The 124,038-nt window shown below is 53.3% G+C and overlaps 2 protein-coding genes across 2 annotated transcripts; one reads left to right on the forward strand and one right to left on the reverse strand.

Moving 5' to 3' along the window:
- Positions 1–39,637: 39,637 nt before the first annotated feature.
- On the forward strand, positions 39,638–85,532 carry NSF (N-ethylmaleimide sensitive factor, vesicle fusing ATPase). The gene is made up of 21 exons (XM_078866039.1): positions 39,638–39,704; positions 41,439–41,521; positions 43,131–43,230; positions 44,023–44,062; positions 45,640–45,806; positions 46,722–46,829; positions 48,271–48,346; positions 49,487–49,642; positions 55,196–55,395; positions 56,359–56,524; positions 59,099–59,173; positions 59,669–59,856; positions 60,698–60,793; positions 62,349–62,505; positions 68,266–68,399; positions 70,224–70,290; positions 71,741–71,820; positions 81,343–81,477; positions 81,887–82,000; positions 83,997–84,052; positions 85,381–85,532. The coding sequence occupies exons 1-21, from the start codon at positions 39,693–39,695 to the stop codon at positions 85,394–85,396; spliced, it is 2,226 nt and encodes a 741-aa protein (XP_078722165.1). The 5' UTR covers positions 39,638–39,692; the 3' UTR covers positions 85,397–85,532.
- Positions 85,533–95,053: 9,521 nt separating this feature from the next.
- Positions 95,054–121,526, reverse strand: LOC144938069 (proto-oncogene Wnt-3-like). Its single transcript, XM_078865764.1, has 4 exons — positions 121,349–121,526; positions 100,614–100,855; positions 98,177–98,442; positions 95,054–95,533 (listed from the first exon to the last, which is right to left on the reverse strand). Exons 1-4 carry the CDS (start codon positions 121,504–121,506, stop codon positions 95,054–95,056), a joined length of 1,146 nt encoding a protein of 381 aa, XP_078721890.1. The 5' UTR covers positions 121,507–121,526.
- Positions 121,527–124,038: the final 2,512 nt, after the last annotated feature.

A 124,038-nucleotide genomic window follows, 5' to 3' on the forward strand; every position in this document is an offset into this window, starting at 1 on the left:
TGTTAACATCGCCACTAGGGAGACAAAGGCGGGCGGTGCTGGCCACCCACCCCCTCGTGTGGCGTGCCGGCATTCATAGGTGCTGCTCGCTAACAGCACTTGCCCCGACAGTCTGTTGAAGCCTATACAGGGGACCTTTGTCTTGCTACTGTATGTAAATCAACGCACGCTCTCTAAGTAAGCCATTCTATGAGGTCTTATCCGTCTTATATGATGAAGGTCCATCGCCCGAAACGTCGCATAATTATATACTAACCTTTTGCCCGTCCAATGACGGGTGTATTGCAGTAAATCTGAATCTTGCAAGCGAAAAGCAGAACGCGACGTGATATATTAATTGCATCATTCGTGTGCAATTTGTAAGGCCGCGGTGACAGACTTAGGGGCCGTCCATAAATGACGTCACGCTATTTTGGACGATTTTTGACCCCCCCCCCGTCGTCACACGGCGTGACAAAAAGTCAGACCCCCCACTCAAATATGACGTCACAAAGCTCTGCCCCCCCCCCCCCCCAAAAAAAAAACATGCTTCAAATCGTTCAAAGTCATTGTAGTGCGTATTTAATGTGGCGCTGCACTCTGATGTTGTAGGAGAAAACATTTATTAAAAAGTGTATTTAATTAAGTAGAACGTGTTGTCTATATTAATTTAAAGTTGCGCATTTTGATGTGACGTTACATTTCTCAACCCCCCCCCCCTCGTCACACATCGTCACAAATGTCTGACCCCCCCCCACCCAGGTGCGTGACATCATTTATGGACGGCCCCTTATTTAATTTAAAGGTTAAAATCCCTTGTTCATCACGACGTCCTTTTTACTTCGATGTCTCAACAGCGTGACGGAGATCACGTGACGTGAGGGTTCTGCCTTTGTAGTGAGGGATGTGAGTTGACGCCGAGGAGGGGGGAGGAGGCGCCTCGCCCCCCCCCCCATGTGTAGTGACGTCACCCGCTAATTATTATTAATAGGGGGGGGGTCCGTGTGGAGTGACGTCACTTGTTCATGATTATTAATAAGGGGGGGGTCCATGTGGAGTGACGTCACCTGTTCATGATTATTAATAAGGTGGGGGGGGGGGTCCATGTGGAGTGACGTCACCTGTTCATGATTATTAATAAGGTGGGGGGGGGTCCATGTGGAGTGACGTCACCTGTTCATGATTATTAATAAGGGGGGCTGGTCGACGTGGAGTGACGTCACGCGCGGGACACACAGACATCCTTGGCTCATTATAGTAGTAAATATTGTCCGTTTGAAGGCCACACACACAAGGGGTTGTTCTGTGTGCTGGTGTGAGTATAGGAGGGGGGGGGGGGTGAGCCTTGGGTCAACTCATCATTAAATGCATGCCGAATCATCATCATCATCATAACGACGATGATGTTCAATTCAGTTTGATATCGCGTCCTGCCTCATGCCAATTGAATCTCACTATCTCAGATCAACCGGCAAAGCGGCTGGAAATTGGTGGGGGGGGGGGGCACGGGAACGGACGCGACAATTTGGTGCGGTGTTTTAAACGTTGCGACTGGGGAGACAAAGGCGGCCGGGCGTTGTCACGCCACCTCGCGTGCGCGTGTCATAGCGTGCCCGCTCACGGCAGCTGCAGCAGTACAACAGCAGCCTCTGTAGGGCAATAGAGGGGCAGGGGTGTCTGGGCGGGGGGGTCTGTAATGATGTTGGTGTGTGTGTCGTGGTGTGTGTGTGTAGTGGTGTGTGTGTGTAGTGGTGTGTGTGTGTAGTGCTGTGTGTGTGTGTGTAGTGGTGTGTGTGTGTGTAGTGGTGTGTGTGTAGTGGTGTGTGTGTGTGTAGTGGGGTGTGTGTGTAGTGGTGTGTGTGTGTGTGTAGTGGTGTGTGTAGTGGTGTGTGTGTGTGTAGTGGTGTGTGTGTGTAGTGCTGTGTGTGTGTGTAGTGGTGTGTGTGTGTAGTGCTGTGTGTGTAGTGGTGTGTGTGTGTAGTGGTGTGTGTGTGTAGTGGGGTGTGTAGTGGTGTGTGTGTAGTGGTGTGTGTGTGTAGTGGTGTGTGTGTGTAGTGGTGTGTGTGTAGTGGTGTGTGTGTGTAGTGGTGTGTGTGTGTAGTGCTGTGTGTGTGTGTAGTGGTGTGTGTGTGTAGTGCTGTGTGTGTGTGTAGTGGTGTGTGTGTGTAGTGGCGTGTGTGTGTAGTGGTGTGTGTAGTGGTGTGTGTGTAGTGGTGTGAGTGTAGTGGTGTGTGTGTGTAGTGATGTGTGTGTGTGTGTAGTGCTGTGTGTGTGTGTAGTGCTGTGTGTGTGTAGTGGTGTGTGTCTGTAGTGGTGTGTGTGTGTAGTGGTGTGTGTGTGTAGTGGTGTGTGTGTGTAGTGGTGTGTGTGTAGTGGTGTGTTTAGTGGTGTGTGTGTGTAGTGGTGTGTGTAGTGGGGTGTTTAGTGGTGTGTGTGTGTAGTGGTGTCTGTGTTTAGTGGTGTGTGTGTAGGCGCGTGTGTGTGTGTAGTGGGTGTGTGTGTCGTGGTGTGTGTGTGTGTAGTGGTGTGTGTGTAGTGGTGTGTCTGTGTCGTGGTGTGTGTGTAGTGGTGTGTGTGTGTAGTGGTGTGTGTAGTGGTGTGTGTGTGTCGTGGTGTGTGTGTGTAGTGGTGTGTGTGTGTAGTGTTGTGTGTAGTGGTGTGTGTGTGTAGTGGTGTGTGTAGTGGTGTGTGTGTGTAGTGGTGTGTGTAGTGGTGTGTGTCGTGGTGTGTGTGCAGTGGTGTGTGTGTGTAGTGGTGTGTGTGTAGTGGTGTGTGTAGTGGTGTGTGTGTGTAGTGGTGTGTGTGTAGTGGTGTGTGTAGTGGTGTGTGTGTGTAGTGGTGTGTGTGTAGTGGTGTGTGTGTAGTGATGTGTGTGTAGTCGTGTGTGTAGTGGTGTGTGTGATATAAATGTTGGGGGGAGCGGTAGTGCAGCGGTTCGATTCTCGTTCACGGCCAACACCCAGTGACGCTTATCTGAACCGGTCCCGGTCCTGGGCCTCCCCTAGATCGACTCGGCCTCAAATGAGTACCTGGTGCGGTGCGTAAACATCGCCATTGGGGAGACAAAGGCGGCCGGGCGTGGTGCTGGCCACCCACCCCCTCGTCTACCGTACCGGCCTTCATAGGTGCTACTCGCTCACAGCACTTGCCCCAACAGTTTGTGCAGGCTATACCGGGGATCTTTGTCTTTGTGATGGTGTATGTACATCACGCATCGCTGATTTCCTCCCCAGTGAATTCTCTAACAGCACTTGCCCCAACCGCCTGTTAAGGCTATACGGGAGGTCTTCGTCTTTATATATATAAATGTGTGTGCGCGCGCGCGCGTGTGTGCCGGTGTATGTAAATCATGTATCAATGATATCCTCGGCAGTCAAGCTCACGTCTCGGATGCGGCTTCGCCTGCCCCTATCTGTGTCGTCTTCGCTTCCCGCGACATCCCTAAATAAGAGAGGTGGGTTGTGTGGGGGCGGGGGGGGGGAGTTGCAGATCCATGTCAAACCCCCCTCCCCTCCCTCTCGTCTTCCTCCGCTCTCATTCTGTGGTGCTACGGACCTCAGGGCTTGGCTGGGGGGGGGGGGGTCCTCTCTTCCCTCCCGCTCCCCAAAGGGTTCGTACCCAGGGAAGGGCTTTCCCTGAGCTAGTGGCGGGACGCGGGCACTACCCGAGCCTCGCGTGGTGGACAACCAAGGATGGTTCGAGGACAGCCGTGATGGGTGACGTCGTGAAATCGGTGGTCCCCGAGGGGATGGGGTTGGGGGGGGGGTGACGGTGCCGTCACCGCGGCGTCTGTGCCAGGCCAGGTGCACTTTGAGGCTAAGGTGAGCGGTAGATGCACCACCAGCTGTACCCCTACTGTGCCAGGCTAGGTGCAGGAGATATTGGGACAAGCCCTGCAGGTGCAATGGGTTGGATGACTGAGATGACCGGGAGATGCACCACCAGCTGTACCCCCCACTGTGCCAGGCTAGGTGCAGGAGGTCTCGGGACAAACCCTGCATGTGCCATGGGTTGGCTCAGATGACCGGTAGATGCACCACCAGCTGTACCGCCTACTGTGCCAGTCTAGGTGCAGGAGGTCTCGGGACAGACCCTGCAGGTGCCATGGGTTGGCTGACTGAGATGACCGGTGGATGCAACGGTCATCGTAAAAAAGACCGCCACCCGCACACACGCACGCGCACCATGCACACCATCATCATCACGACCCACGTGGGCAGATAGCTCCCCGTACGTGTCCACTGCACATTATCGCCATTTGTTTACCACTTTCCTCTCTGCCTCGTGCCAATATTCTCGAGTAAGTGCAGTGGCCACACATCATTTTCTGGCACCAACCTCTGATCTCCGTCGTCGTCGTTGTCTAAGACATTCTCTATTAAGTCATCTTCTTTCTTTCCGGTTCCTACCATTTTTTTTCCGAACAACAACAAAATATTTTACATTTTCGAGTTGTCGTTGTCCATCTGCACACGGGGTGTTGATTAGCCACCCTACCATTGTTAGATTATCGTAGTAGCAAAAGTAGCTACATATGCTACGGGCCCCGCACTTTCAAGGGCCCCGCGTTAAATGCTTTCAAGCTATCAATTCCGGTTCAGTGATTCTGCACTTGCACTATTACTATAGTACTATACCGCCTTCAACTTTTACGAACGGCTGGGTGATTAAGGTTAGCGATTTGTCGTATTATCTGGCTGTATAGCAAATGAAAAAATCAAATTACTTTACTATGCAAGTAAAAAATGTGTGTTTTAATATTTAAATGTATGGCCCCTTTATAACAAATGCTACAGGCCCCGCACTAGTTTCGTCCACCACTGCACCCCACCCGCTCCCCACGGGCCACCGAGTGAACGACCTCACCCACCCATCACGGATTAACCTCTCTCAGTCTCTTCCCCCAAACCTGGAGTCTCTCCACCAGGGACATCTGTAGTGAATAAAACATCTACACAGCTCATCATCGGAGTGCTCCACTCTAAATAAAGATTCTCATTCCGATTTATCCCGGCGAGTGACCCGGCCAGACATTCGTTGTTTTTTTTTATAATTCTCCTCCCCCCTACCACAGCGTGAGTGAGAATACGCGTCAAGTTCTGCGCGACAGCGATGGAAGCGAGAACAGCCTATCGCCCTCCCCCGTGGTGACGAAACTTATTAAACATTTTTATTTTCACCAGGTAAGGCGGCCCACTGTGAGCTGCGTCGAGCTCTTTATTTCAGGAGCTAGCGACCAGAGGTGGGACAAAGTCATTGTTATGCAAGTCCAAGTCGAGTCGCAAGTCATCAAATTCATGACTCGAGTCTGACTCGAGTCCAAGTCACATGACTCGAGTCCACATCTCATAGGTGGGACAAAGTCATTGTTATGCAAGTCCAAGTCGAGTCGCAAGTCATCAAATTCATGACTCGAGTCTGACTCGAGTCCAAGTCACATGACTCGAGTCCACATCTCATAGGTGGGACAAAGTCATTGTTATGCAAGTCCAAGTCGAGTCGCAAGTCATCAAATTCATGACTCGAGTCTGACTCGAGTCCAAGTCACATGACTCGAGTCCACATCTCATAGGTGGGACAAAGTCATTGTTATGCAAGTCCAAGTCGAGTCGCAAGTCATCAAATTCATGACTCGAGTCTGACTCGAGTCCAAGTCACATGACTCGAGTCCACATCTCATAGGTGGGACAAAGTCATTGTTATGCAAGTCCAAGTCGAGTCGCAAGTCATCAAATTCATGACTCGAGTCTGACTCGAGTCCAAGTCACATGACTCGAGTCCACATCTCATAGGTGGGACAAAGTCATTGTTATGCAAGTCCAAGTCGAGTCGCAAGTCATCAAATTCATGACTCGAGTCTGACTCGAGTCCAAGTCACATGACTCGAGTCCACATCTCATAGGTGGGACAAAGTCATTGTTATGCAAGTCCAAGTCGAGTCGCAAGTCATCAAATTCATGACTCGAGTCTGACTCGAGTCCAAGTCACATGACTCGAGTCCACATCTCATAGGTGGGACAAAGTCATTGTTATGCAAGTCCAAGTCGAGTCGCAAGTCATCAAATTCATGACTCGAGTCTGACTCGAGTCCAAGTCACATGACTCGAGTCCACATCTCATAGGTGGGACAAAGTCATTGTTATGCAAATCCAAGTCGAGTCGCAAGTCATCAAATTCATGACTCGAGTCTGACTCGAGTCCAAGTCACATGACTCGAGTCCACATCTCATAGGTGGGACAAAGTCATTGTTATGCAAGTCCAAGTCGAGTCGCAAGTCATCAAATTCATGACTCGAGTCTGACTCGAGTCCAAGTCACATGACTCGAGTCCACATCTCATAGGTGGGACAAAGTCATTGTTATGCAAGTCCAAGTCGAGTCGCAAGTCATCAAATTCATGACTCGAGTCTGACTCGAGTCCAAGTCACATGACTCGAGTCCACATCTCATAGGTGGGACAAAGTCATTGTTATGCAAGTCCAAGTCGAGTCGCAAGTCATCAAATTCATGACTCGAGTCTGACTCGAGTCCAAGTCACATGACTCGAGTCCACATCTCATAGGTGGGACAAAGTCATTGTTATGCAAGTCCAAGTCGAGTCGCAAGTCATCAAATTCATGACTCGAGTCTGACTCGAGTCCAAGTCACATGACTCGAGTCCACACCTCTGCTAGCGACCCTGCCCGACGAAGTGGCTTATCATCGTGTAGGAAATGTAGAGCAGTAGCCAAATCCTCTAAACGCGCGTCAGATTCTGAAACGTGGCGGGGAAAAACCGGAGGACCCGGAGACAATATCCACGCGACCACGGGGAGAGAGACACGCACACAAACTCCAAATATACAGCAGCAGGCGTCAGGGTCGGGATCGAACCCACGGCCTTCTGCGTACCAGGCGAGGGAGTTAACATCTGTCCACCCTTCAGCTCTCCGCTATCACCGATATTCCGCTGGTGTGTACATTGTACGTTGAACTTCGTTCGCACCGTACGTAGCCAATCGTGCTAATCGGAGGTGGTGGCGGAGGGCTTTATCTTGGATTCGGGTACGGACGGAATTCAACCGATCCCCCCCACCCCACACACCACCTCGTGCGGGTTAGTCCATCCCACGTCAATTCCTCCGTTTGCCGCCTGCCCTAAAAGCTGCTCCCAGCAATTCCTAAGAGGCTCAATCGAGACCCGTGGGTGAGCTGCTTGCCCCGCCTCTTCCAACTCGCTCCCCCAGCCCCTCCCTCTCGCTCCATCAGCCCCTCCCCCTCGCTCCCCCAGACCCTCCCCCTCGCTCCGAAGGCTCCTTCCCCTCGCTCCGTCGGCCTCTCCCCCTTGCTCCGTCGGCCCCTCCCCCTCGCTCCGTCGGCCCCTCCCCCTCGCTCCGTCAGACCCTCCCCTTGCTCCCCCAGCCCCTCCCCTTAGCTCCGTCAGCCCCTCCCTCCCCCTCGCTCCGTCAGCCCCTCCCCCTCGCTCCGTCAGCCCCTCCCCCTCGCTCCGTCAGCCCCTCCCCCTCGCTCCGTCAGCCCCTCCCTCTGTCAGCCAATCCACATCGCTCTGCCAGCCCCTCCCTCTCGCCCCTCCCCGTCGTTTCGTCAGACCCTCGCCACTCCCCTCGCTCCCCGAGCCCCTCCCCCTCGCTTTGTCGGCCCCTCCCCCTCGCTCCGTCGGCCCCTCCCCCTTGCTCCGTCAGCCCCTCCTACTTTTACATAACCACGCCCACTCAACCACCAGCCCCGACTGCACGGGGATTGGGCCTCATGGGATCTTCAAGGGACGTTTGTCCATCCCACTGCTCAGGTAGCTGCCCCCTTCTCCTCCTCCCTCCCTGCGTATCGCGAGTCGCGAGCATGTGAAGCCAAGCTTTTTCGAACCCATCGGCATCTTTGGCAGCTGTTTCTCTCTCTCTCTTAGGGGCCGTCCATAAATGACGTCACGTGATTTTGGACGATATTTGACCCCCCTCCCCTCTTAGTCACACGGCGTCACAAAAAGTCAGACCCACCCTCAAATATGACGCCCCCACCCCCCCCAAATAAATAAAACATGCTTCAAATCGCTTTAAACTAGTGTCATTGTAGTGCGTATTTAATGTGGCGCTGCACTCTGATGTTGTAGGAGAAAACATTTATTAAAAAGTCAATTAAATTAAGTAGAACTACCTCGCATACCAGGCGAGGTAGTTAACATATCCTAGCCACCGTGATGATGATGATGAGAGAAATACACAAAAACTCCAAATATACATCAGGCATCAGGGTCGGGATCGAACCCACGACCTCCTGCATACCAGGCGAGGTAGTTAACATCTCTTAGCCACCGTGATGATGATGAGAGAGAGACACGCAAACTCCAAATATACAGCAGGCATCAGGGTCGGGATCGAACCCACGACCTCCTGTATACCAGGCGAGGTAGTTGACATCTCCTAGCCACCGTGGCACCCAGTAGGCCTGTGCCTTATTGTGACTTAGCGATTCAATCTCCATCCAATTGGGGTAGGTGGCGGGGGGCTAAAATATTTTCCGGAACTCCGCCCTGGACATAACTGTTTACAATACTTTCCGGATACTCTAAATTAATAAAATGCCTACCAGTATCGGTGTGCGGTGGCAGTGGTTTAAACATCGGAAGCTTCCCGCTTCGATCGGTATCCTACTTTTTTGTTTTACAATTAAGATAGGATTTGAAGAAGTCGACGTAGATTATCACAACGCGTTCGTTTGGATCCGTGTATTGTGACGTGGCCGGGGGGGGGGGGGGTAGCTGTTAGTTCAGAGCGCTGAGTCGACACCGCTAACGTTTCAGTCACCTGACTTGATGATTATGTCAGCACGGACACCAATGACTGCACACACATCAATATTCCCATCGGATAATTGTTTTTTTTAGTTCTGCAACTCGAAATGGCACATCTTTCATCCCCGAGTGTTAAGGGCATCGGTGTGACTCGTTGTAATGCGATCGAACGTCACTCTCATATGGCAGAGCAAGTGGAGAAGTGATGCCCTCTACCGCGTGCGAAGTGGAGCGTCACTTGAAGAAGAAGGGAACTCGGTGGTTGTTCTGTGATATCCGCTTCCGTGGGGGGGGCGTCCATAAATGACGTCACGCGATTTTTGGACTATTTTTGACCCCCCCCCTTCGTCACACGGCGTCACAAAAAGTCAGACCCCCCCCCCCCTGAAATTTGACGTCACAAAGCTCTGCCCCCCCCCCCCACAAAAAATAAAACATGCTTCGAATCGCTTTAAACTATTGTCATTGTAGTGCGTAATTGATGTGGCGCTGCACTCTGATGTAGGAAAAAAAACATTTATTAAAGTATATTTAATTAAGTAGAACGTGTTGTCTATATTTATTTAAAGTTGCGCATTTTGATGGTTAGCTGTGTCGTGTGGTGGCGGGTTACGACACATTTATACTTACGCGATCTAACCCATTTATGAGTTTAACAGTGATTCCCTTTTGTTGCTGTTGCTGTTGCAGCTTCGCGAATGTTATAGCACTAAACCCGTATGTGCACTGCAATAGAAAGTAGGTCATTGTACTCCGACTTACGAATGGGTTGAATGACGAAACGGGTCTCGGGAACGAACCCCGTTTGTAAGTCGGGTACGACCCGTGACTCGGATTCTACCGCGCGATCAACGCCTCTCACGGCGGAGGAAGAGGAGGGGGGTTGTTGGGGAGTAAGCTGAGGGATTATCATCAGCAGTAGATAGATCATGCCGGACGGCCATGATCTACACAGCCACACGCACACACAGCCACACACACAGCCTCACAAACAGCCACACACACAGCCACACACACAGCCACACACACAGCCACACACAGAGCCTCACACTCACATCCATACACACACAGCTTCACACTCATAAAGACACGCACACACACGCAGCTTTACACTCACAGCCATACACACTCACAGCCACACACACTCACAGCCACACACAGACACACACTCACAGCCACACACACTCTCACAGCCACACACACTCATAACTACACAGCCACACACACACACACAGCCACACACACCCACACACACACAGACACACACACACAGCCACACACACACAGCTTCTCACTCACAGCACATGGCTCGCCACGTGTGTGTCTCTCTCTCAGCCACACGAGCTCGCGTCCTGCCGGGAGGGGCGGGGGGTACAAAAGCGACGTGGATTCGATTCCCGCTGAGCTGGCTCGAGAGGCGTCGGCGACGACACCACCACCCCCCAATCGCACGTGTCCTGACCAAATGACGCACTTCACGACCACGTGCGCATCATCGCCGCCGCCGTCGTCGTCGTAATGACAATACGCTTACGCTGCGTCAGGCTCACGAAAGCACACGCGTCGGTCAGGATTCTGTGCGCGAGTGTGCGTGTGTGCGTGTGTCTTCGGTCGGACTCGGCACTCAAGGTTGTCGGGCGGCCGTGCCGCTGGGCACCCACCCACTTCGTGTGCTCGCTAACAGCACTTGCCACAAGTGTCTGTAAAGGCTATACGGGGGAGCGGGGGGGCTTTATCTTTGTGCGAGACTAATAGCCGATTAACCCCGGGATGTAGGCATGGACATTCGCTTATTCACGTCAACGTTTGTGATTAATAAAATCAGCTCAAGCGAGGACGCAAAACCCTTTTGCGTCGTCACAAAATCCGCAAGTTCTCCCGACTTTCTGCACAATTGGCAACTTGTTAGCAACGGCAGCGGCGTCGTCATCATTTCCACCACCACCGCCGCCAACACCGATATCATCACCGATATCATCACCATCACCACCATCATCACCATCACCGCTCTCATCACCGCTATCATCACCATTACCGCCATCATCACCGATATCATCACCATCACCACCATCATCACCATCACCGCCGCCAACACCGATATCATTTCCATCACCGACATCATTACAATCATCACCATCACCGCCATCATCACCATCACCACCACCATCACCGCTATCATCACCATCACCGCCATCATCACCATCACCGCCACCATCACCGCTATCATCACCGCCATCTCCAGCAACAGCGTTAGGGGTCCCGCCGTTCCGATGTAGTGCCTTTGCCGAGGTCATATGTCCACCCAACATCAATTTATATAAGCACAAAGCCAGACTCGGCTGATGAGACCCAGGCGGTCGGGGGCAGTCCAGAGGCTTTGCTTTAAAACAAATACCTGCTGGATAGTAGCCGGCTGGCAAGCACCGTGCATAGGCTAGCGGACTAAAAACGCCTTTAATTCGTGATGCTGCGACACAACTGGGGAGATTCTGTATGCGCGTGAGGTGCCTATCTCTCAACACAGGGGGTTCGCGGTTCGACCTCACGGCCGCCCTGGTTAACGCCGCGCCGGTGTATTAATCACACAATTACGCGCCGCTTGATTTAAAGTGGACGTTACATATCCCCCGCCCAGTGGGCCGTTGGTGGTAAACAGCGAGCAAGTCACGTGTGCTTGGAGGCGTCACGCTCCGAATTTTGCCACGAGTTTTAAACCAAAATAAAAGTAAAAAACACCTCGGAAAATTACTTAATTGGTCAAAACCACACCACGTGCATCGCCCCCTCCCCCTCCTTGGCACCGCAACACGCGAGCAGAGCACCCCCTTCGTGACTTTCAAGTCTTGAGATTCGCCGAAGCATTTCCGAGTGCGAACGAGCGTAACGACAAACAAACGGCGACTCGCGATCGTCAATGAATGAACGAATGAATATAAGCCCCCCCCCGCCCCCCCAAACTCGGAGGTGCTCCCCGTGTTCCAGTAGGCATGGCGTGTCCGGATAAGCTTAATCTCGGCGGTGATGAGATTGGCCGGAGCCGCGCCGATTATCTTCCTCGCGGGGTCGTCGCAGGCGTAGCCCCGATCGGGCTCTCGGCGCCAGGAGGAGCGTCGTTCGGCCCGCGCTGGCGACGCCGCGTGCCTCGCACGGGGGTCGACGCGGGTACCGGGACGAGGCGATCCGCGGCCCGCCCGGAGCATCCTGGGCGAGCGCAGCGGTTCAGCTACGACGACGAAGACGAACTTCGGGTCGCGTGGACTCCGCCGATCACCGCGCTCCTCCGCATAGGTTGATCCGCGCGCCCGGCCGCAACTGCGCGATCGAGTCCCGGCCGCGTCGGTTTCGCCACCTGTGGATCACCTGTCCGCCGAGTGACCGTCACCTGGCCACACGAGCGCGGCTTTGCCGCTGACCGTGGCGCGCCCTGCGTGGACGCAATGGGCACTGCGATCTCCGTTCAGAGCGCCTCGCAGGGGGGGGTCGAAGCGTGCATCAGCTCCGAGCCCCGCGCGCACGTCAACAACAACAACAACGCCAACAACAAAAACGGCGGTGCCGGCGAAGACGACGGTGGTGGTGGTTGTTGTGCTGGTGATGCTGCTGCTGGTGGTGGAGGAGGTGGAGGAGGAGGAAGTGACACCAGGGTGAAACACAACCGGGCCCGGACGGTTTTCATCACGGCGATCACGTTCAAAAATCTCATCGTGAGCGCGGCGACTCGCAAGGTGCCGCCGAGTCGAGGCGCGTCTCCCCGCGCGCCTTCGCGCCGGCCCCCCGGCTCGTGCGAACACCGCCCCGCCGGGGCCGCGGCGCCCACAACCGACTCGTCCGACACAAAGCCAAGGAGCGAGAGGAGCGTCAGCCTGCCGGTGGCCAGCCGCGAGCCGCGACGGCTCCTTCCTCCAGCCAGGAACACCGCCGCCGCCGCTCCCGCCGCCGCTCCCGTCGCCGCCGCGGCAGCCAACAACACCACAACCACCACCACTACCACCGCCACTACCACCACCAGCAGCCCTCAACAGCTGATGGAGACGCTGCTCATGCGATCGTCCAGCGGCGATCTTCTGAACTGTCTGGGGACGCACTTGTGCAGGCGCTGCGCGCTGCTGCGCCACATCAGTCCCGCAGACCCCGTGCGTTGGCTCAGGGCGGTGGACAGGACCCTGCTGGAGCAGGGCTGGCAGGAGACGGCCTTCCTCACACCGGCCAACGTGCTCTTCGTCTACATGCTGTGTCGCGAGAGCGTCTCGGAGCAGACGAGCAGCGAGGGCGACCTGCAGGCGTCGCTCCTGGTGTGCCTCTACTTGGCATTCTCCTACATGGGCAACGAGATCTCGTACCCGCTCAAGCCGTTCGTCGTGGAGGCGTTCAAGGAGAGGTTCTGGGAGCGATGCCTGAGCCTCATCGACTCGCTCAGCGGCCAAATGCTGCTCATCAACGCGAGCCCCACGTTCTGCGTCGAGCTCCTGCGCGAGTTGAAGGGTGAAGGGAACGCGGAGGAGACGCGTGGGGAGAGGAGGACCATCAACTTGGACAGATGAGCGAGAGGACAGCGGCAGCAGACATATAGATAAGAGCATCATGGGGGGGGGGGGGGGGGGCGGCGCGAAACGTCGTCGACTTAGAAGCAGGGGAGCGACCGCGGTGCAGCGGCGACATCGGGGGGAGTTGTGAGCGACACCGACGACAGCCGCTCCGGGTTTTTGTTTTGCTTTCGTCGCTGGCTCTGCTGCCGCGCGCGCAGGGAGATCGAACCCGGCGACCTCTGTGGAGCGCAAGTCAACCAGTCGAACACGTGGGCAGGCTTTAGCCACCAATGTCATCCATAATAGAGGGGGGGGGGGGTTGGTGTTAGATCGCATAACGCGTTACGCGATCTAACCCCCCCCCCCCCTCTCCAAAAAACCTCTGTCATGTAAGTCAGCCATCGCACCGCGAGCGGCAAGGCCACCTGTAATGTCTTCATGAATAATTTGTGAATAATAATTGCCGCTGTTAAGAAGTTCAGGGCGGGAGTGGTGGTGGTGGTGGTGATGGGGACAGGAGGTGAGGGGGGGGGGTGTTTTTGATCTGATTTCCCGGGGTCTAAGATAGTCGCGCCCGGTCGTAGGTTCAGACGCGAATTGTAAGGTGCCTCACAATCTTCAGGTGCAATATCGATGATGGCCAACGCTTCAATAGATCTCGATCCAGGAAGTATACTGTGGAACATGGATAAAAACTGTAGTGCTCAGTCATTTACAGCCCGTCTAGATGGGCTAAGGGTTGCCACCTGTCCGGGTTTGACCCCGGACGGTCCAGGGGAAATTGCCATCCGCGTGCCGGTGGCAGGAGTTGATTCTTACCGAGGTTCGTCTACCCGATGTTGTGTTGAACGTGTATTACGCAATGCGCACTGCTCTCCAATAGGGCCTCTCACACCGTGTCGTCCAATGGGGGGGGGGGGGGGGGGGGCGGGGAGTGCTCAACCATACTTCACCACGCCGGTCGGTGTGGTTTGGTGTCGAGAGGCGAAGGACACGGACGGACTGCTTCGGACGGTGATGATGACGATGACGAGACTGCGACAGTGCTCCTTGAAGGACGTATCAACAACGGCGTAACGAGATGAATACCTAGCACCAGATGGTGGTGGTGGTGGTGGAACCGTCGACTGTAACACGAGAGCAGCACCCAAAGCCTAACGCGGTCGAGGTTGCAAGCGTGCACGGTGCTGGAAGCACGTGCCAGCTACGTAACAAAGGGAAGACTTCAAGTCACGTGCGCCGGTGGTCCTTGATAAGTCCGGCGTCGTCTTTGCAACGGCTGCGGGTTCTGGCAGAAGGAAGGACGCGATGGAGGCATGACCTGCTGCTGCTGCTGACCTTCACCAAAGAGATTAGACCTGTAAGAGCATTGCAACACGTGTGGCCGTATCGTCAGCTGCGTGCGCCTGACTCGCGCGTCGGGATGGCTGTGCATTGGTCTGTTTGTTTGCACTCGTCACGAATTCGCAATGGATATCACTCTCATCAGCAGCAGTGGCGGCATTATCATCAGCATCATCATCAGCAGCAGCAGCAGTAATAGCGGTGGTATTATCAGTAGCAGCAGCACCATGGGCAGTATCAGCATCATCGGCAGCAGAATCATCATCAGCAAAAAAAACAGCATCATTATTGTAATGCGAGCGTAAGCGGGGTTCGCTGCTGGGCTCTGGGCCAATCATACGGCCCGGGGTATTGGGGGGCGGAGCCCAGTATGGGTGGGCGTATGTGAAGGTCCGCCGCTCACCTCGGGTCCAATCAGAAGCGAGGTGAGTGGGGGCGGAACCTAAAGGCGGAGCCAGCAAGGCGCTATGGGGAGGCCGGATCTGGAAGGTTCGGAAGGGCTTGGCGAGAGGGAGGAGACAGAATCACGTGGTGAAGGGGATATAGGGGGGAGCCCGGAAGGGCTCCGGGTCAGTTGGGAGAGTCACGAAGCTGGGCCACGTTGGTTGGCCGGAGGCAGAGGTCGCAACCGGGTACCCGATGCCCGTACCCTACCCGATACCCGACTACCCGTACCCGGCCGGGTACGGGTAGCCGTTTGCGACCCCGGTGCGGCCGGGTACGGGTAGGCCGTGAGTCACTGGTGAGTAACCGTTTGTCACTCATTTCGGGTAGGGAACTGGTACCCGTACCCGGCCAGGTACGGGTACCCATTTGCGATCCTGGTGCGGCCGGGTACGGGTACGGGTAAGGAATCAGAACCCGTTTGCGACCTCTGGCCGGAGGGAATCCGCGCCATCAGCCCCGTGGCTGGAGGAGCTTCGGCACACCGTCGGCCAGCGGTGTGCGGAGCGGAGGAAGCGAAAGGACTGACGAGAGAGCGCGTGCGGGGCGCGTGCGAGGAACAGCTGGTCCGCTGTCGGGACCAGCGGGGTGCGAGTGTCAACCAGAATAAAGAGTGACGGAGACCAAGCAGTGTGTGGCGAAGTCCTTTCTTACATTATTGTCAGCAGCAAAGCAGCAGCATCATTCACCATCATTAGCATCATCATCAGCAGCGATTTTAATGAAGCGCCTTTCGACTAAATATACTAGGCATTCAAAAGCAAATCTGCACATAGTAAATATATATAGCGAACCTGACGACGTGAATCAATGTATTCTACCAACACACACACACACAAAAATACCCGTGCAGTTGTACATCGTGCGACGGTCGTTACTGAGAGGTTTTTTTTTAACACATTTTTAAAAAAAATAAATACCACTCGCCGGAGTGAGAACATTCACCGGAATTTATGTCTGTCTCCCTTTGGTCATAGTCAGCACCGGTGCATCATCACTCCTCGTGCAAGCTGCTGCCCAGCGGCTTGTTGACGTTGTTATTCTTCTTGGTTCTTTCGGTAAAGTCACGTAGAAGGGAAGTAATAAAATAATAAAAAATAAAACAATAAAATAATTATCACGACGTTTCGGCTACAACGCAAGCTGCTTGTAGCCGAAATGTCGTGAGAATTATTTTATTATGTTTTTTTTATTATTTCCCTTCTACGTCACTTTACCGAAAGAACCAAGAAGAAGAATCCCTGCAGTCACGAAAGCTTTAAATCGACGTTGTTATTATTATTGAGAATTGGTTTTCCCCTTTTTTCTGGCAACAAAACAGGTGTTGAGATGTTAAAACGAAAGAAAGCTGTCTCTGGTGTGGACCAATCCGTTTCTAAGACAATGCATATATTATCAGTGTGTTTTTTGTTTGCATTCTGACCACAAGCATTGTGGTTAATGCAGACATGATTTCTCGTAAAAGGTTTCAGTTTGGTGTTTTAACATCTTAACACCTGTTTTGTTGCCAGAAAAAAGGGGAAAACCTCTTCTCATATTTTGGTACTGGCAAAGGAGGTCCCATGATATTATTGTCGTGCAATATTGTTACAGTATTATTATACGGTAGTATTTTACAGTAGTATGTAGTATTATCGTCACAGTATATTTACACAGGTACTATTTCATTTTACCCACCGAGCGATGTAGCTCTTCAGAAGCGAGCTGGCTATCACAAACGATAGCTCACCGAAGTGGCTTATCATCGCGTGGAAACTTAAATCGGCCAAATGCTCTAAACGCGTGGTGATGTTGATCCTAAATGTGGAGGGATGAAGCGAAGGACCCGGAGAAAAATCCACGCGACCACGGGGAGAGAGAGACACGCAATCTCCAAATACACAGCAGGCGTCAGAGTCGGGATCGAACCCACGCCCTCCTGCATACCAGGCGAGATAGTTAACATCTCCTAACCACCGTGATGATGATAGAGATACACGCAGACTCCAAATATACAGCAGGCGTCAGAGTCGGGATCGAACCCACGCCCTCCTGCACACCAGGCGAGGTAGTTAACATCTCCTAGCCACCGTGATGATGATGATGAGAGAGAGAGACACGCAATCTCCACATACACAGCAGGCGTCAGAGTCGGGATCGAACCCACGACCTCCTGTATACCGGGCGAGGTAGTTAACAATATTATAACATCGTATCGTCGCGTTATTACTTGCAATATTACGCACTATTATTTGTACGGTTTATTACACATTTTTATTCGACAGTTTTATTGTGACAGTATTATTACTACGACCACTACAGCACTTCGAGCATTGCCGAGTCTCAAGACGCGTTCGCCAAGAGGGTCCTGTCCACGTGTGTCACAGCGGTGATGGGGGTGGCGATGTTTGCTCTGCGTCATCCCACCACGGCCTTCAGCGCTGGCAAAAGTTAATAATGATGATGATTATGATGATGATGAAGAGTGTCACTCAGTTTCGATTTATAGCTTTCGTGACTGCAGGGATTCATCTTCTTGGTTCTTTCGGTAAAGTCACGTAGAAGGGAAGTAATAAAATAATAAAAATAAAACGGAAGACGGCTGCTTGCGTTGTGGCCGAAACGTCGTGAGAATTATTTTATTATGTTTTATTTTTATTATTTTATTACTTCCCTTCTATGTGACTTTACCGAAAGAACCAAGAAGAGGAGTGTCACTCAGGTCATACCCGGCTTCGTCTCCTCTCGGATGAGGGGGGGGGCAGTGGGGATGACGACAAAGGGTGGGGGGGAGGTTTGGTGGTGTTGGCCGCTGAACGTTTTGAGAAAGCGCTCGTCAACTGTAAAAAAACAACCCACAACCACCACCACCACCACAGCAAGCCACAATCACCACAACGCCCTCCCATACCCCCCCCCTCTCCCTCCGTGTCTCCATCTTCATCGGATTGTCTCTAAATCTCCTTACCTTCTTAAGCTCGAGGATTTACGCTAATTTGGGACTTTCTTTAAATACCCACACGGGTCCAGGTGCTCATTATTCCAGGGGGTGGGAGGGGGGGGTGGTGGAAGGTGGTTGGGGGGGGGGCATGCAAGGCGCTCAGCTGTTCCATCAGCGGGATACACAGGCTGCGGCATGGATACCGTGCAAGGCCGTTTTGGAATTCCCTCCCATCGTCTCATTATTCATTTATGTTGTCCCCCAAGTTTCTATAACATTGCTCAGTCCACACAAAAACACATTTTTGACTCTTCCTGTTTTACAACTCCGATGGTGCTGGCTGTTGCCGGCCGTCTGGCGTTTCGCGCTTGCCCTCAACAAAATAACCACCCGACTGACACTGCAATACACGGCGGTTGCCACCTCTCCGGATTCGAGCCGGACAAATTGGAGGGCACCACCATTTGTGTTCGGGTGTCAAGCGATTGCTTCGTGCCCGAGAGCTGGTATCGCCTATTGTATCGATCTGTACAGAGTTTACACGGTCAGCTGCACAGTTTACGTCACAGACCCTGGAGGTTGACCGGTTGCCGAACGAATGCACACGGGTCGCACTCATTACGCACGAAGCGCTTCGCCACAAATGAACCACCGCCAATACCTTGTCACTGATCTCGTCATCAATCACGCCAAGGGGCCGTCCATAAATGACGTCACGCACCTAGGGGAGGGGGGGGGGTCAGACATTTGTGACGATGCGTGACGAGGGGGGGGGGGGTTTGAGAAATGTGACGTCACATCAAAATGCGCAACTTTAAATAAATATAGACAACACGTTCTACTTAATTAAATAGACTTTGTAATAAATGTTTTCTCCTACAACTTCAGAGTGCAGCGCCACATTAAATACGCACTACAATGACAATAGTTTAAAGCGATTTGAAGCATGTTTAATTTTGGGGGGGGGGGGCAGAGCTTTGTGACGTCATATTTGAGGGGGGGTCTGACTTTTTGTGACGCCGTGTGACGAGGGGGGGGGGGTAAAAAATCGTCCAAAATCGCGTGACGTCATTTATGGACGGCCTCCAACTCATGGTGGTCATCCTCGCAGCAGAAGCAGCAGCGGCGGCAGCTTTTGGCTGCTCACCGTCGAACAAAGTCGGCGGTCACCGCTTCTGAGCCGTCTGGAACGCTCTCTTCCTCCCGATATTACGAAGCCACCGGGGCTGTGCATTTTCAAATCATCATCATCATCTCGATTGACAAACTCGTTTCTTGAGAACTGCGTTTTGTGTTCCGTTTGTTGTCCTCCTGCACCTCCGATTACCGCGGTTGGCTACGTGCGGTGCTAAAAAAGTTAATCACACACACATACACACACACACATACACACATACACACACATACATACACACACATACATACACACATACACAAAGTCAGGGTTTGGTCTGCAGTTGAAACCGTGGCAACTCCACTCGAAATCGTGAACCTGGTGGGCTCGCTGTACGTATGTTCTGCATGCTGAACAGCGTTCCAGACGGCCGCAGAAGCGCATCTGAAAGCGCGCGACGCTGCGCGGATGACCGCAGTTGCCGCGATGGATGCTTTAAGCTCGTAGACGAGATCGGCGGCGAGGTATCGTGGTGTTTCATTCTTGGCACAGCGACTTTGCGTGCGTAATGAGTGCGACCCTGATCATTGTACTTCGCTCGGCAAACCGAGAGCCAACGTATCCTTGCGCGGAGCACTGGACGGGCACGCGGTCGGATCTTGAGTGCAAATCTTGCTGACGTGCATGCAACGCGGTTAAGGGTCACGTCCGGTTTAACCGCTTACCACTAATGACGCATTACATGCTCAATACATCTCTCGCGGCCTCCAGGGGGATGATGATGATGACATGAAGTACTTGTTTACGCGGGAAGAGCCAGCGAGGAGAGTCTGTAGGCTGAATTTCAGGATGGTCCTGCATTGGATTTGTTGGCCAATGCTAGTTGGAATATATGGTTGTGTTTAGTCATGAGAGGTAACCGGATAACCCGGTGGAAACACAGGCAGAAACAGGGGCAGAGTATAAAAAAACTCGACACACACACGGACACATACGCGTACAAACACAATCACACAACACTCACTCAGTGGAGAACACACAAACCCAACACACACTCACACGTACTAACACACTCACACAACACTCACTCAGTGGAGAACACACAAACCCGACACACAACAACAACCGCCATTCGCCACTAAGTGGCGGTGACGTCACCACGACGCTTGTGCCAGGCTATGTGCACGTTGAGGCCACGTGAAGTGTCGAACGCCCGCTGGCACGAGGTCACGGGGCAGACCCAGGTGCCACGGGTCGACTGACTGAGATGGCTGAGATGACTGGCTGATGCACCACCTGTGCCCCCTACTGTGCCAATTTGCTGTGCTTTAGCCACCCGGCGCTCCACTCGTTGTTGTGAGCGTCGCTCTTCCGCCCTCCGTTGTTGTTGGAGGGCGACTGCCTCCAACTGCCCAGTAGCGTCCTTCACGAGCCTCCTCCACAGAGGCCGATCTTGACACCACTGGTACCAGTCATCGGCAAGTCCACTCAGCTCCACATCCTCCTGTACCACATCACTCCATCTCTTTTCTAGCCCGTGCCGCGCCCGTTTAGCCCCCTCGATCCGGCCGAACAAAAGCTGTTTAGGCATGCGGTGGCTGGGCATGCGGGCTACATGACCCAGCCAACGTAGCCTTGCCTACCGGAGGAGCTCACCGATGAGACTTTTTGAAGATCTTTCAAGGATTTGTGAGCTCCTCACACAATCCAGCCTGCAGGTTAAACTCAGGATGGATCGTAGGCGGGCCAGCCTTCATGTTTTTAACCGGCGAAGATGCTCCATTAGGGGGGTCCACGTTTCGCAAGCGTAGAGAAGGGAGAGAATGACTGTGGCCGAGAAGACCTGAGGCTTCGTGCGGAGCGACAGACCAGGTAGCTTCCACACAGCGTTCCGCAACCGATGAAAAGATAATGCCGCTCGACTGATTCGGAGTGAGACCTCTGCTGTCAAACCGGAGCCAGTCATGAGCACACTGCCCAGGTATGGGAAACTCTCCACACTCTCCACAACTGCCCCATCGCCGATTGGGAGTTGTGGGGGTGGATTGTCCGATGGTACAAAATACCCAGGCAGGTGCTTAGTTTTGGTGAGGCTGATGGTAAGGCCCCACCTCTTAGTGGCAAGCTCCAGGTTCAGCAGCAGCGCCTCCAACTCCTCCTCAGAGTGAGCAGCAATTACCAGATCATCACACACGCGCGCACTAACACCCTCACACAATACTCACTCAGTAGAGAACACACAAACTCGACACAGAAAGATGGGAATCAAACCCAGGTGCTTCTTGCTGCTTGGCACAAGTGACACTGCCCGCCGGAGTTGCCGTATTTTCTCAGTCCGGAAAGTAAAACGTACCCGGTTGTCAATTTTTAAAAAAGGGTCTGCAAAAATGTGGTCACACACGCACGCTTGCACCGATTATAAGACCCACCCAGGCACCTACCCACGCACCCACTCACCCACCCACCCACGCACCCACCCACGCACCCACGCACCCACCCACGCACCCACCCACGCACCCACCCACGCACCCACCCACGCACCCACGCACCCACCCACGCACCCACCCACGCACCCACCCACGCACCCACGCACCCACCCACGCACCCACCCACGCACCCACGCACCCACGCACCCACCCACGCACCCACGCACCCACCCACGCACCCACGCACCCACCCACGCACCCACGCACCCACCCACGCACCCACGCACCCACCCACGCACCCACGCACCCACCCACGCACCCACCCACCAACCCACCACGTTTTTTCTTAAAGACACGCAAAGGGGTGTAAAAGTGCGTCTAGTAATGCGGATAATTCGTTGCATTCGCGAGAACCAAACTTGCGCTCGGCCCGCACTCGAAGCCTCGTTACGGTGTTGAACACCTGATGTGTTGAACATCTGATTTGGCGAACAGCTGATTTGTTGAACACTTGATTTGGTGAACACCTAATTTGTTGAAAAGCTGAGTTGTTGAACACCTGATTTGTTGAACACTTGATTTGGCGAACACCTGATTTGTCGAACACCTGATTTGTTGAACACTTGATTTGGCGAACAGCTGATTCGTTGAACACTTGATGGTGAACACCTGATTTGTCCAACACCTGATTTGTTCAACACCTGATTTGTTCAACACCTGATTTGTTCAACACTTGATTTGTTCAACACTTGATTTGTTGAACACATGATTTGTTGAACACTTGATTTGTTGAACACCTGATTTGTTGAACAGCTGATTTGTTGAACACCTGATTTGGTGAACACCTGATTTGGCGAACACTTGCTTTGGCGAACACCTGATTTGTTGAAGACCTGATTTGTTGAACACCTGATTTGTTGAACACTTGATTTGGCGATCACCTGATTTGTTGAACACCTGATTTGGTGCTGCTGCTGTTGCTGATGTTGCAACAAGCACAATCGACAAAACCACTCCGCACATCCGTCAATAATGCTGTGGCCTTAAAAGGAAGAACAAAAATCACACATTTATAATAGGCGACGTTTCGGTCAATGGTCCTTGTGTATAACGCATACAATGGCATCGCTGTCAACCCACACGGTTTACCCCGCATTTTTGTACAGGAAAATCGAGTTTTCAGGTCCATTCGGCGTTACAGCCGTTTCAATACGGGACACACAAAGCAAAGTGTCTATGTGTTTGTGTCTCTCCCTTGTGATGGGACTTTGTAGGATGAACGTTGAGATTTATAGGGGACACGGGGTGACCAATGAGGTCTGAATTGGTCTGTAATAAGGCACTGCTAAGGGGTTGACAGGAATGCGATGGAGACATCTCTTGTATAACAGTCGACCCCGAAAGTGATTGATGGCTAAGCCCTGTAGATGATTCCTCAGCGCCGATGGCCACGGTTGGCTACGTACGGTGCGAATAAAGTTCAACATACGGTACATACGGTACATACGGTGACATCATCACATGCCCCAGCTGCGATGATGTTGCTTGACTTGCAGGGAGGGCAGTGCGGGCAGCAGAGGGCAGCAGCTACCCACAGTAGCCGCAGGACCAGAATCCACATCAGCTGCTCCGTCTCCAGGCCTCCCACCCCCCTCGCCTCTCTCCCTCGTGTCCGGGACTCCGCACCCGACCCACACACAGACCGCGTCATCCGTCTATCCGTCGCCTGTACAGGTCCCTAGCAACCATAGCAACGCTGCCATCTATCCATCGCCTGTACAGGACCATAGCAACCATAGCAACGCTACGGTCTATCCTTCGCCTGTACAGGAGCATAGTTACCATAGCAACGCTATGGTCTATCCATCGCCTGTACAAGACCATAGCAACGCTACGGTCTATCCATCGCCTGTACAGGAGCATAGTTACCATAGCAACACCACGGTCTATCCATCGCCTGTACAAGACCATAGCAACGCTACGGTCTATCCATCGCCTGTACAGGAGCATAGTTACCATAGCAACGCTACGGTCTATCCATCGCCTGTACAGGACCAGAGTAACCATAGCAACGCTACGGTCTATCCATCGCCTGTACAGGACCATAGCAACCATAGCAACGCTACGGTCTATCCATCGCCTGTACAGGAGCATAGTTACTACAGCAACGCTACGGTCTATCCATCACCTGTACAGTACCATAGAAACCATAGCAACGCTACGGTCTATCCATCGCCTGTACGGGACCATAGTAACCATAGCAACACTACGGTCTATCCATCGCCTGTACGGGACCATAGTAACCATAGCAACGCTACGGTCTATCCATCGCCTGTACGGGAGCATAGTAACCATAGCAACGCTACGGTCTATCCATCGCCTGTACGGGACCATAGTAACCATAGCAACCTACTCAGGCCTCGAGTATTGCCTCAAGAGCAAATGGAGCAGGAATCACTTTGCCTCTCTCTGTCCTAAGATGAAGCCGACGGCTTTGCACTTTGGCTAATGGACTATGCCTGCTGGGATTTCTCGAGGCGCTGCTTAGCCGAGACTACGTCACGCCACGCGAGAGGATCAACACACGGAGCTCCGCACAGATGGATTTGTTGTAATTGTGTTCCGTTCAGCCAACGTAGGTGCTTCACAAGAAACACAAATCTTGACCCCCACGCGCCCTAGGGTAATCCCCAGGCATGTCTAATCTTCCATGGAGGAAGGGAGGGAGGGAGGAGAGGGAGGGAGGGAGGGGAGGGAGGGGAGGGAGGGGATGGGAAGGAGGGGATGGGAGGGAAGGGAGGTCAGACAGGTGCCTTCGCCGCTATGGTGCTGGTAGCGCAGCAGCAGGGGATCTGTTTTCTTGTTGGTGTCTATGAACACAGTAACACACAATGAGACTAATGTTACACGGGAAACCCGCGTTATATCTTTGATTAAAAAAGGGAGCACATAAGCAAACAAAAAAAACGACATCATGAACGAAGTAAAGTGCCGAAAGACCGAGCATCTTTCTCGTGTGATCGTTAAAAAAAGGAGGGAGGAGAGGAGGGAGGGAGGGGAGACGGAGGGAGGGGAGACGGAGGGAATAATGGGTAGAAAGGAGGGAGCTAAGGGTAAGGGAGGGAGGGAGGATTCCAATCGGGAGAATTCGAGTGGGGAGAAACGCAGCTCATAACGATGCAGACAGCGGAGGCAGCGAAGAATGAATGATGGAGGAAACGAGAGAGGCAGGGAGGAGAATGATGCAAAGAGGGAGAGAATGAATATTGAGTGACACACATGGAGGGAGGGAGGGGGATGGAGAGGGGGGAAAGCAGCGAGAGTGATGGAGATGAAGACAAGTGATGGGAAGGGAGGCAAGGGAGACTCAGGGCCTCGCCTTTCAGTCCCACTAAATAAGTAACTCCGCTCTCAGTGCTCTGACATGCGCGAGGTCGGAAGGCGCGCGCGGCACAATGGGCGAGGAGCGAGCGATGAATGAACGCGGACGACCGCAGAGGTCAAGGGATGAAGCGGGGGGGAGAGGGGAGCCCCTGGGGACAGGGGGCAGAGGGGAGGGGGAGGACCTGGGGGGGATGGGGGGTGGGGGTGATGGGGAGGCGAGACACAGTCGGACAGAGTGGAGGAGAGGGCTGCGTTTGCTTGTTTGTTTGTCTGGAAGTTGCTGGCGAACTCTCTCCACCCCTGACTGCAAACATAAGATGTTGTTTGCCTCGGACTTCTCAGTTGGTAGTCCTATCATCATCATCAGCAGCAGTAGCAGCAGCAGCAGTGATCTATCCACTGCTGGTTAATGGCTTCGTCACGCCATCGGTATCCTATAAACTATTAAACTAAACTTTTTTTTATTTTACCAGGTAAGGCTGAGCAGCTTTTTATTCAGAAGCGACCTCGCAATCACAAATGATAGCTCAACGAAGTGGCTTATCATCATCATCGCGTAGATGATGTTATTATTATTGTCGTGCAATATTGTTACAGTATACGTCACAGCAAAATTTACTGTATCAAGGTCCCACCTGAAGACGGAGACTTGTGTTGCCTCCTAAACGTCGTGATTTAATTGAGTTATTTTCATGTATTATTATTATTTTAATTTTTACCTACGTGACTTTACCGAAAAAACCTAAGAGTTCGATTTGAAGCCTTCGTGACTACAGGAATCCATACTCTTTGGATATTTCGGTAAAGTCACGTAGGTAGCAAAAATAAAACAAACGACCGCTTGTGCCGCGATCGAAACGTCGTGAAATATTATTTTTTGTTTTGTTTTTCTACCTACGTGACTTTACCGAAAGAACCAAAGAGTATTAAAAATGTGTGTTTTAATATTTGTGTGTTGTTTATTATTATTCAGGCCTACTTCATAGCATATGCTACAGGCCCCGCACTAGCTTAGTCCGTCACCGCACGAGGACGGGCACCCCGTGGTGGGGGGCACGTCGACTCGCCACGTCACGGGCGACGACTGTGTCGTCACAACATTCAATTGTGACGTCAGCGATTTGCATTGGTTCCCTGTTCCACGTGACCTGCACTCGCAATATAAATACACGTACATTGATAGGAATTGACTCACGCGTTTCGGGGGTTTTTTCTCTCTCTCTCTATTTAAAATTACGTTGCATGTCCACGAACTCCTGGACTATCGCAAGTTAACTGTTTAAAAAAAAAAATTTAATCGCACATTTCTGACGTGACACTATCACGATTGTTCCAGCTACTCACTCCGGCGTGTGTCGACGCCATAAAGAAGGGCCATTGCCCGAAACGTTGCCTACGTTAATTTTAATTATCATATCGGGCAATGTTACTGTCAATTTTGATCTTATTTGAGTTGATGCACTACAGGAGGAACATTTTTACCAACACGTATTCGCTAAGTTGGCCTCCTGAATTATTGAATACGATTCTTGAAAAGAGCTCACACAACAACAGACAAAGATACCCCGCGTAGCCTTTAACAGACTATTGGGGCAAGTGCTGTCAGTGAGCAGCACTTGAAGGCCGGTACGGCGTATGAAGGAGTGGGTGGCCACAACGACGCCCGACCGCCTTTGTCCCCCTAGTGGCACTAGTTACAGTAAACATTTTAGGCTGAGCCGACATAGAGGAGGCCCAGGACAGGTTCAGATAATCGTCACTGGTGTTGGCCGTGAGCGGGAATCGAACTGAGGTCGCCGGGTTCGTAGCGCAGCGCGAGCCGCTGCTACACTACCGCACCCCACACACGCGCGTGCACGCACACGCACGCGCGCATGCACATCCATTAAACATTGAGGGGAAGTTTGACGTGTCAGCTTTGAGTGGCTCCGTTTGTAAACGCATCGAAAGACCATTGTGTTGAACGCACGCGCGCACACACACACACACAGACAAAGATCCCCCGTGTAGCCTTAACAGACTGTAGGGGCAAGTGCTGTTAGCGAGCACCTATGAAGGCCAGCACGGCACGCGACGGGGTGGGTGGCCAACACCACGCCCCAGTGGTGATGTTTGCGTACCTCAGCAGGTGCTCATTTTAAGGCTGAGTCCACCTAGGGGAGGGCCTCCGGGACCGGTGCAGATATTCGTCGCGGACGTTTGACCGCGAGCGGGAATCGAACCGGGGCCGGGCGGCTTCCATAGCGGCGCATTTCGAGCACCCACCGCACCTCCACGCGACCTCCACGCGTTGAACAAACAGAAAAATAAAAGAAACGCGCTCCCTTCAGGGCGCGACATTCCACAAGGAGCTCGCGGTGCGAAACGTCGGACGTCATGCCGAAGAAGGCGCGGGCGCAAAAAGCCCCGCCAGACGACACCACGGGAGAGAAATCGCCACCGCTCCTTCGGATGAAGCCATCAAGCGGCGAGTGATTGATCGACGTTCGAGCGGCGGGCGGGGCCATGGTGGCGGTGGTGCTGCGGCTTGATGCTGATGATGATGATATATGAAACCGCGGGGACTATGGTGGTGGTGGTGGTGGATGCTGATGGTTGATGGGCGGGGGGGGGTTGAATGTGGTAGAGAGATGGAGGGCGCCACTCTGACGCCTGCGTCGTTAATGCCGCATGCTTGATCAAGTCGTAGCAACGGAGCGATGATGGGGGGTCGAGGGGAGTGGGGGCGGTGAGGGAGGGGGGGGTCACTTCATCAATGGGTGGTCTCTGCTCGAGTTTTGTCTCCTGTCTTTGGGGGGGCGGGTGGGTGGGAGTGGGGTGGTCCCCGGTGAGAATCAGTGATGGGGAGGGGGGTTACGACTGTCAGCGGAGCCGTCTCGACACTAACTGGGACATTAAGGGTGTGTGTGTGGTTTGGGTGCGTGTACATGTGTGTGTGTCGGGGTGGGGGGCAGCGGTTAGCGCTACGAACTCGGCGACCCGAGTTCGATTCCCGCTCACGGCCAACACCAGTGGCGATTATCTGAACCGGTTCCTGGGCCTCCCCTGGTTCGACTCAGCCTCAAATGAGTACCTGGTTCGGTGTGAAAAACATCGCCACTAGGGAGACAAAGACGGCCTGGCGTGGTGTTGACCAGCCTCCCCCTCGTGTGCCGTGCCGTGCCAGACTTCATTCGTGCTCGCTAACAGCACTTGCCCCAACAGTCAGATAAGGCCAAACGGGTAGGGAGGGGGGTCTTTGTCTTGATCTAATAGTGGGGAGTGGTGGTGTAGTGGTTAACGCCCTACGCTACGAACCCGGTGACCCGAGTTCAATTCCCGCTCACGACCACTTAACGGTGGTGACTATCAGAACCGGTCCCGAGAATCCCCTAAGTCGGCCCGGCCCGACGCGAGTAATTCGTGCGGTAAATCTTGATTTGAAGCTTTCGCGAAAGCAGGAATCCATACTCTTTGGTTCTTTCGGTGAAGTCACGTGGGTAGAAAATTAATAGATCACGACGTTTCGATCGCAACACGAGCCGACCGTCTTCAGGTGAGAGAGATACAGTTACTGAAACGAGGGCTTATATAAGCCTAAGATGGTCTTCAATAGCCACTTCCACAGCCTCAGGCAGGCCATCTCTAGCCCTGCCATCTTCCCCCGAGGCTCCACCCATCTCAGGCCTATATAAGACCTTTTCTCAGTAGCTTTCTCTCTCTCACTTGCTAAACGTTGTGATCTATTCATTTTCTATCTACGTGACTTTACCGATAGAACCAAAGAGTATCGTGCGGTAAAGGTTAAGATCCGCTGCTCGAGTGGACACGTTCAGCCTCGGCCTGCCCTAGCATCCACCCTGGGGTTTATACTGGTAGGAACCCACTGGTTCTGTGGGGGTCGCTAGCCCCCGAGATCCCTCCCTCGATAATGCTAACGGCCGGGCTAGCATCATCAATCGCCCCCCCGCTGCTAGGTTCCTCACCCGTGGCGTGGGAACCATCGCCCGAGGATTCCCCTCCCCCGCGGGTCCGCGTAGCCGGCATGGCTAATTACCGAGTAGTATTCTGCCCCTCCCTACTACGATACCTCCCTGTCCTAATCGCGCGCCTGCAACCCACACGGAGCGAACGTACGCACACACACGCAGCTCCCCACGCGACACACTGCTCAACAAGATCACGCGAGACCACGCTTCGCTATTAATGATTTATTATATGCTACCTGCGAATTGATGTTGAATCAGTGAGTCGACGAGGCTGGCCTATTCCACCCAAACCTGTACCTATTCCCTATTTATCGGCTTACGCTACCCTACTTCACCTCCCCACTCACTGTTTGGTGCCCGCGGTGGTTCGCTGCTCCCGGTGCTAACAGCGCACCTCGACACGTCGCACGGACGTCCGGGTCGCTGGCTGGAGCTGCTGCGGGTCCGCTGGCCTGGAGAGAACCGTCCGATTTCCCCTTTGCGCTTCCCATTTATCCTGATTCCCGGACCCCTACCCCCTTCCCACGCACCGTGCGCCTTCGCTATGCTAATTAATCCTTTGTCCGCGCGGCGTGAACTCCAAACAATGGCACGCGCCCCCCTCGCCCGGGCCAGGCAGCTCCGCGGTGCCTTTGTTCCGCTAATCAATGAGCGACCTGCACGGCGCAAATTCCAATCAATCCTTTTTTCACGCAGGCCCCCATCATCGAGGTTCATGCGGCGGTGTCCATCACAAAGGCCCGTCGTGGGAAGCTGTGCATGGCTCCTCGCGCGCCTCCCCTCTCCCAATTATTTATACTAATAGCCTTATCCTTAAACTCCCCTAACAATGGTGCCTGCGCGCTCAAGCGTAATTATCCCAACCCTCCATGACTATGCGCAACAGCTCCTGCGGTCCCGCTATTCGTGCTGTCCCGTCCCTCCCCTGCTTGCCCCGTCGACCCGTGGGGGTGTGTGTGGGGGGAAAATGCACCTCAACCGCGGTGGCCGAATGCCCCATGCCGCGACCACACCATATTACGGCTGGTCGCAGCGCCGCGGCGCAACGTAGCACGGGGGAGGTCGTCCAATTCCCTGATCGCCGGAAACCGTGAGAGTTAACCCCGATAAGGGTTTCTCGGATAAAAACCGGTCGGCCAGGTGACCTCCCCTCGGAGCTCTATGGGGGGGGGGGAATGCGTGCGGGTGTGTTCGTGTGAGGTGAGGTGAGGGGGACGCGGGGTTGGCTCCGTTGCTTGGTGGTGGCGAAGTCGGGGGTTTGGGCGCCTGCCGAACGGCTTCGTGGCGGCGGCATCACATAGCCCCCCGAGGTGCCAGTCCCCGTCCCGGGTTGACTGGAGCACCTCGCTTGGGCCGCGCCCACGAGGAAACGTTGCGGGGTCCGGGGGATCCGTCCGGACCTGGTGGCTGGCCTCGGGGCGGGTGGTTCCGTCCTCTGTAGCTCCTGCGGCGGTCTCCTCCTCCACTCCAGCGGCTCTCCCCGTCCTCCGGCACCTGTGGGCTGGGGCACAAACTCAGCAGCGGAAGGGTTTAGTGGCCGTCGTCCGCGTCTTCTCCGGACTGGATCGGGGCGTCTCGGGGGCCCGGCGGGGCCCATGTAGTGTGCGAGGCCCCCCAACACGAGGGGTGCGGGTACTCCGGGATTTCGGGGCCTTCGGGTGACGGGGTCCTCTCTCGCCGGGGCCGCTTTCCACGGTTTTAAGCGGCGGACGTTGACCACCGTCTCTCGATCCCTCTCCCCGCCATAGATTAGTACCGTCCAGGGGGATATCTGCCGCACCACGGTCCAGGGTCCCCGCCAGTAGGTCGTCAGTTTCCCCACCTGCCCGGCCCCGACGCGAGGGGTGTGTAGCCACACCTTAGCACCTGTCAGGAATAAGGGGGGTTCCATGCGGGGTCGGGTGCCCTGTTCCTGCCGCCGATGCGCGGCTTCCCCTTGCGGGTATGCTCGGCCTCGGGCTTCTCGCAGGGTCTCCAACAGGTGTTCCACGGGGCGGCTTCCCTCCTCCGGCTGGGGGGAAGGGACGCCGAATAGCAGATCTGCGGGTAAACGAGACTCACGGCCGAACATCATTAAAAACGGGGTTTGCCCCGTCGACGTGTGTACGGTGGTGGCGTAGGCGAAAAGTGCGTAGGGGAGGTGTTCGTCCCAATCCCGTTGATTTGCAGCCGCCATACGTTTGAGTTTCCCCGCTAGGGTCTGATTCATGCGTTCTACCATACCATTCGCCTGGGGGTGGTACGCTGTGGTTCGGTCCTTCTGGATTCCGAATTCTCGGCACAGTGCCTGGAACAGCTCGGCCTCGAACTCGCTACCCTGGTCGGTGAGGACTCGTTCTGGGATCCCGTGCTTGAGTACGTAATGTTCCACGAATGCCCGGGCCACCACCAAGGCCGTTTTATCAGGGATGGCCACTGCCACGGGGTAGCGGGTGAAATACTCTACTGCGACTAGAATATACCGGTTGCCTCGATGGGATCGTGGGAATGGCCCCTGTAGATCGATCCCGACCAGCTGATTCGTGCGGCTGACGCGGAACGGCCTTAGGGGTACCTGGTATCGTGCCGGTTTCGGCCCGCACTGCTGACAGGCACGGCAGCCCTGTACCCAGGCCGCCACGTCTTGTGCCAATTTGGGCCAGAGATACTGGCGACGCAGGGTCTCTCGCGTGCGTCGTTCCCCATCGTGGCCCCCGAGTGGGTGGTCATGCACCAGCCGTAGCAGCTGGGGTCGCACCTGGGCAGGAACACAGATGCACCCCGGCTGGCCGGCCTCGGTTAACTCCCGTACCACTCCGTTCTGCACACACAACCGGGCATACAAACCGCTCCAGGGTCCAGGTAGGGCGCTCTTTTCCTCCCGCAGGGCCGCCTCCACTGCCGCCAGATCGGGATCTCGCTGCTGGGTCTGTCTCAGCTGCTCGTCGTTCAGGCCCGGGAAGGCGCAGCCGACGTCCTCCTGGATCCGTCCGATCGGGTCCCGAGCCGCGGGTCCCGCGCTTGCCGGGCGGTCGACGGGATCCTCGGTGCCACCTGTGAGGGTCTCTGTGGCGCACACTGCACTCTCTCTCGCTGGGGGGGGGTCAGTGGCCGCGGCCGCTCGGGGGTCCGTTGCCTGCCGGCAGCGTCCCCCCGTGAAACACGGGCAGGCCTCCTCCGCCCTTGTCTCGGCGTACACCGTGGGTCGCCTCGACAAGGCGTCCGCGTTTGCATGCGTCCGGCCAGCCCGATACTCGATTTGCAGGTTGTACTCCTGCAACTGCGCCAACCACCGGGCCATCTGCCCCCGCGGCTCCTTGAATGTAAGAAGGAACTGCAAAGCATAATGGTCGGTGCGTACGCGACATCTCCTGCCGTACAAATACGGCCGGAACTGTTTGCATGCGAAAATCACGGCGTACAACTCTTGGCGGGTCACGCAATAGTTCAGCTCGGCCCCACTCAAGGTCCGGCTGGCGTACGCGATGACACGTTCTGTCCCATCCTGTACCTGTGACAACACCGCACCCAGCCCGCTGCTGCAGGCGTCGGTGTCCAAAATAAAATCGGTGGTAAAATCGGGGAAAGCGAGGGTGGGGGCGTGGGTGAGGTGGTCTTTGAGAGTGGTGAAGGCCGTCTGGCAGGCCCCCGTCCACTGGTAGGGGTGCTTAGGGGAGGTGAGTTGGGTGAGGGGGCGTGCAATCTCGCTGAATCCCTTTACAAATCGACGATAATAGGTGGCGAGCCCCAAAAATGATCTGATCTCCGTCAGATTCCTTGGCCGTGGCCACTCCACTACGGCGCGTACCTTCTCCGGATCGGTACGCACGCCTGCCTCGCTGACGCGATGCCCGAGGTACCCCACCTCGCGTTGTGCGATGTAACACTTACGTGGCTTGAGCTTGAGATGAGCCGCTCGCAGTCGCTGGAACACCTCTCGTAGCCTGGACCAATGCTCAGACAAAGATCTACTGAACACGATCACATCGTCCAAGTAAATCAGGCACTGTTCCCATTGCAAACCCCGCATCACCAACTCCATCAGCCGCTGGAACGTCGCGGGTGCATTGGTGAGTCCGAACGGGAGTACTCGAAACTCGAATAGTCCCATCGGGGTGGTGAATGCGGTTTTCGGCCGATCCTCCTCCGCCATCTCCACCTGCCAGTACCCGGACGCGAGATCGAGGGTGGAAAAATATCGCGCTCCGGCGAGGCTGTCAAAAGTGTCGTCGATGCGGGGTATGGGGAAGGCGTCGCCGAGCGTGACTGCGTTCAGTTTACGGTAATCGACGCAGAACCGGGTTGACCCATCCTTTTTCGTTACTAGTACCACTGGGGCTGACCAAGGGCTCGCCGAGGGCTGAATTATGTTATCGCGAAGCATGTCCCCAACCGCCTCTTTGATCTGGGTGCGTTCGGGTGCGCCCACTCGGTATGCAGGGAGTTTGATGGGTCGGGCTGCACCGGTGTCAATTTGGTGCTTAACAAGATCGGTCCGACCCACGTCCGAGTCGTGTTCACTGAATACGTCGGCATACTCCCGCAGTAACTCGCGCAGCCGATCGGCCTCTCCCTTAGGTAAATCCGCCCATGGTACATGTAACGCGTCGAGCAGGGGAACGACCTCGGCTCGGGGAGTCGGGCCGACTCGCCAGGCCAGGTCCTGGTCACCCTCAGGACGCCCGGGGTCCTCCGCCCAGAGTGCGAATACCGAGTCGTTAGAGTGGCGTGCGTGCAGGGGGTGTACGGTGGCTATCGGGGTGCGCCGTCGCAGTATCGCTGGGGTATTGTGGGGGTTAAACATCCGCATAAACAATCGGTCCCCATCTGCGTTTACCAACGTGGCGGATCCCACTATCCCATACCGTTTTGCCAACTCCGGGTGAGGAGTTAGCATTACCTCTCCTGATGGTCGGAGCGCGGGGTCGGTGGGGAATGTTGCCACCGGCACCAGCATCTCGGTGAGCGGGCCGATGGTGACTGCCGTCGCCAGGATAGCGGCCACAGGTGCGAAGCGGGGGCGCATCGGTTCTCGTCCCAAGAACGGTATCCGCTCGCCGTTGCTCTCCATGGTGGCGCATCGCTGGCGGGGTTGCACGTTGAGTCCCAGCCGTTCTAAGAGGTCGGTACCTGCGATGCACTCGTGACACAACGCACTCGACACGTAGAACTCCTGGGTGCACACCTGACTGCCTATGCGGACCTCTAGGGTGGCTCTCCCCAGCAGCCCCATTCCGGCTCCGCTCGCCGTGTGCAGCGCGCGGTCCGGTGCCTGCAGGTGACGCACGTCGACCCCGATCGCGCTGCAGTGCGCTGCGCTCACGAGCGAGGCCACCGCCCCCGTGTCTAGCAGGATTCGGGTACGCACTCCGTTAACCTCCCCTTCCACCAGCGACGTGGCCCCCGTGATCCCCGCCACCAGCTCCCGTAGCCAGTCGCCAGGAGTCACCGTTTCCGTGGGCGTTGTTGCTGGAACCTGTGTGGAGATCACTCGCTCGCCATTATTCTCATTACCGTCTATTTGTATCGGGACCGCGTCGATTGCACCCCTAGTTGGTCCGCTCACTAGGAGGCGTTGGAGTTTAACCCCCGCGCCTGCCGAGGCTCGGGTGATTTCAGGACAGTCTCTCACTAGATGCCCTCGGCGGTCGCACATATAACATGCCCGGGGAGGGGGGGCGGTTCCGTAGCGGGTCCCCTGTCCACTCCCTCTCCCTCCCCCAGTACGCAGTTGCCCCACATCGGACTCTAATTGGGACACCCTCCCGGCTAGTCCCCCTACTGTCGAGCGTAGTTCACCCATCTCAGACTGGAGGGTCTTCACATTTTTATTTGCTTCCTCGCGTACTTGGTGTACCTGGCTACCAATATCTCCCATGCCGGTCTGTAACCCAGCTACCCACCCCGGAGTTGTTTCGCTGGGTCTCTGGGGCTCCCTTGCCCGTCCCCTTACTGCAATGGCGAGCTCTTCCTCCTCGTCGGAGAGTAGGCTCGCTACGGCGCACTCTCGTCCCCTCCCTCGAGGCTGCGCGCGCTCACCCGAGAGTTTCTCGCATTTTCGCGCGCGCTCGACGAGGGTGTTAAAGGAGAGGCGTGCACCGTCTACATTTGGCTGCCACCACGGGGTGCGTGCCAAATATCGCTGGATTTTACCGGCGGCGAGGCCCTCAATTATTTTTGCCTCGTACTCTGGGTACGCGAGCTGGGTCAACATGCGCACATCCTCGGCGTAATCTCGTAGATCCTCGCCGGGTTGACGACGGCGTGCCTCTAAGGCCGCCTGCGCATCCTCCTCGTCATAGGCGCCGAAGCGCCGTTCGAGTTCGCACATTACTTTTTCCCACTGATTTTGTGCGCTTGCGGGCAAAGCTTCCACAAAGTCAGCTGCCCGCCCATCTAAATGTAACTCTAACTGCTGCAACGCCTCCTCATCTGACCACCCATTAACTTTTTTAGCCCCTCTGATGCTGCGGGCAAACGATTTCCATGATGGAATTCCTTTGCCCGTAAATGTGCATTTGATTTTAATCTGGGTTGGGGGGCCTCTTTCCCTTGGGGGTGCGGGGGATCGTCCCGTTTCTGACACCAATATGTGGGGGTCGCTAGCCCCCGAGATCCCTCCCTCGATAATGCTAACGGCCGGGCTAGCATCATCAATCGCCCCCCCGCTGCTAGGTTCCTCACCCGTGGCGTGGGAACCATCGCCCGAGGATTCCCCTCCCCCGCGGGTCCGCGTAGCCGGCATGGCTAATTACCGAGTAGTATTCTGCCCCTCCCTACTACGATACCTCCCTGTCCTAATCGCGCGCCTGCAACCCACACGGAGCGAACGTACGCACACACACGCAGCTCCCCACGCGACACACTGCTCAACAAGATCACGCGAGACCACGCTTCGCTATTAATGATTTATTATATGCTACCTGCGAATTGATGTTGAATCAGTGAGTCGACGAGGCTGGCCTATTCCACCCAAACCTGTACCTATTCCCTATTTATCGGCTTACGCTACCCTACTTCACCTCCCCACTCACTGTTTGGTGCCCGCGGTGGTTCGCTGCTCCCGGTGCTAACAGCGCACCTCGACACGTCGCACGGACGTCCGGGTCGCTGGCTGGAGCTGCTGCGGGTCCGCTGGCCTGGAGAGAACCGTCCGATTTCCCCTTTGCGCTTCCCATTTATCCTGATTCCCGGACCCCTACCCCCTTCCCACGCACCGTGCGCCTTCGCTATGCTAATTAATCCTTTGTCCGCGCGGCGTGAACTCCAAACAATGGCACGCGCCCCCCTCGCCCGGGCCAGGCAGCTCCGCGGTGCCTTTGTTCCGCTAATCAATGAGCGACCTGCACGGCGCAAATTCCAATCAATCCTTTTTTCACGCAGGCCCCCATCATCGAGGTTCATGCGGCGGTGTCCATCACAAAGGCCCGTCGTGGGAAGCTGTGCATGGCTCCTCGCGCGCCTCCCCTCTCCCAATTATTTATACTAATAGCCTTATCCTTAAACTCCCCTAACAATGGTGCCTGCGCGCTCAAGCGTAATTATCCCAACCCTCCATGACTATGCGCAACAGCTCCTGCGGTCCCGCTATTCGTGCTGTCCCGTCCCTCCCCTGCTTGCCCCGTCGACCCGTGGGGGTGTGTGTGGGGGGAAAATGCACCTCAACCGCGGTGGCCGAATGCCCCATGCCGCGACCACACCATATTACGGCTGGTCGCAGCGCCGCGGCGCAACGTAGCACGGGGGAGGTCGTCCAATTCCCTGATCGCCGGAAACCGTGAGAGTTAACCCCGATAAGGGTTTCTCGGATAAAAACCGGTCGGCCAGGTGACCTCCCCTCGGAGCTCTATGGGGGGGGGGGAATGCGTGCGGGTGTGTTCGTGTGAGGTGAGGTGAGGGGGACGCGGGGTTGGCTCCGTTGCTTGGTGGTGGCGAAGTCGGGGGTTTGGGCGCCTGCCGAACGGCTTCGTGGCGGCGGCATCACAGTTCCACCAGCCCACAGGGCTTTATTGTGTGTGTCCGTCCGTCCGTCGTGCAGGGAGGGGTTGGGTGGGGAGGGAGGGAGAGGCTGGGTGAGGAGGGGAGGGTGGGGAGGGGCTGGGTGGGGAGGGTGGGGCTGGGTGGGGAGGGTGGGGCTGGGTGGAGGGTGGGAGGGATGGGGCTGGGTGGGGAGGGGAGGGGAGGGGCTGGTCACCCCGTGGTGCCCTTATAAAACTCAACGTTTAACCAACTCACGCCGGCTTGTGCCCGCCCTCACAGTCGGGCATATTTGCGGAATACACCACGCCGCCGTTGACCCTGCAGGCCATTGACCGAGCAACCCAACGTTCCTACCAGCTCCCTCCGCAGGAATGTGTTACCCTGCCAGGCTGAAGCGTACGAAGCGCCCGTGCAAGTCTCCAGCGACCCCAAACCACCTCCGGGTGGGCCCAAAGCGCAGACCCCCCCCCCCCAGCCACTGCCTCTGGGAGTTCCGATCTTCATCGAAGAACCTCCTGGTGCTGTGGCCACGTGGCCTGCAGGATGGACTGCTGCTCGAGAGAGGTCCTCTCCCCTGGCTGGTGTGCAGGGGCGCTTCCAGCTATTTCCACGAGATGGCAATTGCAAAACACCGACTGTGGGTCCCCTCCTTCCTATCGGCTCACTTTTACTGAAATTCTCACGGATGTTTTAACCCCGTGTACAATCATATGTAGGCTATGACTATTAGTAGTATTTTAGTTGCACAGTGTACTAGGGTTATGGAGAGACACACTCACAGTGACAGGCTATAATATAGTTTTTTTTTTGGGTTAGATCGCGTAAATATATAAATGTGTCGTTAAACCCACCACCACCCGACACAGCAAATTAGTAAGGGTTATCACTTGAAGAGAACGTGCCAATTCGTTACTAGTGTGGTATTGAAAACGGAGGCACACACTTGACTTCGAGGCAACACGTTTATTACACAGCCCCAACAGGGCTAACTACATAAACGTACACACTCTAGACCCCAACAGGGTAACTACATAACCGGGTCAGTCAGTAACGTCCTGACTGACCCACGATGCCGAGCGGAGACCGAAGATCGGAGAGACGTGACGCCGAGTGTTGATTCTAGAGAACAGCCAAGAACACTCTGGGGACTGCCCCTTCATGCTCTTGGGCGTGGCCTCGCTCCGCCCTCGACCACGCCCCCTTCGAGACCTTTCCCGAAGGATCTCGACCGAGCGTCACGTGTCCCTCAAGCCCCCCTCGGGCCCCTCTCACTCCTCTGTCCCGGTCACGTGCCCTCCCGAGTTCACCCACACTACCATGTCCTGACATTCCCTCTCTCAGGCCGTCACCAGTTTGACAGCAGAGGTCTCACTCCAAATCATTGGCTGTGTAACGCTGTGTGGAAGCTACCTGGTCTGTCGCTCCATACGAAGCTTTGGGTCTTCTCAGCCACGGTCATCCCCTCCCTTCTCTACGCTTGCGAAACGTGGACCACCCTAATGGAACATCTTCGCCGGTTAGAGACATCTAGGCTGGCCTGCCTACGAACCCTGGGTTTTAACCTGCAGGCTGGATTGTGTGAGGAGCTCACCAATACTTGAAAGATCTGGACAAAGTCCCATCGGTGAGCTCCTCCAGCAGAAAAGGTTGCATTGGCTGGATCATGGAGCCCGCACGCCCAACCACCGCATGCCTAAACAGCTTTTGTTCAGCAGGATAGAAGGGGCTAAACGGGCGCGGCACGGGCTAGAGAAGAGATGGAGTGATGTGGTACAGGAGGACGTGGAGCTGAGTGGACTTGCCGACGACTGGTACCAGCGGTGTCAAGATCGGCCTCTGTGGAGGAGGCTCGTGAAGGACGCTACTGGGCAGTTGGAGGCAGTCGCCATCCAGCAACAACGGAGGGCGGAGGAACGAAATTCACAACAATGAGCGAAACGCCGGGTGGCTAAAACACAGCAAGTTGGCACAGTAGGGGGCACAGGTGGTGCATCGGCCAGTCATCTCAGTCAATCGACCCGTGGCACCTGGGTCTGTCCCGTGTGACCTCCTTCCAGTGGACATTCCACACGTGGCCTTAACGTGCACATAGCCTGGCACAAGCACCGTGGTGACGTCACCGTCACTTAGTGGCGAATGGCGGTTGTTGTTGTATCTGGAGAGTGGTGGAGCAGCGATTATCGCGCTGCGTTACGAACTCGGCGACCCGAGTTCGATTACCGCTCACAGCCAACACCAGTGACGATCGTCTGAACCGGTCCTAGGCCTCCCTCTAGATCGACTCAGCCTCAAATGAGTACCTGGTACGATGTGTAAACATTGCCACTGGGGAGACAAAGGCGGCCGGGCGTGGTGTTGACCACCCACACCCCTCGTGTGCGTGCCGGCCTTCATAGGTGCTCGCTAACAGCACTTGCCCCAACAGTCTGTTAAGGTTATACGGGGGATCTTTGTCTTTGTGCTGCTATTGGACGCCTGTGGAAAAGGGCTTCATAGCTCATCGGATTTCTCCAGCTTAAATAAAGATTCTGATTCTGATGCATTGTACATATGATATCGTACCGAACACATTAGACGTACTTATTATTTTACACCAGTTAATATAAAATATTATATACCCCCTATACACTAAACAAATTAGTATGTTATATGAGTTAATTAAAATGTAATTATTAAAAACAGAAATAATTTTAAAATATATTGCTGCCATGCACCCCCGGGGCGGGAATCGAACTCGTGGACCCCGGGAAAGGGGCGGGGCAAGGGAGGGGGAGAGGCTTGCCGGGGCCGACGTCACGCGGTCACGTGGCGCTCCTTCCACTACCGCACTGCGGAAAAACATGGCGCCCCGGGTGAGTGTTTCCTCAGCGCTCCTCTCGTTCCACAATTTAAGACTTTGTCACCTGTCAGAACGATCACATAACCATAATAATAATGCCATTTCGACTGAAATATACACACGTGAAAAAAATGTATTTGTCGCGGAGAGATCCGCTGGCCGGATCTGATCGGTTTGCTCGCGTTTGCTGACGTGCTTATGAATGGACCCCCCCCCCCACCTCATTAATCGATCGCGATGTGCGAAATTTTAAATCGGCGCGTTGCTGTAATTAAACAATCAAAAACACCGATACTACAACATATTGTAACAACAGTCTGCCCCGGCAAGCAGCAGACCACGCTTTCCCACCTGATGACGGACGTTTCTGCTGCGCCCGAAACGTCGTTGATTTATTTCATTTCCTACTCTACGTGGCTTTACCGAAAGAACCAATGAGTATGGATTCCTGCAGCCGCTAAAGCTTCGAATCTAGATTGTAACAAGAGTAACTCAACGTCGAGTGTGTCCGCCCGCTGACGTGTTTTGAATGACAAACGACCTACAAGGCGCGCTATATAGATATAAATAATATAAACAGAAGAGAATAGAAGAGTGGGGGACGGTGCCACGTTCTATATCGCATAATGTGACGTGCCGGCCGCGGCGATGTGTACGGCCATACTTCACCACACCGGGCATTGCTCTCGTGTCGGCTTGTGAAGGAGAGGGGTGGTCCAAGGCCCGTTCGGATATCACTCGCCGCCGATGTTGACGTGGCGTGACAATGTAACAAGGATTAGCAATGTCCAGCCCTTTTTTAATTCCACTGCTGTCGGTCGTGGGAGCGGATTTGGGTGCGAGGGGGTGGTGTTTGACCATACTTCACCACTCTTGGTGGTGGTAAAGGTGGGTTGGTGGGGGGGAAATGGAAGCACAGTGCAGTGCAAGTATCGATTTTTCCTGCAGTGACCTCTGCTGGTAGTAGAATCACGCATCAGCCTACAGCACCGTGTTGTATGCACTGTGGTGGCCGTGCCCATCCCCAAGTTAGGGTCCAAGATCGAGCGTATTACAGGTGGTTTGGGTCATAGGCATTGTTATTCCTGCATTTTCAGTGCGACTGTGGTCATCCAGAGCAGACCGTGCAACGTATCACGATGCAACGCCCCCCGATCCACAAATACCGAAAGATCCAAGAATATGAGACATCGACAGTGAAACACTCCGCTGCTCCTGTCGCGGTTGTCTGGCTTGACCAGCCTGAATGTCGAATTGTAGTTATTTCTGTGCGTCTACGTCTGTTATACGAAATAAGTAGAAGGATACACAATAGATATGCCCCATGAATTACGTTGTTAGCTATTAGGTGTTGTCTACACCGCTAATTAAGGTGAGCCTCATGGAAATGGAGCAATGATGTCAGTTCAGATTTTGCCATCGCGGGACCATTGAGGATAACTACAGCAGGTGAATACTTTCAACGATCAGTGGATAGAACATGGATAACATGATGAGAGTGAGGGTGGTGACGATGAGGCCATCAAACAGCAGTGGAGAGACCGGTGCTGTTGGAAGTGAGTCTTCATCCAGTAGTGAATAGACCATGGCTGTTGATTATTATTCTGAATGTCGTGCTCTGTATATCGAATGCAGTCTGACGATGTGAATGTTGTGCACATTTTTAACCAGCAGTCGATTGAGCATGGCAGATGTATGATGCTGATGATGTTTGTTGCTGCTGCTGTTGTTGTTCGCTTTGCCACAGGCGATGAAAGCGGCGAGATGCCCGACGGACGAGCTCTCCATCACGAACTGTGCGGTCGTCCACGAGTCTGACCTCAAGTCCATGTGAGTGAATCAAACGCAACGCTTCCACATCAGCAAAAGCGAGGGCATGCAGCGCCCGCATCATACTTTCGGTGCGAGACGTATCTCGGAATTGCTGTGGTTCACAGACCAATTGAACATTTCGATTTAAAGCTTTCGTGACTACAGGGATTCATCTTCTTGGTTCTTTCGGTAAAGTCACGCAGAAGGGAAGTAATAAAATAATAAAAATGAAACATAATAAAATAATTCTCACGACGTTTCGGCCACAACACAAGCAGCCGTCCTCAGGTGAGAATTATTTTATTATGTTTTATTTTTTATTATTTTATTACTTCCCTTCTACGTGACTTTACCGAAAGAACCAAGAAGAACAATTGAACATTCTCAGATTAACATAACCCATTGTTATTAATATGATCACATTAACCCCTTTCTGATATTTGCACCTGATAGGCTCACAGTGATGCGATCACCTTACTCTTATTTCAGACCGGAAACAGGAAGACTTCTTCACATTCTGGCAAAACGCCTGATGAAGCTGGTTGTAATCACCAGCGAAACGTCACAGTACTCGAATTGTAAATGTTGTGGGTTTACTCTCCAACACACCGGTTTGCTGAAGTAGTTACTAAATTACACGTTTTGTTAACGTGACAAACCTTACTAATTGGCTGTGTCAGGTGGTAGTGGGCTAACGACACGTATTTATATTCTTGGTTATATAAATATAAAACAATAAAAATTCTCACGACGTTTCGACTGCAATACACGCAATAGACACATATTTACGCGATCTAACCCAAAAAAACCTTATTATGACTAATATTGGTCGCGAAAGCCTGTTAAATCCAGTAAAATCTGCCTGTACGTGACGATGTTGCTATGCGGTATTACCTGGTTAGGAAATCTGCTTTTAATATTTTCGAATTTTGCCTATGTTGGACCGTGACTCCAGCACACGTGTGAATGATGCTACAGGGTCTTTAACGTCCACTATGTGACCTGCCCATGAAGTGTCTCTTTGAAGTGTCATTCGCATGTCTACCACAATCTGATCTCGGTTCCCTCCCTGGCCTGGACAAGAAATCTTCACACATTCTCGATCCACTCATTTCTTTATTTGCATAGCAGCTTCAGATGTGGTCCCATTTAGGTGCTTTATGATTCCAACTTGTACCGATTGATTCCATGCCGACGGATGTAATTCCATCCGCAGTATTCAGGCCTTTTTAAACACAAAATTGTAGTAAAAACACAACAATGCCTGCAGTGGAAGCAAAACGTATCTGGCAAAATAAAAGTGGAAGTCAGAGCTCTTAGCTCAGACAATTTCTGAATATTTTTGCTGTTTTTTTTATACTATATCACCTGGTCAGAGAGCAGCTCACAATCGGAAAATTCAGATCCTAGCTGGCGGGTTACTCAGCCCATCATCTCAATCACATCAGTATCACTTTAAGGAGAAGTCAACATTGGTTGTCCTACGGATAGACTCGCCCCCACCATATGAATGTGGAATTTCCACGACTGGCGCAGGGCTGTTTACATAAAACGATCATCGCCTCGATGCTCATTTGAGCAGGATATCACTTGAACGTTTGTTCACGCTTCCTGTTTCTCTTCTCAGTCACGTGGCGGTGATCACTGGCCCAGGGCAGCGCTACGTGTTCACGCTGAAGAGCCATCACTCTGTAGTGCCAGGGACCATCGCTTTCAGCCTACCCCAAGTAAGCGCCAGCACAGGCACTGGCGACCCCTCCCTCTCCAGCCCACGGGCAGGAGGGCGCTCAAGTTTTTCTCTGTCACGCGAACTCAAAGCTGATTCACAATCATTTATTTTTGGAGGGTTCGGCCACTGTGAATGATCTGACCAAATGTTGTGTCATTAAGGCCCCGCCAGCACCCGAAGCAGCCAAACAGATTAAACCGTTGCGCGTGCAAGCGTTTTTCGTGCTCATTGTTATTAAATCGGCTCGCGGGTAAGTTGAAGAACAATTCTCGCAACCAAATTTAGTCAATTGGGATACGACGTCTCATTTGATAGTACGTCAAACGTCATCGGGACAAGATCCAGGAAGTCATCAGGACAAGATCTGTGAATTAAACATTTTCTAAAACTAAGACTAAAGCTGCACGGCAAAATAACCATGCGGCTTAGTACGCATTAAATTTAAACGTAGCACATAATTTGTATGTTTATAACGTGTGAAATGCTCAGTACGCAGCTTATTTGAACACTGATTCCACCGGTCTTAAGTGGCTGTCCGCCAAAGCAGGAAGCTCGCTCACTCTGTGCGTTCATTTTGCGATAAATGGATCCATATTGCTTGTGTTGTGAGCAAGTGAGCTTTTATTTAGGACACTGCGCGCCATTGACAAGATGTGGAAGTTTTTCTACTCAGTAATTTTTGGACTTAACTTCACGTCCAAAACAATGATCCAGACTGCTATAATTTGTATCGAGCCACATGCAAAATTGTAATAATATTTATTGTCATTTGTTTCTTGTGGTTTTACAGAGGAAATGGGCGGGGTTGTCACTGGGACAAGATGTGCAAGGTATTCTCAATTTTTTTTTGTCCTCTGTAAAAGCACCGAGCGGTTCAAGCGCTACGCTGTGAACCCGCCGACCTCAGTTTCGATTCCCTGTCGCGGCTGACTGACACGAGTGGCTTTCAGAACTAGTCTACATCAGGAGGTGCAAAATGAGACGAGAAAAATCTTGAGTCAAATCACAGTCCCGAACCGTGACAGCAAGAGGGGTGACTGGTCACGTGGAGTGTTGGACCTGGCCCAGCTGTAGTGCGTTCAGCAATTGTGGCAGAGGTTCGTGATTCGAACCCTCACGGACCACCCCGGTTAATGCTGTGGCTGTATATCAACTGTAAAATAACATGCACCATCTGCATCACAGTGGACATGAAAGAGCTCCATAACATCATTCGAAAAAGCCTAGGCCATTGCGTGCCTGCGTCATGGTGCAAATTTTGGAAGATGAGAAAAAAACTACTGGGAAATTACTTTATTGGAAAACACGTAGAAATCGACGCTCACCGTCCGCGAAAACCTAGCAGGATCCTCCGGAAAAAGAGTCTTGAGAATCTTTGAGTTTCTTCTTGTATATACAAGCCTTGTAATAATAACAGCAATAATAGCCGGCGTATTTCACATCACAGTCGGGACCCGGAAGAATCGGGATTTGTGGTGGCACGATGGTCAAAAGTGGTATCGTGATCCGGATTATACGCCAGTGCTTACAGGAGCTTAGCGTGGTCTTGTTGGGGGGCGTTCCCACCCCCAGAGAAACTTGGTGTGGAATAAAATCGATTATTGAGTTCGCGACACATGCGTGGAATTGTGTTTGTGAAAAATCAACTGGAATTTGGATTCCCGACCTTCCAGAAGGTGACAGCGTGACTGAGTAGGTCCTTGGTATGTCTCCACAGCTGCCTGCAATTAAACCCAGGTTCTCTCAAGTGGAGTGAGGTGATGATGGTCTCGACCCGATTGCCAAATAAATAAAATCGCACTAAAATTGGATTGAATTGAACGTGGCTAAATTCCAGTTCTTATAAATAAAAATGTTATTTATTTTACGTGTTGTGATATTCTTCATAGTGAGTGGGAAAGTGCTGCTGCTCAACTACTGTGCGGACTAGAGGTCACTTGAAGGGATCTCAGAAGTAGCCCTGTGATGTCTACTTCTGTGAGCCGTTGTCTACAACAGAGAGTTGCATTGCTCAGCGAGAAATCTGAATGGGTACTTCATCTCATGATGTTGATAATGCAATTCGGACTAAAAGTAAAAAAAAAGTATAAATATGTATGCCGACATTTCTGATCAGTAATCATTCACCATCACCACATTACCGCCCGGTCGGTAAATTATTGAAGAAGCGATTGTTGCAACCAGCAGTGCATCACGCACAAACGGCTCGGACTGCCCACTTGGAATATATTTCCACACCCGGCACACCGCATCCAGTATACCTCCAGTATGCAGCTCGCTATGGCTGTGGCTTCTAGTCACATGCCTCTTACTCCAGTTTATGAGCCACCCTGATCCTACGCGCCGCGAGTGTAATTTCCCTCCCTCCCCCTCTCCTCCCTCACCTCCCTCGCTCTCCTCTCCCCAGTGGAGCCGTTTGAGTTTGACAAAACCAAGAACAGCATCGGCACCATGACCATTGAGGTCGACTTCCTGCAGAAGAAGACGGCCGACTCGAATCCCTACGACTCGGACAAAATGGCCACGGACTTTGTTGGCCAGTTCATCAGCCAGTCGTTCAGCGTGGGCCAACAGGTGTGTGAGTGCGCGTGTGTGTGTGTGTGTGTTAGCGACAGCACTTGCCCCTACAGTCTGTTAAGGCTATACGGGGGATCTTTATCTTTGTGTGTGTGTGTTGTGGGCAGCGGTAGTGTAGCGGTCAGCACACTGACCTAAAAAACCCGGCGACCTGGATTCGATTACCGCTCACGGCCGACACCGGTGACTATTATCTAAACTGGACCTGCGCCTCCCCTAGGTTGACTCGGCCTAAAATGAGTTCCTGGCGCAGTGTGTAAACATCGCCACTGGGGAGACAAAGACGGCTGGGTGTGATGCTGGCTACCCAACTCCTCGTGTGCCATTCCGGCTTTCATAGATGCTCGCTAACAGCACTTGCCCCAACAGTCTGTTAAGGCTCCATGGGGGATCTTTGTTTCTGTGTGTGTTGGGGTTGTAGCGGATTAAGCTGTGGTTGCGGTCATAGCGTTTAAACACCAACCATGTTTTGAAATAAGCGTTGTTGCTATTTTGGCTCGTTTAAAAAAAAAACCTGAGCACTAAAAGTGACCGACGAACTCTGCTCACGTCAAGAGGTGCTTGGCGGATGATTACATCACAGCGTCGTGAGAGGTGGTGGCAGCCTGGGAGGAGGCCTTCATCCACCAGTGTATTGAGCGTGGCTGACGGTGGCGGCGATGATGAACGTGAGGCGTGCGCTTGCTGCTTGGTCTCGTCTCGGGGATAATTTGGCTCTGACCGTTCCCGTCTGTGCGTGATCACACTGCCGCCACCGTCGCTACCGACCGTCGCTGGGCGGCGGCGTTTACGAGCAGCGGCGCGCTGATTGATGCGTGCTGCTCGGCCACGAACGCGCGGTGCTGCTCTGCCTTTTGTTTGCTCTGCACGCGCGTAATTAACGACCACCTTAAACCCACCGTGCGTCCGCAGCTTGTGTTCAGCTTTGCCGGAAAGCTGTTTGGGCTGATAGTGAAGGGTATTGAGGCCGTGGACCCAAATATCCTCAAGGGCGATGCAACCAGCAGCAAACAAAACAAGGTGAGGTTCTTGTCTCTGTGAAGCAGGGGTGCGAAATCTGTAACAGTTGGGGCCCGATGTGGCCAGTGACTTCATTTCATGCAGTCCTTGGTCACGTGAGGCCTTCTGCTTTGAAACAGCTATTGAAATCCCAGAGTTGCCCAGTCGTACCGTGCGTTGTTCAGGGTGACGGCCGACGATCCGTTCCACGTCCTGAGGCCTTGCAAATTCAGCTCCTTTGTTCAGTATTCAGTTCCTGAAGAAGCTGCCAGCACAATGGAGCAAAACGTCGGACATCGTGCCGAACAATGCCGCACAAACCAAAAAAGTCGTCGTGATATTAATCCGTGACTGCCTGCAAATAATTTAGCTGCGTTAATCGTGCGCTATAGGTGAATATTTCCGAACCTGGCAACACTGTCTTGATCATTTATTGCATGCTCAAGTCACGTCTATCTTTGTAACGGACGTGTTGCGATTACAGAAGTGACAAGTCTGTGTGTGTGTGTGTGTTGACTTGTGGTTGGGGAGCGGAAGTGTAGCGGTTAGCGCGCTGCGCAACAAACCCAGCGACCCGAGTTCGATTCCTGCTCACGGCCAACACCAGTGACAATTATCTGAACCGGTCCTGGGCCTCCCCTAGGACGACTCAGCCTTAAATGAGTACCTGGTGCAGTGTGTAAACATCGCCACTGAGGAGACGAAGGTGGCCGGGCGTCGTGCTGGCCATCCACCCCCTCGTGTTCAAAGCCGGCCATCATAGGTGCTTGCTAACAGCACTTGCCCCAACAGTTTGTTATAGGCTATGCGGGGGATCTTTGTATTTGTAGTTAGCCCGCTAAAGGTCCTACGCGGCCCTTGGGAAGGACGAGGTTCCTTCCCGCTGCTCTACACCGTGCGCCTGAACCCACATTGACACCTAATCCTGGCCTGGGCAACCTCGATAATGACCAAAAAATACCTCCCTCCCCCCTTCCCCCGTGACCCCCACTCAAAATGAGAACTCACGAAACAATTACCCTACGACTGTAAACCGTGAACTCTGACCCGCCAAACTATCGCCCCACTGAATATAAAACATTTCGACGACAGGCGTCCCAAGCATGAACCCTGACCCCCAGCACCTGACCGCTGACTCCTGAACCGTAAAATATCTCCACCAATAAAAATTAAAATGCAAATCGTCATTTTATAGGGCTAAAAGGACTCAATTGTGCGTGCGTAGCGCGCGGCTTCCACCGACTGGGCCGCCTCATGCCTCGTTAATGTCTCTGCGGAAGGTCGCCATCGCAGTTGTTGAACTCGGGGAACATTTTGCCAACTTAGATTTTCTTACGGCAGCGGACGGGACCGGCAGCTGTTGCCGGTGATGACCGCCAGCAATGATCGATTGCGCTGAAATTGCCACGGGGCGCGTCCATGGCCCTTGACAAAGTGCTTGTGATGTCCGCTCTGTGCTCAGATCCTGACGGGCGTCAGCTACCAGAACACGCAAGTGATCTTTGAGAAGGCGGAGAACTCGAATCTCAACTTGACGGGTGACGATGCCGCTGCGTCCTCTTGTCTCGCACAAATCATTCACGGATCCGTTCGCAGATCATTCAAAGAGCGGTTTGCTCGTTCATTCCCAGCCTCGTCTTGCGCAATTCAATTTCTCTCTTTCGTTCCCAGCCTTGGGCAGATGCATATGTACACGCATCCGAGATAAAAGCTCTTAAAAGACGAGTTGGAAGATGACGGCAAAGAATGAAATGGCCTTATCCAGAATGTAAATAACAGGCGTGTAGCGATGCATCGATTCGTCAGTTATAACCGATTCTTAACGCTCAGGATACTTGCATTGAATTACCTGTAAGGATTGATTGAGGTCAATCGCCACGTGCTGTGTGAAGTCACCCCGCAGACTATAACAGCCTGTTTTGTGCGTGGTCGCCCATCCGTCCAAGCAAAGAACTCGGAAGCTACCCTGGAGTAGCTTCAGATATGTGATGAATTCAGACGTGTAGCTCCCACATCTATGCAAATGCCTTGACCAACCGACTGACCAGCGTGGTGAAGTATGGTCAAACGAACCCCTGACCCGCACGGCACGTGGGAGACCCTCGTTTACATGTACATACATGTGATTAGCTCAAACGAGCTCTGACAAGCCTGGCCATTAAGGGGGGAGCCTCTATTCTGTTGGACTCCACGCTCAAGCATTCTAACACTAGCACACCTATTGTGCGGATACACAGCATCGTCTTGAAATGCTTTTTGTCGTCAAGCATTTTTTGTTCAGCCGTTAGTCGAGCATTAGTATGACTAAGCTGCGCGGTAAGTTTCATAGCGACGGGCAAGTGGACGGGGGTAACATTTCCCGAGCATAGCAAATAAGCGGTCGGCGAGCTCCATACAAACCGACAGCCAGCAGGTGTCAGCAGCCACCAGAGGCAGGAGCTGCGGGTTCGTCAAGTCACGCGTTTTCCCACCGCCGCAGTGGCCGAGAAATCAACTATTATTATTCTGTGCTTATTTTTCACTTGTCAGCAAACCTGTCGCCACTGTCCTTTTTTTTTACTCAAATTAACTTTACAAATTGGCAATTATAATATTCGCCGTCATTGTGGCGTGTGCTTGCGCATTTCCCTGGCTGTGATTTGAGATCCTCGCTCGCCGTTTTTACGTTTTTTTTGCAGGAAAATCCAAAACCAAGCAGGGTCGGCAGTCGATCATCAACCCGGACTGGAACTTTGAGAAGATGGGAATCGGTGGTCTCGACCGGGAGTTCTCCGACATCTTCCGGCGGGCCTTCGCATCTCGCGTCTTCCCTCCCGACATCGTTGAGCAGATGGGTGAGTACCGGGATGAGTTGCGAGTGGAGCGTGTGCGCTCGTACGTCGTGGCCGCAGGGATTTGGGTTGCTCGTCGTGGCTGCGGGGATTTGGGTTGCACGTCGTGACTGCGTGGCTGCGGGAGGCCGCAGCGGTGGTTACCGGTGGTGAAGATGTCAACCCGAGTTCGATTCCCAGCCATGGCCGATATCTTTCAAGCGCGACACGAGAACCGGTCACCAACCCACGCTGAACAGCACGTGCGAGGTTTGCTCAAACAACTCCCGTGACCCGATATGTTCCGGCCTTCATCGGCAGCCTGCAAAGGCCTGTAAATTATTGATATATTTTTATAGAGTGTGCAGCGGTAATCCCAGTCAATGCCGTCAGTGTCACCACACCTCGCCCTTGCTTCCTTCTGATAGATTCCAGAGTTTGTTGAACGTTCAACGACCGGCCTTGTAGGTCTGTTCTTACAGCCTCGTCTCTGCCACCACCGTATGGTTCTCGGTCTTGCAGCTCATGCGCCCTACAATGACCGCTACTACAGTCTCAACACCTACATCTGCCTGTAGATCTTTCCCTTGTTGCCTGTCGGTACGTCCTGCAAGCACCAGTGGTATACAGTTTCAACCCCGCCATCTGACTTAGATCTTCTTCTCCTTTGTCGACTGTTGACCTATTGGGCGCCGCTTCAATGCGTCTGTCTCGGTAATTCGCCGTCCTTCGTCCTGGACCGCATCTCTAGCCATCGCCCGTCGGCATGTATGTATAATCATGGTGAACGTCTTTCTTACGCACCGTACGTAGCCACTCGTGCTAAACACAAAAAAAGCAGCTTTGAAGAAATGAGTTTTCAATCCAGCGCATCGCTTGTGTCGACGGGCGGCAGCAGCGTACGACGATACGCCGCGACTGTGGCGACAAGGGCACACCTGCGATCGGAAGGCTCGAAGGTGGGTGTTGGTGGACACCCTCCTCCGGGCCGACGATGGCGGCGCTTGTTGTAGGAGACGTCACATGTTGCCAGGTCGCTGACCCGTTTGTAAAGAGGTCGCGCACCTGCGCGTGCGTTGTCCTCGAGAAACTGTTGTTTCCTGCTGAGCGCAACAACACATCCCGTCATAATATATTTTACGGACAAATTGAGGCTTGCCCGTAGATAGATTTATTTCAATGTGTACTTGTTATCTCATTGGTAAAGGAATAAAGACAAAGATCCCCTGTATAGTCTTAACAGGCTGTTGGGGCAAGTGCTTGTTAGCGGGCGCCTTTGAAGTCCAGCACAGCACTCGAGAGGGTGGGTGGCCAGCACCATGCCTGGCTGCCTTTGTCTCCCAAGTGGTGATATTTACACATCACACCAAGTACTGAATCGACCTAGGAGAGACTCAGAACCAGTTCAGATAATCGTCACCGGTGTTGGTCATGAGCGGGAATCGAACTCGGGTCTCCCGTGTTCGTAGCGCAGCGCGCTAACTACTGCACCACCGCTCCCCACACACTGACATACACTCTGACAGACATGCACACACCCACATGTCTACCAGGAGCCGCCAGACCTTTGGAACAGGAAACTGCACCTGTGCACCCGGGATGACCCCCACCACTGCGCTTACCCCTCCCCACCCCTCCTACCATCCCCCATCACCCGCTCCCTTCCCTCCCATCACCCTGGCCACCACACCAGTTGCACCAGATGAGCAGGGGATGACAGAAGCCCCAAATTCAACTGCCCCATAATTGATATCGCTGTCATGATTAGCATCCTCGCTGCGCGCAGATTAAGGCAGGGGAGAGGCCACGGGGGATAAAGTCTCCTCTGTGCACCTGGATGATCAGGCAGCCACCAGTCCTACTCAACCACACAACCACCCACCGACTCGTTTAACCATCCACCCACCCAAACTTTAATTCAAATCCCCGACCAGCCACCCACCCCCCTACTCAAGCACCTACACAAGCACCTACTCAACCACCCACCCACTCATCCAAATACCAAACCAGCCACCCACCCACTCAGTCATCCACACAACCACCTATTCAACCACCCACTAATTCAAATACCCAACCAGTCGCACACCCACTCAATCACTCGCTCAACCACACAGCCACCCATCCAAACATGCAGCCACCCATCCAAACAAGCCACCCCACCCACCCCACTAACCCACCCACTAAACCAACTACTCACCTAGCCGCTTCACGTGGAGGGCCTTCTGCCAGCAGTGGCCTGAGCAAGAAACTTCAGGGCTGCACCTTTACCTTTTGTTTTTATTTGGAGCCCGTTTTGTCACGCATCCTTCAGATTTGTGCAGTCACCTGGCAACGCTTGTTTGGCATAGGTATGCGTGTGTGTGCACCGTCTGACTCTTGTCTGTCCGTGTGCGTACGTCTGTGTATGCGTGTGTGTGTCAGAGGGGCTAGGTGGGTTGTCTACGGCCACAGAGGCTCAGGGCTATCGATTAAAATGTCCAGTGGAGACGTGCCGTGGAAATTACAACTTATTAAAAAAAAACCCGGTTGTTTGCACGGCCCATTGGGCGAAGCATGAACTCACAGTGCAGTGTTCTCCGCGTTGGCGTGGAGCCGTCTGCACTCTTTGATTTTCGTCATGGCTAATTTGTTAATTGCCTAATTAAACTTGCGATTAGTTGTTTTTAATGTAATATGCTCACAGTTGGCACAAATAAGCGGGCATAATTTTTTTTGCGGATACTTTTACTTGCGTATGTTGACGTTGCAAGACGCTCATACGCCAATAACTTGTTCCGTGACAACGGCAAATGAATCTGTTTTGCCGTGATGAGTGTCTTTTGTGACCGATTGAATTCATAAATTCATTGGGTCCTTCCTGCTTAAATAAGTAAAGTCATTAAATCTATCCAATCTGCCTCATGTGAAATGTGTTCCAGTTGAAGGGAAGCGCCCAACATTTAAAGGTGTGATGTTGAATGTGTTGGGCTCAACCATGCAATTCAAATCTAAGTTGCAGAAACAATTTTTCTGTCATTGCTTAGATAAACTAATATTGTAGTAATAACAATTGATAACACTTTATTTACAAAAGAAGGGCCTCCCCCGAGTCTCAAGAGCGTTTTTGTTATTTTTATCGGGAAGATCCCTGTGCATTGAGATGTTTATCTAAACTGCATTCGTGATTGTTTGGTACATGGGAGGAAGCTCTGCACAGATAGATTCAAAGAATCAATTTTTCTACTGCCATCTCCTGGTCACCTAACAGCCCATGCCGAAAACACGTGGTGCTTCCAGGAAGCCTGCCACCCGAGTGTATGCAGGCCCAAACTCTGCTTAGCTTCCGAGATCCGGCGGCATCGCTCGCATTTCGGACGACCGATCATAACACTTTTTTGTACGTCTGCCCTGTCCACAGTGGCGACCGTTCGCACACTGAATCGAGAATGAGTTGATCGGTTTTGCGTTAGTAACAAAGGAAATCACGAAATTGATCGATTCAATCGGTGGTAATTTATTTATTAACCACATTATCTGGCTGGATATCTCTGCTCCGCAAAGCCAAAAGATCGCTCTCTTACATTGTCCCGACAAGCTTCGATAGGAGTCAGCCAGCTCGTCCAGATTTCTGGCATTTTTCAATGACAGACACCGCCGTGTCTCATTGTAGCTCGGGGCCAAACGATAATTAAGTCGAGATTTAATAAATTATCTCGGCGCAAAAAGAGAAAAACATTTTGCCAAAAAAGCTTGAGGAGCGGCGCTCTGCCCGGACCTGCCGCTGTCTGCCGCGTGTTTGCCGGTTGTTGTTTGTCAAGGCGAGCGCGGTGGTCTTGGCCGATCGGTGCACGCCATGCCGTTCGGCTAACGGCTTAACAGCTGGCCTGCTGTGTGCCAATTTCTCCCCGTTCCTGCAGCCGCCACCACCGCCGCTTATAAAAACAAGCCTTAAGTGATTCCCTGCTCAAATGAGCATCAAATGAGCATCAAATGAGCATCAAATGAGCATCAAATGAGCATCAAATGAGCATCAAATGAGCATCAAATGAGCATCAAATGAGCATCAAATGAGCATTGCTGCGTTGCTCATCTCCCTGTTTATAGCCCTGCAGAGCCAGTGGTCGAAATGCCACATTCCTATGACGGTGGCGATTCTCGTCAGTAGGATGACGACCAATGAATGACCTTCCCCACAAAGCGGTAATTCATTTTATCGACCCCAGTTTGATGATTGGCCGATTCAACCCCGCCGAGTCAGCCACTCCGCCGTTCTGGTGGGGTTGCTGCCGTATTCTCCAGATTATTTAGTAAGACACTCCGTAAGACAGTCAGACTCACCCCAAACTTACGCCCGGTGCCAATGAAGTTGTTTACACGTAGACACCACACACCAATATGGGATCTTTCTTGCCAGTATTAAAATGTAACGATAGATTTTACCCTTTCTGGCAATAAAACAGGTGTCGATGTTCAAACACCAAACAGAATTTTTATTCAAGGAATCCTGTCACTGCATTCACCACACGTACTTGTGGTGAACATGCAAACAAAAAACATTCTTTGATAATTTATGCATTGTCTTTGAAACTGATTGGTCCACACCACACACCACTCGCATACCAACTGGATTATATGACGCAACCCCCAACATTTGCTTTAATAAATAATACTTAAAAATACTTTTTTTTTTAAACACGCTTTAATGAAATGTACCATACTCGTAATGGCAAAACTCCACCACTCCAGAAAGTGGCCCCGAAGCTTGCCATAATGTAAGGGACCGTGGTGATTTACAGCCAACGTCAGTTGAGCATGGACAATTAGACCCAAGCCGAAACATAACATATAAAAAAGATATGGTTAAAAAATAATTTTCAATGATAGAATATAGTATTGTCATCAGTATGACATAAGTATACCAAGTATGCAGTCGATACCACATTGGGAAGTGGGTTCAAATTGAGTTACAAGATTTGAGGATACGACAACAACAACAGAGTGAGTTAAATAAAAGCGTGTAAAAACACACGGGCGGGGGGGGGGGAAACATGCGTCTTATAATCTGGAGAATATGGTGGTACGCTGAACTTGCAATCCAGAGGTCGCTGGTTAGTTTGACCTCCCAACGCGGCTGGGAGGTCAATCGAGTGTTTTTAGATCTCCCCACCACCGTCCAACCAGCAGTCTAGATGGGTGCACGGCAGTTCGACACATTTGGAAAGTGTGGGGACTCCCACCTCCCTATTGCCGATACGGGGTGCGATGAGTTGTTTTGGTTTGCATTTATATCTTGACAAGCTCTCATTTTGCAGTGTGGACAGAGCGAGAGAAGCGGTCAGGGATAGGTCAAGGGAAAGCGAGATGTTATTGAGCCTGGACCTGAACAAGGGCAGGGAGTGGACAGCACGGACTGCTGGGGGAAGGATGTTCTGGATTATAGGGGGAGGGGAGGGGGGTTACTTGGATGAAACTCATTATCTGCTGTAACCTCGTGTACAGTTCTCCCGTACGAGGTCCTCGCACGGTGTGTGTGTACCCTCGCGCACGCTAACCGGTATCCCACCCTTCCCCCCGCCGCCTCTTACCACGCGTGCGCAGGGTGCAAACACGTGAAGGGCATCCTGCTGTTCGGGCCGCCGGGCTGCGGCAAGACGCTGATGGCGCGGCAGATCGGCAAGATGCTCAACGCGCGCGAGCCCAAGATCGTCAACGGGCCCGAGGTTCTCAACAAATACGTGGGCGAGTCGGAGGCCAACATCCGCAAGCTGTTCGCCGACGCGGAGGACGAACAGAAGCGGGTTTGTGCGACCCCGCACCTTCGGAGAATCGGTCACGAGTAGGCCAGACCGGATATCGCTCTCTCTCTTTGGGAAAAGCCTCACCAGGGGTGGCGGCGTAGCTTTCGGTGTTCCCATTTTCTGACGTGGCCAATGACAGTGCAGCCGTCTGGAACGCTCTTCCGTCTGATATAAGGAAATCACTGGAGCACTGCACTTTCAAATAATCTAGGTTGAAAGCTCATTTCTTTTGAACTGCTTTTTATGTTTAGTTTGTTGTCCTTCCCCTGCATCTCCGATTAGCAGGGTAGGCTACGTACGCTGCGAAAGAAGAACATTTAAAAGTGCATAGCTCCAGTGGCTTTCTAATATCGGAAGGAAGATCATTCCAGACGACAACGATGAAACAGGTATGGAGATATCCCATCGTCCTGCTGGTGGATGAAATGTTGCCACAACTTTGACTTTTGAGTTGATGGTCTTAAACCGTAACTGTGCGCAGTATACACAAGAGTGATGAAAAAATAATAGGCTTTACTTTTTCCGGTAATAATACAGGAGGTGTGAAGATGTCCAAACACCCAATAGACACCTATCGCAAGGCATCAAGTGTGCATTAACCACACATCATGCTTGTGGTAAAACATGCAAACAAACATGCTTTGATGATAGTATATGCATTGGCTTTGAAACGGATTGGCCTACACCAGGGACAGCCGTCTTTGCAGCCTTGTCTCACAGGTGTTAAACCAGCGAGCAACGGCAAAAGAGTTTTGCGATGTCATGTGACATGAGAGGCGCAATGGAAGGACCGATCCTATGGTCATGATCTTCCCACGCTCGGTCTAGGGTATCCCTTTGCTCCAACCCGCACTTTAATCAGCCTGGCGAGGTCTCTTGTTTTTCTAAGTTATTTCGTCGTATTTATATCGTCTTTTCCGCCACCCCCCCACCCCACCTTCACTCCACCGCCCGTGCGATCAGTGCGGCGTCAACAGCGGCCTGCACATCATAATCTTCGACGAGATCGACGCCATCTGCAAGCAGCGCGGTAGCATGGCCGGCAGCACGGGCGTGCACGACACGGTCGTCAACCAGCTCCTCTCCAAGATTGACGGAGTGGAGCAGCTCAACAACATCCTCGTCATCGGTGAGCGCAGAGAGTCACAAGTATTCGTAATAGTTCGGCACGCTCGGCATTGGCCCGATCGTTTGTATGACTGTCGCGGAAGGAAAGCGTTGCTATGTTTTGAAGATGCCGTAGTTTGACAGCACGAGGTGTGTGGGCGATGTTGCCGTGTGTGATCCCAGTTGAGTAATTGGCCATGCAATTTTTCGAATTTGGCAAAATTTTGGACACTGACGCCAGCGATTGAAGCTATGTCACCGGACGGAGGTGTACATTCCGCTTAATGCGCCCACTATAACAATCAGGTTCACGCGCGCACGCACACTTCACCCATCTGCACGTCCCACGATACCCGCTCTGGCATTTTGAGACGCTGGCTCAAACCCACCTGCTCGCACGCCTGCTCGCTCGCTCTCCCGCCCGCCCGCATACTCGCCCGTCGTCCCACCACTTCTCAGAATTTGGCGAAATCCCAGCAGTGTGCGCGGTGGCGGTGGCTGGGCTTGGGGTAACACCGCAGCTCTGCGTCAGCCGCAGCTCCCCTCCCAGCCAAGTTCCCTGCGTGCCGCGCGCGGTGCCTAGAGGGCGAGGTGGCTGCCGTCCAGCTCTTGGCTCATCCGTCACAATAATTTGTCTTACCCTTCAGCGGGCCCACTCAATCGCATTAGCAGTCCCGCGAACCCCGGCTCGCGCACGCGCGCTCGCCTCGGCGGAGCTGGCGACGGGGGCCCCGATGCCGTCGTGGCCTCTGCGCCCTCCCCGGTTATGAGTTTTGGCGGCGCGCGATGAGCACCGCTCTGCTTCCTTCCCCCACCCTCGTAGCCCCAAGGTCGTGTTTCCAGTAAACTACTGAGATGTAGAAACGCGTCGCGATTATTTCGTCTCATGTATGTGTTTTTTTGTTTTGTTGCGGTGGCGGTGGTGGTGTTAGTGTTGGTGGGAAGTCCATCCGGTGGTAGTGGAGATAGGGGAAGATTTGCCAAGAGATGGGATTTCCGGGGTCTTCATGGTTTAGCGCAGCGTGTCGCACATGTGAGCACATGCGTGCGAGTGTGTGCGTAGATGTGACTGGATTAGTGGTTGTGTGTGCGCACATATGTGTATTCGTACGTACGCGCACATGAACATGAGCAAGTTGTGATCGTGATAGAGGGTATTAACATATGTTAATTTATTTTTAAACCTCGTCCAACTTATCCCAGTTCACCGACGCTCTTGGATGACGAGCACCCAGATAGGACGACAAAATATTCCGGCCCACTTTTTCTTCCCCGTCTCATCACCGCAGCCTGACTGTTCGCCGTCGGCAACATTTTTAACTTTCTTTTTTCCTACCGTTGTTAATTAAGTTGGAATCAAAATTTTCCTTTTTCGCTGCCATTTCTAAACTCCTATACATATGTGCGCGTGCGCTTGTGTGCACCCTTCCTCGTTGCTAATCCACGTGACCAAATCTGTCGGTGGAGCCCAGCGCACTGTGTCCGTGGACAATGCGGCTGGAATGAATGAATGAGCAACCTCTCCATCGCTCGCCCAACCCCAGCCCGCAACCGCCTAAAGCGTAATTGAATTTCTGCTGCAGGCCAATGCGATCGGCGGGGTTTTTTTCTTTTTTGCCGGTCATAAACCGCATCATTCCCTCCCTTAATGACTCTGTAGCCAGGAGACTGGGAGTGGTGGGGGGGTTACGGGGGTACGGGCGTCTTTCCACCCCCTTTCAAAATTGCTCCCAACTCCAGAAATGGGCGTACGAAATCGCGTTTATCCCCCTTTGTCAGCGCCACCGTTACCCCTGTCCTCCACGCCCAGCGCCTTTGTGTCGGCGATCCCCGGGTGGTGAGAGATTGTGACTGGCTGATCGGGCGCGCACAAGGCATCCCCCTCACACTCGGCCGAGCAGCGCCTTGGAAAAAAAAACCCCGCGCCCGATATCGGGTCTAGGAGCCGGCGGCCAGCGCGGGAAATATTTAATTTAACTCCCCATTATGTCGCTGTTACCTGGAATTTGCCGCTTTGTCGCGAGATTGATGGGGCACCCCCCCCCCCCCCCCGCTGCTCCATCCGCCACTCCAGATTTACCCGGCACCCTGGCAGCGAGCGACCCAAACCAATCTAGAGTTTATCCCCGCGTGCGTGCGTGCGTATGTGCCCCCGTGTTTGGGGAACGGCAGTGTACCGGTTGGCGCAATGCGCTGCGAAGCCCTGCCACCCGAGTTGGATTCCCGCTCACGGCCAACATCGGTGACCGATGTCTGAACTGGTCCTGGGGCACGCACCTTGGGCCGACTCGGCCTTAAATGAGCACATGGTGCGATTCATCAACATCAGCACTGCGGAGACAAATGTGAGCCGGGCATGGTGCTGTGTATGTTTGTGTGTCTGGCTATCCGGATGTGCCTGTGGTGGAGCGGTGGTGCAGTGATTAGCGCACTTGTGTATGGTCCTCCCAACCCCACCATGACTGAACAGCAGGGAGAGGCCTTCCATCGCACTAAACGTTGAGAAACCCGGTCCGACGACTCCACCTTGGCCTCACCTGTGGGCTTCACCTTTCCCCCCCCCCTCCCGCTCCTGTGCCGCGTGTCACCCCTCCAGGAATGACCAACCGCCCCGACCTCATCGACGATGCTCTGCTGCGACCGGGGCGTCTGGAGGTCAAGATGGAAATCGGTGGGGACGTCGCGCGTGTCGTGCGTTTTGCCGTTGACTTTTACCCACCGCTCGTGCGTGTTTGTGCTGCACGTAGCGATTATTAGCAACGACAAATGCTTTATTTTAACGGTCGTGTCGTTCAGCGCACCGTAGAAGTTGTGTCACGCAACGGGGATTTTATCGTACGGTGGCGCGGGAAACCGCAGACTAAGCGGGAAGGCAGCCCGAACCGGCGCCAACTATCGCCCAAACTCTGTGGTCCTCTGTTTGTTTGGCTAACGCACAAGGAGAGAGATAATCGACGACTGGGGTGGAGAACCTGTTCCTAGCCGAGGACCGAATAAGGATTTTGTGATTTGTCCTTCGTTACGATAGCCGAACTTCACATTGTCATAGTCACCTAACGTTGTTGCCGTTGTTGGGTCTTCTTACACGCACGGTCCCTTGCATTCACCTCCTTCCCCCCCCACCCACCCACGCCCTCCCGCGCCGACCCGCTCTCGTTTCCCCCAGGTCTCCCGGACAATAAGGGTCGCATCCAGATCTTGAACATCCACACGGCGCGCATGCGTGAAAACGGGCTGCTGGCGTCCGACGTGGACGTCAACGAGCTGGCGGTGGAGACGAAGAACTTCAGCGGCGCCGAGCTGGAGGGGCTCGTGAGGGCCGCGCAGTCCACCGCCATGAACCGCCACATCAAGGTAACCAACCGCCAGTGCCGATCACCACCATGAACTGCGAGTGCTGGCTGCCGATGCGTGCCACGGCCCCCCGCAGGAAGTAGGTAGGATTTGTACGTCGGGAATTGATTGCGTTACCACGAGGTCGAAAGTGTTTGCATTAGCTCCTGACCCAACCGAGGTTGAAAACGTTCCGTCATCAGCTCCGTCTGGCTGTCCGTAACGGGGCAGGGGTGTCATGTTGGGGGAGTGGGGGCCACGATATCTCTCTTACTGATGATCCGGTACGAGCAAACTTCATTATAAAGCTGTGTTGCTACTCGGGAGTGTGCCTTCTTGAAAATTGGCCAAATTGATTAAAAAAAATTAGGGCTCGCCCAAAAGTTTGGAGAGAAGTGGTAAGTCATCCAATGTACTCATGAGGCTCACTGGCTTGGCTTCCGAAAAAAGGCACAATCGGCAACACCTGGCGCGGTTCGGCAGTGGACATCGGCATAAGGGCGCCAAGGTGGCGAGATGTTAACTACCTCGCCTGGTATACAGGAGGTTTTGGGTTCGATCCCGACCGTGACGCCTGCTGCTGCTGTATATTTGGAGTTTGCGTGTCTCTCTCCCCACGGTCGCCTGGGTTTTTTCTCCGGGCCCTCCAGTTTTTCCCTCCACATTTAGAAACACGCTTTTAGAGTATTCTGCTGCTGTAAATTTCCACACGATGAGCATCTTCGTTGAGATATCAATTTGTGGCCAGGTCGCTTCTAAAAAGGAGCCATACAGTTAAGTGGGTTTTACCTGGTAAAATAAAAAAAAATAGTTTAGTTTTAGTAATGACGTGTGAGCGACGTGTGCGCACGGTGCCCAACAGGCGACCACCAAAGTGGAGGTGGACATGGAGAAGGCGGAGCGGCTCCAGGTGACGCGGGAGGACTTTCTGGGAGCCCTGGACAGCGACATTAAACCCGTAAGTGCACACGGCCACTGCGGGGTTCGCAGCTTAACCTTGTCACGGCATGCGCGCGTGCGTGTGCGTGTGTGGTATCTGGTGCGGTGTGTCAACATCGCCGTTGGGGAGACAAAGACGGATGGGAGTGGTGCTGGCCACCAACCCCGTTGTGTGCCGTGCCAGCTTTCATCGGTGCTCGCTAACAGAACTTGCGTGTGGCAGTGTAGTGGATAGCACTCCAAACCCGACGATCTGAGTTTGATATCCCCTCACGGTCAGCACCAGTGACGATTATCTGAACCGGTCCTGGGCCTCCCCTAGGTCGACTCGGCCTCAAATAAAAGTACCTGGTGCGGTGTGTAAACATCGCCACTGGCGGAGACAAAGGCGGTCGGGCGTGGTGTTGGCCACCCATACCCCTCGTGTGCAATTTGTGGCCTTCATAGGTGCTCATTAACAGCACTTGCCCCAACAGTCTCTTAAGGCTATATGGGGGATATTTTTCTCTGTTGTTTCCGCACTTATAATCACGATACTTGAATCTGAAATGAGAATAAAACTCGCAACGAAACCTGACAACAAGATGAGATGACAGAAAACTTTCCATGTGGCCCGTCGGCACGGTGGTTGTCATCGGCGTCAAACTCCTAAACCCCATCTGAGTACGGAGATGGGTAATATTTAGTTCATCTTGTGCCTCGACCGACACACGCTGCGAAATAAATTGGTCCACAGCGAGCTTTGAGGTTACAGACCCACAACGGGCCCTGACCGGTAACCAAGGTGTGATATCCGTTGTAGTGGGGAAAGTCAACGTCACTACAGGAATGTCAAGATGACAGCTTTGAGTTGAAATGCACAGAAGTATATCTGCCTGACATAGGAAGTCATTTTTAAAAAAATATATATTTGGAATACGTCTGCCACGGAGTATTTATTTTCTACAAAATAAGATCACGCGAAACGTACGTTAAGTCTGGTGGGCCTTAATGATAGCATTTCGCTGCAAGGTGGAATATATTTCCACGTTATTCTCGGTGTATCGTATCGGGGTGCAATGCTGGTCCATCCTGTAAGTTTCAGTTGTATTTGGTGACGCGAGTCGGTAACATTCAGCCACAGGCTCCTGTGCAAGAGAGACCCATGGAATACCTTATCAGAGATTTCACATTGTTAGCGTACAGAACAACAAATAATAAAAAATACAGAACAATAATATATATGTTTTAATACAACAGAAGGGTGACACGGTGGTTCGCACATTATGCTATGAAACCGGGTGACCCGGGTTCGATTTCTGGCCGTGGCAAAACATCAGTGGCGAGCGATATCTGAACCAGCCGTCCCTACTCTCCACCGACCCGCCCTGACCAGCGTGGCGAAGTACATGTCAAACAAACGGACTGTGGAGCAGTTTCGACCTGCTGGCTAAATACAAGTCTGGAAAACCAGTTGGCTCAATGAATACACGAATGTAAAACCTGTTCATTCCATCATTCTGTTCCAAGATCAGAGCTGTTTTTATCGTTTACTCACCGGGCGCAACTCACACCTGCTCGCGTGCCCGTCACAGGCGTTCGGCACCAACACGGAGGACTACCAGGGCTACATCATGAATGGAATCGTGAACTGGGGCGAGCCGGTGCACCGCGTGCTCGAGGACGGGGACCTGCTCGTGCAGCAGGCCAAGATGAGCGAGCGCACGCCGCTCGTCAGCGTGCTGCTCGCAGGTACGGCTCCCGCTCGCGCCAGACACTCATCGCTCACATTACACCGCTAGCTAGGAGGGCTGTTCGTGGGTACGGCTTTCACGCGTGCTGGCGTTAGACACTCATCGCTCACATTACACCGCTAGCTAAGAGGGCTGTTCGTGGGTACGGCTTTCACGCGTGCTGGCGTTAGACACTCATCGCTCACATTACACCGCTAGCTAGGAGGGCTGTTCGTGGGTACGGCTTTCACGCGTGCTGGCCCCAGACACTCATCGCTCACCTTACACCACTAGCTAAGAGGGCTGTTCGTGGGTACGGCTTTCACGCGTGCTGGCCCCAGACACTCATCGCTCACATTACACCGCTAGCTAGGAGGGCTTTCGTGGGTACGGCTTTCACGCGTGCTGGCGTTAGACACTCATCGCTCACATTACACCGCTAGCTAGGAGGGCTGTTCGTGGGTACGGCTTTCACGCGTGCTGGCGTTAGACACTCATCGCTCACCTTACACCGCTAGCTAAGAGGGCTGTTCATGGGTACGGCTTTCACGCGTGCTGGCCCCAGACACTCATCGCTCACATTACACCGCTAGCTAAGAGGGCTGTTCGTGGGTACGGCTTTCACGCGTGCTGGCGTTAGACACTCATCGCTCACATTACACCGCTAGCTAGGAGGGCTGTTCGTGGGTACGGCTTTCAGGCGTGCTGGCGTTAGACACTCATCGCTCACATTACACCGCTAGCTAAGAGGGCTGTTCGTGGGTACGGCTTTCACGCGTGCTGGCGTTAGACACTCATCGCTCACATTATACCGCTAGCTAAGAGGGCTGTTCGTGGGTACGGCTTTCACGCGTGCTGGCGTTAGACACTCATCGCTCACATTACACCGCTAGCTAAGAGGGCTGTTCGTGGGTACGGCTTTCACGCGTGCTGGCATTAGACACTCATCGCTCACCTTACACCGCTAGCTAAGAGGGCTGTTCGTGGGTACGGCTTTCACGCGTGCTGGCATTAGACACTCATCGCTCACATTACACCGCTAGCTAAGAGGGCTGTTCGTGGGTACGGCTTTCACGCGTGCTGGCGTTAGACACTCATCGCTCACCTTACACCGCTAGCTAAGAGGGCTGTTCGTGGGTACGGCTTTCACGCGTGCTGGCGTTAGACACTCATCGCTTACCTTACACCGCTAGCTAAGAGGGCTGTTCGTGGGTACGGCTTTCACGCGTGCTGGCGTTAGACACTCATCGCTTACCTTACACTACTAGCTAAGAGGGCTGTTCGTGGGTACGGCTTTCACACGTGCTGGCGTTAGACACTCATCGCTCACATTACACCGCTAGCTAAGAGGGCTGTTCGTGGGTACGGCTTTCACACGTGCTGGCCCCAGACACTCATCGCTCACCTTACACCACTAGCTAAGAGGGCTGTTTGTGGGTACGGCTTTCACGCGTGCTGGCGTTAGACACTCATTGCTCACCTTGCACCACTAGCTAAGAGGGCTGTTCGTGGGTACGGCTTTCAAGCATGCTGGCGTTAGACACTCATCGCTCACATTACACCGCTAGCTAAGAGGGCTGTTCGTGGGTATGTCGAGCGTGCTCACTGGCGCCAGGGGCTGCTCGCCGCACCCGAGTCGCTGCGATCCCCGGTTTCGCCACTCGACTACTGCGTCGCAGGTCACACACCACAGAGACCCATAGACTCACGTAGAGACCCATAGACTCAGGTAGAGACCCATAGTCTCGCATAGAGGCCCACAGTCTCAGGTAGAGACCCATAGTCTGGCGTAGAGGCCCACACACTCTCGTAGAGACCCATAGTCTCACGTAGAGACCCATAGTTTTGCGTAGAGACCTATGCCAGACAGCCTCTACAGAATAACTATGCCCACCATTCCTGTGCAGCGTGTTGAGATACGTGTGCATTTGCACGCTGCGTGTATACACATCCACACTTTGTCGTGCTGTACAGTAGCGTTTCATTTTATGACCGCTTAAGTGCACTTAGAGCGTCGGAAAAAATGTGACTGCAGTGACGTCAACCGTTCGGCTGTCACAATCCCAGTTTGTTTAAGAAAAATATATATACACGTGCGGCGGCCGTCCCGTAATAAGTCCAACACAGCGGCGATGCTATCAATACGTCGCATCGCTTATTGCCGCAGCACGGGATAGAATTTAATTAAAACTAATTGTTACTTGCTGTGACAGGGCTGACAAAGCACGCTGGCCCTGACAGATTGTAGATTGATGGTGAAGATAGTGGCCACAATGAAGCTCTTGATGGCCCTTGCCTGCGCTCCCAGGCCCCTCCGCTTGGTGCGCGGTCGCACGGCGACTGGCGTTCGCTCGCTCGCGTGTGCGTTCCCTCGCGCGCGCGCTCTTGAACGAAGCGCTAATTATCCGACCTGCGTCGCCTGCGGATGAACGATTGCACGGACGGACGGACGGGACGGACAGACTGGGAACTTGCGAAACACGGGCCGTGCGTGTAAAACGATGCACCTGGGCATCAACCTGCTTCCTCCACCCCTCGCCGCCCACGACACGACACCCTCCCCCACCTCCTCCCGCCTCCGAAAACCCCCACCCAAAAACCACCCCGGGGGTCGGTTAGCGATGGAGCGAGCAAACTGGCAACGGTGATTTACGCGAATTGCGCTCGCTTTTTATAGATCGTTCGTATGAAGTCGTCGCGCTGGGTTAACGCGACGTAACGGGCGCACGCAAGTTTGTGGGATAATTAAAGTTTGCTTGGGCAGGACGCGTCGCTAGAAGCGATGATGGCCGGTGGTCTAGACTTAACGACGAAGGAGGCGGCCAAAAGAGGGAACGCGCATGAGTTCGACATCTAGTTGCTTGGCGAGACGTTCGTACTGCCCCGTAACATATCCTCATCTTTTGTCATCGGCTCCCTGACCCCTTTTCATTCACAATTCCACAAAACTTGTTGTTCCCTCTCCCGTAAAGCATCTTGCGATGCCGTTGTATTCTGGACGCTCTCCCCTTTTGCGTTTCCCACGCGAAAATCCGCCCTGCGCCGAGCCTGGCGCAAACGCGCGCCCCCCTGCTGACGCGGCGGCCACACTGCCGGCGATCCGGAGCGGGACGGGTGGGTGGGTGGGTAGGTGCGTGGGCGGGCGGGCGGTCAGTCAGGCGGGCGGCAGGCAGGACGGGTGGCGCGGTGACGACGCGCGCCGTCGCGAGATGACACGCGGTTTCACGTCTCGCTGCCGACTGACGACTGAAACTCTCAGCGTGTGCATGCACGTGCGTGCGTGTGTGCGTCTGTGCGCATGTGTGCGCGTCTGCCGATGGGTTTGCACGCCGACAGACGGACAGACACATGGGTGGGCAGATAGACGGATGGACGGACGGATGGATGGGTGGGCAGGCAAACAAATGGACGGATAGACTGATGGACATATAAACGGACAAGGGACAAGTTGGCAGACGGACGCACACACTTATACCTATATAATGTATCACTGTAAACGCAGCGATAAGCATCTGGTTACTGGCTTGTACATACACATAAAAGACAAACACACAAAGATCCCCCGTATCGCCTTAACAGACTGTTGGGGCAAGTGCTATTAGTGAGCACCTATGAAGGCCGGCACTGCACACAAGGGGGGGTGGTTGACCAGCACCACGCCCGACCACCTTTGTCCCCCCAGTGGCGATGCTTACACACCGCACCAGATATTCATTTGAGGCTGAGTCGATCTCGGGGATGCCGAAGACCGGTTCAGATAATCGTCACCGGTCTTGACCATGAACGGAAATCGAGCCCGGGTGGCCAGATTAATAGCGCAGCACGCTAAACGGCTACACTACCGCTCCCCATACATATATGCACGTCAGCATCTCAACGTCCAACATTTACCCGTTGCACAAATAAACGTGAGCTTTCAAAATGTACCGCAACGCGTGGCGAAAACGTGTGCACGAGAAGCGATGGCGTAGCCACTCGCTGCTCCTGCGACGTCCGGCGATCCGAATTCGCTACGATCCTCTCCTGGGCTTCAGCTATAGCTCGCCTCGGTATGAAATATATACCTGGTATGGCCACGATGTGGTCGCGAACATCGCCAGTTGGCGGAGACAAAGGTGGCGCGTGGGGCGTGTGGGTTCGTGCTGGCCTCTACCGCCGCCACCACCACCTCCGGCAGAAAACGCGAAGAACGGTTTTGAAACGTGGCGATATAGACAAAGCCGCCCATTGATCGTAAACAAATAATTTAATGAAGCGATCTTTATCGTGCATGTCACTGCCGGTATCTTCGTAGCGATTCAGGTATCGAGTATCCGTTGTACAGTGTCGGCGTTTCTGCGTACGCACGGGGTATGCGCGTGTCCTCTCTAAGCCCGGTCGGTGGACGTGTTGCGTACCGGCGCACGTATTACATACCAGTGCATTATTAACATACTGGTACATGTCACGTTTGGACTTGAGTGGTGACGTGGCCCAGCGGGTAGTGCGTTCGGCACAGTTCGAATCCGGCAGGCCACTTTGGTGAATTTCTGCAGGCGTGTACTCGCCGTATAATACACGATGTCTGCTTCGCGCAGCGGCCGTTTCAGATCCCTGCCCCCTTGATGTCGTTCGCAAAAGAGTCGGCCGTTGTGCTCCTGCGTTGTGGTCCAAATTGTTTAAAATTGGTGGAGGGAAACGAGTTACTCGATTGGGACTGGCAGACTGATGCCCTAGGTCACTCCTGCGAAGAGGGTTAACCGTGATCCCTTGAGTTATCCCCGTCTGATTCAACAACGCGACCAGGGTTGCATTGTGGGGGTTTTTTTTTTTTCGTGGGAGGGATCGAAAAGGCTGCCGTGCAAGGGGCGCGAGGAGGGGAATGGACAGCAGTTGGTTGAAGTTCAAGTTCGTTACGTTCAACCCAGGTGAGGGCTCAAGAGGCTAGCAAAGAGGAGTGTCGTTTGCAAGCGTGACTTGGGTCACCGACATGACAAGGAGGAGGGAGGGGGGACCACCCGTTCTGCGGAAGTTGACTGAAGGTGGTTGATTGTGTTCCCTGCATTGCTCGGGTTTTTTTGGTTATTCTATCTCATTATGTTTCGACCAACTTGGCCGTAAGGAAGATTTGTGGTTTCTCAGCGAGGCAGACATACCGACTTTTGGAGGCTTACGAGATAATTTATTAAAGGCGGATATGTGTGCACTGTATGTGCAAACGTGTGCGTGTCTGCATAACACGTGCCTCCGCGTGTCCGTAATTTACGTCTTTAAACGTGCAGCCCTGCGTCACTCCACTGCTGGATGAGGGTCCCCCCCCACGCCTTGTGGGTCCAGCGCGTTATTTGACCGTATTTCCCTACGCCGGTCAGTGCCGGTTGCCGTAGGTTACGGAGCGTATACCCGGAGGCGTGGAAGTTCGGCGCAACAATGATAGATTTTTATTTTTTTTGCTGCGCTGCCATCTGCCGCCCACGCCGCAGCCCCGCAGCAGCCTATGGCAGCCTCAATCATGCCCGGCGGTCGCCCGTTCCGGCGCCGTCCAGCCTCTCGCCGCCTCTTGGCGTCTTGAGATCCGACGTGATTGGCCGCATTCCGGGTGACCCGGTCACGGCGGTGTTGAGCACGCATCGCGCGCTCGACATCCGTTGTCGCGGTTGCTCACTGCGGTGCGTCCCCTCGATCGGTCGGTCGGTCGGTCGATCATGCGCGTCGCGCGGCCCAGCCCGTCGCGACAGCTGTGGTGTCGGCGGTCATTAACGGACGTGGTGGTATTCCCGTGTGTGCATGCGTCTGGCAGGCCCGCCCAACAGCGGCAAGACGGCGCTGGCGGCGCGAATTGCCGAGAAGTCCAACTTCCCCTTCATCAAGCTGTGCTCCCCGGACAAGATGATCGGCTTCTCGGAGACCGCCAAGTGCCAGGCCATCAAGAAGGTGGATCGATCGCACGATCTCGATTCATCACACGCTGCTCGATCCCTCGGTCGCTCGTCCACCCGCCCGTTCGCTGACCTTGTCGACCACTCGCGCGTCTGCTCACCCTTTGACTTGTCAACCCCCACTCGCTCGCCCACTTAGCCGCCCACTCGCAATGACACCCGTTCGTACAGACGCCTACCCATTCACCTACTTGTCAGCCACTCAGGTCACCCGCTTAATCGTACACCACTCGCCATTTCACTTGCCAAACTGCTCACCCACTCACCCACCCACTCAGCCACTTATCCACCCGCTCACTCGCCAGCACACCCATTTGTGTACATGTCTACTCAGTCGCCCACACACACCACCCTCCCACATACACAACCACTTAATGTTTTATGTAACCGCTCACTTGCCCCTTTTATGCCCGCACCCACTCACGGGCTCACTATTCCTCTTGCTGAATCACATGCCTGCCTCGTCACTCACACGCTTGTTCACCCACTCGTTATTATGCCTACTTGCCCACTTTGCTCGCTCACTGATCACCAATTCACTCGCTAATGCACCGGCTCACCATCTCTCTCATCAACACACTCACCTTATCACTCACTCACTCATCCACCCACTTACATAAATATTTACTAACTCACGCACTGGGCCGTGCACTTACCCACCCACTCAATTGCTAAGTAACCTACTCACCCATTTATGCACTTACATATTCACTCCATCACCCACTCACTCACCCACTGTCAAACGTGTTTCAGTCTCACCTGCTCGCTTGCTCAGCTTTTGACCAATTCTTCGCTCATGTATGCACTCACCCACCCGCTATCTGGCCCACCAACTCGCTCACTCGCTCGCCCTCTTGTCTACACACTCCGCCGTGCAACACAACTGTGCATGCGCTTACCTCTTCACCGGTGCCATCACTCGTGCAACTCGCTCGTATATACAGGAGTGCGTAGACGCTCACCCACTCCTGCAATCAACCACACGCTCGCCTATCCACCCGCTCACTCATGCATCCACCAAACTTTCTCAGTTATCAACCTACCCGCTCACCTGCTCACCCACCCGTCCACATGCATGTACTCGATCAGTTATCCATTCACACATCCACCAACTCCTTTTAGTTGTGGACCTACTGTTCATAAAATTCAGTCATTCATGCAGTCATCCAATCATGTGTCTATATACTCACCCACTCATGCACTCACCCAGGCTCCCGATTATACACCCACCCACCGACTCGCTCACTCGCCCACCCGATCGCTCGCCTTGCCACTGCAAAGCGTTTATCAATCACTGCCACTCTCCCATAAACTACGTGAGGGCAGGGAAACGCTCGCATGAGGTGGCCGCTTTTCAAAATTAAATTGCGTCGCCACTCACCCGCGGCCCCCCCCTCGCCCCCCACTCCCGGCCCCCCCACGTCACCCACCCAGCGGGCCACGCGTCGTGCGACGGGACGCTTGTTTTGCTGGCCCAGGTTAGAGATAACTATTAATAATGGCGAGGCAGCGCGAGATAGCATCGGTAATTTTGTAGAGCGCGAGCACCCAGGGTCGTGCGTTTGGCCACAAAGCGCCGGGTCTGAGCCAAGACTCATTACGCCACTCATTTTGAGACAGATTATTCCGCTGAAACGAGTTATTAGTGGCTCGTAGTCATTTTCTCAAGAGATTACCTGCTTCGTGTCTTTCCGTTTTTTCCCCCATCTTCTCCTTTGTGTTTTGTTTTGGGTTTTTTTTCTCTCTCTCTCTCTCGTGCCCATTTTAAAGCGTGATTGTCACTGTAAATAAAACTGCCATTGTCTTGCGCGGCCGGCAGACTTTTGACGACGCGTACAAGTCGCAGCTGAGCTGCGTAGTGGTGGACGACATCGAGAGGCTTCTGGGTAAGGGCTGCAGCCGCCACCTTCACCGCCACCGTCCGCACCAGCGGCAGTGGCAGCAGCACCCACCACCACCAGCAGCAGCAGCAGCATCAACTTTGCCACCAGCACCACTGCCACGATCAGCAGCAGCATCACCATCGCAGCAGGCACCACCAACATTATCAACGGCACCATTGTTACCACTGTCACCAGCACCACTATCACCAGCACCACCACTTATCACCACCATCAGCAGCAGCACCATTGTTACCACTTTAACCAGCACCACTAGCAGCCCCACCACTATCACCAGCACCACGAGCCACGGAATCACAATCACCAGCAGCAGCAGCACCGCCAAAATAACTTGTACCGCTACCACTATCACCAGCACCAACCACCAGTAGCAGCACCACCTTCTTCTCTGTAACAATGCCACCTGTCGCCAGTACATGTTGCATCGGCAGCGTATGTGGCATTAAAACTACAACTGAAATTATCTTCAAATTCATTGGCCAATGAGCCCTGTACAAGATTCATGTTTCCACTTGTTTATTAAACATTTAAATAATTCGACTGATTTCAGCTTCAGTGGCTTCAGCGGCAAGGTGCAGCCTTATTGCTATGTGGGCAGGAGCTTTTGCAGTTGTTTCACCTTGAATTGGTATCATCAGGAAGTTCTAGATTTTAAGCTTTCGTGACTGCAAGGATTCATACTCTTAGTTTTTTCGGTAAAGTCATGTAGGTAAAAAATGAAATAAAATTAATAAAAATAAAATAATAATAATGAATAATAAAAAATCACGACGTTTCGGAGGCAACACAAGTCTCCGTCATCAGGTGGGACCATCACAGCTAAATACATCATGTGGGACCGTCACAGCCAGATTTGCTGCAAATCTGGCTGTGACGGTCCCACCTGTTGACGGAGACTTGTGTTGCCTCCGAAACGTCGTGATTTATTATTATTTTATTTTTATTAATTTTAATTTCATTTTTTACCTACATGGTGACTTTACCGAAAAAACTAAGAGTATCATCAGGAAGGCTCGACCTCGCAAACTCCGCAGATAAAGAATTGTGCCCTGCCTGCCGCTCTTCCCCATAGCTGCCTTCAAACCCATGGCGGAATTCTGTTTTCACGGCGCCCAGGTTCGCCCTGCGTATCTGGGGAGGCGATAACTTTGTGCGTGCGTGCGTGCTTGTGTTTGTACACACGCGGAGGTGCGCGTGTGTTCACACGCATGCGCTGCCCTACTAGCCCGGAAACCGGAGTTCAATTCCCGGTCACGGCTAACGTCGGTAGTGAATATCTGAACCAGTCCTGAGGCCCTTTTGGAGAGGCACAGGCGGCCGGGCGTGGTTCTCGCCACACCACCCGCTCGTGGGTCTGGCCGACCTTAATAGGCGCTCGCTAACAGCGTAGCTTACACCGAGTGTGGGGGGGGGCGGGGCTCGCTGTCGTTGGCAGACTACGTTCCCATCGGCCCTCGCTTCTCCAACCTGGTGCTGCAGGCGCTGCTCGTCCTTCTCAAGAAAACTCCGCCCAACGTGAGTACAGCGTTGTGGGGATCGCGCGGGGTGACAAATCTCTTTGTCGACATTGGGATGCTGTTTGGCGGAGAGAGAGGTGGTGGAGCGCGGGGGTTGAAGTTGGCAGAGCACCGCGGCAGAGACGTTGCGCCAGCTTCGCTTGGCACGCTTTTGCCGCGCTAATTTTTCTTCCACACCCCCCCCCCCCCGCCCGTCCGTGTAAAGTAAAAAAAAAACATCGCCGTCATTTAGCCATTCGTTGGGGGGGGGCGTCGGGGAGGTCTTCTTGCTCGAAGGGTCTCCCCGACCACGTCCGCGCGCCTGGCTCGCCAGACTTCCTCGACTGCGCGGAGCGCTCAAGCCTCGTGCTGACCGCTAACTCTGGCCGCCGCTTGCACTCTGCCCGGCCGTTCCGCGTGTCGCGTACTAAAGCAAAACAAATCGCCGTGGCGCCCAATGTTTTTTTGCGCGCATAGTCCTCCGGGGGCAGGGGGGGTGGGGGCAGACGACTGAAAACGTTCTCGGCCTTGACAGCTCGGCGGGCACGCACGCACGGTCGGTTCTCAGCTCGCCGCTGCGGAGTGAAAGGGGCAGGCCTCATTTAGGTGTCTCCGCGCGCCACCCCTGTGCGGTAAAATAAAGGCACCGTGCGAGTGAATGCGCCGGGGGGCTGTGAGGGGTTTTTTGTTGTGCGCGGCATTCCGGCGCGCCGGCGATCCCATCTCCTGCCGGGCGTCACTTCCCTGCTTGCTTGTGTGCCGTTTGTGTGGCGGCGGCGGCCGGATTATGTAAATGTTCAGCTGGCTGCCTCGGCCTGGCCCCCCCCCCCCCCCGATCCCCCCACGCCCGCAGCGCTGGGAAAAATGAAAAAGGTGGCGGCGACGTGGCGGTCGTGACGACGTACCGCGGTGCCGCCCGAGCTGGTGGCTCGCTCGCTCGCGCTCACGCTCGCTGCCCCTGTCCCCCCCCCCCCCCCCCCCCCGCTGCCCCCCTGCTGTTGCCCACTCTGCGATCCACTGTGACCGACACCAGCCACCCCCCTCCCTCCTCCTGTGCCCCCCTACCCTTCCCCTTGCTCTTCGCTGCACTCTACTCTCCGCTATTCTCTACGACCACCGTAGGGCTTAATTTCTCAAAAAATCTCGTCCGGGTGGCCAGTGGCCTGGAGTAGGTGGCGCGTGACTAGCAGCAGCAGCCACAGCCATCGCCAGAGGTGTACTTGGATACCTTGTGAAGTGAGCCGGGTGCGGAGATAGTTTTCAGGTTGCCGAACTGGAATTAATCCCCGCTCCGACGCACCCTCCCGAGCAAGGTTGAGTCTGGTTCATACTTTTAGTTGCTAGAATTTCGGCGGCCTGCAGCCACCTTATCTTGGCTTCTGCGGAGGGCTTCTCAGCGCTTTGCGCCTCGCTCGTCACCCCCACCGATGTCCTCTTCTTCCCCCCCCCCCCCAAATGTGTGCAGATAAATCTGACTTGTATGTAGGGTGTGCCGACAAGATAATGGGTTTTTTGGGGGGTTTGGGGACAATTTTTGGAAACCTGTGGGATCAACATTTTACCCCCAAATCTGAGGGGAAGGGTCCACTTTCTGTAACTTTTCGATTCAGGCCTTCTGAAAGGCTCTTATAATTTATTTGACGGACAAACGGAATGCTGGGCTTTCATAAAAATAGATGCGATGCTGGTTTAGCACGCTTTAGCGAAGGCCTCCTCAACCCATTGCCATCTCTCGCGGTCGACTCGAGATTCATCCGGCACACCGGAGCTGATGTCGTCACTCGGCACCTCCGATTAGCACGGTTGGCTACGTACGGCGCGACAGAAGTTTTCAACGGTCAAGACGATGTCTCAAACCTGCATGTATTCTCCAATCACGTCCGCGTTCCTCATCCGCTTGCCGCAACAGCCGATAGTCGCTGATTGATTACTTTCTTCATTAGCCCCACTGGGATGTGGCTTTCCATTGTCAAGGTCAGTTTTCCAAAAGCGCTTCGAGTGACGGTAACGGAAAGCATTGTTGATTTGTCATCGTTTTTTGTTGTTTATTCACCCGACCTTGTATGCGTACGTTTACAGAAGTAGCAACTTTACACCTGTTGTCAACACGTTTGGTAAAACATCAAACGGAGGGACGAGTGTAAAGCGTCGGCATGGATAAATTGCAGCGTTTCCCTGTGTTCTTAAAACCACAGTGTTGCTGAGAAGCACTGGGACACTTGGTAAGTGCTTTCGGCAAAAAGTAATTGTCCTCTCTAACTTAACAACCCATAGGCCCAGTTCTACGACACCGTTGACTCTAATCCCAGTAGATTACATACGGCCAGATGGACACTTTGACATGCTCTGTGAAGTTGGGTACACTTCACAGTTCTTCAGCGATGGCTTATTCTCGGGATTATGCACAACCTGTGATGCGCGTGCTATCAGTGACAAAATCTGTAATTCTTATAAATGTAATTCTTATAATTGCCGCACACACTGTCAATCACAGCCCGTAGCGCTTACAACGCACGTGGTGTCAGACACACGGTCTACGATAACACACATGCTGTCAGTCACGATATTATAACGCACATGTGCCATCCATTGCAAAAGCTTATAGAAGATTTGCCGTATTATATCGCAAAAGTTTTAGGTGGGGCTTATAATCCGCTAGGTGTGTGTGACCAGATTTTGTAGAATAGTTGTATTAGACACCAGGCAAAGATTTGGAGTTTGTTTACGGAGCGTCTTATAATGCGGGGAATACGGAATTACAACGTAGCCTGACATCTGATGTCGTCACACACACGCCGACAAGGCATCTATGCTCACACCGCAAAACACATCAAACCCACGTTCGTTATTGCTGCCACGCTTGTTTACCCAGCAAAGCCTCGCCGAGTCTCTTCTTCAAGAGGGTCGTGCCAAATTTCTCATTTTGTGGGCGATGTTGCTGCTGCTACTGCTGCTGCTGTAGTCTGATCCCAGTTGAGGAATTCCGCAGGTGATTTTTCAGGGGATGGGGGAGCGAGTCGGAGCAAAATAACCAGATCTGTCATCGCAGCGCTGGCGATCGCGAAGGAGGGCACCGCCACCGCTGTGTCTCACGGATGCAGCCTGCTGTCGTTCCACCGTACGGGGGCCGATGTTGATGCTTCTGCTGCGCGCGAACGCAATTGAGTAATTTGCCGCGTAATCTTTCAGCATCGGGACGTTACGTTGCGTTGTTTCTTGGAGCAAATGGTGCCACGTTTCGACGCGCGGGGGCCATTTCGGATCTGCGAGGGAACCTTCCCGGATTGGGTGAAAGCCGAGAAGGGGGAGTCAGAGATGGAGGTTTGTGGGGGGGTGGGTTGGGGGGGGGGGGGCCATCGTGAGGGTTCAAGGAGAAGTGGGGGGGGGTCGGGTGGGGGGCTACAGCAGGAGCAGAGACGACCCGTGCGACGCTCACACTTCATCTCTGTGCGGCGCGCTCGTGCGCGCGCGCTCGCGTGTGTGTGTGGCCACCCCTAATTGCACCGGCCGTCCGCACGGCGACAGCCAATTAGAGCGGGCCGAGCATCCGCTCCTCCTCGGCACCGCCGGCGCGTACGCGGCGTCCTCTCGGCCCTTCCTTTCCTGCCGTCTCCGGACAAAACGCTGTTATTTATTGCCCAATAATTCCCGCGAGCGCACGGCTCATTGTGCGCAACAAAGAGGCCGGCGGCTTTTCTGCTCCGCTTGTCGTGGGGTTTTATTGCTCCGTTTCCATTGGCGGGGCCCCCGGCGCGACCGAGGGCGGCGGCGGCGGCGGCGGCGGCGCACCGCCCGGGAACCGTGCGCCCGCCGGTGCGGCGCTCGCTATCGGGCGGTGACACCTGGCCTTGCGGCCTCGGCTGCCCGGTAGTTGTCGGTCGTCTCGGAACTCTTTGAGTGTCGTTGTTGTGGTGGTGGTGTTTTGGCGACCGGTTGGTTGGCTGATGATTTTGATTGTCAATTCAATCAAATGTTTTAAATATTTCTCATCGTGAGAGGTGGCAGTGGCTTATCCAACATTATATTAACCATGGCGGATGATGATGATGATTTAATATTTCCATCACAATTACAGGAAGAAAAAAAACATTTGTGGCACCATTTGTTGTCGCGTAAAATGTATGCTGACAGTTTTTAGTTTCAAGATCATCATCCTTGAACTTGTCTTGAAATGCATTTATGACCAATATAATGAACGCAGACGGGAAGGAGTCCCTTTCACCACTTACAAATAAAATATAAGTTGAGTCCATCAGCCTCATTTGCCCACTGGAACAATGATTACAGCCACCACTTTGGTTTAAGCAGCAACAACCTTGAACGTTGTCTTCTGTGAGTCCCACCAGCAGAGCATGGTATCTTAGAGGCGCTTGACAGCGATTATAAAATTGTACATAAGACGATCGTTGTTTTCAGATGGTGAATGCGATTATTAAAAATGGTGGCATAATTCTAGTGACAACAGACCAGGCGCGCGTGTTAAGGAAGGAGGGGTTTTGGTAGGCCTGCTCCTAGCTGGCGGGGCGGGCGACATCATCATCGTCATCAGCCATGGCCGCTGCACCCCTGGACGAGGGCCTCTCCAAGCCCACTGCCCATCCCCGTGGTCGCGTCACGCAGCAATCCGTCTAGCTCCCGTGTTGTCCATCTACCAGAGGTCGCAACCGGGTACCCGATACCCGTACACTACCCGATACCCGGCTACCCGTACCCGGCCGGGTACGGGTACGGGTAGCCGTTTGCGACCCTGGTGCGGTCGGGTACGGGTAGGCCGTGAGTCACTGGTGAGTAGCCGTTTGTCACTCATTTCGGGTAGGGTACGGGTAGGGAACGGGTACCCGTACCCGGCCGGGTACGGGTACCCATTTGCGACCCTGGTGCAGCCGGGTACGGGTAAGGAATCAAAACCCGTTTGCGACCTCTGCCATCTACTCGATTGCTCCGTCTCCCCCCCTCTGGACGTGGCCCCTTCTCCCGCCGCCAGTCAACGTGCACGACACCCATCTCGTCGCTTTGTCCCGGTAACGTCAGCCTCCCTCTCTCTGTCGCCGTATCATCAAGTTTCAGAATCGGAATTAGAATCTTTATTTAGACTGGAGGAGGAATCCGATGAGCTGTGAAGTTCTTGATTTGAAGCTTTCGTGACTGCAAGGATCCATACTCTTAGTTCTTTCGGTAAAGTTACGTAGGTAAAAAATGAAATTAATAAAAAAATAAAATGTTTTTTTTTTTTTCATTTTTTACCTACGTGACTTTACCGAAAGAACTAAGAGTATGTGAAGTTCTTTTTCACAGTTGTCCGGTATGGGGCGGGTCAGCAAGTTACAACAGCAAACAATACAAAAAGTAAAATAATATCACCTGATGTCAAGTTCAATTTGCTCCGTGTACTTCTTCCCCGTTGGTCATTCATTCTTTTTGGATTGTCCTTCCCCCGCACCTCCGATTAGCACGGTTGGGTACATACGTTTCAAAAGTCGTTCAACATACATTCAACCCAGAGGAGTTACAGCTGTCTCCTTAGAATCGATATTTCTCTGAACAATCCAGCTTCTATTCCACCCCTGAGCTAACCGTCCCGTGTTCAAAGTTGACCAAATGTGACGTTTCAGCGCCCTAATCTGTGTCGAGAGTTATTTTTCCTGTTGTAAGTGGGCACCTGACATTCACGACCGCAGTCTTTGCTTCCGCTTATCCTTTACTTTCTTTACCCGCGTCTTGCATTACTGTGGCTTGGGGAGTCCAGCTTCGAATAATTTCATTCCAAGTCGCTTTCTAATCAGGAGAAGCAGTGGGGGAATCGTTGGTGACTGTACTCCTACGCCATGAACCCAGTGACCTGAGTTCGATACCCGACCACGACTAACGTCAGTCGCCCTTGATATCTGAACCGCTCCTGGCCCCCCCGCACTGTGCGCCCCCCCCCTCTACCAGCCCAATCACTGAACCAGTGTCGGGCTTGGTAGAGGGGGAAGTATGGTCAACATAACTCCCACGACCAACACGGCATCGGGAGGTGTTCATCCAGCAGTGAACTGACGAACGACAATGGCCCATTATCACCGTTATCGTTTTTTTACCTGCGAGTTAAAATGCAGTCACGCGGTGGGCCCGTTGCTGCTGCGGGCGTCGTGCGCTGGTTGACGGTCGCAATAACGTTCATAAAGAATTGGCGCAAGTCTTGCCGCTGTGGGAATTCCACCGCCCAGACCGAAAACGCGGTTAAGCCCAACACTGCAATGACGGCGTATCGGTCTGGGCATTCCACGCCGCTGCTTCTTCTTCTTTCTGTTGTCATCGTTGTAAGAGTGACGTTTTATTTTTTTTGAAAAATTTCCCAACGTAATCCGACGGGTGCATAAACGCCAAAAAAGTGGGGGGGGGTGGGGGGGGAATAGATGGCCGCTGCTTTCAGCCGGTGTGGTTGGTGATTGACACCATATCCAATAAATTTCTTTAAATAGCGGCTGAATGAGCCGCAGTACCTGCTGTGCTAAGCACCATTTTACCAGCGCTGGGGGATTTATGCAAAGCCGGAATTAGTTTTCACTCTTCAATGCTCCTGTTGTGATTTTGGCACAATGGGAAAACTCTAGACACTGCCAAGTGCCCCCGTAACTCCTTCTCTTTTCTTGGCAGCAAATATGAAATTTTTCCTGCGAAAATATTTCGCCGGTCCCAGGCTGGTGCGGGGAGAGAGCCCCCCTCTCGCCCGAGAGGGCGGGCGGGCGGTCGTAGCAAACGTCCTGCGGGCACGGTGCGCGCGATGGATCAGGACACAGACGGGGTGTGCGGAGCGTGCGGTGCGTGCGGTGTGGTGGCGTTGGTGGCGGTGGTGGCGGTGTGTGCCGGAGCTGTGGAAGTGCGAGAACCCAGCGGTGGCCTGGGCCAGGCCTCTCTGTGGGCCCTTTCAGCCACCACTGCGGGTATCCCACAGCTGCTCAGACCCGCTGCTCAGTTAGACGCCATCCATGCGCTCGCGCACGCACACTCCAAACACAGCGCTTGGGTTTTGTCCACTGCTTAGAAGCTTGTTTTTCCCGCAGCCTGTCGGAAAACGAGGACGCGTAGCTCAGCGTTATTCGGCGGCGGCGTGGTTAGGTTTGTGTTTTTGTCGCGCACCAAAATATGTCGCTGCTGGAACCGCCAAACGTTTATTCTTTAATCGCGTCTGCGTTTGCAAAACGGAAACCATTTGTGTTTTTGTATTGTTTACAACGTTTCAGTGGTGTTAAATGTGACGAAGCAAGGTTTTTTTTTTCTTCCCCCAAAGCCACCGTTAATTTTAAACGGCAGCGGCATGTAACTTTTTTTAACTGCAGCGGTGCTCAAAAACTTCACGGCTACTTCGCTAGAAAATCCCCAAAACATCAGCGCTGCTTTTCGTTTAAAATAAAGCGGCGCGTAACGCACAGCGGCTGACTGCAATGCACAGCGGCAGTAGCCGGAGCGTTTTAACTAAATCTTCGGTGAACCCATCGTGTCCCGACCGTTCTCCGGGTCTCCCCCCCCCCACCCCACAACATTTGCTTTGCGTTCCCACAGAACGACGTCACTCTCGCTTGGCTCGCTCAGCTTCACAGCTACCTGGTGGGGCTACCGCGTTGGGCTACCTGGAAGGGTCACCCAGTAGGGTCACTCAGTGGGGCTACTCCGTGGAGCTACCCCATTGGGCTATCCATAATAGAGGTTTTTGGGTTAGATCGCGTAAATATATAAATGTGTCGTTAAACCCGCCACCACCCAACACAGCCAACTAGTAAGGGTTGTCACGTAAACATAACGTGGTTAATTCGTCACTAGTACAGCACACCGGTGTGTTGGAGAGTCCGACGTTTCGCCAGTAATTACAACCAGCTTCATCAGGCGACAGCCAGATTTGTGGAGAAGTCCACCTGTTTCGTTCCTTATAAAGTGGCGTAGATGTGTTGACCACCCTTCTGCGCTCTTGCACAACGATGGGGGGGGGGGGCGGGGGGGCTACTCGGTGGCGCTACCATAGCTCGCACGACGCGGGGTTCTCTGGATGCTGTGCGCCGCGGGGGGCTCCGTGCGCTGGGCACCGCGGGTCTGGGAGCCTCCTCCATTGGTCCCCGTAACGGCGGCGCTGCGGCGGCGATGTCTGGCTGTCCGTCGTCGCTGCGGCCCCCGTGCGGACGTTGGGAAGAGCGTGAGCGTGACCGCTCGGGCGCGTCTGCGTGGGAGGTGGGGTCACTTCCCGGAGACAAAGGCGGCGCATAAGACTCTTATTTTTAATCAGATTAGGGACGGGGTCAAACTTCGTATCAATTAAACTCCGGGGTTGGAAAATACGAGGGACATTTCTCGGCCGCGCTCGGCATTGTGCTCGTGGCGCCGCGGACCGAACACTCGGGGGAGGGGGGGGGGGGAGCAGGACGGGGGGGGGGGGGACATTGGGAAAAGGAGTAAAAAAAAATTAAAGCGAATAGCTGGGGGGAAATAAATAAATAACCCCGAATTGAAAGCTTGGTTAAAATTAACCCTGCGTCTCCTGCCGGACCTCCCAGCGGCATCGCGCTGCTTGCCGGGCAGGATGAGAGCAGCGAATCGACCGCCCGGTCGCACATCCGGATCTTGTAGACGCGCCCCAACTCTGGCGTTTGCTGCAGAGATTCGTCGAGAAAGTGTCCGAGCTTCGGGCAGGGATGATCCGTCGATCGCCCTTGCCGATGTCAGGTGCGAGGTGCAGCCGCGAGCGGGTGTTCCCATCACCCTTCGCTTGGTTGCGTGCACCTCCGTGGGTTTGCGTGTTGTGGGCCTTGTGTGCGTGTGGAATATTGGGCGCGTGTCCGTGTGTAAAAACTTAGCCACGAAGACTTTGGTTTTGTATTCGCACCCACAGTCCCACGTGTGTGCACGCGCGCTAACGAGCGTCTGCGGAGCGGTGTCTAAAGTGGGGCGAGCGCACTTTGCTACGAAGGTGGCAAAACCCAGGTTCGATTCCCAGCCAACGTCAGCGGTGAATGGCTGAACCGATCCCAGCTTCAATTGGGTACCTGGTGTGGTGCGGTGGCTTAAGCATCAGCGTTGGCGGGAGGGGGTGCAAATTCGGCGAGACGTGGTGCCGGCCTCATCACCCCCGTGTGTGCCGTGCCTGTCCTCATAAGTACTCGCTGACAACACTGTTTAAGGCTACACAGGTAACCTTTGTCTTTGTGTGAGTGTCTTGCATGAGTGTCTCGTTGTCTGCAGGTATTGAGTGGAGTGGAGGCGTAGTTGTTCGATTCTCGCTCATGGCTAACAGTGTCGAATATCGAGATCGGTCCTGGGCCTCCCCTAGGTCGACTCGGCCTCAAATGTGTACCTGGTGTGACGTGTAAACATGTCAACATCGCCGCTGGGGGAGACGAAGGGAGCTGGGTCTGGTCCTGACCCCACCCCACCACTACGCTCGTGTGCCACAGTCCCGGCTTTCAAAAGTCTCCTCCGCGAGCAGCACTTGCCCCAACAGTCCGTGAAGGCTATTACGTTGGGGGGGGGGATCTTTGTCTTTGTTGGTGTCCGTGCATTGCTGCGGCAGGGCCGGAAGCTTCTCATCATCGGCACGTCGAGCCGCAGGGAGGTGCTGCAGGAGATGGAGATGCTGGACGCCTTCAGCACCACCATCCACGTCTCCAACATCTCCAAGGGCGAGCAGCTGATGGACGCGCTCGAAGTAAGGACACCACAGGATTGCATAGCCCTGCAGACTATGGGACTATAACTTGAAACAATTTTTTTGTTTTACCAGGTGAGGCCCCCACTGGGCTTTGTAGTCCTTTTTCAGAAGCGACCTGGCTATCACAAGTGATAGCTCAACGAGGTGGCTTAACGCGTGGAAATTTATAGCAGCCGAATAATGTACAACGCACGTCGATTCTAAATGTGGAGGGGAGAAACCGGAGGACCCAGAGAAAAATCCACGCGACCACGGGGGGAGAAAGAGAGAGACGTGCAAACTCCACAAACAGAGGTTGCCCAAGTCGGGAATTAAACACATGCTTTTCTTGCTTTGAGGCACAAATGTCACCACTGCACCACCCTGCCCCCACCACCCCCACCCCGCCACCACCCAATTTCTGCAGCAACTGAGCAGCTTTGAGGACAAGGAGAGGGCCAAGATCTCTCAGTACGTGAAGGGCAAGAAGGTGTGGATCGGCATCAAGAAGCTTCTCACGCTCATCGAGATGGCCATGCAGGTTCGTGTGACCCCCGACCCCCCCCCCCCCCTTGTTATCATCATCACCTCTACTCTGGCAGCATTTCCGCCGCATTGCCATTGTCATTTCCGTGTTTTCGTCATGGTCAGCTTTGTCGTAGGCACCCAATTGAGTAGTTACGGTGGCACGCAATCACCTGCTCTTTTCAATTAACGTCCACTGTGAAGCAGACGGCGCGTAGTACAGGGACTCCTCTACTTACAAACGAGTTACGTTCCAGAGGTCTGTTCACAAGTCGATTTGTTCATAAGTCCAACTTGACTCCCGTCGAAACCAAACCTGTGGTACGGCGTGTGCACTAAACACAACGGATTTAAAAGTTGTATAATCTGCTGTACATGTAGATACCACCGGTTCTTCATGTTCTGCAGATGTAGATGCCACCGGATCTTCATGTTCTGCAGATGTAGATGCCGCTGGTTCTTTATGTTCTGCAGATGTAGATGGCACTGGTTCTTCATGTTCTGCAGATGTAGATGCCGCTAGTTCTTCATGTTCTGCAGATGTAGATGGCACTGGTTCTTTATGTTCTGCAGATGTAGATGCCGCTAGTTCTTCATGTTCTGCAGATGTAGATGGCACTGGTTCTTCATGTTCTGCAGATGTAGATGCCGCTAGTTCTTCATGTTCTGCAGATGTAGATGCCGCTGGTTCTTTATGTTCTGCAGATGTAGATGGCACTGGTTCTTCATGTTCTGCAGATGTAGATGCCGCTAGTTCTTCATGTTCTGCAGATGTAGATGCCACGAGTTCTTCATGTTCTGCAGATGTAGATGTCGCTAGTTCTTCATGTTCTGCAGATGTAGATGCCGCTAGTTCTTCATGTTCTGCAGATGTAGAATGCCACTGGTTCTTCATGTTCTGCAGATGTAGATGGCACTGGTTCTTCATGTTCTGCAGATGTAGATGCCACGAGTTCTTCATGTTCTGCAGATGTAGATGCCACCGGTTCTTCATGTTCTGCAGATGTAGATGCCACTAGTTCTTCACGTTCTGCAGATGTAGATGCCACTGGTTCTTCATGTTCTGCAGATGTAGATGCCACTAGTTCTTCACGTTCTGCAGATGTAGATGCCACCGGTTCTTCATGTTCTGCAGATGTAGATGCCACTAGTTCTTCACGTTCTGCAGATGTAGATGCCACCGGTTCTTCACGTTCTGCAGATGTAGATGCCACCGGTTCTTCACGTTCTGCAGATGTAGATGCCACTAGTTCTTCATGTTCTGCAGATATAGATGCCACTAGTTCTTCATGTTCTGCAGATGTAGATGCCACTAGTTCTTCACGTTCTGCAGATGTAGATGCCACCGGTTCTTCATGTTCTGCAGATGTAGATGCCACTAGTTCTTCACGTTCTGCAGATGTAGATGCCACCGGTTCTTCATGTTCTGCAGATGTAGATGCCACTAGTTCTTCACGTTCTGCAGATGTAGATGCCACCGGTTCTTCACGTTCTGCAGATGTAGATGCCACCGGTTCTTCATGTTCTGCAGATGTAGATGCCACGAGTTCTTCATGTTCTGCAGATGTAGATGCCACCGGTTCTTCACGTTCTGCAGATGTAGATGCCACCGGTTCTTCATGTTCTGCAGATGTAGATGCCACGACTTCTTCATGTTCTGCAGATGTAGATGCCACCGGTTCTTCACGTTCTGCAGATGTAGATGCCACCGGTTCTTCATGTTCTGCAGTTGTAGATGCTAATTCCCTTTGGGGCTCATGTCTCCTCTCTGCTCTCTTGAAAAACTTACCAAGAGATGTTTGGTTAATATAACACACTCCGGTGTTAACCAGGGCGGCCTGGCACATTCTAAACGCGAATCAACAATCGGCGAACGCACTTCCGCCGTGCCGCGTCACCGCCCCATTGATATTGACATTGCTCCGGCCTCGTGTCTTTGTCTCTCTGTGTCTCCCTCTGTGTCTTTGTCTCTCTGTGTCTCTCTCTGTGTCTCCCTCTGTGTACCCTTGCAGACTGAGCCACACCTCCGCGTCAGCAAGTTCCTGTGCCTAATGGAGGAGGACGGAGGGTGCGTATGTTAACACCTAACAACAATGAGTGTTGCTTCAACTCTCAATGCGCTTTGTACAGAGGGGTTCTTTTGTTGTCAATCCACTGCTGGATGAGGAGCCCTTCCCCATGCCCGGTCCGCTTGGGTTGTTGCAGTCAGGAGGGGAGCACAGATGCGGAAGCATAGAAGTGAGATACAACGATACATATCAGTGGAGCGGTGGCATGTTCACGGGCTGTGCTACGAACGCAGCCACCCGAGCGATGCGACTCTCAGCTGCGGCCAATGTTGGCAGCGGCGAGTGGCGTCTGAACCGATCCTGGGTAGCCTCCCAGCTCTGCCGGTGGAGGGATGTTAATTCCCTCGCCTGGTATGCGGGAGGTCGTGGAGTTTGATCCTGACCCTGACGCCTGTTTGTTTGGAGTTTGTTCTCCCTGTGGTTGCATGGATTTTTTTCTCTGCAACCTCCGGTTTTCTCCCTCCACATTTAGAAACAACGTGCATTCAGAGCGTTTGGCTGCTGCTATGAATGCCCACATGTTAAGCGACTTAGCTGAGGCTATCATTTGTGGCCAGGTCGTTTCTGAAAAAGAGCTACGTAGCTCAGTGGACCTTACCTTGTGAAATAAAAATTAGTGGTGTGGTGAAGTATGGTCAAACGACTCCCACGAAACACCACGGCGTGAGGTGCTGGAGGCGGGGGGTGGTGGAATTGATCGATGAATCTGGTTGTCAGAATTGTCGAGCGACTTGCCCAGCGGAGCAAGCCGCAACAGTAATAATTAGCGCTATGAATGCTTCTACACGCCAAAGTTAAATTTATTTGACTGTTTCGGGTGGTGGAGGGACTAAACACATGCACAATTGGTCAGCTCATTAATCATTATACTGGTAGGAACCTCCTGGTTACACCAGCCCACATGGGATTATTGTGTCTGTCGTGCAGGGAGGGGCTGGGTGGGGAGGGGCTGGGTGGGGAGGGGTGGGGCTGGGTGGGGAGGGGCTGGTCACCCCGTGGTGCCCTTATAAAACTCAACGTTTAACCTACTCACGCCGGCTTGTGCCCGCCCTCACAGTCGGGCATATTTGCGGAATACACCACGCCGCCGTTGACCCTGGCCATTGACCGAGCAACCCAACGTTCCTACCAGCTCCCTCCGCAGGAATGTATTTAGGACAACAATAATAATAACGGCAAATTCCGTAGCGCCGTAATGTGGCAGAGCCCCGTGCGTCACGTAGCCCAACCCAGAAACATCGATTGTGACTCGTGATCACAATTATTACTATTACCATAGTAATAATAATCACTCTCGTCATTTCTACTGTTGTTGTTGTTGCCACAGGTTGCAGGAATCGTGAGATGGGAGGCACGGCGCGGGAACGAGCGTGACGATCGCCCACCCATCCCACTCACCCACCCCACTCACCCACCCCACTTACTCCCACCCCACTCACCCACCCCACTCACCCACCCCACTCACCCACCCCACTTACTCCCACCCCACTCACCCACCCACCCCACTCATTCCCACCCCACTCACCCGCACCCCACTCACCCGCACCCCACTCACCCACCACTCTCAGCCACTCCTCTCACTCCCACCCGACTCACTCACCCACCCCACTCACTCCCACCCCACTCACCCACCCCACTCACCCATCCCAATCACCCATTCACCACTCCCCCCCCCCCATACGCTGTCCCAGCCATAGGCACACCCAGGGGTGGGGTAATAGGGGTAGTTGCGTGACTGTGCGTATGTATCTACTTGTGTTTTTAATTTATGGGGAGCGGTGGCACAGTGGTTGTTGCGCTACGAACGCGGCCACCCAGGTTAGATTCCCGCTGAGAGCCAACATCGGTGACATTTATCTGAACCGGCCCTGGGCCTTCCCCAGGTCGTTTCAGACTCAAATGAGGAGCAGCTGTGGTGTATAAACATTGCCCGTAGGAAGACGAAGGCTGTCGGGCATGCTGCTGGTCCACTCACCTTGGTGTGCCATGCCGGGCATTATCAGGTGCTCGCTAGCAGCACTTTAAAGGCTATAGGTGGGAGGGGGGGGGGATCTTTCTGTCATGCGTGGGGAGCGGTAGCGTAGCTGCTGACACACTGGGTGGTGCAGTGGCTGTCGCGTGCCCACGTACATCCTTGGCAGCAACAGAACCCACTCCCACGCGCGTAATTAGTTTACTGGGTGCGCATCTCTCCGACACTCCCGCACGCCAACACCGCATCGTATGTGTGTGTGTGTTGAACTTCTTTCGCACCGTACATAGCCAGCCGCGCTAATCGGATGTGCATTGGTACCTCGGCCTGCGCCCCAGTCACAGCTCACGTCATCATGCACGCTCTCCTCAAACGCACACGCGCACAAACGTGTACGGCTCGTATCCTCGCCACAGCAAGGCGCGTGCGCGTGTACGACCGTTACGGCTGCGAGTTAACGGCGCGAGGTTTGCGCGGCGGTGTCGTCGCTCGACGCAATGCGGTTGTCCGCGTCGCTCCGTTCTCAATAGTTTTTGAGTGTCCACTCTTGCGTGTTTACAACACGCGCGCGCGCGACCCCATTGGCCGGATGGGAGGTGGAGTCGTCTCACCCCCACACATAGCTGCGCGTGGCGATTCGTCTCTGAAAGTGCGGGCCGTCGTTTGAGTTTTTCACAGCTCTCGTCCGCGTGCAACGAAGTCGCTCCGCCACGTCCCGCGGGACCCAAGTTCGCCACCCGGGTCGCCCGCTGTCCCGTTTCGCCGCCCGGCTTCGGCGACGTCCTCGTTTCTCCGTGATCTTGCCGCTCGCACCCCCCCTAGGCCCCTGGACGCACGCCGCATCCCCCGGGATCGCTCGAAACAACAACACGGGCTCCAGATCGCTCGCCCCGATTTGTTTTCCTTCCGGTATTGAGGCGGCCCTCCCCCCTGGGAGTACCCCCTAGCGCCACTCGCGTCTTCAGCCGGGCACCCGCGCAGCCCCCGTGGGTCGTCGTTTCGAAACCCCCCCCCCCCCCCCCGGCTGATCGCTCGGCCCTATTCGCTGTACCGTCGGGCTCTCGCAAACCGGCCGGCGAATGTTCTTAACATTCCTTTTCCTCGCGGGTCCGATGCCGCTCGCCCTCTCGCGCCCTTTTAAAGTGGGCGCGAAACGCCGGGGCCCAGTTACAGACTCTGCTCCAAACCTGACGGGAGCGACGTGCAATTGGTCTTTGCGGTTTTCGGGGGATCCCGGCAGCAACGGGCCGATGTCAACTCCCAGCCACTTTTAAAACTACGTGTGTGTGTGTGCGTGCGCTTATATATATGTGCAATATGTAGCATCTCACCTGGTCACCTTGAAGCATTTCGGTGAGTTGTATACGTTCGCCGGACTGCCCCACAAGGCGGTAGCGTGTACCTCCATGGCAAGCGTACATCCGCTGCGACTGATGACTCAATTGGCCAAAGCTCGGTTGTTTAGTTGACTGCGTTGGTTGTCGATGGCAAGGCAGCACAACAGTGTGTACATATCTCACGGTCTTTTAACCAGACGTGACGTCCGAGAAGCCGTCGCCACAAGTCAGCGCAGATCTCTTGTGTTAGGCCCAAGTGACGAGGTGAGGGTTCTTCTGCATGGGATTTGACGAGGGTTGGTGAGATTTGAGGGCTCCCGTTTCGGATTGGTCGGCAACAATATCAGCCAAAATTAACATTACACAAACACGCATAACCGTTCAAGTCTTCACAAAGCGTAGAGGGTTCTGTATTGGATAGGGGGGTGGGGTTAAAGTTATCTTATCGGATTTGGTTGTGGCTTCTGTATTGAATGTGACCAGGGTTCTTTATTTGTATGAAATGGAAGAGTCTGTGTGCTGGATGTGACGAGCGTTCTGTATAGGACAGGGCAGCTCGAGGCGACAAGCTGTGTGGGTGGTTATTCAACTGCAGACCATAAACTCCAACTCTCACAAATCACCATCTCCGATTAGGTGTTGATTTTTTTGTTGGTGACCTATACCGACGAATATTCTACCAAAACGAGCAGCTTTAATAGACTCGATTATAATAAATAAGTATATATAAATACATATATATAGAGAGATGAAACATGTCATTTTGGCCATTAAATCAGTTGGTGAACAAATTGCTTGCTGCTTAGTCCATCCCTCTACATTTCTCGAGACTTTAACCCCCCCAACCTCCACGGGTTTTGCCGGGTCACGTGCCCAACTCTCCCCCCTCGCTCCCGGGTCACGTGACAAACTCGCTCCCAAGTCACGTGGCCAACTCGCTCCCGGGTCACGTGACCAACTCGTCCCCCTCGCTCCCGAGTCACGTGTCCAACTCTCCCCCCTCGCTCCCGGGTCACGTGTCCAACTCTCCCCACTCTCTCCCGGGTCACGTGTCCAACTCTCCCCCCTCGCTCCCGGGTCACGTGTCCAACTCTCCCTCCTCGCTCCCGGGTCACGTGTCCAACTCTCCCCCCTCGCTCCCGGGTCACGTGTCCAACTCTCCCCACTCTCTCCCGGGTCACGTGGCCAACTGGCTCCCCTCGCTCCCGGGCCACGTGCCGTGCCGAGTGACGGCGCCCAACAGCCCATGGAGCCAAGCGACCAGCGACAATCGGCGCTGTTGACGGTGTGATAGATTGTCGAGTTTAGGCCTTGTTTGGCTTGTGATGTATTTTTATTTCATTTTTTCACCCCCCCCCCCACAGTGTCATTCCTGAGTGTACATCCCACCCGTATGCGCGCGTGTGTGCGCACCGCTGCAGGTGGCACCGAGTAAGTTTTTAGGCTTAATTTAATACCCATGTGTCCCCCACGTGTACAGACAGTGGTGTGAGTGTTGTGGTGGTGGTGGCGCTTCTGTTTTGTGAGTCCGGCATGTGCTATGATCGTCGCTTCCAGTTGCTTTTATCGGGTGACGAATCGTGCACTGCTCCTTACGGTCCCGTCTTGGCTGTGATCCGATTTGTTGAACAAGGCGATTTGCTTTACGGATATATATTACGTGTAGAAACAAAAATATGGCTCCGAGTTGTCGATTGTAGCACTGCTGTCGTTCGGCGTTGTCTTCTGTGACGTGCTGTTGATTTTGTGATGCAGAAATAAAAGTAAAAAAAAGTATCTTGCAGTGCAAAGATGAGCAATGCCATCCACCCATAAGGAACCATCACTTCACCTCCACTCATCTGGTATGGACGGTCAACTACCATACCTGGGTGATGCCATACACCCATAGGTCCTATCACGACACCTTTCATCTGGTACGGATGGTCAACTACCATACCTGGGTGATGCCATCCACCCATAGGTCCCATCACGACACCTTACATCTGGTACGGACGGTCAACTACCATACCTGGGTGATGCCATCCACCCATAGGTCCCATCACCAAACATACGCTCATCTGGTATGGAGCTGCTGCTGCTGTGTGAAATCCACGCGGCTTCGGACAGCGGAACGAAGCTTCTCATCTTAAGTCCTCGCGGTGGTCTGGAACGGTCTCTGCCGACTGAAGTCCACTCAGCCCGTGACAATCGGTGAATTTAAAACCGGACTAAATCACCCCCCGCCCCCCACCAATTGTCAGAACATGATCAATGAACAGAAGCGCCGTCCGTCACTCTGCTGTCCGGATACGGATCTGCCTCCCTTGATTACAAATTGAAGGCGAAATCACCGATTTTGAGTCTTCAGGCCTTCAAATACCGAGCTCGCAACATGGACATCTCCTAGCGTCACCACGCGCCTTGTAGGACTACCGAGTCGCTGAGCTGCAGTAGAGCAATGGTTATGACGATTAGATGTACTCAATTGCACCAAAATAAAAAAGAGATGTATCTTCCGGCTCAGTACACGCTGGGGGGGGGGGGTGGCTATGTCGCTCATCTGGCCTGGGAACGCCTGGGAATTCCCCAGGGAGAGCTAGAGTCTGCGTATAGTAGTGTATAGTGTATAGCCGTGTTTCCTGTAGTGCACAGTAGTGTATAGTGTATTGTAGTAGTGCTCGAGTCTGTCACCAGGGAAAGGGAGGTGTGGACCGCCCCTACTCAACACGCTGCTGCCGCGACCCTCACCAGGGACCAGCGGACTGAGAAACGAAGCCACGAACAGTTCCTGTGGGCCCTCCGCGCTTGCTTCTCAGCTTGTTGCTGAAGACGGCTACAAACCTTGCATTGATTGATCGGAGATCGCGCGTCGTCGCGGTGCCAGGTGTCACACCTCGCAGTGCACGCAGGGTATTGAACAATAGCTTAGGCACCAGCAGAGCAACGTAATGGAGAGATGCGTCCTTGGAATAACTTCGATAGAAGGGTCACGATGCAGTTGCGAAACTGGAGACATCACGTTGACCGTTGGGAAAAGTGAGATAATGTATGCGCTGTGAAGAAGGCCCGTTGCCTGAAACGTTGCATATTGTATATATTTTTTCGTTCAAGCCCCGCAGTGTTTTTAAAGAATGTGTGTGTGTAGGAGAGTTGGGTTTATCTTATTTGGGGAGCGGTAGTGTTGCGGTTAGTGCCGCTGCGCTACGAACCTGGCGGCCCGAGTTCGATTCCCGCTCAGGGCCAACACCAGTGGTGACGATTGTCTGAACCGGTCCTGTGCCTCCCCTACGTCGACTCAGCCTCACATGAGTACCTGGTGCGGTGTGTAAACATCGCCACGTGGTGCTGGCCACCCACACCCATCGTGTGCCAATGTGCCGGCTTTCATAGGTGCCACTCGCTTTGTGTTTGTTATTTTTTTCTATTATTAACCGTGTCAAATGCAAGCTGCAGCATCGCCAAAGAATGTTTGGTTTTCAGAAAATGGCACGGGCTTGGGTTGGACGCGTCGTTCGGCGGGGGTTGATGCCCTGGGGTGGGTGGCGATGTTGGTGATGGGGATGGAAGTCGAAATTGGGATTCGTCTTGGAGAGAGAGAGAGAATCGGTGGGGTCACCCCCTCGGAGATGGAGCGTCCCGAGCCCATCTCTTGGTATGTGGCAGGAGGCTCTTCATCCAGCAGTGGATTGACCAGAGGTCTGCAAATGTGATACTGTATGTTCAATGTATGCGGTACTGAGTGCATTACACGGTGTAACACGATTTTTGTCCCTGGGTAGTAATTGTTATTTTTTTTATTGCTTATGCCTCAAAAGTATAGAACATGGCTATTATTCCCCCACAAACTTTGCTTTTGTGACCACGACTTTACGTGAAGGAATAACACAAATGCACAAGTTTTCTCATTGAAAATAGCTACATTTCAAAATATCACTTTCCTGGTCACAAAAGCAAAGTTTGTGGGGAATAATAATATCCATGTTCTGTACTGTTGAGGCATAAGAAATTAGGAAATAACACTGACCACCCAGGGACAAAATTCACTTTTTTTTCTTCCACAGTGCTATCACAGAGTTGCCCTTTTTTGTAATTCCGCTCTCGGATGAGGGGCACATGCCCATCCACGCCGTGCTGCCTGCGTTGTGGTGTGGGTGGTGGTGGTGTTATTTGGTGTGGGTGGGTGGTGGTGGTGTGGGTGAGTGGTGGTAGTGGTGGTGGTGGTGTTATTTGGTGTGGGTGGGTTGTGGTGGTGGTGGTGGTGGTGGTGTGGGTCGGTGGTGGTAGTGGTGGTGGTGTTATTTGGTGTGGGTGGGTGGTGGTGGTGGTGTTATTTGGTGTGGGTGGGTGGTGGTGGTGGTGGTGGTGGTGGTGTTATTTGGTGTGGGTGGGTGGTGGTGGTGGTGTTATTTGGTGTGGGTGGGTGGTGGTGGTGGTGTTATTTGGTGTGGGTGGGTGGGTGGTGGTGGTGGTGGTGGTGTTATTTGACCAAACTCCACCACGCTGTTTAATTGCCGTGGCGCCTTCTCAGAACGCGACGACCCGCAGTGTTTATGGTCATCTGCACATCGCGAACGAACGTGCCGCCAACGTCCGACGTCCGACGACAAAAACACAATTCAAACGGTGGGTACAACACGTTCACTTTTATCGTTAACGTCGTTATCGTCTAACCTTTTATTTTTTTATAAAAAAAAAAACCGTGCAATTATTTATTTCTGCACTCGTGTTAATAGAAAGCGGCTCTCTCTCCTCTCTGCGTCGATGTTCCGCCAGCTCGCGGAGACGGCGACGTTGACCACCTCGCGACCCCACACGCGCGCATCTCGTCTCGACAGAGCCCTTGGCCCTTTCTTGTTTTGCGTGGCCCCCCCTCTCCCCCCACCCCTTTTTTTAAACGCATATATATACATTATGTTCAATAAATACGTGCTTTTATTATAGAGGTTTTAGGACATAACACATTAACAATTAAGTAAACGCTACCAACTAGACACATTTAGCAGTGGAGTTTTGCTGTTCTCTCTCTCAGGCCGGTTGGGGGGGGGGGTGGAAGGTGAGGGGGGGGGGGTCAGAGTGCGAGGCCCCGCGAGGGTGAAAGGTCACGAGTTCACATCCTGACCGAGGAGGGCGGGCGGCAGGGTGCGGATCGATCACAACCCTCCGTGGCAGCGCTTTAGAAGATGTCTCACGGGCGAGTTCGACCTCCCACCCACCCACCCACCCACCCCCTTTCCCTTCACGCCACACTAACGTGGAATGTCCTCCGCTGGTTCGACCGTCAAATGGAGCCGCCGGCCAAACCCGGCATGAAGAGTTTCGGGAGGAAGTTGGGAATAAAGCGTCGTTCGTCGAGGTCTCTTCGAGTGAAACTCCGGGGCATTCTCAATGTGACGGTGAACGGGAGTCACCAGATGTCTATGAGAGTGAACAGGAGGTCGAATGACATCTCAGTGGAAGTGAACAGGAGGTCGATTCCAATGCCAGTGAATAGGAGATCGCTTAAGAGATATCAATTGGGTTCACTTTAACAAATCTCAATAAGAGTCCAATGGGGGTCACTTCATAGATCTCTATGCAAGTGGACAGGAGGTTACTTTAAATAAGAGACATTTGAAAATAAACGACGCTCACTGCAAGCTATGTATATATATAGAGAACGATGAATGTGTTAACTGCAGGCGCTCGAATGAACCGGTGTCTTATTAAGGCAGCGAATGGGAAGTTGACGTCCTCAGAATTCTGGACAAAGTATCGCGAAATAAAAGATGTAGGTCTCCACGAAGGATGGACAGCCACGAGAACATCTCTGCAAAGGCGAAGCGATCTTCGATGAAAGTAAATCCACGGTTTGCTGAAGGGATTTCTGTAAAAATCGATCCAGGAACTTTATTGGACAGATCTCTATGAAGGAACTGGAGGTCTCTGGAGAACCAGCGCCTGGCACAACGGTGGCAGTGGCCGTTGATGACGACAACGATGATGATGAGGATGATGAGGATGATGATTCTCATGATTGTTAGAATGAAGGTGAGAGTACTTATGGTGGCAGCGGTAATGATGGTGATGATGGCAGTGGTGCTGAAGACGGTGATGGTGGTTGTAATGATGATGGTGGCAGTGGTAGTGATGATGGTGGTGGTGATGATGATGATGGCAGTGATGATGAAGATGGTGATGATGGTTCTAATGATGATGGCAGTGGTGATGAAGACGGTGATGGTGGTTGTGATGATGATGGTGGCAGTAGTAATGATGATGGTGGCAGTAGTAATGATGATGATGGCAGTGGTAATGATGACGATGGCAGTGGTGGTGATGATAATGGCAGTGGTGATGACGATGATGCTGATGACAACGGTGGAATGAATGGCGGTAGAGATTGTGACATCTGTATTGGTGTTAATGACAGCGGTAATGATAATACCGATGATCGTCACACATCGCGGTCGGCTACGTACGGCGTGAAAGAAGTTCAACATACATCGTTTCAGTCACAATTGCGGCGACGACGACGATGATGACGATGGCGGAGGCGGCGGCGGTGGTGATAATGGTGACGACAGCTTCGGTATCCATCACGCCACGATCGGCCGTCCCAACCAGCAACAGCGGGCAACCCTTCGCGTGACGAAACCTCCTTGGCGCTCACCTCGCCGCCTCCAAACCTCAAGCGCCGCTCCACCAACGCCGCTGCCATCGTGGGTCACCGTCGCCAAGAATTACTTTAGCGCAGAGATCTTCACTCATTCTCAGGAGGGGTTGGGGAGGGGGCGAAGGGGCCGCACCGCACATTTGAAACCGCTGAGGGTTTGACAGCAGCACGATGACGATGATGATGGTGGTGGTGGTGGAGGGCTGATTTCACCATTTGTGTATTGACGAAGGGGCCGCATTAAAGGCCACCCAAGGGGTCTCCGGCGGGCCCGCGCGGGCGGGGGGGGGAGCTGCAATGAGGAAAGACCGCTCGGGGCACAGGTTGGTCTCCGCGCTATTCTCGTGGGGCGGCAAGGGGGTAGAGGGAAGGCTGCAAGACGCGGGGGGGGGGGGGTGCTGCTGCGTTGCAGACGAGACGGACGTAGTCCCGAGTGTGCCCACCGAGACAGCGACGTCGCTCCGTATTTATTAGGGGGGGGCGGGGGGGGGAATTCCCAAACATCGAAAAGTTAAATTTTGTACATTTTCTTTTTTTTATCAATATTCATTTTTCCTTTCCTCCCCTCTCTCTGCCCAAATGTGTGGACCGCGCACTCCGCCCGGCACGCGGTGGCCTCCTCACGCTCCCTCCTCGTTTTAGAACGACGACCCCGCGGCGTCTCTTCACCTCCAACTGCGACGCAGTGGGCGCCGTTGCACTCACGCGGTTAACACAAAGACACAAATCCCCCCACCCCCCGTATAGCCTTAACAGACTGTCGGGGCAAGTGCTGTTAGCGAGTGGCACCTATGAAGGCCGGCACGGCACGGCACGGCGCACGAGGGGGTGGGCGGCCAACACCGCGCGCGGCCGCCTTTGTCTCCCCCAGTGGCAGCTGATTTTACACACCGCACCAGGTACGGTTAACGCACGACCACACACACACACACACACGTATGCACCGAGCAGTATTAACCGGGTTGGCCCGTTGAATCCGAACCGCGCACCTCCGCAACACGCCGTGAACACCGCTACCTTTGGGCCCCCTACCCCACCCCCCCTACCCACCCGCCATCTACTTGCACGTGTGCACGTCGAAGACGCGTGTGCACTCCTGGCAGCTCACGTAGCAGCACCAGTGGAAAGCGCATCGGCACTTGTCCCTGCGCCTCTCCGTGCGCGTGTTGTGCCCGCGGCCGCAGCACAGGAGGTCGCAGCCGTCGATGCCGTGCGAGGTGAGGTTGCAGGCGCGGTCGCGCGTGCCGAACGAGCCCGTCTCCGGGTCGGGCTCGCAGAAGTTGGGCGACGTCTCGTAGTAGACCAGGTCGCCGTCGGTGGGCGGCTTGAAGAGGGGGTACTTTGGCCGCAGCGTCTCGACCCAGCCGCGCGACTCGCGGTGGCGCTCCACCAGCATCTCGGAGGCGCTGTCGTACTTGTCCTTGAGGTGGTCGCCGAGCGCGCGGAAGTCGGGCTGCGCGCCCCAGCAAGTCTTCACCTCGCAGCTGCCCGACAGGCCGTGGCACTTGCACTTGAGCTGCATGTGCTCCAGGATGGACTGGGGGTGGAGGGGGGGGGTGGAAGGGAACCAGCGGCGTGTAAGTCACCTGGCGAGCGCGCGGTGCGGTCGTGGTGTAGTCGTGGTGTAGTTGTGGTTAATTCTAGATTTGAAGCTTTCGTGACTGCAAGGTTTTTTCGGTAAAGTCACGTAGGTAAAAAAATATAAATAAAATTAATAAAAAATAATTATTTTACTTTTATTAATTTTTAATTTTAATTAATAAAAAATTATTATTTTACTTTTATTAATTTTAATTTCATTTTTTTAGTTGTGGTTAGCCACTGCCTCTGCTGCTGCTGTTATGAACCTGACAACCCGCGCTGAGCCACAACGAGTTCGATTCACGCTCGCGGCCAACGCCAGTGACGGCTATCGGAACCGGCCGTGGGCATCGCCTAGGTCGACTCAGCCGCAGAGTTTATTGTTAATTTCCACTGCTGTTGAAAACAAATCTCATGGTTGGCTGTCAAGGGGAGGGGCCCCCCAACTCGTAGATTTGGCCACGCTCGTTACGCTACTGGGAAGGAATGGAGAGATGTAACATGTGGTCACTGGAGGTGGTGTGTGGGGTAAACTAAGGATCAATATGTGATCAATATCGATTTTTATATAAAACGCTGATAAATAGGAATCAATAACGACAACTCTATGAAACTTGGAGCCAATTAATGATCAATATTTTCCTTTAGGAAACTAATGCTCACTCAATAGGGGATCAATAAACAGATGTAGGGCACTTCGATCAATATATGATCAGTATCCACCTACACCAAACTAATGATCAATAGGAGATTCAATACAGATCTAGGGCACTTGGTTTGATTAGGTGATCAATGTGATTCTACACGAAACTCAGCAGGGGCTCAATAGTCCAATGGTGGTGGTGGAGTGCTCAATATTATCACGTGCAGTGGTGAGGTGCGTGTGTGGAGCTTGTGATCAATATTGATCGCGTGTGGCGCTGGTGGCGGAGGTGGAAGTGGTGGTAGGTGGGTGTGGGGCTTGTGATCAATATTGATTGCGTGTGGCGCTGGTGGCGGAGGTGGAAGTGGTGGTAGGTGGGTGTGGAGCTTGTGATCAATATTGATTGCGTGTGGCGCTGGTGGCGGAGGTGGAAGTGGTGGTAGGTGGGTGTGGGGCTTGTGATCAATATTGATCAGGTGCGGCGGTAGTTACAGTGATAGCGGAAGTAGATGTGTGGGGGTTTTGATCAATATTGATCAGTGCGGTAGTGGCGGTGGCGATCTGGGGCACGTGATCAATTTTGATCAGTGCGGCGGTAGTGGTCGGCGTTTGTGTGGTGCTCGCGATCAATATCGATCAGTGCGACGGTAGTGGTCGGTGTTTGTGTGGTGCTCGCGATCAATATCGATCAGTGCGGCGGTAGTGGTCGGCGTTTGTGTGGTGCTCGCGATCAATATCGATCAGTGCGACGGTAGTGGTTGGTGTTTGTGTGGTGCTCGCGATCAATATCGATCAGTGCGGCGGTAGTGGTCGGTGTTTGTGTGGTGCTCGCGATCAATATCGATCAGTGCGGCGGTAGTGGTCGGTGTTTGTGTGGTGCTCGCGATCAATATCGATCAGTGCGGCGGTAGTGGTCGGAGTTTGTGTGGTGCTCGCGATCAATATCGATCAGTGCGGCGGTAGTGGTCGGTGTTTGTGTGGTGCTCGCGATCAATATCGATCAGTGCGGCGGTAGTGGTCGGAGTTTGTGTGGTGCTCGCGATCAATATCGATCAGTGCGGCGGTAGTGGTCGGTGTTTGTGTGGTGCTCGTGATCAATATCGATCAGTGCGGCAGTAGTGGTCGGCGTTTGTGTGGTGCTCGTGATCAATATCGATTAGTGCGGCAGTAGTGGTCGGTGTTCGTGTGGTGCTCGCGATCAATATCGATCAGTGTGGCAGTAGTGGTCGGTGTTCGTGTGGTGCTCGTGATCAATATCGATCAGTGCGGCGGTAGTGGTCGGTGTTTGTGTGGTGCTCGCGATCAATATCGATCAGTGTGGCAGTAGTGGTCGGTGTTCGTGTGGTGCTCGTGATCAATATCGATCAGTGCGGCGGTAGTGGTCGGTGTTTGTGTGGTGCTCGCGATCAATATCGATCAGTGCGGCGGTAGTGGTCGGTGTTTGTGTGGTGCTCGCGATCAATATCGATCAGTGCGGCAGTAGTGGTCGGTGTTTGTGTGGTGCTCGCGATCAATATCGATCAGTGCGGCAGTAGTGGTCGGCGTTTGTGTGGTGCTCGCGATCAATATCGATCAGTGCGGCAGTAGTGGTCGGCGTTCGTGTGGTGCTCGCGATCAATATCGATCAGTGCGGCAGTAGTGGTCGGCGTTTGTGTGGTGCTCGCGATCAATATCGATCAGTGCGGCAGTAGTGGTCGGTGTTTGTGTGGTGCTCATGATCAATATTGATCAGTGCGGCGATAGTGGTCGGCGTTCGTGTGGTGCTCGCGATCAATATCGATCAGTGCGGCGGTAGTGGTCGGTGTTCGTGTGGTGCTCGCGATCAATATCGATCAGTGCGGCAGTAGTGGTCGGTGTTTGTGTGGTGCTCATGATCAATATTGATCAGTGCGGCGATAGTGGTCGGCGTTCGTGTGGTGCTCGCGATCAATATCGATCAGTGCGGCGATAGCGCACCAGGCGGCCGGCCTCGTTGTTGTGCCGGTTCATGGCGGAGCGTGCGTCAGGCCGGTTCTCGCGCGCGTCCGCGAACTCTCGCGACACCATCACCCCGAAGTCGGCGTCCTCGCTGCAGCCCCCCCACTTCCAGCCCTCCCCGGGGGGCCCGCGGTGCTTCGTGTCGCAGCCGCAGATGGCGGAGGCACCCTCGGCGCACGCCCGAGTCACCGCGTAGCCCACGCCGGCCGAGGCGATGGCGTGCACGAAGGCCGACTCGCGTGTCGCTGCGGCGAATTGGGGTTGTTAGGGGGAGGGGGTAGGGGAAGGAACACAGCGTTGGTGTATGGTGCTTTTTCTGCAATATTTTGCTGTCTTTTCTTGGATTTTCTGTTTGCACTCAGTCACATAGTCACTTTAAGATGGTTTTTTTGTTCGTGTTTTTGTTTTTTGTTTGTTGCGGTTGCACCCGATTCAAGAGCCGAATGGCTCACAGGGCTATACCTAATACATGAACTTGAACTTGAACAGAGATGTCGCACGTGCGCGCGTGTTTTGCCGTAATCGGGATCGGCGTGTTTATTTTATGGCGGAGGAATCCGACGAGCTATGAAGCTCTTTCTTTCAAGGGGATGTCCAGTGGTCGCGTGTCTGTTCCCGTGTCCGTCCGTTCGTCTTTACATTCCATCTGTCTTTCCTAATTCCATTCATCGGTCCATTTATTCATAAAATCCATCGTCCGTCCATCCATCCGTTCACCCGTCCATCCTTCAATCCATCCATACATAGAGCTACATAGAGCCTCACGGAGACATACAGAGACACACATAGATATTCATAAAGATAGACTAAAGATAGAATGCGGAACAGCGACACGACAGGAACTCAATCTTTGCTGAAGCCCTCTCGCCATGGGCAACAGCGGAATCCCTCACCTCTCATCATCATCATCATCACCCTCTCATCATCATCACCATCACCCTCTTATCATCATAATCACCCTCTCATCATCATCATCACCACCATCACCCTCTCATCATCATCACCATCACCCTCTTATCATCATCACCCTCTCATCATCATCATCACCACCATCACCCTCTTATCATCATCACCCTCTCATCATCATCATCACCCTCTCATCATCCCCGACATCGTGACCCGGTCATTCCTTCTCCACGCCCTCCCGATCTGTCCTGCCTTTCCGTTGATTTTAAAATCATCGTCTTCATCATCTTATTATAATTATTTCCCATTCTCTCCCTTCTCGCTTCCCTTTCCCATGCCTTCCTCTCTTTCCCAGGGCCGTCCATAGGGGGCAAGTCTAACATCCGACATCGTGACGTCGAATCGTGGGCCACAACCCCCCCCCCCCAAAGTGCGGGGCTCGGGGCAGTCGCCCAGATTTGCCGTACCCTGCCCCCTTCCCGCGGTTTTCAGTTTCAGTTTCATTTATTTGGTATAGCCCTGTGAGCCATTCGGCTCTTGAATCGGGTGCAACCGCAACAAACAAAAAATCAAAAATATGAACAAGAAAACATCTTAAAGTGACGATGCGCAAACAGAAAAATCCAGGAAAAAACTGCAAAGTCTTCCAGAAAAAAAAGCACCGTACACCAACGCTGTGCAAAAATCCCAGTGGGATGCAAGTCAAACAACAACAACCACAAGACAACTTAGATTAAAGCCATCATTCTAAGTCCGTACTACAACAAACAAACATGGCCAAACCAAAAAAGGTGAATAGATGCAGAGCTATGTATATATCTCTGTATATTGAACTTCTTTCGCACCATACTTAGCCAACCGTGCTCATCGGAGAGCTTAAAAAAACAACGCAGAGACAAGGAAACTGACTGGCGATGGCCATGAACGCCTTGGCCTATCAGCACCCTGCTGGTACAGGAGTCTTCAGACGCAGTGCGGCCTTCACGGGGTAAATCAGTCGTTGTTGTTGTCGTTGTTGTGATTCATGCGCGACCAAAAACAACCAGGTCCGTTGTGGGGTCCTCTTTGTGTGAGGCTGGCGGGGGGGGAGCCCCCTCTAAGTCTGGACAACCCTGGTACTAGTCCCTGGCCCAGGTGTGTGTGTCCCCTCCCCCTCCTCCCGCACCTCCCCACCTCCCCCACCTCCCCCACCTCCTCACCCCTCCCTCCCTCACCTACTCCCTCCCCCACCTCCCCCCTTCCTCCCTCACCTCCCCCCCTCCCTCACCTCCCCCCTCCTTCACCTCCCCCCCTCCCTCACCTCCCCCCCTCCCTCACCTCCCCCCCTCACTCCCCCACCACCCCCCACCACCCCCCTCCTCCCCCCCTCCTTCACCTCCCCCCCTCCCTGACCTCCCCACCTCTCCCCCTCCCTCCCCCACCTACCCCCCTCCCCCACCTCCCCCCCCCACCTCCCCCCCCCACCTCCCCCCTCCCTCCCCCCTCCCCCACCCCCAGCACCGCCGCCCACCTTTGTCGAGCACCGGCCCGAAGATGGCGAGGCTGTCGCTGAGCGTGGTGCAGTTCCAGCGCCGCCCGCGGAACTGGTGCTGGCACTCCTGGATGCCCAGCTTGAGGCCCTCCGCCACGCTGGGCATCAGCTCCAGGTAGTTGCGGCAGAAGCGCAGCTGCTTGGGCACGAGGCCCGGGATGGAGGCGCACAGCACGGGCTGGGAGCCCAGAGCCGCGTACTGGTTCCCCACGGCCAGGGACCTGTGGAGTCACGGTCAAGGACAAAGACAAAGATTCCACACTCCCCGTAATAGCCTTGGCGGACTGATGGGGCAAGTACTGTTAGCGAGTTCCACCTGTGCTAAGGCCGGCACGGCACACGAAGGAGGGGGTGGGGGTGGGTGGCCAGCAGCCACGCCCGACCGCCTTTGTCTCCCCAGTGGCGATGTTTACACGCCGCACCAGGTACACATTTGAGGCTGAGTCGACCTAGAAGAGGCCCAGGACCGGTTCGGATAATCGTCACCGGTGTTGGCCGCGAGCTGGAATCGAACTCGGGTCGCAGGGTTCGGAGCGCAGCGCTAACCGCTGCGCCACCGCTCCCCATAGTCCACCATAGCCACCATCACCACCCATCACGGACAGGCGGACAGAGAGGGGAGTAGGGATAAGACGCTCAGTGATCGAGCGAGTGAGTGCGAGAATGAATGAGTGAACGAATAAGAGACACGTGGGTCAAAGCGAGCGAAAGATTAGTGGAGACACGTGGAGCAGAATGAATGATTGAGTGAGAAAAACGTGGAGCAGAACTCATGAATGAATGAGAGAGGCACATGAAGCAGACTCAATGAATGAAACACTGAATGAGCAGAATGAATTATGGAGTAATTTATTTAATGAGAAATAACGTGCAGCATAATTAATTAGTGAGAAAAACGTGGACCAGAATTAATGAGATACTTGGAGTAGAATGAAGGAATAACTGAACGAGAGAGAGCTACATGGAACCAAACGCGTGAATTTAATGAACGAGATACGCGCGGAGTAGATGCACGTAAGAACGAAAAAAAAACTATCGGAGCAGAATGAGAGAGAGAGAAACACGTGGAACACGATGAATGAGACACGTGAATGACAGCGAGGTGGTAAGACTCATCAGTCAGATCAGAATCAGCAGTAGCCGTAACAACAATGTTATCCCTCTGTATAAAGATAAAATTATAAATTAAATACTAGCATACGACTGTGTATATGTCTCTGGTTCTGTGTTTTATCTCTCTCTCAAATTTAGCATTCTCAGGAAGAACGTAATCAACCAGGTAGGGTGTTGACTGTTATGTTATCCGACTCTCTGTTGTATTACATTACATTTCTAAGTATACTAGATTTGTGTTTCTATTTCATTTATACCTGATTATGATTGCTTGTGTTGCAATCGAAACGTCGTATGCTAGTATTTAATTTATAATTTTATCTTTATACGTGACTTTACCGAAAGAACCAAAGAGTAATTCCTGCAGACACGAAAGTTCCAAATTAACAATGTTATCATTATCAAAAGTGCCTCGCGTTGTACAATTGCCATCAGCTGCAGCAGAACGAATCGCAGTGGCATCATCAGCAGCAGCAGCAGTAACATTACCAGCGTCGGCAGTAGAATAACAGTGATCATTAGCAGCATCATCATCATGAGGTCCGTGTCATCGGCGTCACTGTTGAGCATCATCCGTTCAGATATTCGCCACTGATGTCGACCGTGAGTGGGAATCGAACTCGGGTCGCCGGGTTCGTAGCGCAGCGCTCTAACCACTGCGTTACCGCTACCCACACACACACGGTATGTATATGCACAAAGACACAAAAAACAAAGATCCCCCGTATAGCTTTGACAGACTGTCGGGACAAGTGCTGCTAGCGGGCACCTATGAAGGCCGGCACGGCACACGAGGGGGTGGGTGGCCAGCACCACGGCCGATCGCCTTTGTCTCCCCAGTGGCGATGTTTACACACCGCACCAGGTACTCATTTAAGGCTGAGTCGACCTAAGGGAGGCCCAGAAACGGTTCAGAAAATCGACACTGGTATTGACCGTGAGCGGGAATCGAACCCAGATCTCCGGGTTCACAGTGCAGCCGGCTAACCGCTGCACCACCGCTCTCCACAGACACAAAGACAACGATAAAGATCCCCCGTATAGCCTTAACAGACTGTAGGGGCAAGTGCTGTTAGCGAGCACCTATGAAGGCCAGAACGGTACACGAGGGGGTGGGTGGCCAGCACCACGCCCGACCGCCTTTGTCTCCCCAGTGGCAATGTTTACACACCGCACCAGGTACTCATTTAAGGCTGAGTCGACCTAGGGGAGGCCCAGGACCGGTTTAGATAATCGTCACTGGTGTTAGCCGTGAGCGGGAATCGAACCCGGGTCGCCGGGTTCATAGCGCAGCGCGCTAACCGCTGCACCACCGCTCCCCACACACAGACACACACACAGACACACACACAGACACACACACAGACACACACACAGACACACACACAGACACACACACACAATAATCACGCACTTTACACAGAGCGCGTATTAGCATCGCTTGGAACAGTGACGCAGCGAGTCAGCACACGTGCTACCCCCCCACGCCCCCCCCCCTCCCACTGCCGACAACGAAGAACCGCAGCAGCCTATAACACCTGTTACTCCATGGTAAAAGTAGTATCCCATGCAAGTGCTGTCCAGGCTGGGAGCCTGTGGAGCTTCCGAGATCTGCCGGGATGAGACGCGCTCCCCGTGATCTGGACACTGGATGTGGCAGCTTCTCGGTCCTCGGCATGTGAACGCGGAGGGTGACTCGTACGTCAGACGCGTTGACCACGTGGGGTGGCTGCCCCCCCCTGGCATGATGGTGATCAACCACTGGCCGAAATTGCAGTCCAGAAGGCGCGGCGGTTCGATTGCATCTCCCGGCTGAGAAGTTGACACTGTGGCATTGGCTTTCGAATCAACCTACGTTCGGAGTTGACTGCGGATATGGATAATGTTCAGGGTGTAAAAAGAAAGTGGTACACTGACAGGGAAAATGGAACAACGATACGAAGAAGAGACGCCACGGTGGCTAAGAGATGTTAACTACCTCGCCTGACATGCAGGAGGTCGTAGGTTCGATCCCGACCCTGACGCCTGTTGCTGTATATTTGGAGTTTGCGTGTCTCTCTCTCTGTAGTCGCGTGGATATTTCTCCGGGTCCTCCGGTTTTTCCCTCCGCAATTAGAATCAACGTCACGCGTTTAGAGTATTTGGCTGCTACAAATGTCCACGTGATAAGCCACTTCGTTGAGCTATCACTTGTGGCCAGGTCGCTCTGAAAAAGAGCCATATGGCTCAGCAGGCCTGACCTGGTAAAATAACAAGTTTAGTTGAGTTAAGAAAAGTTAGCGGTCTTGGCAGGACGCATCAGCGTTGGAAGGGACGGCGATGGCGGTAATGATGGTGATGGTCGTGATGGTGATGATGACGATGGTGATGATGATGGTGACGATGATGGTGATGATGACGATGGTGATGATGATGGTGACGATGATGGTGATGATGTTGATGATGATGGTGATGTTGATGACGTTGTTGATGGTGCTGGTATTGATAATGTTGATGATGGTGATGATGTTGAAGATGGTGATGACGATGGTGATGTTGATTACGTTAATGATGATGTTGATCATGATGATGGTGAAGATGGTGACGACGATGGTGATGTTGATGACGTTAATGATGATGTTGATCATGATGATCATGATGATGGTGATGATGATGATGACGGGCCGGTGTTCGAGACTCGTGACGGAGTGACGCAGCGCGCAATAGAGTTCGGACCACCGCAGAGATGGAGCAATGGAATGAGCGAATGTGCGGGAGTGGTGTGGATCGTGACATCGCGGGAGCCGCGAGGGATGACGAACGCGTGGGAGCGCCTTCATTCAGCAGTGGAGAGAACTTGACTCGGCCTCAAACGAGCGTACCTGCCGCGACGTGGAAACATCGCCACGAGGAGAGACAAAGGCGGCCGGGCGTGGTGCTGGCCTTCAATGCGTGCCATGCCGGCTTCCATATGTGCTCCTCGCTGACAGCACTTGCCCCCCCAAAATGTTAAGGCTATACGGGGAATCTTTGTCTTGTATATGTATGGATGCGAATATACGTGCATTGGTGTGTTATTATATATATGTGTGTATACGTGTGTGACAGGAGTACATGTGCGTGCTGTGTGTGTATATTGTATTGGGGAGCGGTCAGTGTTGTGGTTAGCGCGCTGTGCTACGCGTCCGGCGACCCGAGTTCGATTCCCGATCACGGCCAATGCCAGTGACGATTATCTGAACTGGTCCCGGGCCTCCCCTAGGTCGATTCAGCCTCGAATGAGTACCTGGTGCGGTGCGTAAAAACATCGCCACTGGGGAGACAAAGGCGGACGGGCGTGGTACTGGCCACCCACCCCCTCGTGCGCTGTGCCGGCCTTCATAGGTGCTCGCTAACAGCACTTGCCCTAACAGTCTGTTAAGGCTACACGGGAGATCTTTGTCTTTGTAGCGGGGAGCGGTTATTGTTGCGGTTAGCGCTACGCTGCGCTACGAACCCGGCGACCCGAGTTCGATTCCCGCTCACGGCCCCCAAAACCGGTGACGATTATCAGAACGGATCCTGGGCCTCCCCTAGATCGGCTCAGCCACAAATGCGTATACTGTATCGTGCGATGTGTGAACATCAGCCACTTGGGATGCATAGCCGGCCGGCCGTGGTACTGGCCACCCTTAGCACGTAGTTTGTCAAGGCTATACGGGGGAACTTTGCCTTTGCTTGTGAGATGGAACAGTGTCATCGCGCAGGAGATGGCTTTCGGTAAGGGCGAGTGAACGCGTCCATCCAGCAGTGGTGTGAAGAGACCATGGCTGACGATACCGATGGACGATTGATGAAGATAACGAATGTATATACATATATAACTACGCGTGTGTAGTGTATGTGTGTGTTAGGGTGTTCCCTAACAGCACTTGCCCCAACAGCCCGTCTCAGGCTATACGGGAGAGCTTTGTCTTGTGCTGTGTCTATATTCGTGCGACTGAGCAATACGATAACATCATACGCAGAAGTGAGATAGATCGTGGATATTCTCCAGCAGTGGATAGACCATGGCTACAAATGTTTACACTTCAAAAAAATTAGTAGAAAACTAACTTTACGATGCATTAGGTTGGGTTTTTTTGCTGCTAATCGGGAGTTAATTGCATTTCTCAAAACGTTTTGACCACATATATTTTTTGACCGCATAATGATCCCGTATAATGCAATACCATCACCGTGAAATCCATTCACACGCTTTCATTTACTCGTAGCCAGCAACCGTCCTTATCAAGGCCCCTTGGATGAAACGTCAAAATATACAGTTTCTTCTTACTGGCAATCAATAAAGGAAAGTATCAAAATCGTCAGCAACAGCCATGTTCCATCTACTGCTGGGCGAATTCCTCCACACAGTCGCCACCCACAGCACCCACGTAGACTGCCAATTATGATGAATGTCGTCACGTATTCTGTAACATTTCTGCTGCAGCGGCAACACTTAAATCGGGTTTTGTATTATACAGCACTGCAACAACAATGCCTGTTTAATTTGGGTATCCATCTGCAATGTTATCCCGCATGGCTTCTTATTGTGTACACACACAAATATATATACTGTCCTTAAATTACACTAGATTATCTCACGTTTATCTCGAGTCGTGCACAATGCATACGGCGGTCATTTTCGCTGAATCGTCACCCCCCGTTTTTTTTCGTTCGTGTTACTTTTGTGGCGACGACGAACGACTCACAGTGGCCAACTCCAATTTAATTGAATTATATTTTATTTTTTATTGTATTTCCTATCTATACGTGACTTTACCCAAAGAACCAAGATTATGAATTCGTGCCGATGAGTTCACAAAGCGTCTGTTGCCGCCGCTGCTGCTGCTGCTGCTGAGCGCGTGGCAGCGCCACGGAGGGTGATGTCGGACCACGAGATGACACTTAATGATAGTCAACGTTTTTTTGGGTTTAGATCGCGTTATTTATAAATGTGTCGTAACCCTCCACCACCCGACACGGCCAATCAGTAAAAAAATAAAGTGTCACGTTGACAAAAGAAAAATAGTTCACTGCTTTAGCCCACCGGTGTGTTGAAGCGTGAAACCACAACATTTACAATTTTTGAGTACGACGTTTCGCTGGTAATTGCATCCAGCATCATCGGGCAATTCGCCAGAATGGCGAGGCTCTGCTCTGGTTTCCAGTCTTATATAGAGCAGCAGCAGGGTGACGTCATCATTAACTCAAATAACGCGATCTAAACCCCAAAAAAACGTTGATTATGAATAATATTGGTCGCGAAAGCCTACGTGTTAAACTAACTTAATGATAGGTTGCGCTTTGATTACCGGGCGCCCGTGGCTAGAGTTGAACCGGTGAGAACCTTACTCGGGGGTTAAGTAGTAAAGTCGATACAATCGTCGTCGTTGTTGATGTCGTTCTTGTTGCATTACCGGTAACCGCCAGACTGTCGAACTGGCTCGGAGGCTGAGTTTGAGCACAGCGACACTCGATGTAAGTCGACGCTTCTCAGCAGCACACGCCGAGCATTCACACGTTTACGTATTTACCAATCCTGGAACCCACAAATGAAGACCCAGCCGAGTGTGATAACGCAGGGGGGAGGGGAGGGGAGGGGGGTGATCATCATCCTCACGCTCAATTTAAAAGCGACGCTCAAGCCGATAGAAAGCCGACCGATCCCACTTCGCAACCCGACAGCACGAACAGGAGACGTCGTCTCGTCGAATTCGCTAAACTACAACAACAACAAAGTCATCGATATTTCAAGAGCACGCAATGAGATGTGAATACGAGACGACGGTGGTTGGTGGTGGTGGGTGGTGGTTGGTTGGTGGTGGTGGTTGGTGGTGGTGGTGGTTGGTTGGTGGTGGTGGGTGGTGGTTGGTTGGTGGTGGTTGGTGGTGGTGGTGGTGGTGGTGGTTCCTTAGTCACTAAAGTCGCGCAGCAGGTCGCCTTCGAAGAGCCCCATGCGGCTCCGTGAGCCTCATGCGGCCGTTCCCCCTCGCCGAAGAGCCGCGTTCCGGCTTCGTGATCGACTCCTAAGCCGCAGGTTCGTCGACCTCTGCGCTACACCCCTCGTGCCCGAAGGCGACTCGCCCGGAGAGTTTGCATGATGTAGTCAGCCTGCTGCGTGTGTTCTCGAATAATAATGATACTTTATATGGGTTTTTTAAGTTTTGCTGGCTGGCTGGCTGGCGGGAGCGACGGTCGGACGGTGACGTGCAAAGCGCGTGCGCGTTGCTCGTTACTATTTTCATGAATCGAATGAAGTCGTTCAATTACACAATTGCTATGGGCAACTATTTAAACTGTGCGAGTAGCTTTTGTTTGTATATATATGTGTACGTACGTATTTATTCCTTCCACGATGGGTACTGAATATACATTGCACGGTGCTGGAAGTATGATGAACGACGGGAACATTTTCTCCCATCTACATATTTACAGATAGATAGGGAGATAGGGGGGGGGAGCCAGGAAAGGGAGGAATTCGTGGTTCTCTAGGACGCAACGACAACACAAAAAGATTAACCCGTAAAAACAAAGTTTTTCACTATAAATCTTTTATATGCGTGGCGGCTAGAGTCCTCTCGTCCTCTGGCTTGAGATGGCTGCCACCTATGGGTCAGATGATTGCCTGCCACCATTAAGCAATTGGTAATTAAACATAAAAAAAATTCCTAAAAAGTGTAAAATTTTGGAAAAATGTTTTCACGAAAATAAATTGTCACGCACAACGAGTCTGTGTGCAAAATGTCAGCTCGATTGGATCACGGGAAGTGGGTTAAAAAACGACCGAAAGATTTGCAAGGTCGTAAGCGCGCAAGCAAGCAAGTGAACTTAATATAAAGGATTAAAAAAACCCATCATCACAGCAACTGTTCAGATTTATTCGCGATGCGCGGTTCGGGCCCGGACAGCGTCGCGGTCGCCAGGATGTGCACGAGTCGAACTACGGAATGGCAGTCAAAGGAGAGAGCGAGCGAGAGAGCGAGCGAGAGAGAGAGGAAGACCCCAACACGGCGAACGCCGATCGGGGGAGACGGAGCGACGCATTTCACGGATCGCTACATCGCGAGAGTGGTGCGTGCGAGATGGATGGCCATCGTCCAGAAGTGGACGGATCGTGACTTGCTGCTGATGATGATGATAATGCTCGTACGAATAAAGAAGAGCAGTGTATTATGTAATATAATTCGTTTGCAAAAAATATCACATTTTACATATATACAGTATACATTAATACATTAATACATGTATACTGTATGGAGGCAACGTACCAGTGGTGTAGGACTGCATGGATATACGGAGAGCCAGGATTGTTAATCCGGTAACCGGTTACCGCATTCCACAACAGTACGTCATGAACCTGTAACCGATTCACGTGGATTTTGTTGTTGTTGAGCGGCCCCTCACCACGTGTGTGTCTGTGTGTCTGTGTGTGTCTGTGTGTGTGTGTCTGTGTGTGTGTGTCTGTGTGTGTCTGTGTGTGTGTCTGTCTGTGTGTGTGCGTCTGTGTGTGTGTGTCTGTGTGTGTGTTGGTGTCTGTGTGTCTGTGTGTGTGTCTGTGTGTGTGTCTGTGTGTGTGTTGGTGTCTGTGTGTGTGTTGGTGTCTGTGTGTCTGTGTGTGTGTGTGTCTGTGTGTGTGTGTGTCTGTGTGTGTGTGGCTCACACAGTGCAGTGCGGTAACCATTACATCAGTTATCCATAGCGAAGCATGTTGCGTGATGTTTGCTCTTACAGACAATACGAAAAAAAACGGTTTTAACCGGTTTCATTCTTGCGGTTACCGGTAAAGATTTTAACAACCCGACTACCTCGCCGCCGCGTAAGGCCGCATCAGTTCAACTCTAGCCACGGGCGCCCGCTAATCAAAGCGCACCCTATCATTAAGTGTCATCTCGTGGGCCGACATCATCCTCCGTGGCGCTGCCACGCTTTCAGCGGCAGCAGCAGCAACAGACGCTTTGTGAACTCTTCGGCAGGAGTTGGCCATCGCGAGCCTCTCGTCGTCGCCACAAACGTAACGCGGACAATTCGCCGAAAAATAGCGCGGCGTGCATTGTGCGATGAGCGATGGAGGGATCGGTGGTGGGAGCGCCGGAGGATCGGGGAACGTGGGCGCAGCGGTTAGCGCAATCCGATAACCAAACCAACCCCCTCTTCCGAACCGAGTCCCATTCCTAGTCCACACGCTGCTGACCACTGCGCCACCGCTCCCCCCCACATTGTAACAAACGGGTCGGCGTCTCTACGGTATTTTAATAAATGTATCATCGGCCATGCGCAGTCCACTGCTGGATGAAGGCAAACCCCCACCACCATCTGTCTCCCTCGGGTCCGCGATGTACGACTGAGAGCCACGTGATTTGCAATACGTTGTAAGACAAAGACAAAACATCGCCCGTATAGCCTCCACAGGCTATTTGGGGTAAGTGCTGTTAGCGAGCGCCTATGAAGGGCGGCACGGAGCACGAGGAGGGGGTTGGGTGGCCAACACCACGCCCGGCCGTTCCATTGCTCACACATCGCACCGGCTACTCGTTTCAGGCTGAGTCGACCTAGGAGAGGCCTGGGACCGGTTAAAATATTCGCCACTGATGTTGGCCGTGAGCGGGAATCGAACTCGTGGTGGTCGGTTTCTTAGCTGAGCGCACTAACCGCTGCGCTACCCCTCCCCACACATGAATGTATGCACACACACGGACACATTTTTATGCAAAACAAAGACAAAGATCCCCCGTATAGCCTGTAATAGTCTGTAATAGACTGTTGGGGCAAGTCCTGTTAGCGAACACCTATTGTACGAAGGCCGGCACGGCACACGCCCGGTCGCCTTTGTCTCCCTAGCGCAATGTCTACACACCGCGCCAGGTACTCATTTGAGGCTGAGTGGACCTAGGAGAGGCCCCCGAACCGGTTCAGATAATCGCCACCGGTGTTCGCCGTGAGCGGGAATCGAACTCGGGTCGCCGGGTTCGTAGCGCAGCCGAGCGCTAACCGCTACACCACCGCTCCCCCACTTTAATGCACACACACACACAGATATGTATTTACGCACAGACACATCGGAATGCGGCTGAGTGGGCTTAGCGCTGCGGGGCTCTGTGTGTAGCGGAGACTCCAGACCTGTTAGTGTCACGGTTCGAGCTCGGGTTCGGGGCTAGATCACGCGTCAAGAGTTACGACTGATGTTAGGCTACTGGATTAGCATTTACCGCTAACTTGCTTCAAGGGCAGGTTGCTCGAGTTTGTTTACAAAAACATCCTCGTGGTCGAGCGAACCGGTCCTGACTTTGCTCGCGCTCAGAACCAACGCCGCTGGGAATCGCTCGCTCCAAGAAACAAGACACAGCTGCGGCTGATGGGATGCGGTGAGGAGTCTTGCGGCAAGGCAGACCTCGCTTAGCGAGCAAGAAGCTCGTTCACGGGGACAGTGAGCGCCCGTCGAATCAGCGTTGCGCGGGGTCGCGCTAAGCGAGGTCTGCATGTATTTACTACGTGGAGGCGGGGGGGGGGTTACCGCTATTGGCTACGTGGTGGACCGCAGAGTTGCAGTACAGCAGCATCCCATTGTTGTACGGTACTCTAACTATTGCACCTACGTCTCACCGAACCCAGCGTCGGGACGGCACCGTCAAATCACCGTCACGACGTCCGCGCTACTGGCTCAGGGAGGCCCTCATCCAGCAGTGGATTTGATACACAGGCCAGTGGGGGGGTGTGTGTGTAACGTGTGTATGTGTGTGTGTGTAACGTGTGTATGTGTGTGTGTAACGGATGTGTGTGTGTAACGGGTGTGTGTGTGTATGTGTGTGTGTGTGACGGGTGTGTGTGTAACGGGTGTGTGTGTGTATGTGTGTGTGTGTATGTGTGTGTGTGTATGTGTGTGTGTAACGTGTGTATGTGTGTGTGTAACGGGTGTGTGTGTAACGGGTGTGTGTGTGACGGGTGTGTGTGTGTAACAGGTGTGTGTGTAACGGGTGTGTGTGTGACGGGTGTGTGTGTGACGGGTGTGTGTGTAACGGGTGTGTGTGTGTAACAGGTGTGTGTGTGACGGGTGTGTGTGTGTAATGGGTGTGTGTGTAACAGGTGTGTGTGTGACGGGTGTGTGTGTAACAGGTGTGTGTGTGACGGGTGTGTGTGTAAGTGTGTGTGTAAGTGTGTGTGTGTGACGGGTGTGTGTGTGTGACGGGTGTGTGTGTAACGGGTGTGTGTGTGACGGGTGTGTGTGTAACAGGTGTGTGTGTAACGGGTGTGTGTGTGACGGGTGTGTGTGTGACGGGTGTGTGTGTAACAGGTGTGTGTGTGACGGGTGTGTGTGTGACGGGTGTGTGTGTAACAGGTGTGTGTGTAACAGGTGTGTGTGTGACGGGTGTGTGTGTAACAGGTGTGTGTGTAACGGGTGTGTGTGTGACGGGTGTGTGTGTGACGGGTGTGTGTGTGTAACAGGTGTGTGTGTAACAGGTGTGTGTGTGACGGGTGTGTGTGTAACAGGTGTGTGTGTGACGGGTGTGTGTGTGACGGGTGTGTGTGTAACGGGTGTGTGTGTGACGGGTGTGTGTGTGACAGGTGTGTGTGTGACGGGTGTGTGTGTAACGGGTGTGTGTGTGACAGGTGTGTGTGTGACGGGTGTGTGTGTGACGGGTGTGTGTGTAACGGGTGTGTGTGTGACAGGTGTGTGTGTAACGGGTGTGTGTGTGACAGGTGTGTGTGTAACGGGTGTGTGTGTGACGGGTGTGTGTGTGACGGGTGTGTGTGTGACGGGTGTGTGTGTAACGGGTGTGTGTGTGACAGGTGTGTGTGTAACGGGTGTGTGTGTGACAGGTGTGTGTGTAACGGGTGTGTGTGTGACGGGTGTGTGTGTAACGGGTGTGTGTGTGACGGGTGTGTGTGTGACGGGTGTGTGTGTGACGGGTGTGTGTGTAACGGGTGTGTGTGTGACAGGTGTGTGTGTAACGGGTGTGTGTGTGACAGGTGTGTGTGTGACGGGTGTGTGTGTAACGGGTGTGTGTGTGACAGGTGTGTGTGTGACGGGTGTGTGTGTGACGGGTGTGTGTGTAACGGGTGTGTGTGTGACAGGTGTGTGTGTAACGGGTGTGTGTGTGACAGGTGTGTGTGTGACGGGTGTGTGTGTGACGGGTGTGTGTGTAACGGGTGTGTGTGTGACGGGTGTGTGTGTGACGGGTGTGTGTGTGACGGGTGTGTGTGTAACGGGTGTGTGTGTGACAGGTGTGTGTGTAACGGGTGTGTGTGTGACAGGTGTGTGTGTGACGGGTGTGTGTGTAACGGGTGTGTGTGTGACAGGTGTGTGTGTGACGGGTGTGTGTGTGACGGGTGTGTGTGTAACGGGTGTGTGTGTGACAGGTGTGTGTGTAACGGGTGTGTGTGTGACAGGTGTGTGTGTAACGGGTGTGTGTGTGACGGGTGTGTGTGTAACGGGTGTGTGTGTGACGGGTGTGTGTGTGACGGGTGTGTGTGTAACGGGTGTGTGTGTGACAGGTGTGTGTGTGACGGGTGTGTGTGTGACGGGTGTGTGTGTAACGGGTGTGTGTGTGACAGGTGTGTGTGTAACGGGTGTGTGTGTGACAGGTGTGTGTGTAACGGGTGTGTGTGTGACAGGTGTGTGTGTGACGGGTGTGTGTGTAACGGGTGTGTGTGTGACAGGTGTGTGTGTGACGGGTGTGTGTGTGACGGGTGTGTGTGTAACGGGTGTGTGTGTGACAGGTGTGTGTGTAACGGGTGTGTGTGTGACAGGTGTGTGTGTGACGGGTGTGTGTGTAACGGGTGTGTGTGTGACGGGTGTGTGTGTAACGGGTGTGTGTGTGACAGGTGTGTGTGTGACGGGTGTGTGTGTGACGGGTGTGTGTGACGGGTGTGTGTGTGATGGGTGTGTGTGTGACGGGTGTGTGTGTGACGGGTGTGTGTGTGACGGGTGTGTGTGTGACGGGTGTGTGTGTAACGGGTGTGTGTGTGACGGGTGTGTGTGTAACGGGTGTGTGTGTGACAGGTGTGTGTGTGACGGGTGTGTGTGACGGGTGTGTGTGTGACGGGTGTGTGTGTAACGGGTGTGTGTGTGACGGGTGTGTGTGTGACGGGTGTGTGTGACGGGTGTGTGTGTGATGGGTGTGTGTGTGACGGGTGTGTGTGTGACGGGTGTGTGTGTGACGGGTGTGTGTGTAACGGGTGTGTGTGTGACAGGTGTGTGTGTGACGGGTGTGTGTGTGACAGGTGTGTGTGTGACGGGTGTGTGTGACGGGTGTGTGTGTGACGGGTGTGTGTGTAACGGGTGTGTGTGTGACGGGTGTGTGTGTGACGGGTGTGTGTGACGGGTGTGTGTGTGATGGGTGTGTGTGTGACGGGTGTGTGTGTGACGGGTGTGTGTGTGACGGGTGTGTGTGACGGGTGTGTGTGTGACGGGTGTGTGTGTGACGGGTGTGTGTGTGACGGGTGTGTGTGTAACGGGTGTGTGTGTGACGGGTGTGTGTGTGACGGGTGTGTGTGTGACGGGTGTGTGTGTAACGGGTGTGTGTGTGATGGGTGTGTGTGTGACGGGTGTGTGTGTAACGGGTGTGTGTGTGACGGGTGTGTGTGTAACGGGTGTGTGTGTGACGGGTGTGTGTGTGACGGGTGTGTGTGTGACGGGTGTGTGTGACGGGTGTGTGTGTGATGGGTGTGTGTGTGACGGGTGTGTGTGTGACGGGTGTGTGTGACGGGTGTGTGTGTAACGGGTGTGTGTGTGACGGGTGTGTGTGTAACGGGTGTGTGTGTGACGGGTGTGTGTGACGGGTGTGTGTGTGACGGGTGTGTGTGTAACGGGTGTGTGTGTGACGGGTGTGTGTGTAACGGGTGTGTGTGTGACGGGTGTGTGTGTAACGGGTGTGTGTGTGACGGGTGTGTGTGTAACGGGTGTGTGTGTGACAGGTGTGTGTGTGACGGGTGTGTGTGTGACGGGTGTGTGTGACGGGTGTGTGTGTGATGGGTGTGTGTGTGACGGGTGTGTGTGTGACGGGTGTGTGTGTGACGGGTGTGTGTGACGGGTGTGTGTGTGACGGGTGTGTGTGTAACGGGTGTGTGTGTAACAGGTGTGTAAGTGTGTAACGGGTGTGTGTGTGTGACGGGTGTGTGTGTGTGACGGGTGTGTGTGTGTAACGGGTGTGTGTGTATGTGTGTGTGTGTATGTGTGTGTGTAAGTGTGTAACGGGTGTGTGTGTGTGACGGGTGTGTGTGTGTGACGGGTGTGTGTATGTGTGTGTGTGTAACGGGTGTGTGTGTATGTGTGTGTGTGTATGTGTGTGTGTAAGTGTGTAACGGGTGTGTGTGTGTGACGGGTGTGTGTGTGTAAGTGTGTGTGTATGTGTGTGTGTGTAACGGGTGTGTGTGTAACGAGTGTGTGTGTGTAACGGGTGTGTGTGTGACGGGAGTGTGTGTGACGGGTGTGTGTGTGTAACGGGTGTGTGTGTGTGACGGGTGTGTGTGTGTAACGGGTGTGTGTGTGTAAGTGTGTGTGTGTGTAACGGGTGTGTGTGTGTGTAACGGGTGTGTGTGTAACGGGTGTGTGTGTAAGTGTGTGTGTGTGTAAGTGTGTGTGTGTAACGGGTGTGTGTGTGTAACGGGTGTGTGTGTGTGACGGGTGTGTGTGTGACGGGTGTGTGTGTAACGGGTGTGTGTGTAAGTGTGTGTGTGTGTAAGTGTGTGTGTGTAACGGGTGTGTGTGTGTGACGGGTGTGTGTGTGTAAGTGTGTGTGTGTGACGGGTGTGTGTGTAACGGGTGTGTGTGTAAGTGTGTGTGTGTGTAACGGGTGTGTGTGTGTGTAACGGGTGTGTGTGTAAGTGTGTGTGTGTGTAACGGGTGTGTGTGTATGTGTGTGTGTGTATGTGTGTGTGTGTAACGGGTGTGTGTGTATGTGTGTGTGTGTATGTGTGTGTGTGTAACGGGTGTGTGTGTATGTGTGTGTGTGTGTATGTGTGTGTGTGTAACGGGTGTGTGTGTATGTGTGTGTGTGTATGTGTGTGTGTGTGTAACGGGTGTGTGTGTCACTCGTCACGTGACAGGACCCGTAGCTCATTACTGAGACTCAACCGCCGCAGGCGACGCGCGCTGCTTCTTGTGAGTTCAAAGGTAAAGGCAAAGCTGCCCCGTGTAGCCTGCGTAGACTGTCGGGTCAAGTGCTGGTAGTGAGAACCTATTGAAGCTGGCACGGCGCACGAGTGGGTTGGGGGCTAAGGGGGTGGATAGGCACGACACCCGGCCGTCTTTGTATCTCCCACTGCTGATGTTTACCACCGCACCAGGTACCCAAGGCTGCAGACGCGGCTACGACTCGCGACTTCATGTGCAAGATCCGTGTCCCGATTAGGCGCTCACTCTCTCTCTGCGCCACGACCAGAGGTCGCAAACGGGTTTTGATTCCTTACCCGTACCCGTACCCGGCCGCACCAGGGTCGCAAATGGGTACCCGTACCCGGCCGGGTACGGGTAGCCGGGTATCGGGTAGGGTACGGGTATCGGGTACCCGGTTGCGAACTCTGGCCACGACGCGAGACGGGTTCACCAATCATCGGACTCGTGCAGCGTGTAACGCAGTCATTTTGCGTGTTGACGGAGAATCGTAAACGGCCAAAGGCGTGGTGGTTCGCGAGCACTATGAATTCCACGTTCGTATGGCCGAGGGCAGTACATTAGTACTGCAAACCCACGGATAAAACTTCCACTCATCTTTACGACTGATTTTCTCTCTAGTACATTTTGTTTTTATCGACCTCCCTGTGTGATGCTCGGCTGATAAGCGAACTATAAATTCCACGTTCGTATGGCCGAGGGCAGTACATTAATGCTGCAAACCCACGGATAAAACTTCCACTCATCTTTACGACTGATTTTCTCTCCAGTACAATTTTGTTTTTATCGACCTCCCTGTGTAATGATCGGCTGATAAGGGGGCTGAGTCACGCACTCACGGGCACAGCCGTTATGGATCGCAGGCACAGGAGCGGTGGCACTGCGGTTAGGGCACTGCGGGGTGGTGTACTCGCGATAACCGAGATCGATTGCTGGCCACGGCGAACGAGACTCCTACCCTGGGTCTCTTGTGTATCTCACCCTGCTCACACAAAATCAACTCGAGCCTGCTCGTGCCCCTACGCCCTGCGTCGCCCAACATTTCTGGCCTGACCAGCGTGGTGAAGTATGGCGCATAAGCCGCATGGCCGGCACGGCGTGGGGAGGACTTCATCTGGCAGTGTATTGACAATGGATGGAAATTATTGAACGGGTGAGGGTTGAGGAATTCTAAGCTGCTCAATTTAAACACCGGATTTGATAATGCAAAAAACTAAATCGACAAATTGGTTAATAATTTAAACATTCATTAAAAACATTTTAATTAGTAATTGTAGATAGTCATTATCTTTTTAAGGGGGAGGAGGGAGGGGGGGGGGGGTTAGGGGAGCGGTGGTGCAGTGGTTAGCGCACCGCGTTACGCACCCGGGAGGGCCAGGGTCTCGGTTCGACTCCTGGTCACGGGTTTAACCCCACGTTGACCAGAGTGGTGAAATATGGTCAACAACAACAACAAGATGAAACGCCGGCTACCGACAGAGCGATATTCACACGCAGCAGTGGATTGACAGAGGGCTGAGATATGAATCGTACCATGCCCGAACCTTCACCGTGATTATATTGAGTACGTCTAACACGTAGGCTTTCGCTACCAATATTATCCATAATAGAGTCGGGGGGGTGGGGGGTTGGGTTAGATCGTGTAAATATAGTAACTATAGTTACTAATTAGCATGCATGGGCCTCTATTTATTTATGTGGTCTCTGTGTATCTCTATGTCTCTTATTGGTCTCTATGCATCTCTATTGGTCTCTGTGTATCTCTATGTGTCTCTATGTATCTATTATGTATCTCTATGTAATCTTGACGAGTCTATATGTGTCTATGTATCTCTATGGGTCTCTATGTCATTTCTACGAGTCTCTATGTATCTATGTATCTCTATGGGTCTCTATGCAATCTCTACGAGTCTCTATGTATCTATGTATCTCTATGGGTCTCTATGTAATCTCAACGTGTCTCTATGTATCTCTATGGGTCTCTATGTAATCTCGACGTGTCTCTATGTATCTATGTATCTCTATGGGTCTCTATGTCATCTTTACGAGTCTCTATGCGTCAATGTATCTCCATGGGTCTATTTGGGATCTCTACGCAATCTCTACGAGTCTCTGCGTGTCTCCACGGGTCTACTTTGTGGTTACACGGCAAGGATTACGCGACGGCGTATCGCATTGCCTGGGACGAACTTTGGTCCGTGCATCGTGAGACCGAGGAGGTTTGTGAGCCGTGGGTGCTGCTGGGCTGTGACTATGCGTCTTGCGCGGGGCTGAATTCATGTCCCAACGTTGACACTTATAAGCACGGAGATTCATAACGACCGTACGTACTCGCGCACAGGAGCTGTTCGCATGCACAGTGATCATTCATTTAAGTTTGTTTCGCTGTTAGGCGGTGCGCTATGATATATAACGGGGCTGTACACACACACACATAAGAATCGAGCACCATTTACAGACGCAACTACGACATCCGATATACAAAGACACGCTCACACACATGCCCCGTGTAGCTCCCACAGACCGTTGGGGCAAGTGCTGTTAGCGAGCACCTATTAAGTTTCGGCACGGATGCACGAGGAGGGTGGTGTAGCCAACTCCACGCCAGGCCGCCTTTGTCTCCCCGGTGCTGATATTTACACACCGGGCCGGGTACCCATTCGAGGCTGAGTCGACCTAGGAGAGGCCCAGGAGCGGTTCAGATAATCGTCACCGGGCGTTGGCCGTGAGCGGGAATCGAACTCGGGTCGCCGGGTTCGTAGCGCAGCGCTGCACCCAACGCTGCTCAAAACTACGCAGCACGCATCGATGGTTGGAGACATTATACAAGACAAAGATCCATCCCCCAGTATAGGCTTAACACACTTGGTGGGGCAAGTGCTGCTAGCGAGGAGCACCAGCGGGGGGGGGGGGAATTGGTGGCCAGAACCTCGCCCGGCCGCCTTTGTCTCTCCTCGCGGCGATGTTTACACACCGCGCAGCAGCTTTGCTCATCCGAGGGACTGAGTCGATCGAACGCGCACGCGCCACGAGTCGCAGCGAATGTTGAGCGAAAGAAGCGTCGACATCGCGTTGCGGCGCGAGACCACAGCAGCGGCGTCGTCTTCACGCCGTGGTCTGCGGCGATCAACTCTGAACGACGAACGAAAGTCGTTCAGAGACACGCGCCAGCGACGTTGATGTCGCGTGAAAAGGTCCCCGTCATCGCGTGTCAACCTTCCGATTGAGAGAGCGGGTGGTTCAACATGCACGCGCGCATGCAATCTCGGCGACAATTGAAACAGTAACGAGAAGACCACGTGGTTTTATAATTATCGAACCAACAATTACGCACGGAACGCAACAGTCGCGACCCACACGGATGGACTCGTCTCACCGTGCCGCTTGATCATCTCCCGCACGCGCCGGTGTATCCGGCCACAACAACAAAAACAACAACAAAAACAACAACAAAAACAACAACAACACCGCTGGCTTTGCTTGTCGGGGCTGTTACGGGGGAGCGGTGGTGCAGCGGTTAGCGCACCCAACCCCGCTACGAACTCGGAACCACCCGAGTTCGATTCCCGTCCACGAGCAATAACAGCTGGCGTGATTGTTTGAACCAGTCCCGGGCCTCCCCTAGGTCGACTCAGCCTTAATATGAGTCACTTGGTGCGGTGCGTTTTTTTCGACATCAGCACCGGGAAGACAAATGCGGTGGGGCGTGGGTGCTGGCTACCCACCCCCTCGTGTGCCGTGCCGGCTACTCGCTAACGGCACTTGCCCCAACAGTCTGTTAAGGCTACACGGGGGATCTTTGTCTGTTTTGTGATGATGTCGGTTACAACGTAAATGATAATCGGGATAAAATATCGAGTTTGTGTGTTCGTGTGTCTGTGTGTATCGCGGTGTGTGTATTGTACGTGTATACTATGCGTGTTTATATATCGTGGTGTGTGTTGTTTGTGGTAGGTTTTATGTATATGTGTGTCTACGTGTATGTGGAGAGCGGTGGTGCAGCGGTTAGCACGCTGCGCTACGAACCCGGCGACCCAAGTTCTATTCCCGCTCATGGCTAACACCGGTGACGATTATCTGAACCGGTTCTGGGCCTCTCCTAGGTCGACTCAGCCTCAAATGAGTACCTAGTACGTTGTGTGAACATCGCCACTCGGAAGACAAAGACGGCCGGGTGTTGTGCTGGCCACCCACTCCCTCGTGTGCCGTGCCGGCTACTCGATAACGGCACTTGCCCCAACAGTCTGTTCAGGCTATACGGGGGATCTTTGTCTTGGTGTATGTTTGTGTGTCGTTGACATTACAATGATTGCTGCAATTTCATAACGTAACAAGTTGTTTCCCCACTAACGAAATCGATCACCAATTCATTCACCGTTCACTCATTCACTCACTCCGCTCACCATGGTTTTTTGCTCAGTAGATCATTCGCTCACTCACTCATTCACTCACCAAATCACCCACCCACTAAGTCATTCGCGAAGTTACTCGCTCGCTTTTTCACTCAATCACCGAACTATTGGCTACAACGCTCACTAAAATCGCCCACTCAACTCACTAAATCACTCACTGGCCCAGTGAATCGCTCGCCTATCAAACCACTCACTGGCCCACATAGCCACTCACCCGATCACTAAAGCATTCACTAAATCACTCGTTAAATCACTCAACCATTCGCGAAATCACTCGCTAAATTACTCAATCGCTCCGCAAATAAATCACACTCACTAAATCACTGCGGCCGTCTGGAACGCTATTTCTATCGATATTGACAAACTAATTTCTTTAGAACTGTTCAGCACGGTTAGCTACGTACGGCGCGACAGAAGTTCAACGTAAATACATACCTACAAATCACGCTCGCTAAATCTTTCAGTAAATGTCTTCTCGCTCACGCACTTAATCACCCAGTCCCGCATTCACTCATTGAATCGCTAAACCACTCCCTCGTTAAAATGTTGGACTCGCTCACTCAACGGCTCACCCATTGCAGTTGCTAAGACTCACCTTACACTCGTCAACTCACTCAGCCGCTCGCTCACGTGCTCACTCTCTCACCTAGCAATCGAATCATCCGTTTCCACACTTCCACGCTCACCACAGCGCGCCCGCTCATCTCCACAATAGCTCACGAGCCCACCTACTCACCCGCTCACGCACTCGCCTACACACTCACTTACATACTCACTCATCCAAGCACTCACTCACCCACGCATTCACCAACGCACTCACTCACCTACCCACGCAACCAACTACACACTCACCCACGCACTCATTCACCCATGCACTCACCCACTAAACGATCCACTCACCCACCCACGCAATCACCAACGCACTCACTCACCTACCCACGCACCCAACTACACACTCACCCACGCACTCACCCACGCACTCACTAAACGATCCACTCACCCACCCACGCATTCACCAACGCACTCACTCACCTACCCACGCACCCAACTACACACTCACCTACTCACTCACTCACCACCAGTGTGGGTAGGCGCACAAGCCCCGGTTCACCACCTGCACCAACATCAACACGAGCAGCGCCAAGGGCAGGCGACAACCACGCGGAGACGAAGACGACGACGACGACGATGACGAAGAGGAGGAGGAAGAAGATGGGGATGACTTGCTGGCCATGATGAACTTTATCTCCGTGGTCCGGGAGTTTGACTGGCGCCCGATGTCAACGAGTCGGGTGATGGGAATTGCCAGGAGTCTCAAACGCGGTGAGTAGCCGGGTGATGGGAAGGGGATGGAGAGGTAGGTGATGGTGCTGCTGCTGCTGCTGATGCTGCTGCTGATGGTGTTGATGATGATGATTATGAATAGAGTTAATGCCGCTGCTGCTGCTGATGGCGATGATGGTGCTGGTGATGTTGGGAGTGATGATGATGCTGCTGGTGATGAAGACGATGGTGATTACACAAGTTACGATGCTGCTGCTGCTGATGATGATGATGGCGATGCTGCTGCTGCTGATGATGATGATGCCGACTCGATTTATGTTTGCTGGTTCTGATATGCCCGTGTGCTGATGATGATGATGCGAGTTATTGCGCAAGCGATGATGATGCTTTTGCTGCTACTGCTGCTGATTATGATACGATAGAGCTGATGAAGATTCGATGGCGCTGCTGAGAATGTTACCGAAAGTTATTTACTCGAAGGACGCTCCTGCTGCTGCTGCTGCTGTCCCTGCTACTGATGACGACGACACGACGCTGATGATTAACGGAGGCCCGATTCGAGTTATCACACCGATCACGGTGCGTGCTGACGATGTAGCGATCGATGGTGCCGATGGTGACCTGAATAACAGTCCAGGTGATAGCGCAGGTGTTGCTACAGACGATGGTACAGGTGGCGATGCAGTGGCGCTGATCGTGATTTGTCAAAGACGGCTGTCCTCTATGCTAGTGTCTCTGTTTTTCTCTCTGTGTCTCTCGTCCTGTATCTCTCTCTGTCTCTGTCTGTTCACTCTCCCTCTCTGTGTCTCTGTCTCTCTGTGTGTATGTTCCTGTCTCTCTCTCAGTGTGTCTCTGTCTCTCTGTGTATCTCTTCCTATCTGTCTGTCCGTCTCTCCCAATGTCTCTCTCCGTGTCTCTCTCTCTCTTTCGTGCTTTGCAGACGGGGGGCGCGACTCTGACAATCTGCACGATTTTGCCCGAGGAGAGAAAGAGAGAGAGAGACGAGGAGGCGGAGGGAGAAGACGGGGGTAGATTTCGACTGAGACCACTACAAAGACAAAGATCCCCCGTTTAGCCTTAACGGACTTTTTGGGGCAAGTGCTGCTAGCGAGACCACTACACACACATGCATACACAACGCGCGCGCACACACACACACGCGCGCACTCTCACTTACTCTCGCACTCTCACTCAGACACCGCTGGGAGGCAATTGCGCAGCTCAATTGTAAACTCGCCGATGATCGGTGGGGCTGTCCTAAGCAAATTATACACCCCCCCCACTCCCAAAAACAACACACACAGCCAGGATTCTTGAATGGGCAGGGAAAGGAGGAGGAGATAGAAGAGGAGGAGGAGGATAAGTAGTAGGAGGAGGAGGAGATTCTTTCTTTCTTTTTTTTATAAAATTGTCATAGACTCCCCGCTGATTCGGTCTCCATGGATTCTTCAAGCAGGGCCATAACGAAGTCTGCGTCACTTCTCAGGCGCTCTGCCACAAAGCGAGAGGAGGGGTGGGGGCTGCAGTGGATACGTGGAGGCGTCAGTGGCGGCGGCGGGGGGGGGGGCGGGATTGAGGGGGAGGAGGTGGAGGGGGGGGGAGGTGGGATGGAGGTGGAGGGGGTTGAGGGGGGGTAGATTTGACTTCCCTGGAGGGGGGAGAGAGGGATGGATGGATGGAGGGGAGGGAGTGGGGGGGGTAAGGGGGGGGTTCACACCCTCAATGGAAAAGACAAGAGGCTGATGTGGTCGCATTTACTGGCAACAAAGGACACTTTGACATCAGAGCCGGGTTCAGTGGCGCCGGGCGCATTTGCACGGCCAGAGTAGGGCGTGCACTGACGCCCGGCCTCATTGACGCCCTTCATTAATCCAGCTGCCAGCCCCTGCAATGAGACCCACAGTGAGATGACAGTCGTGGTGGTGGTGATGATGACGGTGATTGTCTAAAGAGCCAGATTTGTGGAATTACACCACCTGATGCCGTGTGTGTGTGTCGTTAAAGATGAGACCGTGCATTGCAATCGTTTGACTTCCCTGCATTGTAGAACTTTAACACCGTGCATTCTGCTATCACGCGCTTTGCGTATTAGCATTTGACACCCATCATTTCCCGCACCTCCGATTAGCACGGTTGGCAAGTTCAACATGCATACATATCACCAAACACCCTGCACTATAACAATTACCACCCTCCATTATACTATCAGATTCAATGACTTGCATAACATGGCACCGTGATTGACAGCGTCTGACAACTCTGCATGGTAATTGACTCCCTGCATTATACGAGCAGACTGCCTGCGTTCATCATCAGCAGCATCATCAGCAGCAGCAGCCATGGGTCTATCCACCGCTGGATGAAGGCCTCCCCCAAAGCCACCGCCGTCTCTTTGCGGCCACGCGAAGTTGCGGACAAGGTCATCCTCACGTGCTGCACGCGAGCAGATTTGCATCGCTCCATCTCCGCGATGGACGTGCTG

This window comes from Lampetra fluviatilis, chromosome 21 (assembly GCF_964198595.1).
Source record: "Lampetra fluviatilis chromosome 21, kcLamFluv1.1, whole genome shotgun sequence".
NCBI classification, from domain to species: domain Eukaryota; kingdom Metazoa; phylum Chordata; class Hyperoartia; order Petromyzontiformes; family Petromyzontidae; genus Lampetra; species Lampetra fluviatilis.

What these genes read in the sequence shown, in the direction of transcription:
- NSF (XM_078866039.1), top strand. An exon ending in CGTTCAGCGTGGGCCAACAG is followed by an intron (nt 45,807 to 46,721) that starts GTGTGTGAGTGC and finishes GTGCGTCCGCAG; the next exon opens with CTTGTGTTCAGCTTTGCCGG. An exon ending in CTCGAATCTCAACTTGACGG is followed by an intron (nt 48,347 to 49,486) that starts GTGACGATGCCG and finishes TTTTTTTTGCAG; the next exon opens with GAAAATCCAAAACCAAGCAG.
- LOC144938069 (XM_078865764.1), bottom strand. Translation starts at nt 121,506, where the DNA reads ATGGCCAGCAAGTCATCCCCATCTTCTTCCTCCTCCTCTTCGTCATCG. An exon ending in TGCGCCTACCCACACTGGTG is followed by an intron (nt 100,856 to 121,348) that starts GTGAGTGAGTGA and finishes GTGACTCCACAG; the next exon opens with GTCCCTGGCCGTGGGGAACC. An exon ending in CGGGCCGGTGCTCGACAAAG is followed by an intron (nt 98,443 to 100,613) that starts GTGGGCGGCGGT and finishes AATTCGCCGCAG; the next exon opens with CGACACGCGAGTCGGCCTTC.